The sequence below is a fragment of the Callithrix jacchus genome, chromosome 17, assembly GCF_049354715.1.
Source record: "Callithrix jacchus isolate 240 chromosome 17, calJac240_pri, whole genome shotgun sequence".
Lineage (NCBI taxonomy): Eukaryota > Metazoa > Chordata > Mammalia > Primates > Cebidae > Callithrix > Callithrix jacchus.
In genome coordinates this window covers 6,919,513-7,063,691 of record NC_133518.1, presented here as the reverse complement: position 1 = coordinate 7,063,691, position 144,179 = coordinate 6,919,513, and the positions used below count along the sequence as shown (strand labels likewise).

The 144,179-nt window shown below is 47.0% G+C and overlaps 2 long non-coding RNA genes across 28 annotated transcripts; one reads left to right on the top strand and one right to left on the bottom strand.

Annotated features, from left to right (window-relative positions):
* Positions 1-48,143: 48,143 nt before the first annotated feature.
* LOC103791234 (uncharacterized) lies at positions 48,144-81,944 on the bottom strand. 25 transcript variants are annotated; one of them, XR_013528832.1, is made up of 11 exons: positions 76,683-77,025; positions 74,201-74,375; positions 72,986-73,063; positions 71,277-71,374; positions 70,449-70,563; positions 70,200-70,285; positions 65,428-65,537; positions 64,188-64,284; positions 56,426-56,498; positions 53,568-54,468; positions 48,144-48,493 (listed from the first exon to the last, which is right to left on the bottom strand). It is a non-coding gene; the product is annotated as an uncharacterized LOC103791234 (long non-coding RNA). The 25 variants fall into 25 exon arrangements; XR_013528830.1 differs by lacking the exon at positions 48,144-48,493 and having other exon boundaries at positions 48,507-54,468; positions 76,683-77,012; XR_013528836.1 differs by lacking the exons at positions 53,568-54,468; positions 56,426-56,498 and having other exon boundaries at positions 48,167-48,493; positions 76,683-77,010.
* A 228-nt stretch (positions 81,945-82,172) lies between these two features.
* On the top strand, positions 82,173-121,270 carry LOC128931286 (uncharacterized). Of its 3 annotated transcripts, XR_013528851.1 has the most exons (5): positions 82,173-82,354; positions 86,052-86,214; positions 94,765-94,928; positions 113,548-113,638; positions 114,154-121,270. It is a non-coding gene; the product is annotated as an uncharacterized LOC128931286 (long non-coding RNA). The 3 variants fall into 3 exon arrangements; XR_013528850.1 differs by having other exon boundaries at positions 113,548-121,270; XR_013528852.1 differs by lacking the exon at positions 82,173-82,354 and adding an exon at positions 82,403-82,460 and having other exon boundaries at positions 113,548-121,270.
* The last annotated feature ends 22,909 nt before the right edge of the window (positions 121,271-144,179 follow it).

The following is a 144,179-nucleotide window of genomic DNA, read 5'->3' as shown; positions in this document are numbered from 1 at the left end:
CTGTCCCTCCCCTATTCCCCCCAACAGACCCCAGTGTGTAGTGCTCCCCTTCCTGTGTCCATGTGTTCTCATTGTTCACCTGCCTATGAGTGAAAACATGCGGTATTTCATTTTCTGATCTTGTGTCAGTTTGCTGTTTTTAGTGGCTGAAGTTGATTAGAAAAATTTGGCAAGGAATCCTTGGAAGAGTAATTGAAGGATTCAGTACCCATCAATGCAGATTAGATTGGGTGAAGTTCAGGGAGTGTACTGAGAGAAAATGGCGGAGTGACAAAATACTCCATTTCATGACCACTCTTTAAAGATTATACAGTATTTGATTATTCAGAGGTCATCACAGCATTTTTAGAATACAAGCAAATAAAAACATTATTGGTTCTAGAAGAAGGGTTACTTTGCCTCAACTATTTCCTTGGTATTTAGTTACATGGTCTAATTATGTCTATTTGAATCCTGAAGTTCCTGTTTCTACTTTTATTCTAGTAATTTGAAAACAATTTCTACTGGGTTTGTTCGCTGAGAAAGTGGGTATAAAACATAGTCATGCCCATTTTTCTTCTTGACCTAGAGTTAGCACAGTAATACTTTGCATTCTTACTTGATGTATGTGTCACAACTTAAAATCATTGATACATATCCTGGAGGCTTCTGCTTCCTCTCTGACCTTCCCTGACCCAGCTTTGATCTCCTATATGGATTCTAAATCATCAGAGTATCTTTCTTTATGAGCTAGACATCCTGTGCATGAAGAAATGAACTCATTATGGATAACGTTAAAAATTTTATAATAGTGAATTTAATTCATCGTAAAAATTTTCTAGAACTTACTTCATGTTTGAGAAAGAAACATCAGTTAGAAACAAAAGAGCATTTGATTCTTCCCAGTTTCTTACCTCAGTCACTCCATGAAGGAACTCAGTGGAGTAGATGTATGTATTTTGGAAGCTTCTTTTTTTATTGCATTTTAGGTTTTGGGGTACATGGGTACATGTGAAGAACATGCAAGATAGTTGCATAGGTACACACGTGGCAGTGTGATTTGCTGCCTACCTCCCCTTCACCTATATCTGGCATTTCTCCCCATGCTATGTCTTCCCAACTCCCCACCCCCCACTGTCTCTCCCCTATTCCCCCCAACAGATCCCAGGGTGTGTAGTGCTCCCCTTCCTGTGTCCATGTGTTCTCATTGTTCAACACCCACTTATGAGTGAGAATATGAGGTGTTTCATTTTCTGTTATTGTGTCAGTTTGCTGAGAATCATGTTCTCCAGGTTCATCCATGTCCCTATAAAGGACAGGAACTCATCGTTTTTGCTTGCTGCATAATATTCCATGGTGTATACGTGCCACATTTTCCCTGTCCAGTCTATCATCAATGAGCATTTGGGTTGATTCCAGGTCTTTGCTATTATAAACAGTGCTGCAATAAACATTCATGTGCATGTGTCCTTATAGTAGAACGATTTATAATCCTATGGATATATACCCAGTAATGGGATTGCTGGGTCAAATGGAATTTCTATTTCTAGGTCTTTGATAAATCGCCACACTGTCTTCCACAATGGTTGAACTAATTTACACTCCCACCAGCAGTGTAAAAGTGTTCCTATTTCACCACATCCTCTCCAGTATCTGTTGTCTCCAGATTTTTTAATGATCGCCATTCTAAATGGCATGAGATGGTATCTCAATGTAGTTTTGATTTGCATCTCTCTAATGACCAGTGATGATGAGCATTTGTTCATATGTTTGTTGGCCTCATGTATGTCTTCTTTTGTAAAGTGTCTGTTCATATCCTTTGCCCACTTTTGAATGGGTTTGTTTGTTTGTTTTCCTGTAAATCTGTTTTAGTTCTTTGTAGATTCTGGATATCAGCCCTTTGTCAGATGGGTTGGAAACTTCTTATTACTACATTGTGAAATGAAATTATGAGTATATCAAGGTCATATATCAGAACAGTACCAGAACTAAAGGCAGGAGGCAATGTAGCAAAGTGGAAATATAATAGACTTTGGAGCCAAGTTAATCTAAGTGTGGAAATTGGCTCTATGACCCTCTTAGTATGTAACCTTGAGAAAGTAATTTTACATATTTTATATCACTGTGCTTCTTCAGACTGAAAAATTAGTGTTAATAACAGCTACATTTTAATTATTATAAAATTAAGTTACATGTATATAATTATGTATTATGGAAACTTACATATGTTAAAAGGGTTAATTTATATATTGTACATACATGTACACACATATGTATACACATGCATATTATTGTAGTGCATGACATTTTATGTTTGATCAATAACTTGTCTGAATCATTATAATTAGTGCTTGCTGATAATGCAAATTAATTCAGACTGTGATCTTCAACCTCTTCATTGTGATAACAGTGAGATTTGGGATGGATTCATACAGATTTCTTAAGATGGTAAAGGGACTTCTAATCTAGTATTGAGTGCCTACTATATGATAGGTTAATTTTGGCATTTTAGGAATCAATTTATGTAATTAAGGGCAAGAGAAGTTATTACTGGATAAAAAGCTTTTGATCGGGTAATCTAAAGTATAGTTAGGTGTAGGAAGAATTAAGATAAGACATATTTATAACATCATAAAATATCAGAAAGATATCATGCGGTTTTTCCTTTCTTTGATAATTTTTATATTTGCCTCATTATGCTACCTCAGCAATCAATATAACAGAAATAAGATATGTCCATTATCCTAAGTGTGGGTCCATCATTTCTTTCTTAAGATATCTGGAATCATATGTGCTTTAGGACTGAGAAAAATTTTAATAAAATGAACCATAATATTAGACAGCAATTTTATTTTTTTATTATACTTTACATTCTGAAGTACATGAGCAAAATGTGCAGGTTTGTTACATAGGTATACACATGCTGTTATGGTACCCTGCATCTATCACCCCATCATCTACATTAGGTATTTCTCCTAATGCTATCCCTCCACTATCCCCCTACCCTATGCTATCATTTCCCTAGGTCCCAGCCCCAACATGCCCCAGTGTGTGATGTTCCCCTCCCTGTGTCCATGTGTTCTCATTGTTCGATGCACACTTATGAGTGAAAACATGCAGTGTTTGGTTTTCTGTTCTTGTGTCAGTTTGCTGAGAATGATGGTTTCCAGCTTTATCCATGTCCCTGCAAAGGACATGAACTCATCATTTTTTATGGTTGCATAGTATTCCATGGTGTATATGTACGACGTTTTCTTTTTCTAGTCTGTCATTGATGGGCATTTAGGTTGGTTCCAAGTCTTTGCTATGGCAAACAGTGCCACAATAAACTTACGTATGCATGTGTCTTTATAATAGAAATATTTGTAATCCTTTGGGTATATACCCAGTAATGGGATTGCTGGGTCAAATGGTATTTCTATTTCTAGATGCTTGAGAAATCTCCACACTGTCTTTCACAATGGTTGAACTAATTTACACTCCCAAAAACAGTTAAAGGTGTTCCTATTTCTGCACATCCTCTCCAGCATATGTTGTCTCTTGATTTTTTAATGATCATTATTCTCACTAGTATGAGATGGTATCTCCATATGGGTTTGCTAAACCTGGAAGAAGCTGAATCTCTGAATAGACCAATAACAAGGTCTGAAACAGAGGCAGCAGTTGGTAGGCAGTGTACCAACAAAAAAAAGTCCAAGATCAGACAGGTTCACAGCCGAATTCTATAAGAAGTACAAAGAGGAACTGGTAGCAATCCTTTTGAAACTACTCCAAACAATACAAAAAGAGGGAATCTTCCCTAACTCATTTTATGAGACCAACATCATCCTGATACCAAAACCTTGCAGAGACACAACTAAAAAAGGAAATTTCAGGCCAATGTCCATGATGAACATTGATGTGAAAATCCTCAATAAAATACCAGCAAACTTCTAGTCGGCAGAACTGTGAGTAAATAAATTAGTATTGTTTAATATACTCAATCAGTGGTATTTTTTATGGCAGTCCTAGCAAGCTAATATACATGCATAATATTCTTTTTTTTTTTTTGAGATGGAGTTTCACTGTTGTTACCCAGACTGGAGTGCAATGGCACGATCTTGGCTCACCACAACCTCTGCCTTCTGGATTCAAGCTATTCTCCTGCCTCAGCCTCCTGAGTAGCTGGGACTACAGGTGCACACCACCATGCCCAGCTAATTTTTGTATTTTTCACAGAGACAGGGTTTCACCTTGTTGACCAGGATGGTCTTGATCTTTTGACCTCGTGATCCACCCGCCTCAGCCTCCCAAAGTGCTGGGATTATAGGTGTGAGCCACCTCGTCCGGCCTCATAATATTCTTTACGTATGCTAAACTACATTTTACATAATAAGTTTAAACTTCTTTTAAATTGAAAGATACATATACCACTTACTATATAATTCTCAGAAAAGTCTAGAACAACATTCCCTAACTCCATTAATAAATAGCAGAATCTATGAATATTCACACAAAGTGGGATAAATAGAATATTAATAGCCTCACTTCCATTTTTGTCAGATTTAACTGGTAATTGATTTTTGGCATCAAACTTAAACCTACAATTTTAAAAGAAAATAAAAGAATTCCTTCCATTTTAGGTCTCTGTGGATTTGGAAATATGGAAGAGGCATTGTGGGCCTGGTCTAAAATCATTTTAAAATAAATGTACAATAACGTCTATTTACAAGTGCTGTTCTCCAGTATAATAACCCCAGTTGCCTTCTAAAATGACTTTGGAATTTTCACAGTGTCATTTGAACTACCAGGATCCTTAAAATATTTTAGGCACCTTGAGTTACAGCATAGTAAATATAAACACAAGGTCTTTGTGAGAAGACTTAGGGTCTACTGTGAGCCTCATAGTATAATACATTGAATATATTAAAGAGGCCAATAAAGTGAGGCTAAAAGAATAAAATAAGTTGTGAAGTTTCATGAAATATGCCCCTGGAAATTATACTCCTTTGAACCCAACTTCAATTTCTAGTAAAACTACAGCTTTACCATAGAAGAGTACTGGGAATATTAAATAGGTTTAAATATATCATGAGTAAAACTTGATAGTCTTTTACTAGAATTATAAAATGGAACTGATTAAAAAATTAGAGTTCTATCTTTATTCAAAATGTTACTTGATCGTGCCTCAGAGAAAATGTTCTGATCTCACTTCAGGCTAGGGGAGACGTATTTCATCCTAAGCACCATTAATTAATAAACCCTCTGCTGGTTTCATTTTTCTCTTACGTGGCCAAATTCATTTGATACTGAAAACAATTTTTTTTACTTTTATTTGCTGAACAACATGGTTTCTTATATAAATAAACAATTCCAAATAAAATTGTTATTTCAATAGATTACCAAATGCTATATATATCTCTCACAAACTGTGTAATTTGCATTTCTTTAGGGAGAGTAAGAATCTGCTGAACATATCTATGTAAAAATTACTCAAAAACAGAACTTATGTTAACGTGGGAGAAGAATGGTGGAAGTCTGTGTTAAAGAAACATTCAGCAAGAGAGTAATGACCTTTTATTTTTTATTATATGTTAATTTCTGGGGTACATGTACACAACATGCAGGTTTGTTACACAAGTATACATATGTCATGGTGGTTTGCTGCATCCATCCCCTGACATCTACATTAGGTATTTCTCCTAATGTTATCCCTCCCCAATTTCCCCACCCCCTGCTATCCCTCCCCTAGTCTCTCAACCCCTCAACAGGCCTTGGTGTGTGATGGTCCCCTCCCTGAGCCCATGTGTTCTCATTGCTCAACATCTATTTATCAGTGAGAACATGCAGTGTTATTGTTGCAGCTTGTTGAGAACGATGGTTTCCAGGTTCATCCATGTCCTTGCAAGGAACATGAACTCACCTTTTTTTAATGGTTGCATAGTATTCCATGCTGTATATGTGCCACATTTTCTTTATCCAGTCTATGCCCATCAATGATAGTAATGACTTTTTGAAGAAGGAAGACGGTATTGTTAAGCTATGTTTGATATCATTCTAGTCTTCAAAACTTCTTTTTAAACCTCTGGCTTTCTTCAAATATGTATTCTTAATAGGAATTTCTTAAATGGCAAAACCGTTGAGTATATTCATGGCAATGAATTTTTTTGTTCACCTTGAGATATTCTTTACATTCCCTTTTGATTTCCTCTTCAACTAACTGGTTGCTCAAGGGTATGTTATTTAGTATCCATATATTTGTGATGTTTCCATTTTCTGGTTATTATTGATTTCTGGTTTAATTCCATTGTGATTAGAAAATATACGAGATATGGTTCTGACCTTAAATTTGTGAAGACCTGTTTTTTTTGACCTTACATGTGCTCTATCCTTGGAGAATGTTGCACATGTGATTGAGAAGAATATATATTCAGCTACTGTTGGATGAAATATTCTGTATATATCCAGAAAGTTCATTTGGCCTGTAGTGTTTTCAAGTCTGTTGATTATTGATTTTCTCTCTGGATGATCTATCAATTATTAAAATTAGAGTATAGAACTCTCCTACTATTATTGTATTGCTGTCAATTTCTGCTTTATATACAGAAAGCTTGAGACAGGAGAATCACTTGAACCTGGGAGGCAGAGGTTGCAGTGAGCCAAGATCATGCCACTGCACTCCAGCCTTGGCAACAGAACAAGACTCCAACTCAAAATAAATAAATAAATAAAAGTGATACTCCTTCTCGGAAGAAAGAAAAAAAGAACTCCTGGGTAGGAGAACAAACAGGAAGTCTGGTGTGGGAAAACTGGGCTCATGTCTTGTTCCCCTACAGCCTGTGTGGCCTTGGGCAGGTCAGCTGAAACTGATGCTTTCAGTCATGCAGTTTCATGAAGACAAAAACTTAGGATCATATTACTAGAACTTTACAATCTGATTTAACCTTCAATCTTTCTCGAGTAGCCTAGGTTTTTACACTTCGTGGTGCAATCAGGATCATCAAACCTGTGAAACACATCCTCAAACACAGCCAAAGAGTATCTGAGGCCCCACAGTGGGGCCATACAAAGAGTCTAAGCTAGCCAGACTCACTCGTAGTCCTAGCTACTTGAGAGTCTGAGGCCAGAGGATCCCTTAAGCCCAGGAGTTCAAGTCCAGCCTGGGCAACATAGCAAGACACTGTCTCTAAAGATAAGAAAAAGAAAGTGATCAAGACCAGGGATCAAAAACTCCTGGGTTCAAATCTCCGGTTTGCCACCAGCTATGCTTTCTCTTCTCTAAAATAGGAATATAGTAATGTAACATGCATTTATTCAATCATTTACATAACAGTTTTTTTTGAGACAGAGTCTTGCTCTGTTGCCCAGGCTGGAGTGCAATGGTGTGATCTTGGCTTACCGTAACCTCTGCCTCCTGGGTTCAAGCGATTCTTTCACCTCAGCCTCCAAGTAGCTGGGATTACAGACATGCACCACCATGCCTGGCTAATTTTTGTATTTTTTAGTAGAGATGGGGTTTCACCATGTTGTCCAGGCTGGTCTCAAACTCCTGACCTCAAGTGATCCACCTGCCTCGGCCTCCCAAAGTGCTGGGCTTACAGGCGTGAGCTACCATGCCCAGCCTACAACAAATAGTTATTAAAACCCAGCTCCACCTTGGGAAGTTACTGAGTCTCCATCTCTATTAATGTAGGTGTTCATTTAATAAATATTAACTAAGGTAACTACCATGTGTTAAGTGTGGACTAGTGTCCACAGAACTATAAGCTCCCTCTCTCATGCAGCATACAGTCTAGTGGTAGAGACAGAATTAAGTGAAAAGTACCCAATGCCTGGAATATGTTAAGAAATTAAAGAAATGTTCATTTTCAATTTTTTCATACACCTTGCAGGGTAGCCCTTCTAAGTAAAGATTCTGTCTACCATGTGCTTGAGAGTATATATGTATAGCATATGCAGAAGCATGATGACTATGCTTTTATTTTTTTTTTTTTTGCTTTTGTTTTCCTTTGAGATGGGGTCTTGCTATGTTGCCCAGGCTGGAGTGCAGCAGCTATTCACAGGCACAATCCCACTACCGATCAGCACTGGAGTTTTGACCTGCTCTGTTTCTGACATGGGCCAGTTTACCCCTTCTTAGGCAACTTGGTGGCCCCCCACTCTATCAGTGTGACCCAGAGGTCACCATATTGATGCCAAGCTTAGTGCAGACACCCAATCGGCATAGCACACTACAGCCCAGAACTCCCGGACTCAAGCGATTCTTCTGCCTCTGCCTCTCAAGTAGCTGGGACTACAGGTGTGCACTGTCACACCCAGTGATAGCTAGGATGTTATTGCCAGGTATGCTCAGGATTTGCAGGGCCTTGGGTGACCGAAGTTAGACAGCTCAGGAAACAAAAATCACTAATACAAAGAATATCTGATATTTATTGAGCACTTATTTTCTGTCCATAGCTGTGCTAAACACTTTACATAAATTGTTTTCCCTACCTCTAAATGACCACTCCTTAAGTCAGGTTGAGCATTCCAGAATCATCTTTGACTCCTCTCTCTCTCTCTCTCTCTCTTTCTCTCTCTCTCTCTCACACACGCACACACACACACACACACACACACATTCACACACACACACTCTTCATATCCAATCCATCAATAACAAACATTGCCTATTTTCCAATATATCTAGCAACTGACTATCTGACCACTTTTTTTAGACAGGGTCTTGCTCTGCCACCCAGGCTGGAGTGCAGTGGTGCGACCACAGCTCATTGTAGCCTCAGCTTCCTAGGCTCAAGCAATCTTCCCACTCACTTCAGCTTCCCCTGTACCTGGGACCACAAGTGTGCACCACCATGCCCAGCTAATATTTTAATTTTTTTGTTTTGAGATGGAGTTTTGCTCTTGTTACCCAGGCTGGAGTGCAATGGTGCAATCTCGGCTCACCACAACCTTTGCCTCCTGGGTTCAGGCAATTCTCCTGCCTCAGCCTCCTGAGTAGCTGGGATTACAGGCATGTGCCACCATGCCCAGTTAATTTTTTGTATTTTTAGTAGAGACGAGGTTTCACCATGTTGACCAGGATGGTCTCGATCTCTTGACCTCATGATCCACCTGCCTCAGCCTCCCAAAGTGCTGGGATTACAGAAAGGAGCCACCAAGCCCAACATCTGACCACTTCTTACATTACCAATTGGTAGGGCCACGAATTTGGCCAAAGTTATTCTCATCTCTTACTTGGACAATTTCTTTTCTTTTCTTTTGAGACAGAGTCTTGCTCTGTTGCCTGAGCTGGAATTCAGCGGTGCGATCACAGCTCATTACAGCCTCAGCTTCCTGGGCTCAAGCAATCTTCCCACTCACCTCAGCTTCCCCTGTAGCTGGGATTACAGGCATGAACAACCACACCCAGCTAATTTCTATATTTTTAGTAGAGATGAAGTTTCACCATGTTGCCCAGGCTAGTCTTGAACTCCTGAGCTCAAAGTGATCTGCCCGCCTCAGCTTCCCAAAGTGCTGGGATTACAGATGTTTCAACACCTTTAATTCATTCAAGTGAGTCCTTGGGCTGGTACCACAACAGTGGTCCCCATAGAACACCCAATTCAGAGGGAAAGACTGACAGGTAACCACATTATAACAACAAGTGTGATGAGCTCTACAATGGGAAGGCAGGAAGGCATGGGCCTTGGTGTCAAGTTCAAGTATCAGATCTGCTGCTTAGCTGTGTAATCACGGGTAAGTCAAGTTACCTCTTAGTGCCTCATCTGGGAATTACAGTTATGACAAGGACTTTATAGGATACAGATATTAGCTAACTTGTAAGCATTTACTATGTCATGGGCCCTTCACATGTATTAATTTGGTCATTACAACACAACACTCCCACTTTATGGAGAAGGAAACTGAGGGACAAATGGTTAAGTCATTTGCTTGTTTCACAGCCCTCTAAGTGATAGAGTCAGAATTTTTCTTTTATTTATTTATTTTTTGAGATGGGATTTCACTCTTGTTGCCCAGGCTGGAATGCAATGGCATAATCTCTTCTCACTCTAACCTCCGCCTCCTGGATTCAAGCGATTCTCATGCCTCAGCCTCCTGAGTAGATGAGATTACAAGTGCATGCCACCACACCCAGCTAATTTTTGCAATTTTAGTAGAGATGGGGTTTCATCATATTGGTCAGGCTGGTCTTGAACTCCTGACCTCAGGTGATCTGCCTGCCTCAGCCTCCCAAAGTGCTGGGATTACAGGTGTGAGCCACGGTGCCCGACCTACAACTTTGTTTTTTGCTCTGTCACCCAGGCTGGAGCACAGTGGTGCAGTCATGACTCACTGCAGCCTTGAACTTTTGGGCTCAGGTGATCCTCCCACCACAGCCTCCTGAGTAGTTAGGACTACAAGTGTACATCACCTCATCCAGCTAATTTTTTTTGGTAGAGATGGGGGTCTTGCTATGCTGCCCAGGCTGATCTCCAACTCCTGAGTTTAAGCAGTCCTCCCACCTTAGCCTCCCAAAGTGGTGGAATTACATGTGCCGGCCACTGTTCCTGAGTCAGAATTTAAATCTGGAAGTCTGGCCCCAAAGCCTCCATGCTTAACCATGCTGAGATACTGCGCTCAGCACAGTGCCTGGCACAAAGTGAGTGCTCAATAACTGCTAACTGTAAGAATTGTCTTGACCAGGGAGGTACAGAGTCAATGGAAGCAGATCAAAATTGCACTTGGCTTTGGAGGGGCAGTCAGTCCAGTCAGTCTAAGTCAGTCCAGTCAGTGACATCTAAGTCACCTACTCCCAAATAAATGTCAGTGAATGAGAAAGAAGTTTGGGTTGGGATGGAAAGAGTGTTCCAGAAAGATATCTTTCTAAAGAATACCACCAGAGAGGCTGGGTGTGGTGGCTCACGCCTATAATCCCAGCACTTTGGGAGGCCAAGAAAGGAGAATCACCTGAGGTCGGGGGTTTATGAGACCAGCCTGGCCAGCATGACAAAACCCCAGCTCTACTAAAAATACAAAAATTATCCCAGCATGGTGATGCATGCCTGTAATCCCAGCTACTCAGGAGGCTGAGGCACAAGAATCACTTAAACCTGTGAGGCAAAGGTTGCAGTGAGCCAAGATCGTGCCATTGCACTCCAGCCTGGACGATAGAGTGAAACACCACCTTAAAAAGAAAATTAGCCAGGCATGGTGGCGGGTGTCTGTAATCCCAGCTACTGGGAGGTTGAAGCACAAGAATCACTTGAACCTGAGAAGTGGAGGTTGCAGTGAGCCAAGATCCAGTCTGGGCAACAAAACCAGACTGTCTCAAAAAAAAAGGTTGGGTGTCAGAGTTGCTTTCTTTGCAGTGGGAGGGGGCAGTCCAACCGGGGCAGGCTGAATAGCGTAGCTGTGCAGGTTAGAACACTGGACTTGGACCTTGAGCCACACAGCTTTGAGCCTTGGCCCTAACCCTTCCTACTGGGAAGATCTAGAGCAATCTGCTTTACCTGTCTGAGCCTTTCTTTCTTCATTTATAAATGGGGCTAATAACTGGATCTTCCAGAGATGTTGTGAGCTTAAATGGGACTATGTAGATAGAAAGCCTGATGCATGTGGAGGGCGATGCACAGTGATGATGGCTATTACTTATTTCTGTGCTCCTACCCCCACCCCTCAACCCTCTGCCTTGCTGGATTGTCACCTTTGGAGGGCAGAGCCCCAGTATCATCTATCTCTGTGACCCCATAGAATTTGGTGCTCACTTATTTTTCCTTACTGGTCCCTGTTGATACTCATACACTTGTCTACACTTGAGACTTTCTCAGGCCAGCCCCACATGGTTCCCCACCTTTGGCTGCACACATCACAGCAGGTTCTCACCTCTTCCAGGCAGCCTTTTCTGGTTATATCCTGACCCTGGCCTTTGGTCCTCTGGTGATGTTCAACTCCCTGTACCTCGTATGATGATTATTTTGCTTTCTCATTCAATTGTGAGCCCCAAGAGATACCCCCCTTTTTTCTTTTTCTTTTTTTTTTTTTGAGACAGAGTGTTGTTCTGTTGCTAGATTGGACTGTAGTGGTACAATCTTGACTAACCGAGTGGCTCAGCCTCCTGAGTAGCTGGGATTACCAGCACATGCCACCATGCCTGGCTAATTTTTGTATTTTTAGTAAAGATGGGGTTTCACGATGTTGCTCAGGCTGGTCTCGAACTCCTGACCTTAGGTGACCCACCCACTTCGACCTCCCAATGTGCTGGGATTACAGGTGTGAGCCACTGCACCCGGCTAGGAGACTCTTTTTTTTTTTCAGATTCCTCTAAATTTCCTCGAAGCCTGGCACAGGGAAGGCATAACAAAATGGTTAAGAACTCAGGTTCTCAGACAAAGCTGGATTTAAGTCCACCTCTAACCAGGCAAGGTGGATCACACTTATAATCCCAGCACTTTGGGAGGCTGAGATAGGAGGATCATTTGAGCCCCAGAGTTCAAGACCAACCTGGACAACATGGCAAACCACTGTCTCTACAAAAAAAAAAATACAGAAATTAGCTGAGCATGGTGGTGCACACCTGTAATATCAGCTACTTGGGAGGCTGAGATGGAGGATTACTTGAGTCCAGGAGGTAGAGGCTTCAGTGAACCAAGATCATGCCATTGCACTCCAGCCTGGGCAGCAGAGTGAGACCCTGTCTCAAAATACTAAAAATAAATCCAGGTTCCACTGCTGTTGCAGGACGTGTCATTTTATGCTTCAGTTTCTTCATCAGCAGAATGAAAAAAATAATAGGACCTACTGTCTGGGTTTTTGAGAGAACCAAATATGATGATGTGTGTAAAGCACTTAGCACCTTCCTCAGCCTACAGCAGTGATTTGTATTACATTATTATTAATCACCCAGTATTCCATTAAGTTTAAAACAAAGCAGATCAATGGTATGTGAAAAGGTGGTATATTGGAATGTATTAATATCGGTCCCCCTCACACTGTGTGTCAATAAAGCTGTTAAAAACAAGAAAGCAGGCTACAAAATATTAAATGTATGCTTGCATTTTTGTAAAACACATAGGACAGTTCTGCAAGGGCTCTGCTCACATGTTCACAGAAGTTATGTCTGGGCTTTGCATTTTCTTTTTAAATTTTCTACCATGAACATATAGTACTTGTATTATAAGAACAAAAGCTTTCTGGGCCAGGCACAGTGGCTCATTCCTGTAATCCCAGCACTTTGGGATGATGAGGTGGGTGGATCACGAGGTCAAGAGATCAAGACCATCCTAGTCAACACGGTAAAACCCCATCTCTACTAAAAATACAAAAATTAGCTGGGCATGGTGGCACATGACTGTAGTCCCAGCTACTCAGAAGGCTGAGGCAGGAGAATTGCTTGAACCCAGGAGGCGGAGGTTGCAGTGAGCCGAGATCGTGCCTTTACACTTCAGCCTGGGTAACAAGAGCAAAACTCCGTCTCAAAAAAAAAAAAAGAACAAAAGCTTTCATCAAAAAGCAGATTGTAAAGTTCGTAAAGACTAGGTGTGGTGGCTCATGCCTGTAATCCAAGCATTTTGGGAGTCTGAGGCAGGAGAATTGCTTGGTTCCAGGACTTTAAGACCAGCCTGGGCAACATAGGGTAACATCATCTCTATTAACAACAAACCAAAACCAAAATCAAAACAAAACAAAACATGTTTTTTCTTGCATTGCTATAAAGAGATAATTTTTTTTTGAGATGGAGTTTCGCTCTTGTTGCCCAGGCTGAAGTGTAATGGCGTGATCTTGGCTCTCCACAACCTCTGCCTCCAGGGTTGAAGCAATTCCTCCTGAGCAGCAGTGATTACAGGCATGCGTTGCCATGCCCAGCTAATTTTGTATTTTTAGTAGAGACTAGGTTTCTCCATGTTGTTCAGGCTGGTGTCAAACTCCCAACCTCAGGGGATCCGCCCACCTCAGCCTCCCAAAGTGCTGGGATTACAGGCATGAGACACCGTGCTTGGCCAAAAAATTTTTTTTAAATAAAGTCGTGGCCAGGTGTAGTGGCTCACGCCTGTAATCCCAGTACTTTGGGAGGCCGAGGCAGGCAGATCACTAGTGGGACCAGTCTGACCAACACGGTGAAACCCCACCTCTACTAAAAACACAAAAAATTAGACGGGTGCAATAGCACGGGCCTGTAATCCCAGCTACTCAGGAGGCTGAGGCAGGAGAATCACTTGAACCTAGAAGGCAGAGGATGGAGTGAGTCAAGATCGTGCCACTGCACTCCAGCCTGGCCAACAGAAGGAGACTCCATCTCAAAATAAATAAATAAATGAAGTTACTACAAGCACTTCTGTTGATGGTATTAGTTCCATTAGATTGTAAGCCACATGAGGGCAGGGACCCCTTCTGCTTGGAGCAGAAAAGGCTCAGTGAACATTTACAGCAAAGTGGCCTGGTGGGGTGACTCTGGCACTCGTGTCTGCAGTACCGCTCTCGCCCAGTTGGTGGCAGTCTCTGCACCAACTTAAAAAAAAAAAAAAAAGGCTGGGCATGGGGGCTCATGCCTGTAATCCAGCACTTTGGGAGGCCAAGGCAGGTGGATCAAGAGATTGAGACCATCCTGGCCAACATGGTGAAACCCCGTCTCTACTAAAAATACAAAAATTAGCTAGGTATGGTGTGCACACCTGTAGTCCCAGCTACTCGGGAGGCTGAGGCAGAAGAATTGCATGAACCTGGGAGGCGGAGGTTGTGGTGAGTTGAGATCACACGACTACACTCCAGCCTGGCAACAGAGAGAGACTCCATGTCAAAAAGAAAAGAAAAAAAAGGCAAGAATGAAACGTCTCCCTGCTCCTGCCCTCCAGCCACCCCAGTTTCATTCCCAAGAAGATTACCATCCTAGAGAATTCTGACATGGTCTTCTAGAGATATTCTGTGCACAGATGAGCATCTATTTTGTTGTTGGTTTTTGAGACAGTCTCACTCTGTCTCCAGGCTAGAGTGCAATGGCCTGATCTCGGTTGATTGCAACCACTGTCTCCTGTATTCAAGCAATTCCCCTGCCTCAGCCTACCGAATAGCTGGGACTACAGGTGCACACCATCACACCTGGCTTTTTTTTTTTAAATTGAACCCGAGAGGCAGAGGTTTTAGAGACAGGGTTTCATCATGTTGGCCAGGATGATCTCAAACTCCTGACCTCGTGATCTGCCTGCCTCAGCCTCCCAAAGTGCTGGAATGACAGGCATGAGCCACCATGCCTGGCCTGAGCATCTATTTTACCACCTTTCACAAACTCATCACTGATTTTTGTTTTTGTTTTTCTTTCTTTCCTTCTTTCTTTCTTTCTTTCTTTCTTTCTTTCTTTCTTTCTTTCTCTTTCTTTCTTTTGAGGCAGAGACTCACTCTGTCACTCAGGATAGAGGGAAGTTGTGCAATCACGACTCACTGCAGCCTTGACCTCCTGGGCTCAAGCGATCCTCCCACCTCAGTGTCCCAAATAGCTGGGACTACAGGTGCATGCCGCCATGCCCAGCTAAGTTGTTTTCTTTGTTGTTATTTACTAAGACCAAATTTTGCTCTGTTGCCCAGATTGGAATGAAATGGCATGATCTCGGCTCCCTGCAACCTCTGTACTCCAGATTCAAGCAATTCTCCTGCCTCAGCTTCCTGAGTAGCTGGGACTACAGGTGCCCACCACCACACCCACCTAATTTTTGCAATTTTAGTTGCAATGGGGTTTCTCCACGTTGGCCAGGCTGGTCTAAAATTACCAACTTCAGAGGATCTGCCTGCCTTGGCCTCCCAAAGTGCCAGGATTACAGGTGTGAGTCACCATGCCCAGCCAAGTTTTGTGTTTTTCTAGAGATAGGGTTTTACCATGTTGCTCAGGCTGTTCTCAATCTCCTGAATTCAAGTGATCCTCCTGCTTCCATTTCCTAAAGTGTTGGGATTACAAGTGTGAGCCAGGGCACCTGGCTAGGAGATCCTTCTAAAGTACAATCTGCCTATCCCACCATCCCTCTTTGAAACCCTGTTGCACCCAGGATGGAACTCAAACTACTCACTCTGACCTCCAAGGTGCTAAGGAGTATGATTGCTGCCTATCTCCACCGTTATTCCTAGGGACACATCATCCATCCTCGGAACTACGCTTCTTTCTGTTTCTAAAATATGCCAAGCCCTTTCCAACCTCAGGACCTTTGCTCATGCCATTACCTGTGCCAGGAATGCTCTTCCCACTTTTCCTCCCATTAACGTCTAAGTTGCCTGGAAGCTTCACAAGAGCAGGTACCTTGTCTGTCTTGCTTACTCCCATATCTCAACACCAAACACACTGCCTGACACAAACAAAGTGCTGATTTTTTTTCCTGAGGTGGAGTCTCACTCTGTCACCCAGGCTGGAGTGCAGTGGCCCTATCTTGGCTCACTGTAACCTCGGTCTCCTGGGTTCAAGTGATTCTCCTGCCTCAGCCTCCCTAATAGCTGGAATTACAGGCACGTGCCACCACACCCAGCTATACACACACATACACACACCCACCCACACCCACACACACAAGTCAATACTGCTTCTTTAAATGTTGACACACCGTCTGGACTCTTACTGTGCAATATAACAGCTCGTGAGCTATGAATTCTGTTTTTATCTAACAGTTTCATGTGCTCCACAGCTAAATTCTAAACCCAACCCAGGCAGTCACCATGCTCCTGTCTGCATTTCCCACGACAGCCTCCACAGTAATAACAGATACTAGGCCAGGCACAGTGGCTCACACCTGTAATCCAAGCACTTCGGAGGCCAAGGTGGGTGGATCACCTGAGGTCAGGAGTTCAAGACCAGCCTGACCAACATGGTGAAACCCCATCTTAAAAAAAAAAACATATACTAATTGTTCCTAACTTTTTTTTTCCACAAAAGTTTTTAGTTTATTAAGCTTCTCATGAAAAATCCACAACAGCCATAGATAACATCATTGCAGCACCTTTACTGCTTCGGCTGTGACCCAATCTCCAGCTCACTTTTTGCCAGCACCAACATTGGCCTTTGCAGTCCCCTGACTTTCTTCTTTCCATCCTCACCTTCCTTTCATTGCTTTCTTGAGGTGTTTTTCTTCTCGTACAGACCATGTCTTGCAAGTCTATGTTTGGGTTCATTTTTCTTTGCATAATCCAGGGAATCATCAATCATGCCACAGCCAGTTGTCTTGCCACCACCAAAATGAGTTCTGAATCCAAATACAAAGATGACATCCGTATGGTCTTGTACATTTTGGCTAGTTTTTCCCAAATTTCTGTCTTAGGCCTGTTGCCTTCCTGGGGTGAAGAACATCAATGACCATTTGTTTCCTCCGAAGTAGTCGGTTGCTCATGAACTTTCTAGTGTGGATAGTAAAGCCAGGCATGGTGGATCATGCCTGTAATTCCAGCCCTTTTAGAGGCTGAGGTGGAAGGATCGCTTGAAGCCAGGTGTTCAAGACCAGCCTGGGAAACAAAGGGAGACTCTCACCTCTATAAAAAAAAAAAAATTAGCAGGGCATGGTGGTGAATGTCTGTAATCCCAGCTACTTAGGGGGCTGAAGTAGGAGGATTATTTGAGCACAGTGAGCACTGCTGCACTCCAACCTGGGTGACAGAGTGAGACCCTGTGAGTGGTGGCTCACACCTGTAATCCCAGCACTTTGGAAGGCCAAGGTGGGTGGATCACCAGGAGTTCAAAACCAGCCTGGTCAACATGGTGAAACCCTGTCTCTACTAAAAATACAAAAATTAGCCGGGTATGGTGGCACACTTATGTAATCCCAGCTACTCAGGAGGCTCAGGCAGGAGAATCGCTTGAACGTGGTAGGAGGAGATTGCAGTGAGCCGAGATTGTGCCATTGCACTCCAGCCTGGCCAATAGAGTGAGACTCTGTCTCACAAAAATAAAATAATAAATAAATAAATAAAAATAATTATAAAAAATAATAAATTGTTTTTACATAGAAGATATTGTCATTTTGCTGTTACTGCTTTTCTTCTGATGATAAACCACTTGTAACAACTTCAGGTAGAAATAAATAAAAAGAAAAAAAGAAACAACTTCAGACTGAAATAACTTTAAGGTAAAAGTGTGCCATTGGCTCGGTTTTAGCGCTATTGTTTATTGAAATGGCACCTGTAACCTTGTTTCCATTTGTGGGCTTTGCCTTCTTTCACATATTGGCCGAGGCTTATATTATGGATCTTTCCTATTTTTGGAGACCTGAAACATCAGCATTATCCTCCAGTTTAAGACTCTGGCTACAGGATTCATGGGTTATGCACTTCCATGAGGTCAAATTTCATTCTGAGGAGCCACAGTTATTATAAACATATCAGCTCTTAGGAGAAGGGAACCTGCTCGCTGTAAGCCTGGTCTTGGATAGTTGCTTTCTCTCCTTAATTTGAAGTATAATTTAAATCAAGCATAATTTGACTTAAAGTGTAATTTAATTATACATTATTCTCAAGTTACATACATGGCATTGGTCTTGACATTACTTTATCTGTCTTGAAGTTGGCAGAAAGCAGTGCAAATGACTGGGGTGGAGAGGAAGTCGATTTAAACACTGCTTGTAACAGAGACTGTTCTCAGGCTTTACTTTTTCTTTTTTGAGATGGAGTCTTGCTCTGTCACCCAGGCTGGAGTGCAGTGGCAAGATCTCGGCTCACTGCAGCCTCCACCTCCCTGGTGTGAGCGATTCTTCTGCCTCAGCCTCCCATGTAGCTGAAACTACAGGTGTGCACCACCACACCCAGCTAATTTCTGCATTTTAAGTAGAGACAGGGGTTTCACCATGTTGGCCAGGCTAATCTCGAGCTCCTGACCTCAAGTGATCTGCCTGCCTTGGCTTCCCAAAATGCTGAGATTACAGGCATGAGCCACCATGTTCAGCTTCAGGGTTTTTATTTATTTATTTATTTATTTATTTATTTATTTATTTATTTATTTATTTATTTATTTATTTGAGACAGAGTCTAGCTCTGTCACCCACGCTGGAGTTCAATGGCACAATCTTGGCTTACTGAAACCTCCACTTCCCAGACTCAGGCAATTCTCCTGCCTCAGCCTCCCATGTAGCTGGGACTACAGGCATGCACCACCATGTCTCAGGCTTTATTTTTATTTCTATTTTTAAATTTTTTTTGAGACACAGTCTCACTCTTTTTGGCTGGAGTATAGTGGCATGGTCTCAGCTCACAGCAACCCCAGCTTCCCAGGTTCAAGCAGTTCTTGTGACTCAGCCTCCCAATTAGCTGGGACTACAGTTGTGTGCCACTACACCCAGCTAATTTTTGTGTTTTTTGTAGAGACAGGGTTTTGCCATGTTGGCTAGGATGGTCTGAACTCCTGGCCTCAAGTAATCTGTCTGCCCCTGCCTCCCAAAGTGCTGGGATTACAAATGTGCACCATCATGCTTGGCTAATTTTTGTAATTTTTGTAGAGATAGGGTTTCACCATGTTGCCCAAGCTGGTCTTTAACTCCTGGGCTCAAGCACCCCTTCCTTTTTCTACAGCAAGTATCATGTTAGGTTTTTGTTTGTGTGTTTTAAGTTTGCTCTGTTGTTAAACTCTTTCACTAGATTATAAATTCCAGCCCAGCCTGATGGAACACACCTATAGTCCCAGCTACCTGGGAGGCTGAGTCAGGAGGATCAGGAATTCAAGGGCAGCCTAGGCAACATAGCAAGATCCTAACTCAAAAAACAAACAGGCCAAGCTCAGTGGCTCATGCCTGTAATCCCAGCACTCTGAGAGGCTTAGGTGGGTGGATCACTTGAGCCCAGGAGTTTGACATCAGCCTGGGCAACAGGGCAAAACCTCTCTACCAAAAAAAACCCAAAAATTAGCAGGGAACGGTGGTGTGAGCCTGTAGTTCCAGCTACTTGGGAGGCTGAGGTGAGTGGGAGGATCACTTGAGCCCAGCAAGCAGAGGTTGCAGTGATCCTAGATCCTAAGAAGATTTCATAAGAAAATTCAAGGGTGGGAGTTGAGAGGAGGATAGGCAAATAGTGAATGCATATAATGTATGTTATTTGGGTCATGGATACTCTAAATGCTCTGCCTTGAGCTCTAGAAAACCTATGCATGTAACAAAATTATACAAGTGCCCCACAAACTTATACAAATAAAAAACATGGGCCAAACCAGGTAATCCCAACACTTTGAAAGTCCAAGGTGGGAGGATTATTTGAGGCCAGAAGTTCGAGACTAGCCTGGGTGACAAAGATCAAGACAAGACCCTCTCTCTACAAAAAATAAAAGACATAGCTGGGTGCAGTGTGTCATTCCTGTAGTCCCAGCAATTTAGGAGGCTGAAGTGGGTGGATCACTTGAGATCAGGAGTTTGAGACCAGCCTGGCCAACACGGCAAAACCCTGTCTTTACTAAGGAATCTTCCACTTATTTAAATGTCACCATTTATACCACTTGTTGCCGGGTCACAAAGGACTTCAGATAGAAGGACTTAGTTCAAACAAAGGCTTAGCATTGACAATGGAGGTGAAAACAGTATCAAGATCAGATCTGAAGTTGAATGGGCCTTCCGCCCACCACTAGTTGGCTGATTGGAGGTTTTTAACACTTAGGATACCCCTCCCTTGCTCCTGGCCAGCCCTGATTCTCTTGAACACCATTCTCTTCACCCAGGTTGTGATGCAGCCTGCGCTTATTTCCAGGTGTTGGAAAACATGGCCATCCTGGGCAAAGTCGCCTGCATTCCTCAGGCTGAGTCAGGGCTTCTTTCACCTCCACAACCTCCTGGAGCATCACTCTGCTATGCTGAGTTACTATATCCCTTCTGCTCACCTGGCTGTCAACTTTTGAAGGGCAAGGACTGGGGTTTCTGCATTGCTCTGTCTCTTCCCTCTTCTCGTTGACCAGCTCACTCCTACTCACCCCTCAGGTCTCATCTTAAAAGGTCACCTCTGGCTGGGCCTGGTGGCTCATGCCTGTAATCCCAGCACTTTGGGAGGCTAAGGCAGGAGGATCACTTGAGCCCAGGAGTTCTAAACTAGCTTGGGTGACATGAAGAGACACTGTCTGTAAAAAAAAAAAAAATTTACCTCGGCCAGGTGCAGTGGCTCATGCCTGTAATTCCAGCACTTTGGGAAGCCAAGGCAGGTGGATCACCTGAGTTTAGGAGTTCGAGACCAGCCTCACCAACATGGAGAGGCCCCATCTCTACTAAAAATACAAAATTAGCTGGGCATGGTGGTGCATGCCTGTAATCAGCTACTAGGGAGGCTGAGGCAGAAGAATCACTTGAGCTGGGAAGGCAAAGATTGTGATGAGCTAAGATTGCACCATTGCACTCCAGCCTGGGCAAAAACAGTGAAACTCTGTCTCAAAAATAAAAATGTTACCTCCTCACAAAAGCCTTCCCTGACAACCCCCATAATCCATATAGAAAATGTTCCTGGCCAGGTGTGGTGGCTTTCACCTGTAATCCCAGCACTTTGGGAGGATGAGGCAGGCAGATCATGAGGTCAAGAGTTTGAGACCAGCCTGACCAACATGGTGAAACCCTGTCTGTACTAAAAATGCAAAAATTAGCTGGACATGGTGGCAGGTGCCTGCAATCCCACCTACCCAGAGGACTGAGGCAGGAGAATCTCTTGAACCTGGGAGGTAGAGGTTGCAGTGAGCTGAGATCATGCCACTGCACTCCAGCTGGGACACAGTGTGAGACTCCATCTCAAACAAACAAACAGCAACTTGAGTTTGCCCTTGAAAGAACCCCATAGACCAGGCACGGTGGCTCATGCCTGCAATCTCAGCATTTTAAGAGGCTGAGGTGGGTGGATCACCTGAGGTCAGGAGTTCAAGACCAGCCTGGTCAATATAGTAACATCCTGTTTCTGCTAAAAAAGGAAAAATTAGCAGGGCATGGTGGCAGGAGGCTTTAGTCTCAGCTACTTGGAAAGCTGAGGAAGGAGAATCGCTTTAACCCAGGGGACCGAGGTTGCAGTGAGCCAAGATCACACCATTGCCCTCCAACCTGGGTGACAGAGTGAGACTTGGTCTTAAAAGAAAGGAAGGAAGGAAGGAAGGAGAGAAGAGGGAGGGAGGGAGGTGGAGTGGGAAAGAAAGGAAGAGGGAAGGAAGGAAAGAAGGAGGGAAGGAAGGAAGGAAGGAGGGAGAGAGGGAGGGAGGGAGGGAGGGAGGGAGGGAGGGAAGGAAGGAGGGAGGGAAGGAAGGAGGGAAGGAGCCTCATGGAAGTTGTATGTTTATACTCTCCTGTAATGGAGATAGGGTAGTGGTAGACTGTGGTGTTTGCCATGGTAAATTGGACACCATGGGCTTAACTTTCAGGCTGTGCAACGTGAACAAGTCATTTAGCCTCTCTAAGCCTCAGTTTTCTCATCAGGAAAATGGAAGTGATAATAACCATGCCTGGATTATAAACCTGCAAAAAGATTACATGAGATAAAACTTTTAGGACAGTGCCTGATCCAGAAGTCCTGAAACTTCTGGATCCTATTATTATTACTATTATCATTATTACAACTATTTATTTGTTTGTTTATTTAGAGACAGAGTTTCACCCTTGTTGCCCAGGCTGGAGTCCAATGGAGGAATCTCAGATCATAGCTACCTCTGCCTGTCAGCCTTAAGTGATTCTCCTGCCTCAACCTCCTGAGTAGCTGGGATTACAGGCATGTGCCATCAGTTCCGGCTAAATTTGTATTTTTAGTAGAGACCTGACCATGTCAGCCAGGTTGGTCTCAAACTCCCGACCTCAAGTGCTCCACCTGCCTCGGCCTCCCAAAGTGCTGAGATTACAGGCATGAACCACCACCCTCGGCGATTACAACTATTAACACCAGGGCTGGAAGGGATCTCAGATCTTCAAATTCAGGGGCTCCCTTCATAGGGTTCAGCTGATCACTTCCTCCCAAGGAATCCACAGTAGGAGTTCAGGAGGGTGGTCTACACATATCTAAAAATAAAGTCTAATATTGTGTCTGCTCATTTTTGTAAGGATGAGAAATTTAGCTGCCAACAACTAAAAAACGGGGAACTTGAGTCCAGAGAGGGCCAAGGGGTCTTGCTCCAAGTTTCTCCCTTTATTCATTCATTCATTTTTTTTTAATGAGACAGAGTCTTGCTCTGTCACCCATGCTGGAGTGCAATGGCACGATCTCAGCTCACTGCAACCTCTGCCTCCCAGGTTCAAGTGATTCTCCTGCCTTAGCCTCCTGAGCAGCTGGGACTATAGGTATGTGCCACCATGCCAGGCTAATTTTTGTATCTTTAGTAGAGATGGGGTTTCACCATGATGGTCAGGTTGATCGCAAACTCCTGACCTCATGATCTGCCCACCTTGGCCTCCCAAAGTGCTGAAATTACAGGTGTGAGCCACGGTGTCTGGACTTTTTTTTTTTTGAGACAGAGTTTCACTTTTGTTGCCCAGCTGGGGTACAATGGTGGGATCTCGGCTCACCACAACCTTCGCCACCTGGGTTGAAGTGATTCTCCTGCTTCAGCCTCCCAAGTAGCTGGGATTATAGGCATGTACCACCATGCCTGGCTAATTTTGTATTTTTAGTAGAGACGAGGCTTCTCCATGTTGGTCAGGCGGGTCTCAAACTCCCGACCTTAGGTGATTCACCCACCTCAGCCTCCCAAAGTGCTGGGATTACAGCCATGAGTCACCATGCCCAGCCTTCATCCACTTCCTATTTCTTTTTTTTTTTCTTTTTGAGACAGAGTCTCATTCTGTTGCCAGGCACCAGGCTGGAGTGCAGTGGCACGATTTCCACTCACTGCAACCTCAGTCTCCCGGGTTCAAGCAATTCTTCTGCCTCAGCCTCCCAAGCAGTTGAAACTACAGATTGCGTGCCACCACGCCCAGCTAATTTTTTATATTTTAGTAGAGACGGGGTTTCACTATGTTGGCCAGGATGGTCTTGATCTCTTGACCTTGTGATCCACCCGCCTCAGCCTCCCAAAGTGCCTCACCGTCTTGGTCAGGCTGGTCTTGAACTCCTGACCTTGTGATTCACCCACTTCCACCTCCCAAAGTGCTGAGATTACAGGCATGAGCCACTGCACTTAGCTAAACTTTATTTTTTGAAGCAGTTTTTTTTTTTTTTGAGACAGAGTCTTGCTCTGTTGCCCAGGCTGGAGTGCAGTGGCATGAATGCCGTTCACTGCAACTTCTGCCTCTGGGTTCAAACAATTCTCCTGTCTCAGCTTCCTGAGTAGCTGGAATTACAGGTGTATGCCTGGCTAATTTTTGTATTTTGGTAGAGAACGGGTTCCACCATGTTGGCCATCCTGGTCTCGAACTCCTGACCTCAGGTGGTCTGCCTCAAAAAGTGCTGGGATAACAGGCTTGCACCACCCACCCAGCCTTTGTGGAGCAGTTTTAGATTCACAGCAATAGTAAGCAGAAGGTACAGAGATTTCCCATACATCTGTTCCCTCCCCTGACACAGACACAGCTTCCCCCATTATCAATATGCCCTACATGAGTGGTGCTTTTTGTTTGTTTTGTTTTTTGTTTTTTTGAGGCTGAGTCTTGCTCTGTTGCCCAGGCTGGATTGCAGTGGCCTGATCTTGGCTCACAGCAACTTCCGCCTCTTGGGTTCAAGTGATTCTCCTGCCTCAGTCTCTCGAGTAGCTGGGATTACAGGTGGCTGCCACCCTGCCTGGCTAATTTTTGTATTTTTAGTAGAGATGAGGTTTCACCATGTTGTCCGGGCTGGTCTCAAACTCCTGACCTCAGGTGATCTGCCCACCTCAGCCTCCAAAAGTGCTGGGATTACAGGTGTGAGCCACTGCACCCAGCCCATGAGTGGTGTTTTTGTTACAACACAGAAACCTACGCTGAGGCATTACCATTCTTGTCTAGTTCACATTAGGGCTCCTTCTTGAGGCTGCACATTCTATGGGTTTGGACAGATGTGTAATGATATGTCCCAACTAACTTTTTAGAGTCTTTCCAAAGCATTCAGCTGCATTCATAGAAACATCCATCTTATCTGTGGGAAAACACTCATATTTCATCAGTTTGCCCTATATAATTATATGATTTAATTACAAGAATAACTGATAGCCAGGCACAGGGGCTCACACCTGTAATCCCAGCACTTTGGGAGGCTGAGATGGATGGATAACTTTTTTTTTTGAAGTCAGGTGTTCAAGACCAGCCTGTTCAACATCATCCCTACTAAAAATACAAAAATTAGCAGGGCATGGTGGTCTGTGCCTGTAATCCCAGCTACTTGGGAAGCTGAGGCAGGTGAATCACTTGAACCCGGGAGGCAGAGGTTACAGTGAGCTGAGATCGTGCCACTATATTTCAGCCTGGGCAACAGAATGAGACTCCATCTCAAAAAAAAAAAAAAAAAGAGCAACTGATAGGAGAACCAACCCACCTGACTCTTGATAAGCACATGGTCACATCTTCACTCAGCAGGAGTTAGTGGCTGATCACACTAGAAATGGACCCACCAGCTGCTGTAAGCCTCACATTGTTCTAGATTTTACAGTGGGCAATGAAAGCATTGGTTAATCTCGTAAGCCAACTCCAGGGAATTCTTTTTTAATAAAGATGAGGGCCTTGCCAAGTTGCCCTGGCTACTTCTGAACTCCTGGCCTCAAGTGATCCTCCTACTTCAGCCTCCCAAGTCACTGGGATTACAGGAGTAAGCCACCATGTCTGACCTCCCATGAATGTTTAATCCAGTGACTTGGTTAGTGCAGAAAGCTTCTCCTATACAACCACGTATAACAGAAAGTGACCTCACTGGAGTAATTGGAGTGACTGATTCTGTCCTTCTTACTTGTTTGCATTTTCTAGCTTTTTGCACCTTTATTGTACATGAAAGTTGGGATGTGTGTTCTTTTCATTTGTAAGACTTAATTGAGACTATAGGTTCATATGTGCCAAGGGCTAAATGAATTGTACTAGACTTCAAATTCCTTGAATTGAGCATATTGTAAAAGGCTGGACTTGACATAACATGCCTAATTGGGATAATGACAGTGGAGAGATCTTGGTATTAGGGAGTATTTCTCAAAGTGCCTCAGGACCCGCAGCACCAACATTGCCTGGGAATGTGAATTCTTGGGATCCGCTCCAGAACTGCTACATCAGACACTTTGGGGTGGGGCCTGGAAGTCTGTGTTTGAACAAGCCCTCAAAGGATTCTGGTGTTCCCTGAAGTTAACAGATGGCTCACCTCATAGGCTTACCACTCAGAGACTGGGTGAGATCAGAAAAGCCACTGCACCTCTTTGGACCTATTTCTTCTTTGATAAGAACAATAACAAACCTACCCCACAGAATGACTGTGAAGGTTAAATTAAATGATATGTGTAGGCACAGTGCCTGACACCCAGAAGACACTCACTACATGGTAGGAATAGCTAATATTGTTTTTAGGAATTCATGAGTGGCAGCTTAAATTAGGATGAAAAACAGTGGAGCGGGATGTGGTAACTCACACCTGTAATCCCAGCACTTTGGGAGGTGGAGGTGGGAGACTACATGAGTCTAAGCGTTGAAGAACACTCTGGGGAATATAGTGAGACTCCCGTCTCTACAGAACATGTTTAAATTAGCTGGACATGGTGGTGTGCCTGTAGTTCCAGCTACTCAGGAGGCTGAGCTAGGAGGATGGCTTGAGCTCAGGAGACTGAGGCTGTTGTGAGCCATGATCGTGCCAGTGTACTCCAGCCTGGGCAACTGAGTGAGACTTTGTCTCAAAAAAAAGAAAGAAAGAAAGAAGGAAAAACATTTGGGAGAAACGACGAAAAGATGTTAGGGGGTTTAAAATTTTTAAATATTTCTGGCTGGGCACAGCGGCTCATGCCTGTAATCACAGCACTCTGGGAGGCTTCAGGCAGGAGGATTGCTTGAGTCCAGGAATTCGAGACCAGCCTGGGTAACATAGTAGGACATCCCCCCATCTCTATAAAAATAAATAAGTACCTATAATCCCAGTACTTTGGGAGGCCGAGGTGGGCAGATCATTTGAGGTCAGGAGACCAGCCTGGCCAACAGGGTGAAACCCCATCTCTACTAAAAATTAAAAAAACCTGTAATCCAAGCTACTTGGAAGGCTAAGACAGGAGAATCCCTTGAATCCAAAAGGTAGAGGCTGCAGTGAGTCAAAATGACACCACTGCACTCCAGCCTGGGCAACAGAGCGAGACTCAGTTGCCAAATAAATAAATAAGTAAAATACAAACTATTTCTGATTAGGCACTTTGATCACACTGTGTACCTTAACCCTCTGAAAAAACTTTTTTTTTTTTGAGACGGAGTTTTGCTCTTGTTGCCCATGCTGGAGTGCAATGGCACAACCTTGGCTCACCGCAACCTCCGCCTCCCAGGTTCAAGCAATTCTCCTACCTCAGCCTCCCGAGTAGTGGGGATTACAGGCATGTGCCACCATGCCTGGCTAATTTTTTGTATTTTTAGTAGAGACAGGATTTCTCTATGAACCCTTTAACTCCTGACCTTCTGATCCGCCCACCCTGGCCTCCCAAAGTGCTTGGATTACAGGCATGAAGCCCCGTGCAGGGCCGAATAAACATGTTAAAGTAGAAGCGGGTATCATTATGTTCCCTGCCCACTGCACAGATATGGAGACCGAGGGTTGGTGGGGCTGAATGACAGCTGAGAAGTACCAGAGCTGGGACCTCACCATATCCATGTGCCCCACCCCACTCTCAGCCTCAAACAGATGCACGCAGATTGCCCGCTCACCAGAACCTCCCCCTTTCCCCAAACCATCTGCCCTCTGATTGTTTTTCTGGGGCTCTGGAAGTCAGGTCTTTCAACTCATCTCTACTGCACAGGGATTTCTCCCCTGGAAGTGTCTGCTGCCTGAGACCCTCACCCAGCCCCAGCCAACACCAGCATGATTCGCTTTCTGTTTTTTTGAGTTGGCGTTTCACTCTTGTTGCCCAGGCTGGAGTGCAGTGATGCAATCTCGGCTCACCGCAACCTCTGCCTTTCAGCCTCAAGCAATTCTCTTACCCCAGACTCCCAAGTAGCTGGGACTACAGGCATGCGCCATCACACCCAGCTAATCTTCATATTTAGTAGAGATGGGTTTCTCCATGTTGTCCAGGCTGGTTCTCAAACTCCTGACCTCAGGTGATCCACCCTCCTCGGCCTCCCAAAGTGCTGGAATTGCAGGCGTGAGCCGCTGCATCTGGACATGATTCACATTTGAATCTGAGACCAGAACTCATACATGCATTAATTCATTAACTTCTTAGACATTCTACATGCTAGGGGCTGGGTACTGAGGGTACAGAGAGAAGTAAAACAGACATGGGTGCTACCGCAGAGAACTTGAATATGCACATGGAACATTTCCCAGGGCTTTCTAGGCCTAGCCTTGATTTCTACTGAACCTGAGTCAAGGCAGAGGCACAGGTGTCCTCATGGAGCAGAACCAGACAAGTATTATACACTATAATCAGTGCAGGGATGGGAACACAACCTGGCTCTGTGAGGCCAGAAGAGACCCTTGACCAGTCTGGGGGTGGACGGAAATCCAGGAAGACTTCCCAGAGGAGGTGACCTTTGAGGCTAATTAGGTGGTGTTTGCTGTAGTGTTTCATCATTTTCTCATTTTATGGATGGCAAAATGAGTCTAGAGAGAATTACATAGCTCATGTATTCCATTAATCAAGCAAACATTTCCCTAATATCTAAATTGCCCATTATTGAGCCCTGAGCCTGGGGATACAGAGGCAAATTAGGTAACAGCCCTCCTAGAAGGAACGGTACAGAGAGGGCCCAAGCATCCAGGATACCTCACCAATCACTCCCCAGTGGCCTCTTTTTTTTTTTTTTTTGACATGTATTATATTTTATCACTATTATTATTATTATTTTTTTTTTTTTTGAGACGGAGTTTCGCTCTTGTTACCCAGGCTGGAGTGCAATGGCGCGATCTCGGCTCACCACAACCTCCGCCTCCTGGGTTCAGGCAATTCTCCTGCCTCAGCCTCCTGAGTAGCTGGGATTACAGGCACGCGCCACCGTGCCCAGCTAATTTTTTGTATTTTTAGTAGAGACGGGGTTTCACCATGTTGACCAGGATGGTCTCGATCTGTTGACCTTGTGATCCACCCGCCTCGGCCTCCCAAAGTGCTGGGATTACAGGCTTGAGCCACCACGCCCGGCCCTATTATTATTTTTTTATTTTGAGACAGGGTCTCACTCCATTTTCCAGGCTGGAGTGCAGTGGTGGAAACAGAACTCACTGCAGCCTCAATTCCCTAGGCTCCAGCAAACCTCCCATCTCAGCCTCCTCAGTAGTGGGGACAGTAGACATGTGCCACTGTGCCCAGTTAATTTTTGTATTTTTTGTAGAGACAGGGCCTTGTCATGTTGTCCAGGCTGGTCTTGAACTCCTGAGCTCAAGAGATCCTCTCACCTCGGCTTCCAAAGTGCTGAGATTACAGACACGAGACCCTGTGCCTGGCCTATTTTATTTTACCTTTTTAAAAGTCTGGATTGGCAGGGTGCAGTGTCACACCTGTAATCCCCGTACTTTGGGAGGCTGAGGCAGGTGGATCACCTGAGATCAGCAGATTGACACCAGCCTGTTCAACAGGGCAAAATCCCATCTCTACTAAAAATACAAAAGTCAGCTGGGCATGGTGGCATTCTCGCCTGTAGTCCCAGCTTCTCAGGAGGCTGAGGCAGGAGAATTGCTTGAATCTGGGAGGCAGAGGTTGTAGTGAGCTGAGATCATGCCACTGCACTCCATCTTGGGCAAGAGAGTGAGACTCCAAATAAATAAATAAAACTTATTCTCAAAAATAAATAAATAAAATTAAAAATGATAAAAGTCATGATTATTGCAGTATACATAGAGTAAAATTCTCCCTTTCTTTCTTTTTTTTTTTGAGACAGAGTTTTACTCTTATTGCCCATGCTGCAGGGGTAGGTTTCTCTGATTCTCCTGCATCAGCCTCCTGAGTAGCTGGGATTACAGGTGCATGCCACCATGCCCAGCTAATTTTGTATTTTTAGTAGAGACTGGGTTTCTCAATGTTTCAGGCTGGTCTTGAACTCCTGACCTCAGGTGATCCACCTGCCTCAGCCTCCCAAAGTGTTCAGATTACAGGCGTGAGCCACCATGCCTGGCTCTCCCTTTTTAATATGTGTGTGACAAGCGCATAGTCCTGCAATCATCATCACAATCAAGACACAGATCATCATTTAAATCTCTCTCTCTCTTTTTTGAGTCAGAACCTTGCTCTTTCACCAGGGCTGGAGTGCAGTGGAGTGATCTAGGCTCACTGCAACCTCTGATTCCCAGGTTCAAGCAATTATCCTGCCTCAGCCTCCTGAGTAGCTGCGATTACAGGTGCGTTCTACCACACCCAGCTAATTTTTGTATTTTTAGTAGAGATGTGGTTTCATCATGTTGGCCAGGCTGGTCTCAAACTCCTGACCTCGGCCCACCTCAGCTTCCCAAAGTGCTGGGATTTCAGGTGTGAGCCACTGCACCTGGGCCATCATTTGAATCTGATATTCATCCCACTTTCTGAGTCCAAGCTTTCCCCTTAATTCACTGTATTATCTTGGGCAACTCTTACCCTCCTTGAAACTCGGTTTCTTCATCTGTAAAATGGGAACTCTAACTAACACTGCCCTTACAGTGTTGCTGTGAGGATGGCTGCCTGGCATCCAGTAAGCAGTAAGCACTCAGTAAACACCAGCTTTTATTCATACTCCTTCCCTGTTCTGGCCCTTTCAAACTCTTCCTCTCCCTCTGGTCTCTCTCCCTCCCGGGCGCTCTCTCTCTCTCTCTCTTTCTCTCTCTCTCTCTCTCTCTCTCTCTCTCTCTCTCTCTCTCTCTCTCACACAGACACACATACACACACACACACCACGTGCATTTTTTGAAGCCTCTTTTTTCTCAGAGAGGTTTTATTTATAGGCCACGCCTCATTGTGAATGTGAAAGGGAGAAAGCCCAGGCCCTCTGTAGACTTTTCATTTGTAAATCAGCCTGGGCCTGGAGCACAGGGTCACCAGAAGGAGGATTTTCACTCTTAATTTCTCCTAGAGAAGCGGGTGGGAGGGAGCCTCTCAGGGAGCCTCTCTGGGATCCCAGGGCCTCGCCTGGCACCGGCCCCTCACTCCTGAGGCTGGGGAGGAACACTGGCTCTCCCAGGCCTGGATCAGGCCAGAGCTGGGGCCAAGGCTTCCTGGGCCTGGCCTTGATTTCTGCTGAACCTGGGCCAAGGCAGAGGCGCAGGTGCCTCCAGGAAGCAGGGCCCCAAGTAGGTTTCTTTGAGGGCAAGTTGTTTGGATGCAGAAAGAGGGCACACAACTTGGCAGGGCTGGAGGTAGCCAGGGTGATCTGCTGAAGGGCCAGGCAGGGGTCGTTCAACACATTTTTTTTTTTGAGATGGAGTCTCACTCTATTGCCCAGGCTGGAGTGCAGTGGCACGATCTCAGCTCACTGAAACCTCTGTCGCCCAGGTTCAAAGAATTCTCCTGCCTCAGCCTCCCAAGTAGCTGGGATTGCAGGCACCTGCTACTGTGCCTGGCTAATTTTTGTATTTTTCATAGAGAAGGGATTTCACCATCTTGGCCAGGCTGGTCTTGAACTTGTTTTTTTTTTTTGTTTGTTTGTTTGTTTTGAGATGGAGTTTCGCTCCTGTTACCCAGGCTGGAGTGCAATGGCGAGATCACTGCAACCTCCGCCTCCTGGATTCAGGCAATTCTCCTGCCTCAGCTTCCTGAGGAGCTGGGATTACAGTCATGCGCCACCATGCCCAGCTAATTTTTTGTATTTTTAGTAGAGACGGGGTTTCACCATGTTGACCGAGATGATCTCCATCTCTTGACCTAGTGATCCACCCGCCTCGACCTCCCAAAGGGTCTTGAACTTTTGACCTTGTGATCCACCCACCTTAGCCTCCCAAAGTGCTAGGATTACAGGTGTGAGCCACCGTGCCCAGCCTCAACACATTTTTTAAGGTTTTAAAATTCATTTCTGATGTAAAAATAACACACTCTATTATAGAAAAAGAGTGAAAAGATTCCTAAACAGTCCTTTAACATTGTTTATTTCAATCGGTACATTTATTCACTTATTTACTTATGGAGTCTCACTCTGTCCACCAGGCTGAAGTGCAGTGGCACCATCTCAGCTCCCTGCAACCTCCACCTCCAGGGTTCCAGTGATTCTCGTGCCTCAGCTTCCCAAGTAGCTGGGACTACAGGCACGTGCCACCACGCCTGGCTAATTTTTGTATTTTTAGTAGAGATGGGGTTTCACCATGTTGGCCAGGCTGATCTCATCTCAGGTGATCTGCCCATGTCTGCTTCCCAAACTGCTGGGATTACAGGCGTGAGCCACTGCGCCTGGCCAAGGGGTGAATTTAAAAGTAAAGAAAAGGACATTATTAACATTTTCTTTATATATTCTTTAAAATTTTTAAACTTATTAAAATGACTACGTATTGCTTTTTTAAATGAAAAAGTACAAGATTAATTTTCATAGTATCCATGGTAGTGTTTGCTGATTACAGAAAAGAAATTGTTTATGTATTTATTTATTTTATTTTATTTTATTTTTTAAGTCAGGGTTTCAGAAGGGCATGGTGGCTCATGCCTGTAATCCCAGCACCTTGGGAGGTGGAAGTGGGCAGATTGCCTGAGCTCAGGAGTTGGAGACCAGCCTGGGCAACATGGTGAAACCCCGTCTCTACTAAATACAAAAGATTAGCCGGGCATGGTGGCCTGCACCTGTAGGCCCAACTACTCACAAAGCTGAGGCAGGAGAATTGCAAGAACCTGGGAAGTGGAGGTTGCTGTGAGCCGAGATCCCAACACTGAACTCCAGCCTGGGTGACAGCCTGGGCGACAAAGTGAGACTCTGCTAATTAAAAAAAAAAAAACAAAGGTGGGGTTTCACAGTGTTAGCCAGGATGGTCTCGATCTTCTGACCTTGTGATCTGCCCACCTCAGCCTGTCAAAGTGCTGGGATTACAGGTGTGAGCTACCAGGCCTGGCTACAGAAAATAAATTAATATTTGATATAAGACACCGAGAAAATATAAAAACTGTGGCTCAGCAGCCTGATCAACATGATGAAACCCCATCTTTAAAAAAAATAAAAATAGTCGGCCGGGCATGGTGGCTCACACCTATAATCCCAGGACTTTGGGAGGCCGAGGTGGGTGGATCACGAGGTCAAGAGATCGAGACCATCCTAGTCAACAAGGTGAAATCCCTTCTCTACTAAAAATACAAAAATTAGCTGGACATGGTGGTAAGCACCTGTAATCCCTGCTACTCAGGAGGCTGAGGCAGGAGAATTGCTTAAACCCAGGAGGTGGAGGTTGCGGTGAGCTGAGATCATGCCATTGCACTCCAGTCTGGGTAACAACAGCGAAACTCCGTCTCAAAAAAAACACAAATAAATAAAAATAAAATAATAGTAACTGTGGCTCCACTGAAAAAATATCATTTTTTTTCTTCCTTGATTCTGCATTAAAGTAAAGCAAAAAAAAAAAAAAAACACTTTTAATATTTAGGTATATGGCCTTATATGATTTATTTCTTGGCTAAGTTATTCATTTTTATTTTTATTTTTGTTCATTTCACATACTTATACCACACAAACACTTTGGGTACAACTTAACACAATGAGATCTTCTTCTTCCAGTCATCTTTTCTCTTCTTGTGCTTTATATATAGCCATCATTCAGTGTCCCTGGGGCATTGATTCTGAGACCTCCCTCAGATACCCAAATCCACAGATGCTCAAGTCCCTGATATAAAATGGCATCATATTTGCATATCATCTCTGCATACCCTTCTGTATACTCTAAGTCTTTTCTAGATTACTTATAATCCGTAATGCAATGTCAACACCCTGTAAATCATTGCTATTCTGTGTATTTTAGGGAATAATGATAAGGAAAAAAGTCCACATTCAGTACAAATGCAATTTTTTTCTAAATATTTTCCATCCAAGGTTGGTTGAATCCAGGGATGGAGACTAAATAAATGCAGAGGGTCAATTACATATATTTATGTTACTGGATGGCAATAATTTGAAATATGGAATACACAAGCCCTTGGGGTCCAGCAATTCCATATCTAAAATTCTATTCACATGAGTAGAAGTAGGTAAATATCAGAAACAAATTTGTTCATTTTGAAGGTGTTTATAAAAGCAAAGGCTAGGCAAGTCATGGTGGTTCATGGCTGTAATGTCAGCACTTTGGGAGGCCGAGGCAGCTTCATCAGTTGAGGTCAGGAGTTTGAGACCAGCATAGCCAATATGGTGAAACCCCATCTCTATTAAAAATACAAAAATTAGACAGGCGTGGTGGTGTGCCCTGTAATCCCAGCTACTCAGGAGGCTGAGGCAGGAGAATTGCTTGAACCCGGGAGGTGGAGTTTGCAGTGAGCTGAGATAGTGCCGCTGCACTCCAGCCTGGGCAACAGTGGCTTATCTCAAAAAACAAAAAACAAAAAAACAAAAACAGCGAATAGAAATGTGGTTTAAAGATGGATGCAGTGACTCATGCCTGTAATCCCTGCACTTTGGAAAAGTGAGGCAGGTGGATCACCTGAGGTCAGGAGTTCGAGACCAGTCTGGCCAACATGGTGAAACACTATCTCTACCAAAAATAAAAAATTAGCTGGTTGTGGCGGTGGGCACCTGTAATTCCAGGTACTTAGGAGGCTGAAGCAGGAGAATTGTTTGAACCCGGGAGGTGGAGGTTGCAGTGAGTGGAGCTCATGCCACTGCATACCAGCCTGGGTGACACAGCAAGACTCTGTCTCAAAAACAAAAATAAAGAAATGTGGCTTTTTAATATATAATTGTAATATTTATTTGTTAAAGAAAATACAATGTCCATTAAATAAGCACAAAATTTCTTAAAAAAATAGTGTTGGGCTAATGCCCTTTTTGGCCTTAGCCCACCTGCACCCAGGTGATAAAAAATAATTAAAAAAAGGAAAAGAAATAGTGTTGATGAAATAAAATATAATCCCCATACCATTCAAAGACAACCATGTTAACATTTTAATTTATTTCCTTCAAGTTTTATCTCTAAATATATATATTTATACATTTTTTATTTTAACTTTTATTTTTTAAGATGGGGTTTCACCATGATGGTCAGGCTGGTCTTGAACTCCTGACCTCAGGTGATCCACCCACCTCAGCATCCCAAAGTGCTAAGATTACAGGCATGAGCCACTGTGCCTGGCTCTATTTATACATTTTTAGTATTTTACAAAAATTTTTTTTTTTGAGACAGAGTCTTGGTCTGTCTCCCAGTCTGGAGTGCAGTGGAATAATCTTGGTTTACCACAACCTCTTCTTCCCGGGTTCAAGTGACTCTCCTGCCTCAGCATCCCAAGTAGCTGGGACTATAGACATGTGCCACCATGCCTGGCTAATTTTATATTTTTAGTAGAGATGGGTTTTGACCATGTTGGTCAGGCTGGTCTTGAATTCCTGACCTCAAGTGATCCATATGCCTCGGCCTCCCAAAGTCCTGAGATTACAGGCGTGAGCCACATGGTGCCTGGCAATATTTTAGAATTTTTTTTTTAAAGATGGGGTTTCACCATTATGGCCATGCTGATCTTGAATTCCTGACCTCAGGTGATCCACCCACCTCGGCCTCCCAAAGTGCTAGGATTATGGGCATGAGCCACCATGCCTGGCCTACAATCGCTGTCAAATTATTTCTCCAAAGTGTTACACTTCTGGCCAGGCGTGGTGGCTCACGCCTGTAATCCCAGCACTTTGGGAGGCCAAGGTGGACAGACTGCTTAAGCCTAGGAGTTCAAGGCCAGTCTGGCCAACATAATAAAACCCTGTTTCTACAAAAAATACAAGCATTAGCTGGGCACAGTAGAGCACACCTGTAGTCCCAGCTACTCGGGAGACTGAGGCAGGAAAATCACTTGAACCTGGGAGGTGGAGGTTGCAGTGAGCCAAGATTGTGGCACTGCACTCCAACCTGGGTGACAGAGAGACTCCATCTAAAAAAAAAGTGTTAATCCTTCTTTACATCTCCATGAACAGTGCATGAGACATCCTGTACATTTCATTAAGTATGAAGGGCACAGGCATTCTGGAGGGTGAGAAAAGATGGGAAAGGAAGGAGTTCTGCTTGGCAAAATTGGATGGGAACACCTAGAATCTAAGTTTCTACCTTTAGGGCTGGGTCGCAACTGTAATCCCAGCACTTTGGGAGGCCAAGGCAGATGGAACGCTTGAGGCCAGGAATTCAAGACCAGCCTGGGCAATAGAGCAAGACCCTCGTTTGTACAACAGATTTTAAAATTAGCCAGGCATGGTGGTGTGCACCTGTAGTCCCAGCTGCTGAGGAGGCTGATACTCGAGGATCACTTGAACCCTGGTATTCGAGGCCACAGTGAACTATGATGATACCACTGCATTCCAGCCTGTGAAATAGGGTGATAACTTGTCTCAAGTAAGCACAGAAACAAACATCTCTGCCTATTTTTCTGCTAGCTCTCCATTTTCCTTCCTTTTTTTTGAGACAGAGTTTCACTCTGTTGCCCAGGCTGGAGTGCAGTGGCAGGATCTCGGCTCACTGCAGTCTCCATTTGCCAGGTTCAAGCAATTCTCTTGCCTCAGCCTTCAAAGTAGCTGGGATTACAGGTGCACGCCACCATGCTGGGCTAAATTTTTGTGTTTATGTCTCAGCAGTAGAGCTACTGGGCTAAAGGAGATACCCATTTTCCAGGGTCTTAAAAACTGCTGTAAACTGAGTGTGGTGCTCACGCTTGTAATCCCACCATTTTGCCTAATTCTTGTATTTTTAGTAGAGACAGGGTTTCACCATGCCGGCCAGGCTGGTCTCGAACTCCTGACCTCGTGATCCACCTGCCTCAGCCTCCCAAAGTGCTGAGATTACAGGCGTGAGCTACTGTGCCTGGCCAAAGTTGTAAGTGTCTTTTTCAAGGTTATTTAACTGGTCAGTGGTACAGCTGAGCTTAGAACCAGGCAATTCAATTCCCTTTGCCCGATTTTGCATGATCAAACTCTCCTTTACAGGTAGAAAAATTAAGGCCTGGAAAAGTGATATGACTTGCCCAAAGTCAGGGAAAGAGCCCAGCCCAGATCACTGGATTCTTTGCACCATGTTCCATTACCTGGTTGCAGGATGCTGATCTAGGGAATTGACACCTTAGGAGCTTCAAAACACAGTCACAGAAAATCTTCCCGTAGTCCTTTTGGGTTACAGCAAGATTCAGAACCTCTCAGAACCATGGCCTCAGCAGTGCATCTCCCCTCCATACCTGAGTGCGACCTGTCCATCTTCCTGCCCCCCCCATCTGTCTTAAAGGAAATAGCTGTTAAGCACTCACATGCCCAGGCAGGGAGGAAGTCAAGCAACCCCAGTGCGTGTGCAGGCATGGCCAGTCCACGGTGAAGACCAGAAGCATTGAGAGCAACAGAAAGGATGTGAGAGAAGGGAAGGAAAGTACCTGAAGAAGGAGAGAATACTGGAAAAGGCCGCAAAAAAAAGCTGTGGAGAGGGAGACGATGCCCCGAAAAGGGAACTGGAAATTGCCTGGTCTCCAAAGGTGAAAGAGCACCAAATGCCCTGGGCTGAGCTCCCACTTTAGTTTTCTTTCTTTCTTTCTTTTTTGAGATGCAGTCTCACCCTGTTGCCCAGGTTGGAAGTGAGTGGCATGATCTCGGCTCATTGTAACCTCTGTCTCCTGAGTTCAAGGGATTCTCTTGCCCCAGCCTTCCGAGTAGCTGGGATTACAGGCATGCACCACCGTGCCTGGCTAATTTTTGTATTTTAAGCAGAGATGGATTTTCACCATGTTGGCCAGGCTGGTCTCCAACTCCTGACCCCACCTGCCTTGGCCTCCCATAGTGCTGGGATTACAGGCATGAGCCACTGGGCCCGGCTGCTACTTAAAAGCATTGTAGGGTGTCTGGACTAGAAGTTCTAGCTAGTGCATTTTACATATGAGGTCTCTGAGGTACAGCAAGGAAGGCTCTTCTCAGGCCACAGAGCTGGCAAGCCTGGGATTCTGCCATTGCCAGTGAGGTCTCATTCAGTTACGTTGGCCCATCATCTTTTGGCTGAAGGGCTGAGCTCCAGGAGGTGAGGATCTCAATCTGTTCTTTTTACTAGGAGGGCTGAGCTGTGCTCCTTGCTGATGTGGACCCAGATGCTGCTATGCCAAGAATGGAGAGGAAATTCATAGGATGGATAATTCCAGGAAGGCCAGATAATAGGTATTCATTTATCTGTCCATTCATCCATCCATCAATCAATCCATTCATCCATCCATTCATTCCAGGAAGGCCAGGATAGTAGGTATCCATCCATCCATCTGTTCATCCATCCATTCATTCCAAGAAGGCCAGGACAGTAGGTATCCTTCCATCCATCCATTCATCCATCCATCCATCCATTCATCCATTCATCCATCCATCCATCCATCTGTCCATCCATCTGTACATTCATCTGACTCATGGATATCCATCATCCATGTTAACACTCACCACTGATCACAGGGGCAAGCTGGTTAAGACTGTGAGTTCTGAAACCAACTGGCTTCACCACATACAACCCATGTGACTTTAAGTAAATTACCTAGCCTCTCTGTGACTTAGTTTCCTCATCTGAAAGTGCAGATAACAATATTGTATTTATCTCATAGAGTTCTTGTAAGCATTAAATGAGTTAATCCATGTAAAGTACTTAGAACAGGCTGGGCCCAGTGGCTCTCGACTGTAATCCCAGCACTTTGGGAGGCTGAGGCTGGTGGATCACTTGAGGTCATGTGTTCAAGACCAGCTTGGCCAACAGGGTGAAACCCTGTCTCTACTAAAAAAATATACAAAAATTAGCTGCACCTGGTGACATATGCCTATAATCTTAGCTATTTGGGAAGTTGAGATAGGAGAATAACTTGAACCCAGGAAGTGGAGGTTGTAGTGAGCTGAGACCATCACATCATTGCACTGAGATTGCGCTACTGCACTCCAGCCTAGACAACAGAGTGAGAGTTCATCTCAAATTATAAATAAATAAATAACGTACATACTACTCGTTGATTTTTCAATTTAATTTAATTTTCTATGAGACAGAGTCTCACTCTGTTGCCCAAGCTGGAGTGCAGTGACAAAATCTCAGTTCACTGCAGCCTCCACCTCCTGGGTTCAAGTGATTTTTGTGCCTCAGCCTCCTGAGTAGCTAGGATTACAGATGCCTGCCACCATGCCCGGCTAATTTTTGTATATTTAGTAGAGGGTTTTGCCATGTTGGCCAAGCTGATCTGTAATCCCTAACTTCAGATGATCTACCCACCTTAGCCTCCCAAAGTGCTTGGATTACAGGCATGAGCCACCACGTTTGGCCATAAAGTGCTTAGATTTGGTTTATATATCACTTTTTTTTTAACAGGGTCTCACTCTGTAGCCCAGGCTGGAGTGCAGCAGCACGATCTCAGTTCATGGCAACCTCCACCTCCTGGGCTCAAGCAATCCCCCCTTCAGCCTCCTGAATAATTGAGACTATTGGCGTACTCCACCACGCCTGGCCAATTTTTGTATTTTTTAGTAGAGAAGGGGTTTTACCATGTTACCCAAGCTGGTCTCCAAATCCTGACCTCAAGCGATCCACCTGCCTTGGCCTCCCAAACTGTTGAGATTACAAGTATGAGCCACTGCACCCAGCCACGTCACTTATTATTATTATTCAAAGAATGTGCTACATGAAATAGTGAGGTTTGAATAAGGTACCCTGGAATACAGAAGCAAGTGCAAACAGCTTGGTGTGAGGCCCAAGTCAGGGAAAGTTCAGGTCCTTGTTCCTTGATTGGCTGTTTTCAGGGGTCTTTGGAGTCCAGACATGAGAGGAGGAAAAATGCTCCCACCACCCACCAGCTATATAACATAAGGGATCCAGCCTGATGTCCCTTTAGAATCCACACATTTCTCTAGCTGCTGGAGATGTTGGTTGCTGACAGCTCACAGCTGAGTCCCTCTGTGGTTTGGCCACATTGAAGGGAGTCATCACTCCGAGGTCATGGCCCCTTCCCAGTGCAGCACATATGCTTGGACTGGTCAGCACAGATGTAAATACTCAGCCTCCTCATCTCAACACAGAACCACTCTGATAGGTCATCTCAGCTTCAGAACTCCCAACGGGGCTGGCTGAGGCCTCCGCTGAGACTGGATTACAGCACCACCCTTCCCTCTGCCCAATCTAGCTTCCTTCCTTTTCTTCAGTGGGTGTTGCTGCCACAAGAACCTCCTGAGGATATAGCATCACTTCAAGGCTGTTTATTGTGTGTGCGTGTGAGGGACCTCATATGTAAACCATACCAGCTAGAATTTCTAGTACAGACACCTTATAACTTTTTAAACTCCCAACAAACCAAAAGAACAGATGCAGGCCGGGCACGGTGGCTCAAGCCTGTAATTCCAGCACTTTGGGAGGCCGAGGCGGGTGGATCATGAGGTCAAGATATCAAGACCATTCTGGTCAACATGGTGAAACCCTGTCTCTACTAAAGATACAAAAAATTAGCTGGCATGGTGGCACGTGCCTGTAATCCCAGCTACTCAGGAGGTTGAGGCAGGAGAATTGCCTGAACCCAGGAGGCAGAGGTTGCAGTGAGTCAAGATCGCACCATTGCACTCCAGCCTGGGTAACAAGAGCGAAACTCTGTCTCACAAAAAAAAAAAAAAAAAAGAACAGATGCTATTATTACTCTCATTTGCAGATTGAAAGATGAGAAGATTTGCCCAAAGACTTGGCTGGTATTTGGCAGAATGAGGATTCAAACCCAATAGTCAAGAGCAGAGTCCATACACTTGACCTAGCTTTTCTGCCTAATGAGGTTCTTTTCTTTTGAGACAGAGTCTCGCTCCGTCACGCAGGTGGGAGTGCAGTGGCATGATCTTGGCTCACTGCAAATTCCACCTCCTGAGTTCAAATGATCCTTCTGCCTTAGCCTCCTGAGTAGCTGGGATTACAGGCATGCATCACCATGCCTGGCTAATTTTTGTATTTTTAGTGGGAGAGGTTCACCATGTTAGCCAGGCTGGTCTCAAACTCCTGACCTCAAGTGATCCAGCTGCCTCAGTCTCCCAAAGTGCTGGAATTACCAGGCATGAGCCACCGCACCTGCCCTAATGGGGTTCTGACAAAATCCAGGAATTCAATGCAGGGTGGTGGACCTGTGAGTGTGTGAGTGAGGGAGGTGTGTACTTGTGGAGCCACACATATGCACACATGTACTCATGTGTTCACTGTGAGTCTGACAGCATGGGTACATGCATGTGTTAACCAGTGCTCTGGTGACATAATGATTGCTGAGCATGGATGGATGGATGTTCCCATGGAGTCCCCTCTCCAGGCCCCCATAGGACGCATCTCCTTGGTTTCTCCACCTTTCCCTTGGTACACAGGAGACACGAGTGACCAGGAGGGGCCAGGATTTGAATTCCAAAGCCCAGCTGCCACTTCCTTATTCCCACCATGTCTCCCAAGAGTAGTTAGGGTCTGGACTTTTTTTTTTTTTTTTGAGACAGAGTCTTGCTCTGTAGCCCTGGCTGGAGTGCAGTGGTGTGATCTCAGCTCTCTGCAACCTCTGCCTTTTGGGTTCAAGTGATTCTCCTGCCTCCTGAGTGTCTGGGATTACAGACATGCACCACCATGCCCAGCTAATTTTTTCTTTGTATTTTTATTAGAGATGGGGTTTCACCATGTTACTCAGGCTTGTGTCAAACTCCTGACCTCGTGATCCCCCCTTCTTGGCCTCCCAAAATGCTGGGATTACAGGTGTGAGCCACCAGGCCCTGCCCAGGGTCTGGACTCTTAAAACAGCAAGCTGGGCCAGGCGCGGTGGCCCATGCCTGTAATCCCAGCACTTTGGCAGGCAAAGGTTGGCAGACCCCTTAAGGTCAGGAGTCCTCTGCTCCCCTCCTCTCTCCTGTTTCTCTTTCTTTCTTTCTTTTTCTTTCTGTCTTTCCTTCCTTCCTTCCTTCTTTCCTTCTTTTTTTTTTTTTACAGAGTTTTGTTCTTGTCACCCACACTGGAGTGCAGTGGCACAATCTCGGCTCACTGCAACCTCTGTCTCCCAGGTTCAAGTAATTCTCCTGCCTCAGCCTCCCAAGTAGCTTGGATTACAGGTGCCTGCCACCATGCCCAGTTAATTTTTGTTTTGAAGGTTCACTCTTGTTTCCCAGCCTGGAGTGCAATGGCACAATCTTGGCTCACTGCAACCTCCACCTCCTGGGTTGAAGCGATTCTCCTGTGAGCTCTGTTCTGGGCAGATACTTGCCACTTACATGTCTTTTATTTTATTAAAACAAAGCTAATAATTAGAAATGACTCTTCAGTATATACTGTTATTTTAATCAAGTAGCTGGGACTACAGGCGCATGCCACCATGCCCAGCTAATTTTTGTATTTTTAGTAGACATGGGGTTTCACTATGTACTATGTTGGCCAGCCTTGTCTTGAACTACTGACCTTGTGATCTGCCCACCTCAGCCTCCCAAAGTGCTGGGATTACAGGTGTGAGCCACCACACCAGCAAATTTTTGTATATTTAGTAGAGATGGATTTTCACCATGTTGGCCAGGCTGGTCTCAAACTCCTGGGCACAAGTGATCCTCCTGCCTCAGCCTCCCAAAGTTCTGGAATTACAGGTGTACACCACTGCACCATTTGTGGTGGTGTACACCAGTCTGTGCCCATTTTATAGACAAGAAGACTGAGCTCAGCAGTATGAAGCAACTTGTCCCAGGTCACAGAGGAAGTAAGTAACAAAACCGGATTTCAAATGCTGGTCTGCCTCCATTTCCAGTGCTCCCTCTGCTACCCCCAGCTGCCTTGCTGTTTGGCCTGGAAGCTTTAGGGTTGTGACAACTTGTCCTGTGAGCTCTGTTCTGTGCAGATATTTGCTGCCTACATGTCTTTCTCTCATGTTGCCTGCTCACAAGAGAATGTGTAGGGATTTGCATGTGGTCAGATTTTGTAGAAAAAAAATAGACATTTCCACATAGAAAGAAACACCGGTGAGACAGTTGAGACAGTTGAGCAGGGAGTTCTTGGAGAAAAATAAAAGGTTCAAAAGGAAATTAATGCTTCTGTCTGAAACTGTAAACAGATAGTTACTGGCTCTGACACCACCAGCATGTAGACAAAAGGCAGACAGAAACAGAGCACCACAAGGAAGCTGGGCACAGACCATGCCCAGGGTGGAAATTAAATGTTTTCCTAAAAGCAGAAAGGAGGACCATAGTTACAGCCAAGCCATGACACTAAGTCTGTGACTCCATGACTGTGTAAGTTCAGTGAGGAGAGGCCCTTAATTTGTACCTAGGCATTGTTGTGAATCTTAAGGCCTTCCTCGACATTCTCTCTTGACCTAAGTTTGTAAAAACAAAAGCAATAATTAGAAATGACTCTTCATCATATACTGTTATTTTAACCAAAGAGAGATAGACACACACACACACACACACACACACACTAGAGATACATCTATCTATCTCTAGATATCAGACTATATATATATATATATATATATGGACAGAGAGAGAGAGAGATGTATGGCTGGGCACAGTGGCTCACATCTGTACTTTGGGAGGCCAAGGTGGGAGGATCACTTGAAGCCAGGTGTTGAAGATCAGCCTGGGCAAGGCTGATAGCAAGACCCCTTCTCTACAAAGCACAACAAATACACACACACACACACATATATATATTTTGGACAGAGTCTCACTGTCACCCAGGCTGGAGTGCAGTGGCATGATTTCGGCTCATTGCAGCCTCTGCCTCCCAGGATCAAGTGATGCCTCCTGAATAGCTGGGACTAAATGTGCCACTGTGCCCAGCTAATTTTTGTATTCTTAGAGGAGACAGGGTTTCACCATGTTGGCCAAGCTGGTCTCAAACTGCTGACCTTATGATCTCCTTGCCTAGGCCTCCCAAAGTGCTGAGATTATAGGCGTGAGTCATTGTACCTGGCATACACACACACACACACACACACACATATAAATATATATATATATATAGAGAGAGAGAGAGAAGGCTGGGCGTGGTGGTTCATGCCTGTAATCCCAGCACTCTGGGAGAGCAAGGCAGGTAAATCACCTGAGGTCAGGAGTTTGAGACCAGCCTGACCAGTATGGTGAAACCCTGTCTCTATTAAAAATACAAAAATTGCTGGGCGCAGTGGCTCACGCCTGTAATCCCAGCACTTTGGGAGGTCGAGGCAGGTGGATCACAAGGTCGAGAGTTCGAGACTATCCTGGTCAACGTGTTGAAACCCCATCTCCACTAAAAATACAAAAAATTAGCTGGGCATGGTGGTGCGTGCCTGTAGTCCCAGCTGCCTCTGGAGGCTGAGGCAGGAGAATTGCCTGAACCCAGAAGGCGGAGGTTGTGGTGATTTACGATTGCACCATTGCACTCCAGCCTGGGTAACAAGAACGAAACTCTGTCTCAAAAAAAAAAAATACAAAAATTAGCCAGGCATGGTGTTGTGCACCTGTAGCCTCACCTACTTAGGAGGCTGAGGCAGGAGAAATGCTTGAACCAAGGAGGCGGAGGCTGCAGTGAGCCAAGATTGAGCCACTGCACTCTGGCCTGGGTGACAGAATGAGACTCCTTCTCAAAAAATAAAATAATGTAAAATAAATAAATATATATATATGGAGAGAGAGAGAGAGAGAGAGGGGGCACACATTGGCACACTGGCACATTGTTGGCAAGTTTCCTCAGCATTCTTGGTTGTAAATGACAGAAAACTCAACTCACTGATGCAAACAAAGCAAATAATCATAATAATTATTATTTACTGACTTACAACTGAATCAAGGAGGTCAAAGATTCCATTTCATGTCTTTACCATGTCTTGGCTCTGCTTTCTTCTGTGGCTTCAATCTCAGACAGACACTCTCCTCCCCAGGGTGACAAGAAGGCTCTCAGAAGCTCCACCCATGCTTTTTCTTATTGGTTAAAAAAGACTGCCTCTCTCCAGCAAAAATCTTAAGTCTCCCACTGATTGGCTCTCATTGGATCACATGCCTGTTCTTCCACTAATCCTTGTGGCCAGCCTAGATCCCAGGCCCAACCCTGGAGCCAAAGGTGGGTGGAGTAAGCTGCATCCCAGATACAGGAACTGACACTGGGGGAGGGGGAGTTCCCCAGCCAAAACTGGGGTGCTGTTTCAAGAAGACACATGTTCACCATCTGGTAGTTGCTGCCTCTCTGTTAAGCAAGCTTAATGAGAGGCTGTCATCAGGAATAATAATAACCAATAACGGTAATGACAGCAACACTTACTGAGCACTCGCTATGTGCCAAGTATTGCTCTATGCCTTATATATGCTATCATATTCATTCCACACAACAGCCCATGTTTCTTTTTCTTTTCTGAGATGGAGTTTTTGCTCTTGCTGCCCAGGGTGGAGTGTAGTGGCATGATCTCAGCTCACCACAAACTCCGCCTTCTGGGTTCAAGTGATTCTCCTCCCTCAGCCTCCTGAGTAGCAGGGACTACAGGCACATGTCACCAAGCCCAGCTAATTTTTGTATTTTTAGTAGAGACAGGGTTTCACTATGTTGGCCAGGCTTGTCTCAAACTTTTGATCTCGTGATCCACCTGCCTCAAACTCCTGAGCTCAGGCAACTGCCCACCTCGGCCTCCCAAAGTGCTGGGATTAAAGGTGTGCAACTCTGCCTGGCCATGTTTATTTCTTATCCTCATCTCACTTCATCAATGGACAAATTGACAGAGACATTAAGGAACTGGCCCAAGTTTACACAGAAAATAAGGAGTGGAGTCAGGACATTCTTTCCAGATTCCGTGCTTTAGTTTTTCCAGGAACTACACTTAGAGCTGATCTATCTCTCAGAATTGCTGTCTTTGTGCCAATGAGGAAGCCCTGCGCCTTCTAAAGGACCACCTTTCGAGGTTAACCAGTGTGGGATGACAGATATCATCTGGACACTCATGAGGGTTTGTCCTGAAGCAGCACCTGGACACTGAGAGGGGTGACAACAAGGCAAGTCTGATCCAAGGATCATTGTGGACTCTGGAGCTGAGGTTCCTCGGTAACCCTGCTTGCCTCCCCACAGGAGTGGAGGAGAAAGAGTGCAATGCAGAGAGAAGTGCCAGAACTGAGCCCCACTTGCTGCTAACCAGTTGTTATCTGTCTTGAAAAAACTCCTTTAAAATATTTGTTGCTGGGGGTGGCTCACGCCTGTAATCCCAGCAGTTTGGGAGGCTGAGGTGGGCGGACTGCCTGAGGTTGGGAATTCGAGACCAGCCTGACCAACATGGAGAAACCCTATCTCTACTAAAAATACAAAATAATTCTTGCTTGTCACCCAGCTGGTGCTCCTGAGGTTAGTTCTCTCCTTTCCATATTGTCCTCCTTCTCCATCCCCCAGCCTTAGCAGGAGTAGGGCAAGAAAGGAAAGCACCTTTTATTTTATCCTAGAGGGCCTGATGGGATATCCTCCCCTCCTCCTCCTCCTCCGCCCAGCATCTATAATAGCACAAAAGGAGCACCAAACCTCTCATCGTGTTCCTGGGTTTGAGTCCCAGATAAGCCATCCTCTTCCTAGGCTTGTGACCGTGGATAAGTCCCTGTCACCCTCCGCAGCTAAAGAACATACCTCCCTCCCTGAGTCTGATGAAAACACCCTCAGTAAATGTGCGTGGCACATGGTTTGTTTATTTTCTGGATCTGAAATGGTGAAACGGACAGAGCTGGGTAGTTCATGCTGCCTTGGGCAGGGCTTTGGTCAGCAGAGGGGCTGGCTTCACTCCACTTCCCATCTCCTGAATAATTCATGACAAACAAAATGACTGGGCCAGACCTGGGTCCTCCCTCCTCCTGTGTGAAGGCAAAAAAATTTCTAATTACAGATCAGCTGGCCAGGCTCCCCAGGGCCCCTGGGCGCTGCACACAGGGGGCATTTATGGGAAGAGATCATGGAGGGGAGGGGTTCCATTCCAGGCACTTTCCAGAAAAAACTCAACTCCTTTTGAAATTGTAGCCTTGACCTGCTAAGGTCCAGGGAGGGACTGGGGAAAGAAGCTTAGAAGAGGAAGAGAAAACCCTGCCAAGGGGTCAGAGAGAAGTGCCCAGAAAAAACTGTCAGGTCAAGGAGGAGCTCTGGGGAAGTCCTGATGAGAGGAATACACAGGCCATCAGGGAAGAGGTTTGCTCAAGTCCCGTGGAAAGCACGACAAAGCTAGGCTTCAAAAGGAAGATGTCCTATGAAAATACAGACAGAAGGAATAAGATCTAAAGTTCTACAGTACAGTAGAGAGACTAGAGTTAATTATTTGTTTTAGAGTTCAAAACTGCTTGGCCAGATGCGCTGGCTCATGCCTGTAATCCCAGCACTTTGGGAGGCTGAGGTGGGCGGATCACCTGAGGTCAGGAGTTTGAAAATAGCCTGGCCAACATGGTGAAAAACCCATCTCTACTAAAAAAACAATACAAAAATTAGCCAGGTGTGGCGGCATGCGCCTGTAATCCCAGCTATTTGGGAGTCTGAGGCAGGAGAATCGAATGAACCCAGGAGGTGGAAGTTGCAGTGAGCTGAGATCATGCCACTGCACTCCGGCCTGGGCCACAGAGCGAGATTCCATCTCAAAGAATAAGAAGTAGAAGAACAAGAACAAGAGGAGGAAGAAGAAGAAAGAGGAGGAGGAGAGGATGAAGAAGAGAAAGAGGAAGAAGAGGAGGTGGAAGAAGAAATGATTGCTGGAGGAAACTGGGATGTCCCCACATGAAGGAGGGGTGAAGATTTGGGTTGATGGATGCCCCAGTTATCCTGATTTGATCATTACACATTGCATGTATGTATCAAAATACCACACGTGCCCCCAAAATATGTACAATCATCATGTATCACTTTAAAAAAAAAGGAAGATGTCTTGACTCAAAAACCAGTCACTCAGTTACACTACAATTTCCTCATTTATCTATAAAATGGGGAGATGCCCAACACCTACCTTACAGCATTACTGTGGAGTTATATGAGTTAATATATGTAAAGTGCTTAGAATACTGCCTCATACATAAACTAAAAATATATATTAGTAGTTGTAGAGTTATTTTTTATATTATGCTCCCTCCATAGAGGGATCAGTAAAGGGGGAAGGTGACAAGAAGAGAAGATTCAGGGAGGTTGTTAGAGAGGGGAATATTGATTATGAGGTAGTTTAGTGTAGTGATTATGGTAAGGAGCCCATACATAATACCATGATAAATAAGAAAAGAGGCCAGGTTGGCCAGCGTGGTAGCTCACGCCTGTAATCCCAGCACTTTGGGAGGCTTAGGCAGGTGGATCATGAGGTCAAGAGATGGAGACCATCCTGGCCAATATGGTGAAACCCCGTCTCTACTAAAATACAAAAATTAACTGGGCATGGTGGTAGGCACCTGTAATCCCAGCTACTTGGGAGGTTGAGGCCAGAGAATCACTTGAATCTGGGAGGCAGAGGTTGCAGTGAGCTGAGATTGAGAGACTTTACCTTCAAAAGAAAAAAATAAAGAGGACAGATGTGGTGGCTAATGCCTGTAATCCTAGTACTTTGGGAGGCTGAGGTGGGTAGATTGCTTGAGTTCAGGATGTCAAGACCAGCCAGGGCAACATGGTGAAACTCCATCTCTACTAAAACTACAAAAATTAGCCAGGCCTGGTGGAGGGTGCCTGTAGTCTCAGCTACTTGGGAAACTGAGGCATGAGAATTGCTTGAACCCAAGAGGTGGAAGTTGCAGAGAGCCAAGACAGTGTCACTGCACTCCAGCCTGGGCAACAAAGTGTGACTCTATCTAAAAAAAAAGGCTGGGGACAGTGGCTCAAGGCTGTAATTCCAGCACTTCGGGAGGCCAGGTGAGCAGATCACGAGGTCAGGAGTTCAAGAACAGCCTGGTCAATATAGTGAAACCCCATCTCTACTAAAAATACAAAAATGAGCTGGGCGTGGTGGCCTGCACCTGTAGTCCCAGCTACACTGGAGGCTGAGGCAGAAGTATCACTTGAACCAGGAGGCAGATGTTGCAGCTGAGCTGAGATCATGCCACTGCACTCTAGCATGGGTGACAGAGGGGGCCCACTTTTGAGTAAAATAAAATAAAATAGAGGCCTGGTGCAGTGTGGTGGATCATGCCTATAATCCAGCACTTTGAGAAGCTGAGGTGGGTGAATTGCTTGAATCCAGGAGACCAAGACCAGCCTGGGCAACATAGTAAGACCCAATCTCTACAAAAAATACAAAAATTAGCTGAGCCTTGTGGTGGTTGCCTTAATCCCAACTACTTGGGAGGCTGAGGTGGGAGGATCACTTGAGCCTGAGAGGCAGAGGCTGCATTGAGCCAAGTTTTTGTGACACTGCTCTCCAGTTTGGGTGACAGAGTGAGAACCTGTGTCAAAAAAATTAAAAAGTAAGCACTACAGAACTAAGTTGCCTGGGTTCAAATCTCAACTCTGCCTCTTACTAGCTGTGTGATCTTGGGCAACTTTGCTGCAGGTCTCCAAGCTCCTATTCACCATCTATAATAAACAGTAGCCACCACAGTTAATGGAGAGTGGTGAACAAAATGGCCAAGGTCCCTGTCCTCATGGAGCTTACAGTCCAGCAGGAAGGGAATACTAAGCAAGAGCACTTATTGCATGCCAGTTGTGTGCAGGTTCTGTGCACTCTGCAGACATTCTCTCAATGAAATTTCACAGAATCCATCCCTGCTTTATAGAGGAAGAGGGTGAAACTCAAAGAGGTCCCAAGCAGAGAGAGGATTTAGAACTGAGATGTCACTCCACAGTATGGATGAATCACCACATTAGCATGGTGAGCAAGAAAAGCCAGATGCAAACGAATACACATTGTATGATTTCATTTATATGAAACTCTAGAAAATGCAAACTAATTTATAGTGACAGAAAGCAGATCAGGGGTTGTGTGGGATGGGGGTGGGCCAGGCATTCACTGCAAAGAGCCCGAGGAACCTACTTGGGGAGATGGAAATATTTTACATCTGACAGTGATACTAGTTACATAGGTGTATGCGTTTGTCAATGTTTATTGAACTGGATACTTTAAAATGGGTGCATTTTCCTGCAATGTAAATTACACCTCAATGAAGCTGATCTTTTTAAGGGGGTGGGGAAGATATGCCAGACTTTGGAGCCCTGCAACCCTTCTTACGTTATTCAAGTGTCTGATTTCAAGTTCATTTGTGGGCAGAAATTGTATCAGATTTATCTTTAGGTCCTTCCCTCACTTCCCAACCCAAGGGCCTAGAAAAATTCTTGTTCTTTCCTTTTGAGATGGAGTCTGACTCTGTTGCCCAGGCTGAAGTGCAGTGGTGTAGTCTTGGGTCAATACAACCTCCTCACTACCACCCCCACCGGGTTCAAGAGATTCTCCTACCTCAGGCTCCCAAGTGGCTGGGATTACAGGCGCCCACCACCACACCTGCCTAATTTGTGTATTTTTAGTAAAGATGGGTTTCACCATGTTAGCCAGGCTGGTCTCAAACTCCTGACCTCAGGTAATCTGCCCGACTCAGCCTCCCAAAGTGTTGGAATTACAGGTGTGAGCCACCGTGCCCAGCCAAAATTCTTAAACCCCATAGTTCAGATTACCAAATATACCCTGGGCATCTTCTTTGTCTTGGGTGCCAAGATCACAGAGCAATCAATCTAGTGGGGAACACAGAAGGGAAAAGCCAAACGAACACAGTACTGGGGAGGGGTGGGTGGTAAATGTGCTGATGGAGTAAACAGGTCATTACTGGGCCTCAGCAATGAATCCTGCATAGAGCCTGGAACTTGGGACGTGAAACTCTCAAGCTCTTCAATCCACCGCCTGCATTCAAATCTCCACCCTACTGCTTGCTGTGTGACTTTGGATGACTCCTTCAGCCTGCCAAACCTCAGTTCCCATCTCTGGAAAATGGAGATCACTGTAGTTCTAATCTAGAGGGTTGTTATGAGAATTAAAGACAGAAAATGTGAAATGTTTAGCATGGCAGGCATAGGAAGTACTCCATAATTGATAGCCATTCTTACCGTGATTGAAGAGCAGGGAGGTGGAGAGAGGCACACAGGGTGTGTGCGTGTGTAGTGGGGGTTCACTACCCAACCCGAGGTGGGAGAGGGCTGAGAGGGACTTTCCCAGAGAGGCGATACTTGGAGGAGGAATTGGCTCATTTAAGTGGCCATGGAGGCAGTACCTAGTAGGAACGGCTTGGAGCAAATGCTCAATAAATATTTGCTCAATAAATAAAAAAATAGAGACTGTGCAAAACCTGCCTGTAACCAAGGAGACAGAGAGGGCCTGCCAGAGTAGACTGGAGGGTCCTCAGGAGGCGGGGCTGGGTGGCCCCCACAGGCAGGCTCCACACTTTCCTAGCCTGTCCCGACCCCACCCTGCACCCTGCCCAGTTCCCCTGATACCTTTGGATAGCTCCAGACTTGAGGCCTGGGACCCATGGGAGGAGAAACGGTGGGGAGGGCCGGCAGGACAGGGGTCCTCAAGGGCCTTCTCCCTCTAAGGAAAATGGGCCAGGTTCCTGCAAGGCGCCTCCCAAGCCCCCATTGTCCGAGCCACAGAGGGCCAGGATCAATGGAAGGCGGGAGCGGCCAAGGGGTCTCCTCTTTGTGCGGCTGTCTCAGGCTTGTTTGTGCCACCATCTCCACTCCCCTATTGATCAGGTATGTGGAAAGATTCCGCCTCCAGGGCTCCCTTTGTGGCCGCGTTGCCAAGCTGCGCCTGGCATGACTACACTGTGCAGGGCACACCGCCTGCAGTGGGCACTGGGTTGCGAGAGGGGGCGGGATCCCAGGAAGGCAAAGTGGTCAGATTTATCAAGTAAAAATACAGGACGTCCAGTTAAATGTGAATTTCTGATAAATAACAAACAAAAGCAAAAATTAAATAAATAAGTAAAGTATAAGTATATCCCAAACATTGCATGGGACATACCTACACTGAAAAAGTATTTGTTGATGATCTGAAATTTCAACTGAACTAGGCATCCTGTTTTATCTGGCACCCTTTGAGGGGAAGCTGAATACATCTCCATTGCCTAGCACTTACATTACCCCCAACTTCGGTGGTTGAAGTTTTGTTTGCTGCCTTGCTTTTTCTTTTGTTTTTGGTCATATTTGCATACCCCAAACTACTATTTAGATACAATTTTTCTTTAAATACATTTATTTTTTAAAAACTTACCCTGGCAGAGCGTGGTGGCTCAAGCCTGTAATCCCAGCATTGTGGGTAGTCAAGGGGGAATGATTGCTTGAAGCCAGGAGTTCAAGACCAGCTTGGGCAACAAAGCAAGATCCCCTCTTACAAAACAAAATAATAAACTCCCTTAATCTATTAACAATGATTTATTGATGCATACTGCATATATATTAACTTGAACAAATATGAAATGTACCTGTTGATGCATTTTTGCCTACAAGGACACTGATGTGACCACACCCACATCAAGATATAGAATATTCCAGGCTGGGTGAGGTGGCTCATGCCTGTAATCCCAGCACTTTGGAGGCCGAGGTGGGTAAATCACTTGAAGTCAGGAGTTCTAGACCAGCCTGGCCAACAAGGTGAAACCCCCTCTCTACTAAAAATACAAAAATTAGCCAGGCATGATGGTGGGTGCCTGTAATCCCAGATACTCAGGAGGCTGAGGGAGGAGAATCGCTCAAACCTGGGAGGTGGAGGTTGCAGTGAACCAAAGTGATGTCATTGCACTCCAGCTTGGGTGATAGAACAAGATTCTGTCTAAAAAAAGAAAGATATAGCATATTCCCATCATCCCAGAAGGTTCCCTGGACGGTATCTGCCTCCCCAGTGGCAGCCACAGATTTGCTTTAGCTGTTTTTGAACTTTGTATCAATGGACTCTTATAATATGTACACTTGAGTCTAGCCTCTTCACCTCAATATTGTTTCTGAGGATGGGCATGTGGCTCACCCCTGTAATCCCAGCACTTTGGGAGGCCCAGGCAGGCAGATCAGGATCACCTGAGGTCAGGAGTTTGACACCAGTCTGGCCAATATGGCAAAACACTGTCTTTACAAAAATAGAAAAACTAGCGGGGTGTGGTGGCAGGTGTCTGTAATTCCAGCTACTCAGGAGGCTGAGATGGGAGAATCACTTGAACCCACGAGGCGGAGGTTGCAGTGAGCCGAGATCATGCCACCAAAATCCAGCCTGGGGTACAGAGCAAGACTCCATCTCAAAAACAAAACAAAACATGCAAAAAAATATCTGTGATTTGTCCCCATTGTAGGTTGACAAGTGGTTTGCTGCCTTTCGCTGCCGGCTGGGAATTCCGTTACATGGCCATTCCACAGTTTGTTTCTCTATTCTATAGTTGATGAGTGTCTCACTTGTTTCTAGTTTTTGCTGTTATGAATAAAGCTTCTATGACCATACTTGCACTGGTCACTGTATGAACTTAAATATATTTAACCTAAGCAACACCATTTGTGAATCATGAGCTTAAAATGCTACTTTAATTTTTTTTTCTCCTGCACTTCAAATATATAATGATGACACATTTCTGGGAACATCTTTTGACCAAGCTCACCTTTTGCACTGTCAATGGCCACATACCAAACTGCAGAATAGATGTTAAGGGAACACTGGCTTGGGGTAGATCCTGAGCAAGTGGGTCAATCCCTCTGGGCCTTGGTTTCTTCATCTGTGCAATGGGGATGATGATAATTATCTCATAGAGTGACTGGAAAGGCCAAAGGGGGTAACACCTTATAAAAGGGCCAGCCATGGTGGCACACACTTGTAATTTCAGCTCCTTGGGAGACTGGGGCAGGAAGAGTCGCATGAGCTCAGGAGTTCAAGACCAGCCTGGGCAACATAGTGAGACCCCTTCTTTTTTATTTTTAGATGGATTTTCGCTCTTGTTGCCCAGGCTGGAGTGCAATGGCTTGATCTCAGCTCACAGCAACCTCTGCCTCCCAGGTTCATGCAATCCTCCTGCCTCAGCCTCCTGAGTGGCTGGGATTACAGGCATGTGCCACCATACCCTGCTAATTTTGTATTTTTAGGAAAGATGGGGTTTCTCCATGTTGGTCAGGCTGGTCTTGAACTCCCAACCTCAGGAGATCTGCCTGTCTTGGCCTCCCAAAGTGTTGGGATTACAGGTGTGAGCCACCACCCGGCTTTTTTTTTTTTTTTGAGACAGACTCTCACTCTGTTGCCCAGGTTGGAATGCAGTGGCATGATCTTGGCTCACTGCAAGTTCTGCCTCTCGGGTTCAAGCGATTTTTCTGCCTCAGCCTCCCAAGTAGCTGGGGATACAGCTGCCCACTACAACGCCCAGGTAATTTTTGTATTTTTTTCAGTAGAGACAGGGTTTCACCATATTGGCCAGGCTGGTCTTAAACTCCTGACCTTGTGATCCACCCACCTTGGCCTCCCAAAGTGCTGGGATTCCAGGTGTCAGCCACCATTCCTGGCCTGTGAGGCACCTTAACAAACAAAAAACAATAATGTAGTGTAATATTTACAAACCATGTAGAAGTAAAACATATAACAATAGTACAAAGGTGGGCGAGGAGAAGTGGAATTACACTACTGTAAAAGTTCTTAAAGTGAGAAATGGTATAATGTCTCCTGGGCAGACTGTGCTAACAATGTGTACTATAAACACTCAAGTAACCACGAAAATGCAAAACGTAGTTATAGTGAACAAGCAGCAGAGAAGACACGGTGGAATCATAAATAATATGCAGTCCAAAAGAAGGCAGAGAAAGGGAGAAAGGTATACAAATACCAGATAGGACAAATAGAAACACAACGAGATCTAAATCCAAACCCAATCATATCACCATGAAGATCTCCTTTTCCAGGGAAAGAAACCAAGACACAGAGAATAAAAGGAGCCTGCCCAAAGTTATGGAAATAATGTGGAGTGGGCCTGGCCTTCAGCTCAGCCTGTGGGGCCTGTGCTCCTAACCCAGTGGGGAGCTTTCCCTCTGGCTAAAGGCCTGGAAACTTCAGTTCCCCAGGATTTTGCCTACTGTTGGATCCATTGGCACATATGGGCATGGGGCTGAAAGGGGCCAGAGTAGTGATATGTTCAACCCCTTCATTTTACAGATGGAGAAACTGAGGCCCGAAGAGGCAAAGGGGCTTGCCAAAGGTCACATCCTGAAGGTCACAGCTGGAATCAGAGCCCAGCTGCCAGCTGGGTCTCTCTCACCTCCCCAACTTGCTGCCATTCCCAGAATCCTTCCTTCCACCTAAAAATTGCTATGGCGGCACCTGCCCTTGGTTTTTCCTCATGTCCCAGCAGGCGTTGATAAGAGTGCTCATCATTGCATTTGAATCATCTTGGAAATGCTCCTGAGGTGCTATCCAGGAGCACTTATTTGAATTTCTTCCTCCGTATAAGTACAATCAGTCATCTGTCTTCCACAATCAGTAAACGCTGGGCTTCTGATAGTATTGGTGTCTTCTCACTTCTCAGAGAGCTCTTGGCCCATCAGAGCTGAGAAGCCCATGAGGGATCACTAATGCATGCTGGGGAAACTGAGGCTGGGAGAGGAGGGACTTTCTCTACGTCACCTTGCAGGTGAGTAGCTGAAGCAGAATGTGAACTCGGGTGTTTGTGCTCCTGGATTCTGCTCTTTCACTGGTGCTTGCACCTGCTTAGCCTCAAATGTGGCTTTGAGACCCAATTTCCAGGTGGGGTCATGATGCCAAGGTCACCTTTTTTTCTGCCCCTGAGCACCAGGCCATCTGATTATTTTTAAAAATAGTTTCATAAAATAAATGATTCACACTGTTTGTGAAACAATCAATTCATACCAAAATACAAAGAAACAGCCTGTAATGGACATGCTGAAGCAATGCCACTAGCTTAGGAGAAAATATTCTGCTAATCATCCCTGGCTGGTTGTTCTTCACACCCTAGTTTATTACCCATCTCTTCTTATCTAGCTCGGCACCAGGGAGGCTGCCCTGTGTGCAGTATGTCAGGGACTCCTGTAACAGGTGGCTTCTCTTGGGTTCAGCCAATGGGAGGTGTTGCCAGGAGACTAGAAGATAAGAGAAGGTCAGGGTATTTCTTCCTGCTTTTTTCTGGATTCAACTTCATGTTTGCAGGTGCAGGCTTATGCAAGGGGCAGGTAGTCATGGTCAGGGGAGGCGATGACAGAGATAGCATCTCCTTCACTCCTCATCTCCTCCCCAATGTGCCACCCTCCCTCCCCTTCCCCTGCATTAGCTTTTGCAGAAGACTCTTCAGGACCTGGCATTGTCTATTTCTTTGTTCTTCATAGGTGTCCCCAGCCACACTGCAAATGCCATGAAGGTAGGCTGGAGTCTATCTTGATCACATGTGTACTCCAAGTTCCTAGAACAGCACCTCTATGTGCTAAATAAATGTGTTAAGGATGTTGGGACAAATGAAGAGCTCCCAACCTGGAGGAGGATGTTGGAGGATACTGGAGGAGTACCCTTTTTATGAAATGTGCTGGAACAACGGAATAGTCATCTACAAATAAAATAAAACAAAAACACTTTGACACTTACTTTGCTGCACACACAGAAATTAACTCAACATTATAAATCTAACAAACCACCAAACTGCTCAAAGCAACCATAAGAAGAAATCTTAACGACCCTGGATTTGGCAAAGATTTCTTACATGGGGCACTGAACGTTTGAACTGTAAAAGAAAAAAAGTTAAATAAATTGGACATCACAAAAATGTAAAACTTTTGCTCTTCAAAAGACACAAAAAGGCAAGCCAAGACTTGGGAAAAAATACTACTCATGAAACACACATTTAACAAAGGACATTTACCTATAAACAAAAACTGCCCTATATCCCCAGCTGCACATGGGAAATAGTTCTAAACAGATGCTTCAGTGATGGAGATATACATATGGCAAATGGCAATTACTGAGCTTTTTACTCTTGATGCTAGTTTATGAAACTAGACTGCTCTCCTAATACTGCTGAAAATAACAGCTAAATAAAAAGAAAACAGCTGTTTTTCCCCAAAGCCACAAAAAAGAGATATTATTCTGCTCCAAAATATTATACTGCAAAACAATATATATATATATATTGGTGGGAATATAGATTTGTGTAGCCATTATGAAGAGAATATGGAGGTTCTAAATAAATTTTAAAATAAGTCAGGTGAGTTGGTTCATGCCTGTAATTCTAGCACTTTGGGAGGCCGAGGTGGGAAGATTGCTTGAGGCTGGGAGTTCAAGACCAGCCTGGGCAACATAATGAGACTCCATCTCTATATTTTAAAAAAGATATTAAAAACAAAACTACCTTATGCCCCAGTAATCCCTCTTTTAGGCATATATCCAAAGGATATATAACCACCATGCCATAAATATATCTGTCCTACCATGTGTATTACAGCACTATTCACAGTAGCCAAGATATGGAAACAACCTGAGTGTCTTGTCAACAAAGAAACAAGGGATAAAGAGAATATTATTCAGTATTTATAAAAAGAGACATCCTGCCATTTGCCACAACATGGAGGGACATGGAGCACATGTTGCTAAGTGAAGTAACCCAGACACAGAAAGACAAATACTCCATCATAAGACAAATACTCCATCATTTCACTTGTAGGTAGAATTGAGAGAGAGTCAAATATACAGAGATGGAGAATAAAACAGGAGCTAACATAAACATGGGGGAGGTAGAGATGGAGACATGTATGTTAGAAGTTATACAGTAGCAGATACATAGGATAAAAAACTCCAGAGATCTGATGTTCATGAGAACTATAATTAATAAAACTATATTTGGGATTCCTGCAAAATAAGTAGATTTTAGCTGCTCTTGCCACAAAAACAAATAAAAATGGGTAACTATGAGATGACAGATATGTTAACTTATTTCACTACAGTAACCATTTTACTATCCATATGTATTTCATGACATTGTGTTATAGACCTTAAATATACACAATAAAATCTATTTTTTAAAATAAAAATACTATTTTTAAAAGGAATCTTGTAAGACACCTGAACTTCAGAGCTTGCTACCCTGTCCTGCGATAGCAAGCTTTAACACTAAAGTTTGTAACTTGTTGGTTTTCTTGTTAAATCACTTTTTGCTCATTTAAATGTATATTATTATATCTTTCTACCTTCTATAAGACATGAATATATGTGAGGTTTTTCAGTAGAGTTTATTTTATTTTAAACTTACTTTTGTAATATAAAAAGAGAATTACTGGTACTGCCTTCTTTCTTCACATGCTTGAAGGTTTAAAACAAATCTGCAACTGTTAAATTATTTAAACAAGAGTTTAAGAATCTGTTTCTTCTGAATAAATGCCCTATGTCTTAATAGTGAATTGTACTGTTAGATCTTACAAAAATGAATGTGAAAGGGAATGTTCTGCAAGATGGAAGAAAATTGAAAATTTAGATCTTTGTAATTTTTATGGTTAATTTTCTATTAGAGAATAACAATAACACTGCAGCACCCTAGAACATATATGAGGGAAAAATCTTTCACAGTGATTATAGCCTGACATTAACAGTATTTGCATTTTTGTGTTTCCCAAGCCTGTATTTTCCTGTGGATGTTAAACCATGGCTCTAGCTATAATCCTTATGTATATGAGTATTTCTATGCATATTTCATAAGGGTCTAATCTTAGTGTGCAAACAATTTTCTATCTTTTCTACCGTACTACCTAATATATATATATACACGCACACATATATAGATAAAATTGTATAGGCTCACTAATATCATTTAGTGACTAAATAATTTTCTACCTTGTGATGTCATACACATATACACACGTATAATGCCATGTGATCACTGAAAACATTAATTTAGTGAATGAAATTTAATGACATATATAGTTATTGCAAATATCCCTTGACTGCTACTATTAGGTTGCCTTCCATTGTTCATCATGATGAATTATGCTGAAATTATCTTTATGTACCTAAAACTTTTTTCATAATTTGAATTGATTTCCTAGAAAAACTCTAACAAATAGATTTACTCTATCATAGGTTGTAAGCATTTTATGATCCTTGATAAATTATGCTTTTCCAGATGATAATAATTTACGTAAATACAAATGATGTCTAAGAGATTGCATCTTGACACAATTGGCACCATCACTAATTTTCCCAGTGCTAATGGTGTGTACAAAAAAATGCCAACTGGTTTTAATTTGCATTAACTTATAAGAAGGATAATTATACATTTACTTAATAATTTGTTCCTTAATTTTATATAAAATTTCAAATGGCTTCATTTTGGAGCTCAGATATATATATTTTTATATAGTTATATACAAATGATACACATATAATTTGCCTATAGAGTTTTAAAAATCAAATTGTAAGGATTGTTGATATTAGAGAGAGATTTAATTTTGCTAAGTTTGCCACAAGTATCATACCAAATTATTTTATTACCTTTCTTAAATACAAGTTTAATATTTTTATATTCTTTTTTTTTTTCTCCTGCCTCAGCCTCCTGAGTAGCTGGGATTACAGGCACGCACCACCATGCCCAGCTAACTTTTTGTATTTTTAGTAGAAACGGGGTTTCACCATATTGACCAAGATAGTCTCGATCTCTTGACCTCGTGATCCACCTGCCTTGGCCTCCCAAAGTCCTGGGATTACAGGCTTGAGCCCCCACGCCCGGACTTATTTTTACATTCTTAAATTTAACTCGGGGTTTGTATATGTGTTATTTATTTTATGGATCCTAAGCCTGAAAAACTCATTCCGCTATATATTTTGGATAAATGTTTGATGTTAGTCTTTTTAAAAAATGTTTTATATTTTTAAAATGTGACACAGGTAACCATAAAGTATATATAAGTATGAACAATTTAATAATTATAAGGTGAACACCTCTGTAACCACCAACTAATTCAATACATCTAACATTTCCAGCATTCTAGTAGCTTTTTGCATGTGGCTGTCTGATCACAATCCTTCTTTCCCCTCCTGGAGGTTCCCATAAACAAACCTGACTGGTGAAAATCATTTTCTTGCTTTAAGCGATTTAATTTTGCCCATGTTTACCCAAAATATTGTACCATACTATATGCATTATTTTGTGTTATGTTTCCTTTGCTCACCATTATGTGGTTAAGATTACCCATGAATTGCATTTAGCTGTAAGTTCATTTCCTTTGCTACGGACTACTCATTTGGCATTTCCATGAACAAGTGCTATTATGAACAACTTTATACGTGTATTTTAGTGCAAATGTGCAAGATTTGCTCCAGAAAAGTACTTGGGAGTAGAACTGCTGGGTGCAGTCTACTCATGTCTTAAACTTTTATATAACCAAACTTTTTTCCAATATGTGTATACTAGTTCACACTCCCACCAGCAATATATAAGAATTACCTTGCTCTACACTTCTCACCACTTAATATTGTGAGCACTTTACTTTTCTTGGTATGGTAGTTTTGAAACAGTAAGTCAGTGTGATTTCAATTTGGAGTTTTCTGATAATTAATGAAGTTGACCATATACTCATGTTTTTTAGCCATTTATATTTCCTCATTTGTGAAGTGTATGTGCAATTCTTCTGCAACTATTTTCAATGGAGAGATATGGTTTGCTCATTGATTTAGAGAAATGTTATATTCATCTAGACACTAGTAGCTTTTCTGTATAATTTAAAATACTAAATCAAGTCACAATTTAAATAAATTTGAACCTTTTGTGTTGTTTTAAAAACTTATTTCCTACACTGATATCATGGAAGAAGTTTCCATTATTGTGACCCTAAGTGCTTTCAGGTATTATTTTCTCATATTTAGGCTTATAATTTACCTGAAATTGTTTTTAAGTACAGTATGACATAGTAGTCCAATTTCATTTTCTTATTTATGAATAACTTCTATTTTTAGTTTTCTATTTTTTCCTTCTGTTTGGAATTGGAACCTACATGCTTTGTTTCTATTCCTTTAGTAGTTGCACAAAACATCCCAACATGCATATCTAATTTATCACAAGCTGAAGTTAACGGTACAGGCTGAGAAGCCCTCATCCAAAAATCGGAAATCCAAAATACTCCCTTTGCGCATCACATTGGTGCTCAAAATGTTCTGGATTTTGAAGCATTTCAGGTTTTGGATTTTTGGATTAGGAACATTCAATCTATATCTTTATTCTTCTCTTGGACATTACTAAGACCTCTGACAACTTGAAGTTCATTTCTCCTCTCATCCAAACTTGTATGTTATTATAGTCATGTATTTTAATTCCACTTTATTCACATATTTTGAGACAGACTCTTACTCTGTCACCAGGCTGGAGTGCAGTGGCACAATCTCAGCTCACTGCAACCTCCGCCACCTGGGTTCAAGCGATTCTTCTGCCTCAGTTTCCCAAGTAGCTGAAACCACAGGCACGTGCCACCATGCCCAGCTACTCTACATTTTAAAGCCAACTATATAGCTTTATCATGGTTTTATGCAGCTAATATTTATTCAGATTTGCCAATGTACCTGCCATTTTTTCTTTTTGTTCACTTGCAAATCAGACCTTCCAGCCAAGATCATTTTTTTTTCCTTTTTGTCTTTTCTCCTCAAACTACTTTTACCACAAGGCCACTTTCTACTGAAAATACCTTCAGATTACATGTAATGAGGGTTTCTGAGCATTTCTTTTTCTAAACTTTATTTTGCCTTTATCCTTAAAGGATACTTTCAGCAGGAGTAAAGTTCTAGCTTGGTAGTTACTTTCTTTACACATCATTAAGTACATCAAACAACTATCTTCTGGCTTCCATGATGGCTCTCAATAAGGGAGCTTGCAGTCATTCATTTGAATGTAATCTGTTCATTCTGTTTACTTGCTTTAAGTTGGTATATGTGCTTGGCATGCTGCAGTTTCTATGGCTTGGCTGGTGTGGATTCTTTCTTCTTCAATTTACCCTACTTGTGATTCACTGAAATTCCTGAATCTCAAGATAAGTATCTTTTATCAATTCTGGTAAACTTTGAGATATTATCTCACCAAGTATTAATTATGCTTCAGCCTTTCTAGGAATTCTGATTAGATATATTTTAAATCTTCTCAATCTATCCTTCATTTCCCTTTCATATTTCTTGATTTTTTTTTGTCAATGGATGTTATGTTCTGAATATTTTCTTCTCTATTTTTCAGTTTACGAATTCTCTCTTCAGATGTATCTAATCTCCCATGTGTGGGGTGGTGTGGTGGTGTAGAATTCAATTGATTCACTTGTTTACTTGTTTCAAAAATTCTATTTGGCTTTCAAACCTGCTGGATTGTTTTAAATATTTTCTATGGCCTATAAATTTTAAAATTTGCCTTTTACTTCAAGAATAAGAATAGTTGTTTTAAAATCTGTGTCTGATACCTCCAACAACTGAAGTAGTTATAGACTTGTTTCTGCTGGTTCCTTACTTCCATGTGTAGGTTAAAAATTTTAAAAAAGCTACAATAAATCAGAAAGTAGAGATGCATCTTCATTAGTCATGAAATCGAGGAAGAAAGAAGGGCATAGTTTTTCAGATACTCATGGGGAGACTTTTGGGTAGACTCTGGGCTACCCTACAGCTTTTACAAAAAGTATTGTGGGAATGTTAGTTTGACCTTCTCCCTGTAAGTCTCCAGGTATAAATATTAGCAGTCAGGTTGAGGATGCGAGGCTTATGTCAAATATTTCTTTTTTGGGGGCTGCCATCTCATCAGGGCCAACTGCTTTGACTTTTAACTTGCTTTTAAATGTATCTCTGCTCTTAAAATTCATGAACTATGCCCTTACTGATATTAAGTGATTTGTCCTTTGATTCCCTTATGGTGGAAAAAAAGCCTTTATACATTAGCTTGAATTGTGACCACATTTAAAGGCACAAAAGCTGAGTATGAATTTCTTTTAAAGGCTTTCATGTTGGCTGTGAGTCCATACATTGCCTTGAAATGGCAGACTGCAATTAAACTCGTCTAAATTCCATGAACTGTACTGAGCACCCACTAGAACACCATGCACTGGCTCTGTGGATATCAGGACAAATGAGACACAGTCCTGGTTGGATCAATAGATTATTCCCTTTTCCTTTTATCTCTTATTCCTAAGAAAACCAGGAAAAGTGTGAGTCAAGGACATTAGACAGCTCCAAGTTCAATACTCAGATGTATGTGAGCTTACACAATTAAGGAGCATTGGCTTTTAACATATGAATGTTTGTAAGTTGATACCAAAGAAACTACATTTGCTAAAAGAGTGCTTGAGCCGGGTGCGGTGGCTCAAGCCTCTAAACCCAGCACTTTGGGAGGCCACGGTGGGCTGATCACAAGGTCAAGAGATTGAGACCATCTTGGCCAACATGATGAAACCCCATCTCTACTAAAAAAACAAAAATATTAGCTGGGCATGGTGGCACATGCCTGTGGTCCCACCTACCCAGGAGGCTGAGGCAGAATTGCTTGAACCCAGGAGGCAGAGGTTGCAGTGAGCTGAGATCGCACCACTGCACTCCAGCCTGGCACCTGGCAACAGAGCAAGACTATCTCAAAAAAAAAAAGAAAAAAGTTTGAAGCTGTCCAGAGCCATTTTCCTGATGAACAAGGAAATGGCATCATTATTTTATAGCTGTAGGATTCTCTTCTTCCTGTCTCCCTCTCCTTCTTCCTTTTCTTCTCCTGTGCTCCCCAGTGTGGTTACCCACTTCTCTGTGACACAGCCCTAAGTCTAAAGCCCAAGTGCCCCAAGCAATGGCTGTGCAGACATCAACTTTGAAAGAGTGCTCTGAACTCAGTGTGGAGCTGCAGGGAGAAGATATGGAGAAGAGTTTTATGTGGACCACATCAGGAAGGCAGGTTGGCTAAACGTTTATCTGAAAAGCTTTCATTTGTGCAGAGCCCACCTGCTATTTGGTGCCAGCAATAGGCAAAACTGACTCACTGTGATTCATGTGACTATCCTGGCAAACTGCAACCAACTGAAGGCCACCTAAGCACCCATGCCATGTGTGCATAGCGGCCGCCATCAAGATGCTCTGAAGGGCTGCACCCTTGCAGGCAGTTCAATAGTTCAGTGTGCCAGAGACATGCTGAGGTGTCTCTTTCTGTCCTAGCCCTTCTCATGTCCACCTGCCTAGAGGCCCATTGAGAGCCCGAGCTCTGCTGAAAAGGTGAGGCCCTCCTATACTACGTTACACAACACAAATGTCTCACCACAGAATCTTTCATCTTCTTGGGGAGAGGATCAGCAGCTGACTCTTCCAGATTTTGATGTAAAAACTTAGGAAACAGTCTGCATTGAATGAAGGACCTGAAAGTGGAAAAACACATAGGTTTTACTTTATCAATGACGTCCCTGGGGCAGTGTTTTTGGTAAATAACTTCACCTTAGATCTCACACCCACACATGACAAAAGCAGCGCCCTCTTCATTTAAAATCTAAAAAGAGGTACTCGTTCAAGTGATCATAATTCTCAATTTCACCCTAATGAGAGCAGTCAAGTACCTCAGCAGCAGCATCACCCTCTACTGTCAGCAGTGGGACAAAGGAACGGTCCTCCATCTCTGACAGCCCACTAGAGCTTCATCTTCACAAACAATTAGCAGCAGAAAGTGAACACTGAAGTAATACAACTGACACTAAAAAGTGTGAGAACCATTTAACTTTTCTTTTTTCCATTTTTCATGCCTTTGATACTGCCGCATCTAATAGCCTAAAATTATGCTGTCTCCGGTCCTCCAAGAGTATGGTTATCTTAAATCAAAATTTTTCATAAATTTAAACACATTACATAAGATGCTACTGTCAGTATCGGAAACTCACTCTGGCATCACTTGAAAGACTTCCAGTGCCAGAGTACATGTGACCAAAGGCTTAAAAGGTATGATTAAAGGGAAGATTGTAATGTATACATTCACGTTACTAAGGATCACATTAAACACATTTTAACACTTTGGTGCAAATCTCACTTTAAATCCAGAGGGCATTGGCCAGATTGAGAACCAACACCACCACAACAAAATAGAACAAAAACGTTTCCTTTCAGAGGTGCTGGTTTAGTCTCCACAGGTAACTGCCTCAATGCAGGGATGCAGTTTAATGGATCTAGAGAAAGTATTGTTGAGGTGGTAGCTTCTCACCCAACTCACCCAAGGGAAAGTCACAACAGGGCTTGGGTGCTATTGGCCATCTGTTCCTGCCACTGTGCATTTTACTCCAAAATCAAAGGAGCAAAGCCAAAATGTTTGCTGGATGTTCACTTTTAACTGTTACTAGTTTCTGGCTGGTCCTGTATTTCTCCTGCCCTCCTCTGGTGAATGACCCGCTAGTTTAATAATGAGAGTCAAATTACAATAGGCAGTGATTTGCCATCTCCCCACCTCAGTCAGGGCAAAACGCTGTGGGAACCGCACCCCCTGCTCAGTGATGACAGCACAGGCATAGATCACTCACATGAACACAGATGGGTCACTGCTCTGCCAGCTCAGATGGTAGGAAACGGTGACCAAGAGGCCATAGAAGGCTGAGAACAGCATCAGGATGTGTTACGTGCTCCATGGATCCTAAAGAACATATGTCAGTTAGCCAAGTCACTCCACAGTTACGTGAATAGCAGGATCTCTATCAAACATTAGAAACATCTCCACAGTCCAGCTGGATGGATGCGTTAATTCCTGTGATCATTCCTGCCCATGGACATATAAGCATCTAGTGGGTACATAAAAACCTCACCTGTTGGTTTATGAACATTGATTTTGATAAGGGATTGGGGTAGGGGGAGTTTTGACTAATAGTAAATACTTATAAGAATAAAACTGAATCTTTCCTGAAATTAAGCTTAGGATTTTTTATAGAATGTAATATTAAACATGTGTCACTCTTCTGAATTCAATGTAACAGTTATAATAATTATTTTTCTCAATGTTTATTAATTGATAGTCTAAATGGCATAAGTGTAAAAGTGGCATAAGAGATTAAACAGACTAATAAACTGAAAACTTGATAAAGATTAAAGATAGCTGAAAGATTTCCATTGCAAGACTACACTGCTACTAAAGACTTATGATAAGATTAAATCAAAGATTGTAATGTATACATTCATGTTATTAAGGAATACACTAAATACATTTTAACACTTTGGTACAAATCTCACTTTAAATGGCATAAGCAACGAAAGAGCAAAGTTATTTGAAATGAAAAGAGAAAGGCACTTCAGGTTTAATTTGATAGAAGCACAGATATCAGTTATCAACACATGGTACTCAGCCTGGTGGAGCAGAACTTGAAAAATACATGTTACCAGCCCAAGTAGTGTGGTGGCCTGGGACTCCAGGTTTTCTTTCACACACACCTGCTGCTCCCACTAAAACAAACATGTCTCTCACATGCCAAGAAGAAAACATCTACATATTAACTGTCTCAATCACCATCAACAGAATCACTGATCCCTTCTAAAAGCTAAATTTAGTCAAGAAATTAAAAACTTTTTTATCAAGATTTTTTTTAAGATGGGTTATCAATTGTGCTCACATGATGTTCAAATGAACGAGTCAAGTGTACTTAGCAGTTATCCTCTGTAACTGCTAAGATAGGCTGGAAAGCAAATATACCCTGGATAGAGCAGGTAATTTTATTTTTGAATGCTTCATTTTCTTACAAATTAAAATGTATTTCTTTTACCCTCCCCATTGTAGAAGTCTTAACGAACGAGAGCAGTACCTGGAACACAAATTGCAGGGAGCCGACTCTCACAGAGACTGCTGAGCTGCATGGTTATAAGGTCAGGAAGTATGACTCACTGTCTCCAGACGCATCTCCACACAGATTCCCCACACCAAGACGTCCGGCGTACCTCTGAGATCAGCTTTCCCAGAGGTCAGGTGCATTGCCTTTTCCAGTGCCCTAAGGTACCATGGCTGCATTCATTATTTTTTAGATTATGTGCAGATGTCTTCCTCACCAATTTTGTTAAAAAACTTAAACCCAGTGATGAAGCATCCTCCATGGACCTTTTCTTCCTTTGAAGTTTTCATCAGCAACACCTTCCCTTCCAGTATCCAAGGAAGAGGTGTACTTCCTCCTTCCTGAGCCAAACCCTCCCCTCAGATCACAATGTCCTACTCTTTTTCATTGGTCCCCTCTGCCCAGCCTTTAAAAATACTTAAGTTGCTGACATCTTTTTTATTTTGAGATGGAGTCACTATCACCCAGGTTGGAGTGCAGTGTACACGATCTCGCCTCTGCAACAACCTCCACTCACTTCAACCTCCACCTCCCAGGTTCAAGTGATTCTCCTACCACAGCCTCCCGAGTGCCTAGGATTACAGGTGTGCACAACCACAACCAGCTAATTTTTTTGTTGTCACCATGTTGGTCAGGGTGGTCTCAACTCCTGACCTCAGGTGATCTGCTCCCCTTGGCTTTTCAAAGTGCTGGGATTATAGGCATGAGCCACCATACCCAGCCAGTTGCTGACATCTTTAACAAATAGTCCTCCTTCCCCTTGTTCCAGTTGCCCTCGAAAGCTACTGTACTATCCTAGTCTGTTTGGGCTGATATAACAGAATACCATAGACTGGGTGGCTTATAAACCACAGAAATTTATTTCTCACATTTGTGAAGGCTGAAAGCCCAAGGTCAGGGTGGAGGAAGGAGAAGGTTTGTTGTCTGGGGAAGCCCTGATTCCTAGATGGTGCCTGTTTGCTGTGTTCTCAGGTGGTAGAAGATGTAACAGAGCACTCTGGGGCCTCTTTTACCAGGCACGAATCCGATTAATGAGGACTCCTCCGTCAATAGCTGCAATCACCTCACAAAGTCCTCACCTCTGATACCGTTACATCGGGGATTAGGATTCAACATGAACTTTGAGGCAGACATTCAGTCTATAGCATATGCTATCCCTCTTTTTTCTTTTTCTTTTTTTTTTTTTTTTTGAGACAGAGTTTCCCTGTTGTTACCCAGGCTGGAGTGCAATGGCATGATCTCCGCTCACTGCAACCTCCGCCTTCTGGGTTCAAGCAATTTTGCTGCCTCAGCCTCCTGAGTAGCTGAGACTACAGGCGCGTGCCACCATGCCCAGCTAATTTTTTTGTATTTTTAGTAGAGACAGGGTTTCACCATGTTGACCAGGATGGTCTCAATCTCTTGACCTCATGATCCACCCGCCTCGGCCTCCCCAAGTGCTGGGATTATAGGCACGAACCACCGTGCCATGCCCCCTTTTTTCTTTAAGTGCCATCCCAGCCTTTTGCAGGTCTGGGCTCCACATTTCACTTCTGGTCATCGGTGAGTAACTCAGTAGTCTCTGTTATACCAGGTACCTTTAATGACTGGAGGTCCTACTGCAAGCTGTGTGACTTTGCCCTCCCAAAGTGCTAGGATTACAGGCATGAGACACTGTGCCCAGCCTTAGTATTATTATTAAGACAGAGTTTAGCTCTTATTGCCCAGGCTGGAGTGCAATACTGCAATCTTGGCCCACGGCAACTTCCACCTCCTGGGTTCATGTGATTCTCAAATGATTCAATCCTCCCAAGTAGCTGGGACTACAGGCATGCACCACCACGCCCAGATAATTTTTTTGCATTTTAGTAGAGATGGGGCTTTACCATGTTGGTCAGGCTGGCCTCAAACTCCTGACCTTAGGTGATCTACCTGCCTTGGCCTCTGAAAGTGCTGGGATTACCCCATACGCACAGTGTTGGGCAGTGTGTAAAGACAGCTGGAGCCAGAATGTTCGTGAGCTGATTATTGTTGAAGCTGGGTGTCAGTACATAGGGTTCATTATGCATTCTCTAGCTGTTATAGACAGAAATTCCCATAATAATTGGTTTTAAAAGAAATCAGCCAGGCAAAGTGGCTCATGCCTATAATTCCTGCACTTTGGGAGATGAAAGTGGAAGGATGGCCTGGGGCCAGGAGTTTGAGACCAGCCTGGGCCATACAGGAAGACCCTGTCTCTACAAAAAATTCAAAAAATTAGCCAGGTGTGGTGGTGCACACCTGTAGTCCCAGCTACTTTGGAGGCCAAAGTGGGAGGACCATTTGAGCCCAGGAGTTTGAGGCTGCAGTGAGCTATGACTGTGCCATTGCACTCTGGCCTGGGTGACAAAAAGAGACCCTGTCTCTAAAAAATAATTTTTAAAAGATATTTAATTAACTAATTTACATATCTGAAGATGGAGTTTCACTCTGTCATCCAGGCTGTAATGCAGTGGCATCATCTCGGCTCACTACATCTCCCAGGTTCAAGCAATTCTCCTACCTGAGCCTCCTAAGTAGCTGGGATTGCAGGTGTGGACCACCACACCCAACTAATTTTTGCATTTTTATTAAGAGACATGATTACGCCATGTTGGCCAGGCTGGTCTCAAAATCCTAAACTCAAGTGCTCCACCTGCCTCAGCCTCCCAAAGTGTGAGATTCCAGGCGTGAGCCACCATGACAACCTTTTATATAAATTTTCTTTTTTAAAAGGGTTCTGGTTGGGTCAGTTGACAGGCCCCAGGTCCCTTGAGTCTCATTTACTTCCATTGCATGGCAGCAGCTTCTGTCCCTTCCCTGTTCCCCAGGAACAGGAGCCAGCACACCACTCCTTCCCTGCCCAGGTCCTCCGGCCCCACCTTGCCTCCGCCCAAGGCCACTCTCCTGGCAAGCCCACCCCAGTGCCTGGGATCTAGGGGAGGAGAGGCAGGTGGGGGTGGGCTTGCCTGCAGTGTAGAGATGATGCCAGTGGCCACCTGAAGCACAGCACTCATGGTGTCTGACACTTCAAACAAAGCTTTCCTGTCCTCCTGGGAGGAACATGGCAGAAGATGTTCCTCTTGGCACCCAGGGTCCCCACAGCCACACCCCACACTGAGGCATCCCTGCTGCCTTCCATGGGAAGAATACTCAGTACCCAAAGGAAGGGCCGAGAGCTCCAAAAGCAGCCACAGATGGGGCTGAGTGCACAGGATTGGTGTAGGTACAGCAATCTTGAGGGTCCCTGCCTGGGTATGCTAGAACCCCGAGAACTGGCACATGGTGTGTAGGCAGGCAGGCCTCCCACAGCCACTGTCCCCAGCCTCACAACTGTAGGTCTTTGTTGCAGGTGCTGGCAAGTTCCTTGAGGGTCATCAGGAGCACAGAATGTTGCAAGAAGAGGGAGGCATGGGGTTGGACCAGGAATTCTGCCCCTGCTGGGGATCTCATATCCACCCTTCCTTTCTCCCTGCCATGCTCACCTGCCCAAACACACACCCTTGCTTTGCTCCAGATCAGCTCCAAGCTGTCGGGGTTTTTCTTCTGGGGCATCAGGCTGCTTCTGGTGCTGCAGACAAAGATGCAGGCACTGAAAGGGCTAGGCCCTTGTCTGGTCCAGCAGCTGACTGGCCAGGTCTGGCAGAGGGCGGGGAGGAAGGAAGCCATGCCTAAGGGGTGTGGAGAATGCAGAGGCTGGGAGGGGCAGGTGGAAGTGGCAGTTCAGGGCTTACCTGTAGGCATCTGAGAGCTACATGAAGCTGAATTCCTTGGTGCCACAGAGGATGAGGTCCCTGGCCATACTGCTGAGATGGGTCATGCAGAATGAAGCCTAGAACAGGAACTCAGCTTGGAGAAAGAAAAGATTCCCAGTCACCAAGCCTCTCTGGTACTCACCCAGCCTGACCATACAGGGAGAAAGAGGACATTAGGCGGTAGGGGGGACCTGGCTACATTTTCATTTTTTTTCTAGACAGGGTCTGCTCTGTTGCCAGGATGGAGTGCAGTGGTGAGATCTTGGCTCACTGCAGTCTCCACCTCCTAGGTTCTAGCAATTCTCCTGCTTTAGCCTTCTGAATAGCTGGCCAATGGCCAGCTAATTTTTCTATTTTTGTTAAAGACGGGATTTCACCATGTTGGCCAGGGTAGTCTTGATCTCTTGACCTCGTGATCCACCTGGCTGGGTCTCCCAAAGTTCTTGATTAGAGGTGTGAGCCACTGTGCCTGACCTAAACGTTCATTCTGAGTAAAGATGGAGTCTTGCTATGTTGCCCATGCTGGTCTAAAACACCTGGGCTCAAGTAATCTTCCTGCCTTGGCCTCCCAGAGTGCTGGAATTACAAATGTGAGCCACTGCATTTAGCCTGTTTTTTGTTATTCTTGTTGTTTTAAATAAACCAGCTTTGGCTGGGTGTGGTGGCTCACTCCTGTAATCCCAGCACTTTGGGAGGCCAAGGTGGGCAGATCATGAGGTCAGGAGATCCAGACCATCTTGGCCAAAACGGTGAAACCCTTTCTCTACTAAAAATACAAAAATATTACCCGGGTGTGGTGGCACGCACCTGTAATCCCAGCTACTTGGGAGGCTGAGCCAGGAGAATTACTGGAACCTCGGAGGTGAAGGTTGCAGTGAGCTGAGATCGTGCCATTGCACTCAAGTCTGGCAACAGAGCAAAACAAAACAAAAAATAAGATAAACCAGCTTTACTGAGGTATTGTTCACATAAAATCTACCCATTTATTTATTTTTATTTTATTTTAATTTTTGAGATAACGTTTCACTCTTGTTGCCCAGGCTAAAGTGTACTGGTGTGATCTCAGCTCACTGCAGCCTTGGACTCCTGGGTTCAAGCGATTCTCCTGCCTCAGCTCTCCAAGTAGCTACAGGTGCTCACCATCACACCTGGTTAAATTTTGTATTCTTAGTAGAAATGGGGTTTCACCAAATTGGCCAGTGCTGGGATTACAGGCGTGAGCCACCGTGCCCTGCCCAATTTACTCATTTAAAGTTTACACTTTAGTGTACAATCAGTCTGACCATACAGGAGTAGGAGAAGACTGGAGAGAAGCTGGGCGGAGGGACAGAAGTGAGGCACCGGGCAGGGGACTGGCTCCCCAAAGTCACTTCACCCATGAAGTCATGCTCACTGGTGGCATCCAGGCTGTGAAGAGTGATGGCACCAAAGTTGAGTTCTGGGGGTTGGGAGGAAGCAGGGCTGGGCTGGAGAACAGGGAGTGTGGCCTCCTCTCCCCTAAGCTGGTTGCCTGGCCCCCTCCCCCTGGAAAAAGGATCAGGGAAGAGGATTAGGGTGGGTGGGGTGGGAGCTGGGTAAAGGCATCTTTTCCAGTCTAGGAGGGAGGTAGGAGCCCTGAGTCTCTCAGTACCAGGCGCCCCTGCCATGGGTGACCCTTGGCCTAGATAAGCTCAGTGCCCATAGGCAATGAATGATGGTTTCACCAGGGGCCACTAGCTCCTGCATTCTGGTGTGTCTGCATCTCCTGGCGAGTGCTGAGGGTGACTCTCCCTAGGGAGGAGGGACAGGGTATCTCACCTGCTCAGAGCAGCTCTCTGTCTATACCCAGGCAATTGCCCAAAATGGCCCTGCTTCAGGGACAGGGATTCATGGTGACCAGGGCTCCTGGCAGGCAACCCTGACAGACAGACAGAAAGACACACACACACACACACACACACACACACACACAGAATGAAGTCCTAGTTGCCAGGGAAACCACCTGGAGCTCAACCTCTTCCCTGGCCCAGTCACCTTGGGTCCACAACACTTGTCCCCTCATGTCTCCTGAACACTTATCCCCAAGCACCGAGTAACCTTGGGTGCAGAACCCTTGTCTCCTGACACATGTCCCCATATGTCAGCCTGAGGGCAGTGGGCTGGACTCACTAGGAGCCTGAGGAGGCCAGCCCTGCTCAGACACATTCACTGGCTTGGATGTCCCCACCTTAGCAAGACCTGGGGATCCATGCAGGGTCCCCCTCTGAGCAGATAACCTGATTTTCTAACCCTTTCTGCCCTTCCCAGCTCATGTGTGAATCCCTAGGCTATGCAGCAGCCACCCTCACCAGGCCCTTAGGGCACTGGAGTTTCACCCACCTCCCCAGGGGCAGGACAGCAATCAGCTTTTGCACCTCCAGCAGCTGCTCAGAATCTAGGGTCAGCACCATGCACCATTGTGGAAAGCCAGGGGCAGGAGAGTCAGGGCAGCCAGGGTCCTCCCATCCAGTACAGCCCCAGCAACTCACCCAGCTCACCTCAGAATCCAGTGGCTCCAGTGATGGGGTTGGGCCCTCTGCAGGTGGGTGTACCCTGGGAAGAGGATGTCATGTTCCCTGTGGGAGAGGAGGAGCAGGGACTCAGGTGGAGGCCAGGTCAAGGCCTGCCAGTGACACTGGGACACTGCAGGCCTGGGTCACCCCGGGAAGAAGTGTTGCCCTACAGCACTGCACCTGAATGAGGGATCCAGGGATCTCTCAGGGACAAATTGCTCTCAAAGGAAAAAGAGGACGAAATGGGGCCATGTGAACCATGGACTGGGCCTGACCTGTGGGGCTCCTGGGGTGAGGCTTTGACAGGAACACCCAAAGCCTGAGCCTCTGTCACTCAGCATCTCCCAGCAGGGGGCTAGAAAAGGGGAGGAGGCCCATGTTGGGAATGACTTGGGTATGACTTGGGAGGTTTCATTTGAGGACCCCAGAAATAGCTGGGGCTCATAAAGAGCTGCTCAGAGCAGGTGGGATACCCTGCCCCTCATTCAAGTTACTAATTGTTCATACTTTTAACAGAAACAGGGGTTCATCATGTTGGCCAGGCTGGTCTCAAGCTCCTGACCTCAGATGATCCACCCACCTTGGCCTCCCAAAGTGCTGGGATTACAGGCATGAGCCACTTCATCCAGCCTGTTGCTGTTTTAAATAAACCAACTTTGCTGAGATATCACTCACACTTTAGTGCACACCCATCACCGATTTTAGAGCATTTTCGTCACCCCCTAAGGAAATTCTGTACTCAAGGCCAGGTACGGTGGCTCAAGCCTGTAATTCCAGCACTTCGGTAGGCCAAGATGGTAGGATCACTTGAGGCTGGGAGTTCAACCAGACCGTGCCACATAGTGAAAACCCGTTACTACAAAAAAATGTAGAAACTTTGCAGGGTGTGGTGCACACCTGCGGTCTTACCTACTCAGAAAGCTGAGGTGGGAAGATCATTTGAGTCCAGGAGTTTAAGGCTGCAGTGAACTATTACTGAGCCACTGCGCTCCAGCCTAGGTGACAGAGCAAGAGCTCGTCTCTAAAGACAATTAAACAGAGAAAATTTGGCCAGGTGTGGTTGCTCACGCCTGTAATGCCAGCAGTTTGGGAGGTCAACGTGGGTGGACCACAAGATCAGGAGATTGAGAACATCCTGGCCACATGGTAATACCCTGTCTCTACTAAAAAATACAAAAATTAGCTGGGTGTGGCACATACCTGTAGTTCCAGCTACTGCGGAGACTGAGGCAGGAGAATTGCTTGAATCTGGGAGGCAGTAGTTCCAGCTACTGTGGAGACTGAGGCAGGAGAATTGCTTGAATCTGGGAGGCAGAGGTTGCACTGAGCCGAGTGCCACTGCACTTCAGCCTGGGTGGCAAGAGCAAAATTCTGTCTAAAAAAAAAAAAAAAGTTAAAAATTTTAAAATTAGGCTGGGCGCAGTGGCTTATGCCTATAATCCCAGCACTCTGGCAGGCTGAGGTGGGCAGATCACCTGAGCTCAGGAGTTCAAGAGATCAGCCTGGCCAACATGGTAAAATCCATCTCTACTGAAAAAAAATACAAAAATTAGCTGCCTGTGGTGGCACACACCTGTAATCCCAGCTACTTGGGAGGCTGAGGTAGGAGAATCACTACCTCAGACACTCCCTGTTCTTCCTAGCAGCCTTGCCCCACCTCCATGGTCACAATTTGTGTGCCCTTATTTCCCTCCAAGTCTGAGAAACAGGGGTCACAGGGAGTTGATGAAGAGGAGATGTCTCTGACAACACGTAGAGACTCCTCAGTAGGAAAGGAAGGAAGGGAGGAAAGGAAGAAGGAGGGCAGGAAGGAGAACGGGAAGTGTAAGTGCAAAGGGAAGGGAGGAAGAAAGAAAGAGAAAGAGAAAGAAAGAAGAAAAAAAAGAAAAAGAAAAAGGAAGAAAGGAAGTAAAGAGAAAGAAAGAAGTGGGAAAGGAAGGGAGGGAGGAAGGAAAAAGGAAGGAGGGAAGGAAAGAAAGAAGGAAGAAAGGAGAAGGGGAAGTGGAAGGGGAAGTGGAAGGGGAAGGGAAGGGAGGAAGAAAAAAAGAAAGAAAAAGGAATGAATGAAGAAAGGAAAAATAAGGAAAGAAAGAGAGGAGAGAAATAGTGGAAGGGAGGCACAGAAGAAAGGAAGGAAAGGAGGGAGGGAGGGGTGTGTCACTAAGGTCAGGTGGAAAAGGTTGGGGCTGGGCTGGGAGGCAGGAGGTGGAAGTAAGCAAGGGAGGAGAGGAGTGGAAGCAGGGAGACACTTGAGGAAAGGCAAGAAGAGGATCGAGTAGCAGGAAGGTGCCAGGGTCTGAACTGGGAGACAGGTGATGCCCTGTGGAGCCCCCATGTTGGGGCTGCTCTGAGGAGCCAGGGTGTGGCTGCAAGTGAGTAGTGGAGGGTGACTGTGTGGCCACCCTCTAGTACTGAGGAGAAAGGGGTTGACAAGACTGGTGGTGGGAAGAGTCACTGGGGGTGGGGGAGCCCAGAGAGAGGGGCCCAAGGCCCAGAGAGCAGCTGCTCTCTGCCTCTGGTCCCTCATACTCTTTTCTGCACAGCTGTTCTGGGACATTCCATGACTGGGGGAGTTCACGACTCTCCTCACCACAGCTCCTCATACCCCGCCCCCTTAGCAGACTGAGACCCTCACTACAAGCCTGGCCCAAGTGCCCAGAGTCACTCCCTCCTCCCCTCCTTTCTCCCTGCCCTGCAGTCAGGGGCTCATGGCGGTCCGGGATCCCCCAGTACATGCTGGCACTTGCCTTATTTTGAGACAGAGTTTCACTCTTGTTGACCAGGCTGGAGTTTGGAGGCAAAATCTCCGCTCATTGCAACCTCTGCCTTCTAGGTTCAAGCATTCAAGCAACTCTCCTGCTTCAGCCTCCTGAGTAGTTGGGATTACAGGTACCCACCACCACACCCGGCTAATTTTTGTACTCTTTGTAGAGACAGGGTTTCACCATGTTGTTCAGACTGGTCTCCAACTCCTGACCTCGTGATCCTGCTGCCTCAGCCTGTCAAAGTGCTGAAATTACAGGTGTGAACCACCAAGCCCGGATAATTTTTTATATTTTTTTAGTAGAGCCAGGGTTTCACCATGCTGGACAGGTTGGTCTTGAACTCCTGACTTCAGATGATCCACCTCCCAAAGTGCTGAGATTACAGGTGTGAGCCACTGCGCCCAGCTTTTGTTTTTGTTTTTCCTGAGATAGAGTCTCACTCTGTTGCCCAGGCTGGCATGTGGGGTATGATCCTGGCTCACTACACCCTCCAACTCCTAGGTTCAAGCAATTGTCTTGCCTCAGCCTCCCTAGTAGCTGGGATTACAGGTTCACAGCACCATGCCCAGCTCATTTTTGTATTTCTAGTTTCACCACGCTGGCCAGGCTGGTCTCCAACTCCTGACCTCAGGTGATCCTCCTACCGTGGCCTCCCCAAGCACTGGGATTACAGGCATAGGCCACTGTTCCTGGCCATACTTGGTGGTCTTTAATGAACACCCTCTGGGTGAGTGAGTGCCCACTGGGAGCTGCCAGGCCCACCCCGTGTCTGTGGGGACTGCCCGTCCCCCACCACCTGCTGAGTTAGCTGAGCTTGTGTTCTTTCCCTTTTCTCCAGCTCTCTAGGGACTTCATAAAGCCCCCATTCCCTACCCACCAGCCTGGGGCACAAGAATCCACTCTCCAGTGTCCCTCACCTCTGGGACTTATGTATTGGTTTGGTGGTTTTCAAATGTCAGCAATTAATTTCCAGCTCATCACCGTTGTGACGACAGTGCATGTCCTTCTGGAAAAAACATGTCTCCATCAACACCTTGGTGCTGAAGGACCTGAGGGGCCCACTCTAAAGATCCATTAATTGCCAGAGAAGGAGTTTCCCATAATTAGAAAATCATATTCTTTAAAATTCCCTAAGTGCCTTTTCACTGAACAGCCCAAACCCATAGTTGTTTTATGCTTTGCAGAAAGTTACAACATGAGGCTCTCCCAGATCCACATCACCCACACACTGAGGGAGCAGGTCCAGGACATTTTCAATAGGAAATACAGTGAGCAGTGGAGGGACACCCCCGGGGGAGGGACACGCAGACACTGTGGACAGAGAAGTGGGAGGCTTCCCACTTCCAGCCGAAACTATTCACTCCCTTACACATATTTCTTGAGGATTTACCAAATGCCAGGCATGTCTCAGGCACTGGGGATACTGCGGTGAATGAAACAGGAACTGTACTCATGAGCCTTGCACCTGGGCAACATGGCAAAACCCCGTCTCAACCAAAAATACAAATATATTAGCCAGGTGCGGTGGTGCACTCCTGTGGTCCCAGATACTCAGGAGGGTGAGGCAGGAGAATTGCTTGAGCCTGGGAAGTAGAGGTTGCAGTGAACTGAGATCACACCATTGCACTCCAGCCTGAGCAACAGAAGTGAAACTATCCAAAAAAAAACCAAAAAAAGCCTGGGCTTGGTGGCTCACACCTACAATCCCAGCACTTTTGGAGGCTGAGGTGGGCAGATCATGAGATCAGGAGTTCAAGACCAGCCTGGTCAACTTAATGAAACTCCCTCTTTACTAAAAATATAAAAAATTAGCTGAGTGTCGTGGTGGCCACCTGTAATCCCAGCTACTCAGGAGGCTGAGGCAGGAAAATCGTTTGAACCTGGTAGGCAGAGGTTGCAGTGAGTTGAGATCGCCCTACTGCACTTTAGCCTGGGCAACATAGTGAAACTGTCTTTAAAAAAAAAAAAAAAAAAAAAGAGGAGCATAGGACATGGTAGCATGTTGGTGTGGCTTCTTCTTTCCTTTCAGATAGTCTCTCTGTCACCCATGCTCGAGTGCAGTGGTGTGATCATGGTTCACTATAGCATCAAACTCCTGGGCTCAAGCAATCCTCAGCCTCCCAAGTGGCTGGAACCACAGGCATGCACCACCATGCCCAGCTTTTTAAAAGAAATTCTTAGGAGAGACAGGGTCTTGCTATGTCTCCCAGGCTGAACTCAAACTCTTAGACTCAAGTGGTCCTCCCGCCTTGGCCTCCCAAAATGCTGGGATTACAGGCATGAGTCACCCTGCCGGCCTATTGTTTTATTTTCTGATGAAATAGCTCAGATTGTAATGCCTATACGTTCCCACGGTGCTACAACACTTTCGCATCGTTCACTCTTCTGCATGGATGCCTTTCCATCACATGCGTGAAATCCCATGTACACACGCCCCACACTGGCTCTCACTGCCGACCAGCAGGACCCTGCCTCTCACCCACAGGGGAAGCCTTGGGCATCAGGTACCCGGTCCAAGTGCCCTACAAGTGATAAGAGTAACCCCTGCCCCATAATCATCGAGGGGCTGCTCCCAGAAATCCTGTTCTGAAAACCCTGCACCTTCGAGCTATCGCTCCAGCCTGCTCGCCCACCACTCCGGTCGCCCTCCTACCACTCCAGCCCGCTTTCCTACCGCTCCAGCTGTCTTCCTACCCTCCGGCCACCCTCCTACCACTCCAGCCTGCTCCCCAACCCCTCCGGTCGCCCTCCTACTGATCCAACCCACTCCCCTAAGACTCCGGCCACCCTCCTATCCCTCCAGCCCACTCCCCTATGACTCCAACCACTCTCCTACCCCTCCAGCCCACTCCCGTCTGACTCTGGCCTCCCTTCTACCACTCCAGCCTGCTCCCCTATGACTCCGGCCGCCCTCCTAACCCTCCAGCCCGCTCCCCTACCTCTCCGGCCACCCTCCTACCGCTCCAGACCGCTCCCCTACGACTCCGGCCGCCCTCCTACCACTCCAGCCCACTCCCCTACTGCTCCAGCTGCACTCCTACCGCGCCAACCTGCACCCCTACCGCTCCAACCGCCCTCCTACTGCTCCAACCGCCCTCCTACTGCTCCAGCCCGCTCCCCTACCACTCCGGTGACCCTCCCACCGCTCCAGCCCGCTCCCCTACCGCTCTGGCGACCCTCCCACCGCTCCAGCCCGCTCCCCTACGACTCCGCCGCCCTCCTACCGCTCCAGCCCGCTCCCCTACAACTCCGGCCACCTTCCACCGTTCCAGCCCGCTCCCCTATGACTCCACCGCTCTCCTAAGGCTCCAGCTCACTCCCCTACGACTCCGGCCACCCTCCTACCGCTCCAGCCCGCTCCCCTACGACTCCAGCTTGCTCCCCTACCACTCCTGTCGCCCTCCTACTGCTCCAGCCCGCTTCCCTGCAGCTCTAGTTGCACTCCTACCACTCCAGCCAGCTCCCGTACCGCTCTGGCCACCCTCCTACAGCTCCAGCACGCTCCCCTACCGCTCCAGCCGCCCTCCTACCGCTCCAGCCCGCTCCCCTACCGCTCCAGCCGCCCTCCTACCACTCCAGCCAGCTCCCCTACTGCTCCAGCCGCCCTCCTACCGCTCTGCCCGCCCTCCTACCGCTCCAGCCCGCTCGCGTATGACTCCGGCCGCCATCCTACCTCTCCAGCCACCCTCCTACCGCTCCAGCCCGCTCCCCTACCTCTCCGACTGCCCTCCTACCCCTCCAGCCCGCTCCCCTACCGCTCCGGCCACCCTCCTACCACTCCAGCCCGCTCCCCTACAGCTCCAGCCGCCCTCCTACCGCTCTGCCCGCCCTCCTACCGCTACAGCCCGCTCGCCTATGACTCCAGCCGCCCTCCTACCGCTCCAGCCCGCTCACCTATGACTCCGGCCGCCCTCCTATCTCTCCAGCAGCCCTCCTACCGCTCCAGCCGCCCTCCTACCGCTCCAGCCCGCTCGCGTATGACTCCAGCCGCCATCCTACCTCTCCAGCCACCCTCCTACCGCTCCAGCCAGCTTGCCTATGACTCCGGCCGCCCTCCTACCTCTCCAGCCCGCTCGCGTATGACTCCGGCCGCCATCCTACCTCTCCAGCAGCCCTCCTACCGCTCCAGCCAGCTTGCCTATGACTCCGGCCGCCCTCCTACCTCTCCAGCCGCTCCCCTACCACTCCAGCCGCCCTCCTACCACTCCGACCGCCCTCCTACCACTCAGGCTGCCATCCTACCGCTCCAGCCCGCTCACGTATGACTCCAGCCCGCTCCCCTACCGCTCCAGCCGCCCTCCTACCGCTCCGGCCGCCCTCCTACCGCTCCAGCCCGCTCACGTATGACTCCAGCCGCCCTCCTACCGCTCCAGCCCGCTCGCCTATGACTCCAGCCGCCCTCCTACCGCTCCAGACCGCTCGCCTATGACTCCGGCCGCCCTCCTACCTCTCCAGCCGCCCTCCTACCGCTCCAGCCAGCTTGCCTATGACTCCGGCCGCCCTCCTACCTCTCCAGCCGCCCTTGTACCGCTCCAGCCAGCTTGCCTATGACTCCGGTCACCCTCCTACCTCTCCAGCCGCCCTCCTACCGCTCCAGCCTGCTCGCCTATGACTCCAGCCGCCCTCCTACCACTCCAGCCCACTCGCCTATGACTCCAGCTGCCCTCCTACCGCTCCAGCCCGCTCACCTATGACTCCGGCCGCCCTCCTACCTCTCCAGCCAGCTTGCCTATGACTCCGGCCGCCCTCCTACCGCTCCAGCCAGCTTGCCTATGACTCCGGCCGCCCTCCTACCTCTCCAGCCGCCCTCCTACCGCTCCAGCCAGCTTGCCTATGACTCCGGCCGCCCTCCTACTGCTCCAGCCGCCCTCCTACCACTCCGACCGCCCTCCTACCACTCAGGCTGCCATCCTACTGCTCCAGCCCGCTCCCCTACCTCTCTGAGCGCCCTCCTACCCCTCCAGCCCGCTCCCCTACCGCTCCGGCCCGCTCCCCTACCACTCCAGCCCGCTCCCCTACCGCTCCAGCCGCCCTCCTACCGCTCTGGCCGCCCTCCTACCGCTCCAGCCCGCTCACCTATGACTCCAGCCGCCCTCCTACCGCTCCAGCCCGCTCGCCTATGACTCCGGCCGCCCTCCTACCTCTCCAGCCGCCCTCCTACCGCTCCAGCCAGCTTGCCTATGACTCCGGCCACCCTCCTACCTCTCCAGCCGCCCTCCTACCGCTCCAGCCTGCTCGCCTATGACTCCAGCCGCCCTCCTACCGCTCCAGCCCGCTCACCTATGACTCCGGCCGCCCTCCTACCTCTCCAGCCGCCCTCCTACCGCTCCAGCCAGCTTGCCTATGACTCCAACCGCCCTCCTACCTCTCCAGCTGCCCTCCTACCGCTCCAATCCGCTCGCCTATGACTCCAGTCGCCCTCCTGCCGCTCCAGCCCTCTCCCCGATGACTCTGGCAGCCCTCCTACCTCTAGCCCGCTACTTTAGAACTCAGGCCGCCCTCCTACCGCTCCAGGCAGCTCCCCTACGACTCCTGCCACCCTCCTCCTGCTCTAGCCGGTTCCCCTACCACTCCGGCCTCCTTCCTACCGCTCCAGTCCGCTCCCCTATGACTCTGGCCTCCCTCCTACCACGCCAACCTGCTCCCCTACTGCTCCAGCCGCCCCCTACCGCTCCAACCGCCCTCCTACCGCTCCAACCCGCTCCCCTACCGCTCCGGCCACCCTCCTACCGCTCCAGCTCTCTCCCCTTCCACTCCAGCCACCCTCCTATCACTCCGGCCGGCTGCCTTCCTACCGCTCCAGCCCGCTCCCCTACCACTCCGGCTGCACTCCTACCGCTCCAGCCCGCTCTGCTACAACTCCAACTGCCCTCCTAATGCTCCAGCCGCCCTCCTACTGCTCCAGCCCGCTCCCCTAACACTCCGGCCGCTCTCCTACCGCTCCAGCCCGCTCCCCTACCGCTCTGGCCGCCCTCCTACCACTCCAGCCTGCTCCCCTACGCCCTCCTACCGCTCCAGCCGCTGCAGTTTCCGTCACCACCACCCACTGCAGCGAGGCCAGCCGCGGTACAGCAGGCTGCAGCCTCCAGCGTGCAGTAGGTGGCTCTGCTGCCCCTTCTCCTGGTCCTCTAAGCCGTGAACACAGTGGCTCCGCTAGAAGATACACAAGAGCCTGGAACAGCGTGAGGCGGCCTCAGCATGCCTTATATACTGAGGTTTTGCCCATGGTTCCTGGACTACATGTTATGATTGGATGAGAGGAAACCTTTAGGCCTACTCTGATTGGGTTTTATTTTCATGCTCTGATTGGCTGGCCTCAGACTTGTTTTCATCCAATGAGACTGTGTAGTTCAGGAACCTCTGTGCATAACCTCAGTATATAAATGGCTCTGTTGGGCAGGCACTCCATTCTAGGCTTTTCTGTGTCTGTCGGCTGTGCTCTTCGGTGCTGGGCTTAGAGGAGTAGAAGACGGGAGAGCCAGCTGCCGCCTGCTGGAAGCTGGAGTCTGCAGTACTGCGGTTCGGTTCGCCTTGCTGCAGCTCACCTCACTGTGGTTGGCGGTAGCCACGGATGCATGCCCCTGGAGCGGTAGGAGGGGAAACGAGTTTGGGGTGAGGTGGGAGGGCTAAGGAGGGTGGTTATTGCCGAAGGGACAAAGAGGATGGCGAACAGGATAAGATGTTGAAAAAAGACGGTGAGGAAAAGATGGTGGGAAAACTATTTTGGGGTAGATGGAAGGGGAAAATGGAGTGGCAAGTGAGAGGAGGAATGAGAGAATGGTGAGGGGGGAAGCAGGGGGCGAGGAAGAGGGAGAGAAGCTTTTGTGAAAAGATGGTGGGGAAACGTTTTTGGGTAGATGGAAGGGGAAAAGAGAGTGGCAAGTGACAGGAGGAATGAGAGGATGGTGAGGGGAGAACCAGGGGGTGAGCAGGAGGGAGAGAAGGTCTGAAAAAATACGGGAGGAAAGAAGACAGTGCGTAAAAAGATTTTGGGCAGATGCAGAAGGGAAGAGGGGGACAAGTGGGAGAAGGAAAGGTGATGCAAAGAGGGAGGGGGAAGAGAAAGTGGGCAAGCAGGAGGGAGAGAAGGTTTTGCGAAAAGAAGGGGAGAAAATTTTTTACGTAGATGAAGAGAGAAAAGAGGGTGGCGAGTGGGGAGGAGAAAAGGTTTTGCAAATAGACGATGGGCAGGAAAGAAAGACTGCAGAAAGAAAAGACAGTGGATAAAGTGGATAGTTGGAGGGGGAAGAGGGTGGCAAGTGGGAAGAGAAAAGAGGGGGTGGCCAGAGGGAGTGCAGAAAGAGGGATGGGAAAAAGAAGATGGGAAAAATAGCGTAGAGGGCAAAGACGTGGCAAGCAGGATAAGGGGAAGAAGAGGGTGAGTGGGAAGCGGGGAAGGCTTTGCAAAAAAGATGGTGAGGAAATGTTTTGGGATAGATGGAGAAGGGAAAGAGAGTGGAAAGAAGGAAAGGGGAAAAAGACGATGGGGCAAACAGTTTTGGGGAGATGAAGGGGGAAAAGAGGGTGCTGAGCAGGAGTGGTGAGAAGGCTTTGGTAAAAGATGGGGAAAATGTTTTTGTGTAGATAGAGGAGCAAACGGGATGAGAGTGAGGCAGGAAAGAGGAAGAAAACACAGTGGGGGAAAACGGTGTATAAAAGTTTTGGGGTAGATGAGTGGGGAAAACTGTAGTGAGCAAGAGAGTAGAGAAGTCTTTGTGAAATGACAGTGGGGGAAAATGTGGAAAAAGCTTTGGGGTAGATGGAGAAAGAAAAAGGCTGGCGAGAGGGAAGGGCCAAAGGCTGTTGGGAAAAGAAGATGGAAAAATAATGCTGGGCGATGGACAGAGGGTTTGGGTAGATCTTTTTCTGATTTTTAAATAAGGTTATTTGTATTTTTTGCTTTGGAGAAGTTTGAATTCTTTATATGTTTTCTGTATTAGCTGCTTGCCTGATGGCATAGTTTGCAAATTCTTCCATATTCTGAATTTTCTTCATTCTGATTGCTTCCTCTACTTTGCAGAAGCTTCTGTGTTTAATGCAATTGCATTTGACGCTTTTTGCTTTTGTTGCTGTGGCTTTTGATGTGTATTTGAAAATCCCTTGTCCTAACCAATTTCATGAAGGATTTATACTGTTTTCTTCTCTAGTAGTTTCATAGTCGCAGGTCCTACATTTAAATCTTTATTTTGAGTAGATTTTTGTATTTGGTAAGATAATGGTCTAGATTTATTCTTACCGTTTATTATGTATGTGTTGTGTTGTCCTAGCACAGTTTATTGAAGAGACTGTCCGTTCCAAAGGTGTGTTTTTGGTGCCTTTGCTAAAAATGAGTTGACTTTAAATGCATGAATTTATTTCTGAGTTCTCTATGTCTGTGTGTCTGTCTGTCTCTCCCTTGCCACTTTTATGGCCAGTACCATGCTGTTTTTGTTACTAAAGATTTATAATACATTTTAAAATCAGGTATTGTGATGTTTCCAGTTTTTTTCTTTTTGTTCATGATTCTTTTATCTATTTGAGATATTTTGCATTTCTATGTGAATTTTAGGATTTTTTTTCTGTTTCCATGAAGAATGTCTTTTGTAATTTCACATGAATTGCATTGATTCTGCAGATCACATTGGGTGATAGATATTTTAATGTTCTAGTGCTTGGACATGGGCGATCTTTTCATCGTGTCTGTTTTGATATCTTGTCTCTTTTATCATTTTCATTGTGGGATCTTCCAAATTTTTTGTTGTGTTTAGGTATCTTTTTTGGGTGGTAGAAGTAATGAAACAGCTTTCTTGAATTACGAAGGAACGTTGAATTTTATTTTTTTCAGCATTACTGAAATGATGATATATTTTTTCTTGATTTGCTGAATGTGATGTGGCACATTTACTTATTTGGGTTTATTGAATTGCCCTCATATTTCTCAGATGAATCCCTCTAAATCGTGGCAGATGATCTGCTTATTGTCTTGTCCAATGCAGTTTTCAAATAGTTGGTTGAGGATTTTTTGCATCTGTGTTTATCAGGGATATTTGCCTGTGGTTTGCTTTTTTGTGTTGTGTTTTGGTCTGGTTTTTGTACCAGGGCTGGCCTCATAGGACAAGTTTGGAAGTGTTCCTTCCTCTTTATTTTTGGGGGAATATTTTGAGTATATTTGGTATTAGCTCTTTTAAAAATGTTTCATTGAATTCAGTAGTAAAACCATGATTCTTGTGCTTTTTTTTGATGGGAGACTTTTTATTACTACTTTAATTGCATTACCCATAATTAGTCTGTTCTGTTTCTTATTTTTCTATCATTCTCTCCACACCAGCCAAGGGAAGCAGCGGAGGCCCCAGCAAGTGGCCACACTAGCTGCTGCCCTTCTCTCTGGCCACTGACACATCTGGTTTATCTCACTATCCCCAGGTGTCATGTGGGGGGCAGAGTGTAGCCTTCCCTGACCTAGGAATGCACCAACACAGGGCTCCAGGGTGAACCCAGAGTTGGGGCTGCAGCTAGAACTTCAGGGAAGGAGAGGACCCTGACCTCTTACTTCCTGGTTCCGGTGGTGAGGTTCCAGGAGTGTGGCCAGAGTGGGCCCACTCAATGTTGTGTAATAACAGGACAGAGAAGACAGCAGCCTTTAACACTTCACATGAAAATGTGGCATAAGAACCACTGATCAATCCAGTCTTGGTCAGAAAGGCATTGCCATTGTTGAGAGAGCCACTGTCTGAGTGCCTGTAGCTATGTATGTATGAAATATATACATATATATAATGCTGTTTGGCTTACGGTGTCTAAAATATTTACCATCTAATGTGTCATAAGAAATGTTTGCCTCTCCCAGTGCTACCTGCTTATGGTTGTGCATGACCCTGTAAAGATTTAACCACTTTTAATAACAGTAAACAATATTAGCTACCGTTTACTGAGGCTCAGAAATGTTTAGTAACTTGCCTAAGGTCACACAGCTAGTAAGTGGCATAGTGGGATCTTGCAGTGACAGTTTGGAGGGAGAGGAGAATAAGTGATAGACTTGATTACTGCCATGCAGATGCAGGTGGCCCCCTGGACTTCAGCTTCTCCAGGTCTGTGCATAACTCCAAAACTGCCAGGCAGCTCTGTGACCCCAATATCTCCTCTTGAGGTTGCTCTGGGATGGCTGCCAAAGCTTCTTTTTAATAAAAATCCTCATGAGAACACTGTGACCAGAGCTTCTATGTTTCTGGCATTTTCCTTCCCGTGGGGCCGCCCAACCTCAGCCGTTCTTTTGTAACTTGGCTAACTCCTTTCTGGTTTCCTCCTAGACTTTACCTTGTGGGTTCACAGGGGAGACTACTGTTGCTAAACCCTGCTGAGCGTCGTTTCTGGTGGGCAGAGTTGACAAGCCACCTGCTTCTTCACTACTCCTGACTCATCTCTGCAGAGCAGACACACCTCACTTTTTGGGCATCACTGAAGAATGTTCTGGTAAGTACGTTTCTCAGGAATCAAAGCTTAGTGCTCAGAACACTAACTTTAGAAATTTGGAATTATTTTGCACATTAAATCTTTTTTTTTTGTAAAAGATGGAGTCTTACTCTTACTGCCAAGGCTGGGGTGCAGTGGCACAATCTCAGCTCACTGCAACCTCTGCCTCCCGGCTTCAGGCAATTTTCTTGTGCTAGCCTCCTGAGTAGCTGGGATTACAGGTGCCTGCCACCACACCCAGCTAAGTTTTACATTTTCCGTAAAGACAGAGTTTCACCATGTTGGTCAGGCTGGTCTTGAACTCCTGAGCTCAGGTGATCCACCTGCCTCAGCTTCCCAAATTGCTGGGTCTGTGCTATGGCCAGGTCCAAGACAGGACCCAACCAAGTCTAGGGTGACAGCCAGGGCAGGGTCAAACCTAGGGTGTGGCCTATACAGAGACAAGGCAGGCAGAGCAGGGCCAGGGTGATGCCAAGGCAAGGGAAAGGACAGAGAATGGCCAGGGCAGTGCCAGAACAAGGGTAAGGACAGTGCAGCTTCATGGCATGGCAAGAGTCCAGGGAAATGGTCAGGGCCATAGCAGCACTGGCAACAGGGCTCGGTCTAGGACAGTGACAGCCAGGGTCAGGGCCAGAGTAGTGCAAGACCAGGGTAATTCCAGGCATTTCAGGGTCAGGACAGGATCAGGACCAGTACAGAACCAAGTAATGCCTTAAGCAGGGAAAGGCCAGGGATGGGTCTAGGTTACGGTCAGGTCAGGGCCATAACAGAGGGGCAAGGCTAGGGAAGGACCTGAGCAGGATAAGGGCCAGGGCCAGGGCTGTGACAGAGCAGGGTCATGGTGCAGCAGGGACAGAGCTGGTTCATAGACAGGACAGGACCAATGTCAAGGTAGAGCCAGGCTAGTGCCAGCTAGTACCAGGGCTGAGAAGGGTCAAGGCATATCGAGGGCAGGACCAGGACCAGGGAAGAGCCAGGAAAGTGTAGGGCAGGGCATTGGCATAACTTGGCTGTTGCAGGGCCATTTCAGTGCCAAGACAGGGCAGAACAGGGCAGGATGATGGTAGAGCCGGGACAGGGACAATCCAAGGCTGAACCAGGTCACTTCAGTGCCTGGATACCTCCAAGTCCAGTTCATGACAGGGCAGGTCCAGGGTAATACCAGGCCAAAGTATAGGACTAGGGTCAGGTCCAGAGCAGGGCCTAGTTAAGGCTAGGTTAAGGGACAATGGCAGGGTCTGGGGGCTGAGGACAGAGACAGGACATGTCAGGGAAGGGTGGTTTAAGACAAGGGCTATACTAGTACAAACCAGGCCTAGGGCCTTGGCAGAGTCATGACAGGTCCTTGGAAGGACCAGAGACCAGGGAAGGGTCAAGGTCAGGATAAGGGCAGTGATAGGGTCAGGGATATGGCAATGACGGGGCAGAACCATGGTGGGGCAGGTCCAGAGGAAGTCCATAGAGAGGGTAGAGAAAAGCCAAGGCAGGGTTAGGGCAGGTATAGGGAGGGACCAGGGCCAGGACATAACCAGGGAAGGGTAGGCCAGGAAAATTACATGACTAGGCTAATGCAGGACCAGGTCAGTCCTGGGAGAGAGCAGAGCAGGCAAGGCCATGGTGGGGACAGGGCAGGGATGGGCCATGGCAATGACAGGACCCATCAGGCACATGACATGTCCAAGTCTAGGTCATGGTCAGAACAGGACCAGGACTATGACCTCTGACAGCCTGGGGTCATGTCAGGACCAAGGTTGGGACAAAAATCAGGGTCAGATGAAGGCACGGCCAGCCCAGGTCCAGGGAAGAGGCAGTGCATGCTGGGGCTGGGCCAGTGTAGCACAGGGCCAAAGAAAGGCCAGGGTAGGACAGGGACAAGTCAGGGTCAGGGCTATGGCAGGACTGGTGGCAGGGTCAGAGCCATGGTAGGACCAGAGACAGGGCCAGAGCAGGTCCTGGACATGGATGGGGTTGGGCAGGGCAGGGCCAGAGTAGTGCAGTGCCCAGTCAGAGTTGGGTCAGGGCAGGATAGGGCCTGGGCAGAGCAGTAGTAAGGTAGCACAGGGTATTGCCAAAAGCAGGGCATGGTCATAGCAGGGGCAGGCCTAGGAACAGGGCCAGGGTATGGTGGGGCAAATACAGGCCCAGGTTAGAGGATGACAGAGTAGAGCCAAGGCAAGGCCAGGGAGAAGGCACACTCAGGGCCAGGGTCAGGCCAATGCAGAGAGGGCCGATGAAGGGTCAGTGTGGGGTGAGGGCAAGACCAGGACATGGTGGGGCAAGGAAGAGCAAGGGAAGGGCCAGGGTCCAGACCAGGGCAGGCTCAGGATCTGGATAAGGACAGAGTAGCACCATTGCAGGGAAGGGCAAGACAGGGCTAGAGCCTGACCATAGAGAGGGCAGGGCAAAAGCCAAGTCAGGGTCAGGGCAAATCCAGGAAGGGGCTAGGGCAGGCCAGAAACAGGGCACAACCAGTGTAGGGTAAGACTGGGTAATGCCATGACTGGGCCATGGCAGTGCCAGGAAAGGGCAGTATATGCAGGGACCTGATAGACTAGGGCAGAGACAGGTCCAGGAATGGCTGGGACAAATCAGGCTCAGGACATGTCCACGTCCAGGTCAGGGCCAGAACAGGACCAGGACAGTGACCACTGGCAGGCTGGGTGCCATGACAGGACCAGAGTCAGCAGGAGCAGCAGGGCCAGAATCAAACCATGGCAAGCACAAGTCCAGGGAAGGTACAGGGTAGCACATGGCCAAGACAAGGATAGGGTAGGGCCAGGGAAGTGGGTACAGCAATGCCTAGTCAGGACTGGACGAGGGTAAACTGGGGCTGGGTCATGGCTAGGGAATAAACAAGGGCAGGGTCATAGCTAGGGACACGATGGGGCCAGGAGAGGTCAAGACATGGGGAAAAACCAGAGCAATGCCGGGGACATGGCAGGGTCAGACCTTGAGAAAAGGTAAGGTTAGACAAGCTCAGGGCCTAGGCAAGCCAGGGCTAAGGTAGCACAGAAGCAAAGCAAGGCAGACAGTGTAGGGTGAGGACAGTGTCAGGGTATGGCAGGGCAGCGACAGAGATACCCAGGGCTGGTACATGGACAGCAGGGCCCACAGCAGGGCCCACAGCAAGGCAGTGTCAGGGAGGGGCTAAGACAAGGGCAGGGCCAGGTCAGAATTACAGCCAGGGTAGTGTAAGACCAGGGCTGGATATGGCCAGTGTACGGAGGCCCATGTCAGGCTAGGATAGGCTAAGGGCAATGTCAGGGTTGAGGCAAGACTAGGATAGCACAGGACCAAGGTAAGGTCAGAGAAGGGCAGGGCCCAGGCAGAACCAGGAAATGGCAGGGCCAGCATAGCAGAGAGACAAGGAAAGGCTAGGGCAGGTAGTGGCCAGGGCAGGGCCAGAAGCAAAGTAAGAATGACAGGCATGAATGAATGAAAGGGCAGGACCAGGCCAAGTTAGAGTCAGGGCTATGGCAGGGCGAGGACCATGGGCAAGTCAGGGCCCAAACAGTATTAGGGTTAGAGCAGCACACTGGCATGGGAATTGTAGGGCAGGGCACTAGGGAGTACAGTGCCCAGTTGGCTGTGCTAGGGCAGGACCTGGGTGGGTCATGGTCAGGGAAAAACCAGGGACAGGGTCACAGCCAGGGACATGATAGGACCAAGATTAGGGCCAAAAGCAGTGCAGAATCAAGGCCAAGGCAGGAACGTGGCAGTACCAGGGCTTGGCACAGGATAAGGTCAGGATGAACTGGGGGCCAGGTCAGGGCAGAACTAGGGTAGTGCAGAGCCAAGAGAAGGCAAAATCAGTATAAAGCAAAGACAGTGCCCAGGGATGGCAGGGCAGGGACAGGGAATACCAGGGTTCGGAAATGGACAGGAGAGGACCCACAACAAGTCAGGGCCAGAAAGGGGCCATGACAAGGGAAAGGGCAGAGAATGGCCAAGAAAAAGGCAGGGCCATGGAAAGGTGAAGGCAACGGGTGGGGAGGGCCAGGGAAAAGTCCATGGCTGAGGCAGGACTAGGACAAGGCAAAGGCAGGTCCTGGGAAGGGTAGAGCCCGGACATTGCCAGGTTCGAACCACGGTATGGCAGGGCCAGATCAGGGTCAGCTCTATGGCATAAACAGAGCAGGGTCAGCTCCGTACTGTAGCCAGGGAAGGTCCAGGGACAATGCAGGGATAAAGAGGGTTCGGGGTGATTTGTATTTTGCTATAGCCCCCTAATTTTAGTAATACTGCCACAAGTACTATTGAGCCAGCAATAGGGGCTTCTACATGGCCTTTGGGAAGTCATGGGTGAAGTCTGTATAGACATATTTTGACTATGGAAGCCATCATATATGACAACAATGTGGTGTTATTAGTTCAAGAACATAATAATTCTTGGGTTATATTTGTTATTGTTTAGTATATTTAGTGATGAGATGTTTTGGATATATAGGAATGTAATAAGTAAGGGGAGGGATCCCCTAGTATATGAAATAAGAAATATGAGCTTCCATTAAGACATTCTGGCTGATACCCTCAGCGGGTAGTGATGATTAGAATGGGTATTAATGTAGCTTCAAATAGAATATAAAATATAATTAGGTCTGTGGCTGTGAATGCTATAATTAGAAAAATTTGTAGAAGAATTAGTGTGGAAATATAGAGCTATTTGTGGGAAAGCATCAGTGGCTACGTGATGTTGAGTAGCTAGAATTATAAGGGGTAGTAATCAGCTGTTAAAATTAGAAGAGGGGATGTTAATGGGTCTGAAAGGAAAGTCAGTGAGAGGCTGCGTGGGTTGTTGGGTTGGCAAAAGCGTAATAGTGCAAAGAGGCTAATAAATAAGCTATGGGTGGCTGTGTTGATTCAGGTTGTTATTTTTTGAAAGTTATGTTGCTGGTGGTAGTATGATATCCCAAATTTTGGGGATAATATTTTTTATATTTTTAAATTATTTTTTAGGGTGTACAGAATATAACTTTTTTTATTGTTCCATTATACAATTTTACCTTTCTTTGGAATCTCCAATTCTCATAGTGGCAGAAAATTAGTCATGGTCATTTCTTGGTAAATTCAGGCATTTTACATTTAAGCTTAGTTAATTAAGAATTGTTCTTTTTCCTTAGCCTGGCTCCTAGGCTTGGGGATATACTTTATATCTCAGTCTCAGGGAGAGGTGTCTGCTCCCCAGACCTCCAGGTGGAAGTGTGTCACTGCCGCTTCTGCACCTGCATCCCCAAACTTTATCTGGAGAATTCAATAATAGTCTCTCATACTTCTTTACATCTAACCCCTAAGTAGGATACAGGAATATCCCTTCTTGGAGACCATGACTGCTTTTATCATTACTTCCGCCCCATTTCACCTCTTCCCTCAACTCAGCTTTATCTAGTCTGGGGTTGGAAAGAGTGTGAAAAAAACTGATTGAGCCAATATACTATTTGTTCAATTTTTGGATCTTATGTCTGGGTTGAGAACTCTTGTCTTAAAACTCAAGAATTTGGCATATTTCTTCACTGATTCCACTGTGACAGCTTCCCTAAACAATGGATATCTTGCATCTATTCCCCCAAATGGTAATTGGAGGAGGAATCCAGAGAAAAGGGAGTGTGGGATGGGGAAACCATAATTGGTGAACCCTCACATATTATCCCAGCTATATAAGAGATAGAGGATGTGAGAAAGATAAACCAAATACTAGCAGAGTTCACACCCAGGGCATAAGACGAAGAGAAGAAGGAAAAAGATTTTGGTTTTACATCTTTCCACATTGCCTAATTTGTTTTTACAATAAACATGTATTTTTTGGAAATGAATTTAATTAGTCTAAAGATTAGTGAAATGGTGAAATGGCTCACATCTGTAATCTCAGCTCTTTGGAAGGCTAAGGGTGAAGGATTGCTTGAGCCCAGGAGGTTGAGACCAGCCTGCGTAACATAGTGAGATCCCACCTCTACAATACATTTAACAATTAGCCAGGCATGGTGGTGTGCACCTGTAGTTTAAGTTCTGCACACGGCTTAGGCCGTATGTGTTGGAAATTGTGACTAGTAGGGCTATGCCTACTGCAGCTTCACATACAGCAAATACTAGAAGGACAGTAGGTATTAGGAACTCAAACTCAGTAGTTTGAGTTCTTTGTTTTGTGTATTAACCCCTTTCCTGAGGCATAGTTTGCAGATACTTCCATATTCTGGATTGTTTCCTCATTCTTCTGATTGCTTCCTCTACTTCACAGAAGTTTCTAATTTGAATGTAATTGCATTTGGTTCTTTTTGCTTTTGTTGCTTGTGCTTTTGATGTCTATTTGAAAATCCCTTGTCCTAACGAATTTCATGAAGCATTTAAGCTGTTTTCTTCTCTAGTAGTTTCATAGTTTCAGGTCCTACATTTAAATCTTTATTTTGAGTAGGTTTTTGTATTTGGTAAGATAACGTTCTAGATTTATTCTTGTACATGTGGGTGTTGTGTTTTCCTAGTAGTTTATTGAAGAGATTGTCTTTTCCAAAGGTGTGTTCTTCGTGCCTTTGTTAAAAATGAGTTTCCTGTAAAGGCATTAATTTATTTCTGAGTTCTCTATTCTGTTTCATTTGTGTATGTCTGTCTGTCATTCTTCTATGTCTGTCTGTCTCTCTCTGTCTCTCACTTGCACCTTTTTTGGCCAGTATTATGCTGTATTTGTTACTATAGATTTGTAATATATTTTGAAATCACGTATTTTGATGCTTCTAGCTTTTTTCTTTATATTCATGATTCTTTTGTCTATCTGAAGTATTTTGGATGTCTGTGAATTTTAGGATGCTTTTTTTTCTATTTCTATGAAGAATACCTTTTGTAATTTCATGTGGATTGCATTGATTCTGTAGATCTCACTGGGTAATGTATACATTCTTCATAGTGCTTGGACATGGGATATATTTCCATTTACATGTGCCTGCTTTAATACTTTCATCTGATTTATAGCTTTTGTTGTGGGATCTTCCAACTTTCCGGTTATCCCTAGGTATCTTTTTTTGGTGGCGGCAGCAGTGAAATAGCTTTTTGAATTTTTATTATGAAGGACTGTTGAATTTTACGTTTTTCAGCATCTACTGAAATGATTATATGGTTTTTTTGATTTGCTGAATGTGATGTAGCATATTTATGTATCTGTGTTTATTCAATCATTCTCCTGTTTCTCAGATGAATCGCACTTCATCATGGCAGATGATCCTTTTATTGTCTTGTCAAATGCAGTTTTCATGTATTTTGTTGAGGATTTTTTGTATCTGTGTTCATCAGGTTTATTTGCCTTTTTCTTTTTTGTGTCTTGTTTTGGTCTGATTTTTGTACCAGAATAGTGCTGGCGTCATAAAACAAGTTTTTGACATATTCCTTCCTCTTCATTTTTGGGGAAATATTTTGAATAAAATTGGTATTAGCTCTTTTAAAAATGTTTCATTGAATTCATCAGTAAAACCATGATTCTTGTGTTTTTCTTTGACAGGAGACTTTTCATTACTATGTAAATTGCATTACCCATAACTGGTCTATTCAGGTTTCTTATCTTTCTATCATTCTATCCACACTGGCCCAGGGATGCAGGGGAGTCCCCAGCGAGTGGCCACACTAGCTGTTGCCTTTCTCTCTGGCCACTGAAACATTTGGTTCATTTCGGCATCCCTGGGTGTTCTAAGCGGGGGGGCACAGTGTAACCCACACTGGCCTGGGAGTGCACAAACACGACCCCTGGGTGAGCCCAGAGCTGGGGCTGTAGCTAGAACTTCAGGGCAAGAGAGGCCCCTGGCCTCTCACTTCCTGATCCCGGTCCTGAGGTTTCAGGAGTGGGACCAGAGTGGGCTCACTCAGTGTTGTGTAATGACAGGACAGAGAAGGCAGCAGCCTTTGACACTTCACATGAAAATGTCACATGAGAAGGACCACTGATCAATCCAGTCTTGGCCAGAAAGTCATTGCCATTGGCGAAAGAGCCCGTGTCTGAGTACTTGTAGCTGTGTATGTATGAACTATATACATGTATATATGTAATGCTTGTTGGCTTACAGTGTCTAAATATTTATCATCTAATGCGTCAGAAGAAATGTTTGCCTTTCCCAGTTCTAACTGATAATGGCCATGTGTGACCCTATAAAAATGTAACCATTTTTGATAACAATAAACAATAATATTAGCTGCCATTTACAGAGGCGCAGAAACATTAAGTAACTTGCCTAAGGTCACACAGCTAGTAAGTGGCAGAGCAGGATCTTACAGTGACAGTTTGGAGGGAAGAGGAGAATAAGTGATGGAGTTGATTCCAGCCATGCAGATGCAGGTGGCACCCTGGACTTCAGCTTCTCCAGGGCTGGGCTTAACTCCAGAACTGCCAGGCAGCTGTGTCACCCCATCTCTCATGAGCTTGCTCTGGGATGGCTGCCAAAGCTACTTTTTAATTACAATCCACTTGAGAACACTGGTCAGAAGCTTCTGTCTCCCTGGCATTTTCCTTCCTGTGGGGCCTCCCAACCTCAGGAGTTCCTCTGTAACATGGCTAACTCCCCTCTTGTTTCCTCCTAGACTTTACCTTTTGGGTTCAGAGGGGAGACTGCTGTTGCTAAGCCCTGCTGAGCATCATTTCTGGTGTGGCAGAGTTGACAAGCCACCTGCTTCTTGACTACTCCTGACTCATCTCTGCAGAGCAGACACACCTCACTTCTTGGACATCACTGAAGAATGTTCTGGTAAGTAAATTTTTCAGGATTCAAAGCTTACTGCTCAGAACACTCAGCTTTAGAAACCTGGAACTATTTTGCCCGTTAAAATCTGGGCTCACTGCAACCTCTGCCTCCCGGGTTCAAGCAGTTTTCTTGTGCTAGCCTCCTGAGTAGCTGGGATTACAGGTGCCTGCCACCACGCCCAGCTACATTTTATATTTTCAGTAAAGATAGAGTTTCACAGCATTGATCAGGCTGGTCATGAATTTGTGACCTCAAGTGATCCGTCTGCATCAGCATCCCAAAGTGCTGGGTCTGTGCTGTGGTCAGGTCCATGACAGGGCCCAGCCAACTCTTGAGTGATGGCCAGGGTAGGGTCAAACCTAGGGTAGGACCAAGGCAGAGGCAGGACCAGGATGGTACCAAGACCAAGGAAAGGACAGGGAATGGCCAGAGTAGGGACAGGACAGGGGCAAGGATAGGGCTGGTTCATGGCATGGCCAGGGTCTGGGGACAGGGTCAGGACCATAGCATCACCAGCAACTGGGCTGCAGCTAGGGCAGTAACAGTGCCAGAGTCAGTCCCAGAGCAGTGCAAGGCCAGGGTAATGCCAGACATTTCAGGGTCAGACAGGATCAGGACCAGGGAAGAACCAGGGTAAGACCTCAAGCAGGGCAGGACCAGGACCAGGATGTAGGTTATTGCCAGGGTGGGGCCGTAACAGAGGGGCAAGTCTAAGGAAGGTCCTGAGTAGGTTAAGGATCAGGACCAGGGTGGGGGAAGGGCCAGGACTGTGACAAGGTAGGGTCATGGCAGGGCATGGCCAGAGCTGGTTCATAGAGAAGGCAGGGACAGTGCTAAGGTAGGGCCAGGGCTGAGGAAAGGACAGTGAAAATCAAGTGTGGGACCAGGGCCATGCACAGGCAAGGCAGGGTAGGTCAGGGCATTGGTACGACTGGGATGTTGCAGTGTCATTTCAGTGCCAAGACAGGGCAGAACAGGGAAGGACGATGGTAGGGCCAAAGTAGGGACAAGCCAAGGCTGGTCCAGGTCAATTCAGGGCCAGGATACCTCCAAGTCCAGTACAGGACCATGGCAGATTCAGGGTTATTGCAAGCCAAAGTGTAGGACCAGGTCTGGGCTAGGGCCAGGTCCCGTGTGGGGCCTAGTCAAAGCTAGGTTAAGGGTCAAGGTAGGGCCAGGTCAGGGTCTAAGCCAGAGTAGGTCAAGGGCAGAGCTAGGGCAGGGTGAAGACACAGCCAGGGCACAGCAGGGAAGGGTGGGTCAAGACAAGGGCTATACCAGTACAGAGCAGGACCAGGTCCTTGGCATGGACCAGGAAGGGTCAGGGTCAGGCCTGGATAAGAGCAGGGTTATGGTCAGGGATATGGCAGGGACAGGGAAGGACCATGGTAGGGCAGATCCAGAGCCAGTCCATACAGAGTAGAGAAAAAGTCAAGGTCGGGTGAGGACAGGTCCAGCAGGGATGAGGTCCAGGGCACAACCATGGTAGGATAGGCCAGGGCAATGACACTACTGGACCATGGCATGGCCAGGTCAGTCTTGGGAGAGAGCAGAACAGGCAAGGATGTGGTGGAGACAGAGCAGAGAAGGACCAAGTCAAGGATGGGACAAATCAGGCCCATGGCATGTCCAAGTACAGGTCACAGCTAGAACAGGACAAGGATCATGAGCACTGGCAAGCCTGGGGTCATGTCAGGACCAAGGTCAGGACAAAAGGCAGGGTCACAGTGAAGGCATGGCCGGCCCAGGTCAAGGTAAGGGGTAGGGCCTGCTAGGGCCAGTGTAGTACAGGGACAAGGAAAGGGCAGGGCAGATAGGGGTCAGAGTAGAGGCAGGGACAGGGAAGGCCAAGGGTAAGGAAAAGGCCAAAGAAGTGCCAGAGAAAAAGCAAGCCAGGGAGGGTTGAAGGCAAGAATGGCCAGTTCAGAACCTGAGTCAGAGGAGGCCAAAGGCAGGGCCAGGACTGAGGAAGACCAGAGTAGGGAGGGACACATCAAGCCAGGGTAGGGCTAGGGCAAGGTTAGGGACAAGTTAGGACTAAAATAGCACAGGACTAAGGCAGGGCTAGTGCCAGGACAGAACCACAGAATGACAGGGCCAGGTCAGGGTCAATTCAATGGCATGGGCAGCGTCAGCACATTGCTATGGGCAGGGCAGGTAAATGCAGAGCCAAGGAGGGGCCAGGGTTAAAGCAGACATAGGGTGGGTCTAGTGTCAAGGCACAGTAATTGCAGGGCGTGTATGTTGCCAGGGCCAGTTTAGGGACAGGTCAAGGTTGGGTGAGGGACAGGGCCAGATCAGGGCAGGACCAGTTAGGGTACAGGGCAAGAGCCGATCCAGAGCAGAACCAGGACCAGGAGAAACCAAAGGTAGGGCCAAGGTAGGGTAGGGCTAGGGCAGAGTAGGACTAAGGTAGCACAGCCTGGCCAAATGCAGGGTAGGACCATAGTAGGGGAAGGATGAGGATCAGGGCAAGGGCAAACACTGTGCCAGGGTATGGTGTGGCCAGTACAGGGCCAGGATAGAGAATGACAGGAGGATGGCTGGAGGAATGGGTAAGATCAGGAACATGGCCACGTGAGGGCCATGACAGAACCAGAGCTGGGTTAGCACCCTCGTATTGGCAGTGCAGGGCAAGGAAAATGGCACTGCCCAGTCAGGACTGTGCTAGGGCAGGAGCAGAGCTTGGATAGGACCAGAACTGTGGCAGGGCAAGACCCAGGGTAGGAAGAGGGTTGGGTCATGGCCAGGAAAAATTCAGGGGCAGGGTAAGAGCCAGGGACATGAAAGGACAAAGATGAGGGCCAGGGCTGAGTAGAAACAGGGCAGAACCAGAAATAGCCAGGAACATGGCACGGCCAGGGCTTAGGCCAGGGCAGGTTCAGGACCAATACAAGGCAGGGCAGGGATAGGGTAGTACAGAGCAAAGGCAGGATAGGGCCAGTGTAGAGCAAGAATGCAGCAAGAGGATGTCAGAGTGTGGTCACAGAAGGCCATGCTGAGAACATGGACCCGGCAGGGCCCACAACAAGACAGGGCCAGAAAGGAGCCAGGACAAGGGCAAGGTCACTGAAGGGCCAAGGAAAAGGCAGGGCCACGGAGGAGCTAAGGTAAGGACAGGGCTATGTGAGAACCAGAGTCAGGGCCAGGGCAAGACAAAGGGAAGGGAGGGCCACAGCAGACCAGAGTAGGGCCAGGGCAAGGTCAAAGCTAACACAGGACTAGGAGAGCACAGGTTTAAGACAGGGCCAGTGAAGGGCAAAGCCATGCCATCACCAGGGCATGGTCAGGTCCATGGCTTGAACAAGGCAGGATCAGTGCCATACCATAACCAGGGAAGGTCCAGGGACAAGACGGGACCAAGATAGACCAGGACCAAGTCAGCCATAAGGTAGATTCAGTGACAGGGCATGGCTGCATCAAGGACAGGGCCAGTCCAAGTCCAGGTTCAGGAAAGGTCTAGAGCATGGATAGAGCCAGTGCAGAACCAGGAAATGACAAAGGCAGGTCCAGGGCAAAGTATGGTTAAGGGTAGGACCAGAGCAAAGCAGGACCAAGGTAGCACACGGCCTGGCCAAATGCAGGGGAGGACCATGGCAGGGGAGGACTAGGAGTAGGGCCAGGGAAAACACTGGGCTCTGGGCATGGCAGGGCCAGGGCAGAGGAGGGCAGTGCAGGGCCAGACTATACCATGGACAGAGTAGGCCTGGGGTTGTCATCCCAGAGCAGGGTGAGGGCAAGTCTGATAAGAAGGCAGGGCCAGAGCCAAGACAGAGCCAGGGAAGCGCAGGACAATTTCAGGGGAAGGGGAAGGTCAGAGCTTGCAGGGGCAGGGTCATGTAGATCAGGGACAGGATAAGGATAGGACCAGGGTCAGGGTCAGGGCCAGGGCCAGGGCCAGGAATATCATAGGTCCAGGGCCAGCTCAGGGCAAGGCAGGGAAGTACCAGAACCAGACCATGGGGCAGGGAAAGTCCCAAGGAAGGACCAGGTAGTACCAGGGCTGAATGACAGCTCCGAGTGCAAGGGCTGAGGAAGGATATGGGAAGGTCCATAGCTGAGCCAGGGTCAGATCGAAGACATGAACAGGGAGGGGTCAGGATCAGGACAGGTCCAGGGCACAACCAGGGAAGGGATAGGCAGGGCAATGGGAGGACCAGACCATGGCAAGGCCAAGTCACCACCGGGACAGGGCAGGACAAGACTGGGGTCACACAGGATAAAGGTAGGGCAAGTCCATTGCAGGGCTGGGGTTTGGACCAGAACCAGAGAAGTGCTGAGGCAGGGCCAGTGCTGGGACCAGGACTAGGAAAAAGGGCAATTTCAGGAACAAGGCAAAGAAAGATCCTCAGGGCCAGAGTCAGGGACATGGCAGGACCAGCAACAGGGCTAGGTACAGACAGTGATAGCACCAGAGTCAGGGCGAGGGCCAGAAGAGCGTGTACTGGGTTAGGGCTCAGGCAAATCAGGGCCAGGGCCAGGCCAGTGTCATGATAAGGCCTTTAGCAGGTCAGGACCAGGACAGGGTTAGTGCCATGGCCAGGTCTAGGACAAGACTGGGGCAGGACCATGATAGGGTCGGCACCATGGCAGGACCAGGGATAGGAGCAAGAGCCAGTGGTCAAGGTCAGGGCTATGGCCAGGTCAGAGTGGCAAGACCAGAAGCAGGGTGAGTGAGGTCAGGACCAGGGTAGAACTAGGATTGTGCAAGGTCAGATGCAGGCCAGAAGCAATGTAAGGTCAGGCTCTAAGACACTGTGGCCATGTCTAGGCTGGGGCCAGGGCCACAGCAGATTCAGAGCCAAGGAGAAAGCAGAAACATGGAGGGTCCAGAGGAGGGCAAGATCAAGGCAGAACCAGAACCAGCAAGAAGCAAAAGCAGGGAGAGGGCAGTGCAAGGCCTGGTTAGGGCCAGTTCCAAAATAGGGCAGGGCTAGGATAGTACAAGGCATAGCAAAAAGCAGGGCAGGGGTCATAGCTGGGGTACAACTAGGAACAGGGCCAGGGTATTCTGGGGCCATTACAGGGCCATAACAGAGGATGACAGTGCAAGGCCAGGGTAAGGAAAATGTAGGGCCGGGGCCAAGGCAGAGAGTGTCAGTACAGGGTCATTTCAGGGTGAGAACAAGACCAGGGAATGAATGGGCAGGGAAGGTCCAGGAGAGACCTGTGGTCCAGGGTCAGGGCCTGGAAAAGGAAAGGGCTAGGGCCAGGGATATGACAAGACCACCAAATCAGGGCAGGGCAAAAGTTAAGACAGGGTCAGGACAGGTCCAGAAAAGGGCCAAGGCCAGAGCACAAACTGTTCAGAGTAAGATAGGGTAATGGCATGACTGGTTCATGGCAGAAACAAGTACAGTGTAGCAGAGGGCCAAGGAAAGGACACTGCAGGATAGGGCCAGGGAAACGTCAGGACCATGACAGTACCAGGGTAAGAAGCAGGACAAGACCAGAGTCAGGACAGTTCCAGGGCCAAGAGAGGGTCAGGAACATGGCAGAACAAGTGACAGGATGAGGGTCCTGGGCAAGTCAGGGCCAGGGTACTGGGTAATGCAGTGCCCAGTCATGGGTCAGCCAGGGCAGAACCAGGACTGGGGTCAGGCTGGAGCCTGGACAGAACCTGAGCTGGGCCATGGCCAGGGAGAAATGAGAGGCAGGGTCACAGCCAGTGTTATGACAGTACCAAGACCAGGACCAGGACAAAGTCAGAAACAGGGAAAACGAGGGACAGGACAGGGAAAATGCAGGACCAGAACTTGGCACAGGTCGTGGTCAGGACCAGCACAAAACCAGGACAGGGAAGGGCAGATATAGGTAGCACAAAGCCAAGACAGGGTAGGGCCAGTGCCAGAGCAGGACTAGAAAAGGGCCAGGCTATGACAGGACAGGCACATGCAAGCCCAGAGTCGTGATATGGACAGAGCAGGGCCCCCAAAAAGACGGTGCCAGAAAGGGGCCAGGACAAGTGCAAGGCCAGAGAAGGGTCAGGGGCCAAGGCAAGAGGAGGGCTAGGTCAGATACAGAGCCTGCACAGGCTGAAGGCAGGGCTAGAGCTAGGCAAGACTAGCATAAGGTCACAGCAAGGTCAGTGCCAAGGCAGGACTGGGATACATAGGGCTAAGGCAGACCAGGGAAGGGTAGAGCCAGGGCAGAACCACAGCAGGGAAGGTTCAAATCCATGGAATGGACAGTGTGTGGCCAGCACCACGTCATAGCCAGGGCAGGTCCAAGGACAATCCTGGGCCAAGAAGCACCAGGGCCAAGCAATCATAGGATGGGTCCAGTGCCAAGGCACAGCCAGTGGGGGCCAGGGTATTGCCAGGGCCACCATTGGCCAGGCCAAGCCTGGGTTGGTGATAGAGCCAGACAGAGGGCAGTGCCAGCAAGTTTCCAAGGTAAGGGCAGGCCCAGAACAGGACCAGGACTAGGCAAAGGTAGAGCCAGGACAGGACACAGCCAGTGTAGGGCCAGGCCAGAGCAGGACTAAGCAGGACTAAGGTAGTACAGGGCATGGCTAAAAGCAGGGGAAGGCCATAGCAGTGGCAGGAATAGGAACAGGGTTAGGCCAAGCAGAGGGCACAGTGTGTGGCCGGAACAGGGCAGAGGAGGTCAGGACAAGGACTAGGTCATGGACAGATTAGTCCTGGGGTCAGCCCTGGGCAAGACCAGGAAAAGTTCAAGAAGGCAGGGCCAGGGCCAAGGCAGAACCAGAGTAGAAAATGACCAGTGTAAGACCAATGCAGGGTAAAGGTGAGGCCAGAGCACCGAAGGGGTCAGGGCCATGGTGGGTCAGGGCCTGTACAAGGTTAGGGCCAAGCCCCAGAATATTGCAGGACCATGACCAGGACAGAACCAGAGCCAGGTTCTGGCTCTTGAAAGAGTTGTAGGGTTTATGGGATTGGCTTGAAACCAGTTTCTGGAGATTTGAATCCCTTTTTCATTTAAGATTTTACATAGGCTGATTCTTTGCATGTGTAATAAAAATGGAGACAGCTATAAAGTCATTCTAAGTTATTTAATTGTTCAATGGGAAAAACTTTCATTTTGAGAAAGAGGCTTCTCAGACTATGAAGGCTGTCAGTACCTCTGCAGTTGATGAGATGAATGAGCCTGCAGATGAAATAATATCTCATGCAGTGATGCATCGGGGTAGTTGGAGTATCATCCAGGTATTCCAGATAGGCTGAGAAAATGTGGTGGGAAGAAAGTTAAGTTTACACCTACAAATATAATGGTGAAGTGATTTTTAGCATAGGTTTGGTTAAGTGTGTAGCCTGAAAATAGAGGGAGCCAGTGGATTAAGCCTGCTATCATGGCAAACACTGTCCCTATTGATAGGACATAGTGGAAATGGGCTAATATATAATGCGTGTCATGTAAAATAATGTCTAATGATGAATTGGCTGATACAATTCCTGTTAAGCCACGTATTGTGGAGAGAAAGATAAAGTCTAGAGCTCAGAGTGTTGCAGGAGACCATTTAATGTTGCCACCGTGTGATGTGGCCAATCAGCTAAAGACTTTTACTCCGGTAGGGATAATGATACTTATAGTGGTGGAGGAAAAGTATGCTCGTGTATCTGTATCTATTCCTACTGTGAATATGTGGTGATCCCATATGATAAAGCCTAGGAAACCAACTGATATTATGGCTCATATTCTACCTATACCCAGATGGTTCTTTTTTGCTGGTATAGTATGTTACAATAAAAGAAATCATTCCAAAATCTGGTAGGATAAGGATTTAGACTTTGGGGTGCCCAAAGAATCAAAATAAATGTTGGTATAGAATAGGGTCACCTCCACTAGCAGGATCAAAAAAGGTATTATTAAGGTTACAGTTAGTAATATAGTAATATCAGTGGTTGGAACAGGGAGAGAAAGAAGTAGAGTAACTGCTGTAATAAGGATGGATCAGACAAAAAGGGGTGTTTGGTATTGGGTTATGGCTGGAGGTTTTATATTAATAATTATGGTAATAAAATTTATGATTCCTAGGACAGAACAAATACCTGCTAGGTGGAGTGAGAAGATAGTTAAATCTACAGAGGCTCCTGTGTGTGCCAGGCTTCCTGCTGGGGGAGGATAGATTGTTCAGTCGGTTCCAGCACCGGCTTCTAGTACTGAGGACACAAGTAGGAGTAGAAGGGATGTGGGGAGAAGTCAGAAGCTTCTGTTACTTATTTGAAGGAATGCTATATCAGGGCACCGATTACTAGAGGGAAAAGTCAGTTGCCGAAGCCTCCGATCATGATTGGTATTACTATGAAGAAAATTATAATAAGTGTGTGAGTGGTGACAGTAACATTATAGATATGGTGGTCTCCTAGTAGGATTGCTGGCTGGCCTAATTCTGATGGAATTAGGAGGCTTAGGGCTGTGCCTGCTATTGCTGCTCGTGCACTCAGTAATAGATGTAATGTTCTGATATCTTTATGATTAGTTGAAAATAATCAGTAGTTGATGAACATAGGTAGAAAAAGGTAAAATGGCTGAGGAAGCATTCGACTGTAAATCTAAAGACAGGGGAATAGGCCTCTTTTTACCAGTCCGGAGGAGATACTATCATATTGAATTGCAAATTCAAAGCGGCAGCTTCAATCCTGCTGGGACTTCTCCTGCCTTTTTTTTTTCTTATGGCAGGAGAAGCAGATTGAAGCCGGTTGATCAGTTATTTAGCTGTTAACTAAATTTTTGTGCGTTAAAGTCCCATCCATCTAGGAAGGGCTTGGTTTAATGAAAGTAGTTGATTTGCATTCAAGTGATGCAGAGTAAAGTTTTGCAGTCCATAAAATTGATACAGAAATTAAGTATAATTTACTTCCTGAGGGCTTTGAAGGCTCTTAGTTGTGATTAATATTGACAGGGTTATATGTAGAAGGAGAGTGAAAAAAAAAATGATCAGTGGAGGAAGGAACAGTATGGGTTTTATGTTTTCAAATTGTCATTCTATTTTTATGTTGTTGGATGTAGGAAATATTGTTATTGAAATAGAGTAAATTAGGCCTATGTGAAAGTATAGATTTTGTAGAGTTATTATCGCTATAGTAATTGGAATAATTGGGTTATTGTTTTTGTTAACTCTTGTTAGATTTCTTATTTAGGAGAGACTCCTATTAATGGTGGTATGCCTCTTAGGGTTAATAGAATTAGTGCAATAATAGGTATTAATCACATTAGTTTATTTCGGGTGTGGGATAGTGATAGCGTTTTAGTATTCAAGTTTAAGTTAAGTATTATGGATATAGAAGCTGTTAGAATATAGTAGATAAGTAAGTTTAGGGTGGTGATGTTTGGGTCATAGGTTAATACTGCTATTACTCATCCTATATGGGTAATCGAAGCATAGGCTTGGATTTTACATAGTTGTGTTTAAGTCCTCCTCAGCTGCCAGTTATAATGGTTAAAATTGAAATTAATGGGAGGTTATTTGTGTTGATTGATGGAAAGATTTGAAGTTACATGAGATGGGAGGTAGTTTTTGCCATGTGAGGAGAAGTATGGCAGGTATTGGGGGGTCTCTCGGCTTACCTCTGGGAGTCAAAAGTGAAAGGGGGGGCTATTCCTTGTTTTATTGCCAGAGCTATTATTATGGGTGAAAGGTGGTTAATGTGAGGGGTAATTGTTCATTGTCCGGAGGGCATGTTGTTAGAAAGAATAGCTATTTTAAGAATTATGATGTGCTTGCTTGTGTTAGGAAGTTTTGGTGGCTGCTTCTGTGGAGCGGTGGCTTATGTTTTCTATTAGGATCGGCATGATGGCTGATAAATTTATTTCTGAACCTGCGCAGATGAGGAATCAGTGTGAGCATAATACTGTAATGAAAGTTCCTGTAAAGATAGTAAGGGAGATGGTGAGTTGGGCTAGTGGGTTAATTAGTACAGGAAGGATTAAACCAACATTTTGGGGATATGGGCCCAATAAGCTTGTTTAGCTGACCTTACTTTAGTGCATAATACATAGCACGGAAAGTTTTGAATTCTCAGGTGTGGGTTCAATTTCTATAGCCTTAAAAAAAAGAGGATTTAAAACTCTATAATTTACTCTATCAAAGTAACTCTTTTTTTCCGGACACATTTCTTGTGTTTGGGGTGGGATGCTGGACATTAGAATAGGTATTGAGATAGATATCATATGCATAGTGCTAGTGTAAGTGATAAAAAAAATTTTCATAATAAATGTATTAGCTGGTCATAGGAGAACTGAGGATTCATTTAAATTCATAAAAATAGGGTGGTTAAGAGAAGGGTTTGGTGATTAAATTTATTGTGTAAAGTTCTGGTGAAATTATGGTGTGGGGTGCTCCTAGAAAAATAGTGTAGTTAAGGCATTTATTATAATAATATTTATGTATTCCGCTATAAAGGAGAGTGAATGAACCTGCAGCATATTCAGTGTTGAAACCTGAGACGAGTTCTGATTCTCCTTCTGTTAGGACCAAAGGAGCTCGGTTGGTTTCTGCTAATGTGGAGATAAATCATATTATGGCTAGGAGTCAGGGTGGTAGAAGTCAGAAATGTTCTTGTGTTGTAATGAGTGTATATAAAATGTAGGACTGATAATGGAATGATGGCTAGGGTGACTTCATGTGAAATTGTCTGGGTTACAGTCTGTAATGCACCAATTGGTGCACAGTTTGAATTGGGTGCTCATCCGGATCATAGAATGGAATAAATGGCCAGGCTTGATGTGGCTAATATAAATAGAAGGCCTAAGTTGAAATTGATTGGGGGATCTGGTCTGGGGAGAAGAGCTCATAGGAGGGCAATGGAAAGGGCTAAGGTAGGAGCGGTTATGTAAAGGGTTATAGTAGATGTGGAGGGTCATAAAGATTCTTTTATGAAAAGTTTTATTGGCGAATGGTTGAAGTATTGTGTAGGGACCTATGATGTTGGGCCCTTTACATAGTTGTATACAGCCTAGAATTTTTTGTTTGATGAGTGTTAGAAATGCCGATTAGGGCAGGAATACTTAGGAGGAGGAGGTTCATCATGAACTTGGTGTTAAGAAGAGGAACTGAACCTCTGAGTGTAAAGCTTTGAGTCTTATGTGGGTACTGGGCTCTGCCATCTTAATGAACCCTGTTCTCAGGCAGGGAAAATTGTTAGATTGAGATAATATCATCTGTTGGGTTTGGGCACTTTGTAAAGTAGGCTCTATTTCTCTTGTTCATTCATACTGGGAGAAATACTGAATACATAAAAACCGACCTGGGTGTCTCTGGTCTGAACTCACATCATGTGGTACTTAAATCGTTTGAAAAATGAACCTTTAATAGTGGCTGCACCATTGGGATATCCTGATCTAACATTGAGGTGGTCAACCCCATTGTCGATATGAACTCTAGAATAGGATTTTTCTCTTATCCATACGGTAACTTGGTCCGTTGACCAAGTTATTGGGCCAATGTCTGTTAATTTAGTTAGACTAGTGTGGTCTTAGTTTATATTGTTTGGAGGTTACTGTACACCAAGGTCACCCCAACCAAAATTTTTAATGCATGGATGATAAGTTAATGCCTGTATGTTTTTTGAGTGTTGTTTGTGTTAGGAAATTGAAGCTCCATAGGATCTTCTCATCTTATTTGGTCGTATCCGCCTCTTCAGGGATGGATCAGTTTCACTGATGAAAAGTAAGAGACAGTTAGACCCTTGTGTGGCCATTCATACAAGTCCCTATTTGGGGAACAAGTGATTATGCCACCTTTACACAGTCAGGGTACCACAGCCATTGAACATAGGTCACTGGGCAGGCAGTGCCTCTAATACTGGTAATGCTTGAGGTAATGTATTTGGTAAACAGGTGGGGGTAAGGTTTGCCGAGTTCTTTTACTTTTTTAAATCTTTCCTTAAGGACATGCCTGAGTTGGGTTAACAGTTTTATATGGTCTTTAGAATATAAGTTATTATAGTTGAGCTGTTATTTCAGTCTGATATAACTTACACAGGAGAGAATGCTTTTGTTACTTATATTAACATTGTTGCTTCTACTAATAGATTAGTGCAATGTGATGTTAGGTGTTCAGTAAAGTGAGTAGAATTGAAATACTTAAATATTGAGCTTGAACACTTTCTTAATTGGTGGCTGCTTTTAGGTCAACTATGGTAATGAAGTTTTTTACTCTCTTTAAAAGGTTATTTCCTAGGGAGAGAAGAGCTGTCCCTCTTTAACAGTTAAACTTAACCATTAGTCAACCTCCTATAACTGGTCCAGATATACCAAGAGGCAATATTCTTGTGCTTGAATAATCCCAGAGCCATGAGCCAGGCAACTAGGGATGACCCCTATAGCCCAACGCCTACTAAAATTGTTCAAGCTAGCCAAACCCAATCTTGCCCTGCCTGTCCTTTCCTATAGAACCCCCAGTAAAGGCAGTGGCCTAAATGTTCTTGCTCTTGTCTTCTGCCTGCTGACCACCTTAGTGTCTTTCCCATGAGGCCCTGTGTGGCATGCTGTGCATCTTGTTTCTTCAGCAACTCTGAATATTAAAAATCTCTTAATGGCATCAGACTCTCCATGTTATCCTTCAGTCATCTTTGTAAATTAAGACTTGGGCACAATGCATTGGAGATTTAACCACTATTTGATTAATTAGAAAAGGACTACCCAAAACATGAGTATTCCTATGTTTCCCTTTAAAAATTGCATTTAATATAGTTAGTTGTTGCTTTAGGAATAACTATATCTATGTTTAATGAAAAATGAAACAATCTATGTGTACTAATGGAAAACTTTAATGGAACTCAATCTGTATGATCTAATTGTAGAGTTTGTGACTCTTATTCAGAAGTAGACACAGATAATTTGGAGAATTTTTCCTCTCTTATGTGTGTCTGAAATTTAATTTTTTAAGGAAAAGCTGGAAGTAGAATAATCAGCCAGCTGATTATAAGAGCTAGTAAGCATTGCTTCACACAGAATATTTTTTTTTTATTTATTTGTAGCTTTAGGGTTTTTTTCCCACTAATGTTTTGTAGATTTTAATGTGTAAAAGTTTTAACTCCTTGGTTAAATTTGTTCCTTAGTATTTTATGTTTGGATGCAATTGTAAATGGGATTTTTTTTAAATTTCCTTTTTGGATAGTTCATTGTGTATATAGAAACACAACCCATTTTTGTATGTTGATTTTGTATCTTGTAACCTTACTGAATTTGTTTATTAGTTTTAGTAGTTTTTGATGGAGTTGTTGGGGTTTTCTATATGTAAGAGTATGTTATCTGCAAATGGATAATTGTACTTTTTTTGTTTCTGATTTGCATGTCTCATATGTCTTTTTATGGCCTACTTGCTCTGGCTGTGACTTCTGGGTATAATACTGAGAACTGATGTGAGTTGGCTTCCTTGTTTCCTTCCTGATCTTTGAGGAAAAATTTTCAACTTTTTAACATTGAGTATGTTAGTCTATAAACTTATGGTCTATGGCCTTCATTGTGTAGAGATACATTCCTTCTGTGTTTCATTTGTGGAGAGATTTTTTTTTTTTAAATTATGAGGATGTTGAATTACATGGAATGCTTTTTCTGTACTATTAAGATAGTTATATTTTTATCCCACATTCTGTTAAATTGACTTATCAAATTGTACATATTGAACTATATTTGTATCTCAGAGATCACAGTATATAATTTTTTTAACATGCTGTCAAATTAGGTTTGCTAGTATTTTGTTGTGGATTTTTGCATCTTTGTTTACCAGGAATTTTGGCCTGTAATTTTCTTTGCTTGTAGTGTACTTGTCTGCCTTTGGTAGCAGGGTAATGCTGACCTTATAAAATTAGTTTGTAAATGTTCCCTCTCATTCAATTTCTTTTTGAAGCTTGTGAGAAAGATTAACAATTTTTCTACTGTAAATGTTAGTTAGAGTTTGCCAGCGTATCCATCAGGTCCTGGACTCTTTCTTTGTTAGGAGTTTTTGATTACTGATTTCATCTCGTTACTCTTTATTTGTCTCCTCTTAGTTTCATTTTTTTTATGGTTTAATATTGTTGGATGTATGTTTCTGGGAATTTATCCATTTCTTTTAGGTTATCCAATTTGTACATAATTGTTCATAGTCTCTTATGATCCTTTGTTTTTCTTTGTTACCAGTTATAATGTCTTATAATTATACTTATCTGAGAGTCATCTCTCCTTTTTTCTGTCATATAACTGAAGATTTGTCAGTGTTATCTTTCCAAAATCAAATCTTAGTTTTGTTGATCTTTCTGTTGTCATTCTAGACTCTATTTCATTTTTTTCTGCTCCATTCTTTCTTATTTTCTTCTGCTGACTTTGTATTTAGTTGCTCTTTTCTAGTTATTTGAGGTATAATATTAGATTGTTCATTTGAAATATTTCTCTTTTTTTAAATGTAGGCACTTGTCGCTATAAACTTCCCTTTTAGAACTGCTTTTACACCATCTCATAAGGGTCATATGTCGTTTTTCCATTTTCACTTGTGTCAAGATACTTTTTCACTTTCTTTTTTGATTCCTTCTCTGACTCAGTATTCAGGAATATGTTGTTTAATTTCTACGTATTTGTAAATTTGGGATTTTTCTCCTGTTATTTATTTCTAATTTAATACCATTGTGAGTGGAAAGGATGTTTAATATTATTTCAGTCTTCTTAAATTTGTTAAGGCTTATTTTGTAGTCTAACATAGGATCTATGCTAGAAATTGTTTTATGTTCATTTTTAAAGAGTATATATTCTGTTGCAGTTCATTGAAATGTTAGGTTTATATTTGATAGGTTCATTTGGTCTATAGTGTTGTTAAAGTTGGCTGGGTCCTTACGGTTTTCTGTCTGGATGACCTGTATATTGTTGAAAGTGAGATGTGGAAATCCTCTACCATTACTATATTGCCGTCTGTCTCCCTTCAAATCTGGTAATATTTGCCTCATGTACTTAGGTGCTTCAATGTTGGCTGCATATACATTATAATAGTTATATCCACTTGATGAATTGAAACCTTTGTAATTATATAATGACCTCTCTTGTGACAATTTTTGACTTAAAGTCGATTTTTTTTGTTTCTTGTTGTTTTTAATTGTACTTTAGGTTCTGGGGTACATGTGCAGATCATGCAGGATTGTTGTGTAGGTACACACATGGCAACATGGTTTGCTGCCTCCATCTCCCCGTCACCCACATCTGGCATTTCTCCCCATTTTATCCCTCCCTGATTTCTTTAACACCCTGCTGTCCTTCCTTGCCCCCCACAACAGACCCCAGTGTGTGATGCTCCTCTCCCTGTGTCTACGTGTTCTCATTGTTTAACACCTGCCTATGAGTGAGAATATGCAGTGTGTGATTTTCTGTTCTTCTGTCAGTTTGCTGAGAAGGATGGTTACCAAATTCATCCATGTTCCCACAAAGGAAACGAACTCATCATTTTTTATGGCTGCATAGTATTCCACGGTGTACATGTGCCACATTTTCCTTGTCCAGTCTATCGTAGATGGGCATTTGGGTTGGCTCCAAGTCTTTGCTATTGTAAACAGTGCCACTATTAACATATGTGTACATGTGTCTTTATAATAGAATGATTTATAATCCTTTGGGTATATACCCAGTAATGGGATTGCTGGGTCAAATGGAATTTCTATTTCTAGGTCCTTCAGGAATCGCCACACTGTCTTCCACAATGGCTGAACTAGTTTACACTCTCACCAACAGTGTAAAAGTGTTTCTATTTCTCCACATCCTCTCCAACATCTGTTGTCTCCATATTTTTTAATGATCACCATTCTAACTGGCATGAGGTGGTATCTCAGTATGGTTTTGATTTGCATTTCTCTAATAATCAGTGATGATGAGCATTTTTTAATATGTTTGTTGGCCTCATATATGTCTTCTTTTGAAAAACGTCTGTTCATATCCTTCTCCTACTTTTGGATGGGTTTGTTTTTTTTCTTGTAAATCTGTTTTAGTTCTTTGTAGATTTTGAATATTAGCTCTTTGTCAGATGGGTAGATTGCAAAAAATTTTTCCCATTCTGTTGGTTGTGGGTTCGCTCTAATCATTGTTTCTTTTGCTGTACAGAAACTCGGGAGTTTGCTTAGGTCCCGTTTGTCTATTTTGGCTTTTGTTGCCAATGCTTTTGATGTTTTGGTCATGAAGTCCTTGCCTATGCCTATGTTCTAAGTGGTTTTGCCTTGGTTTTCTTCTAGGGTTTTTATGGTGTTAGGTATTATGTTTAAGGCTTTAATCCATCTGGAGTTGATTTTAGTGTAAGGTGTTAGGAAGGCGTCCAGTTTCTGTTTTCTGCAAATTGTTAGGCAGTTTTTCCAACACCATTTATTAAACAGGGAATCCTTTCCCCATTGGTTGTTTTTGTCAGATTGTTAAAGATCAGATGGTTGTAGATGTGTGAGGTTGCCCCCAAGACCTCTGTTCTGTAATTTTGTTTGATATGTGTATAGACACCTATGCTCTTCTTTGATTACGTTTTTAATGGAAAATCTTATTCTGTACTTTCGTATTTAGCCTATATGTTTCCTTATAGCTAATGTGAGTTTCTTGTAGGGAGCATAGAGTTAGATCTTTTTGAACATTTATTAAGATTGCAGTGTTTTCTCTTTCTCCAAACACAGTAAGTTTGGACTCACGGGACTTCACTGTGCTAACCAGGATGGACTCAGTCTCCTAGCCTCATAATCTGCCCATCTCAGCCTCCCAATGTGCTAGGATTAGAGGCCTGAGCGACCTCCCCAGCCAAGAAGTAACTATTATTATACCAAGGCTATCTGAAAATATCTCAATTTTAGACACTTTTAATTAACAGCTTGACATGGCACTGAATTTTAGACTTATTACCATTTTCTCTCCGAAGTTTGAAGGTATGATATCTAACTTCCAGTACTGCTGTGAAAAGTCTGGGCACATGACTATGTTTACCAATCCTTGTAATTTGATTTTTTTTAGTTTTGCATCCTTCAAAAGAGCTCTCTGTCTCTGGTATTCTGAAATGTCCTCACGATGTTCTTTGATGTGGATCTAATTTCAACCACTGACCTAGGTACTAAGTGAACTGTTTCAAACTGGAAACTTATGCCGTGGCACATTTTCTTGAGTTAATTATCTCATGTATATCCTCTCATTTTCCATTTTCTTTTTCTTAAACTTCTAATGTTTGAATAATGAGTTATCATCCTCTTTGATTTGACCTGAAGTTTTCTTATCTTATTTCCTAATTTCTTTCACTTAATCATTTCACCCTGATTCCCTAGAAAATTTCTAAACTTTATATTATAATCCTTTTATTTATATATCAAAAACTGTTGAGCAATTCTTATATATCAGGCACTGTAAAATATTTGTTTCCCATAAAAGACAATTCCTTGCATATATCTACTATATTTGGTTTTGGTTTTCTCAATCTTTCCACTAATTTGATTTTTATTTTCTCTTCTTTAATCTGTACCCACTTGCTAGGCCCATACTTATTCTAAGTTTCCTTCCACTGATGCATTGAATAATTTATGACTCTGTTACTTCGGCACTACTTGTCCTCTTATATTAGCCTCCTCTTTCAACATGCTTTGGGTTTCCTATCAGGTGGTACCCCACTTCATTCTTTGAGACGTCTTTCCTAATTTTCACTGGGTCTGAATCAGAACTTTATCAGTAATTTTTCAGCCCTTTTTGACTTCACTTTCCTTATGGTTAATTTCACACTGAAGTTCATTATTGTTACCTTTTTTTGTATGGTTGCCATCAAGAGGCAAGCTTTTCTTTGTTATTAACAAAAGCCAGTAATTAGCAACCATTTAACTTATATGTTTTGAAGGAAAGAAACAATTTTACATGATAATTTTTCTGATATTTGGTAAATCAAGGAGACTTTTTAGAGCCCTTTCAATTCTTAAGGTGATTCTTAGCCTTGAGATTTCTGCTCTAGATTTCTACCCACTGGCTCATGGATCTGATCATTTGAGTTCTGTGATTGAAGCATCACTTTCTAATCTGGCCACTTCTGCAGAGTCAGAAACTGGCATCAAATAACATATATGCTTCCAGATTCATGCAAGTATTTCATTACGTAAATTTTTACAACTTCCTTTGTAGGAGCAAATCATTGCACACTACATTTTATTTTCTACCTATTCAAATATGTTTCAAATTATTCATTTATTCATGTATTCCAGTTATTCATTAAGTAGGGGTGTGTGTGTGTGTGTGATGTTAAATGAGTGAAAAATAATGCATACAAAGATTAGCCTTAAAATGTTGTTTTATACTATTATACATCTGAAATGAGCTGTACAGGCAGTTTCAGGAAAGGACTACATAGCTCAAAGAAGGGAGGAGTAGGGCATGATTGCTGTCTCATTTTAATGTCTCTCTGGGCCTGGTAATTAAAAGCACTTTACATTCTTCAGATAAGTGTTTTTTTTTTCCTTTTCTCAGAGTTTATTTAAGAGAAGGCTACAATTGTTGAGACTGCTTTTCTATAAGACTTGTGAAATGTGGGAGGAGAGGACTACTGTTTCTTTGTAATGTAATTTTATAAACTATTGGATCTTTTAAACAGTGTGATAAGCAACCTCAATAAATATAAAGGTAATGTAACTGAAATATAAGGAATATTATAACACATACAAAGAAAAAGATATAATTGTTGTTTTTCTTATTACAGATTCCTAACCTGAAAATCTGAAATCCATAGTGCTCCAAAATCTGAAACCTTTTGAGCAACAACATGACACCACGTGTAAGAAATTCCACTTGTGAGTACTTAACACAAACTTTGTTTCATGAGCAAAATTACTTACAATAGTTTGTAGAATTAACTTCAGGCTGTATATATAAGGTATATATAAAGCATAACAGAATTTTACATTTAGTTTGGGGTTCCATTCCCAAGATAGCTCATGTATATGTAAATATTCCCAAATCTGAAAAAATCAGAAATCCAAAACACTTCTTGGCCCAAGCGTTTTGGATAAGGATACTCAACCTGTCAGTTGAAAATAAAATATTTTTCTTTGATAGTTTTACATGCCACAAATTTTTCTGACTCCAAACAAGCCCATGTAACTATTGCTTCACAGATGTGTGATTTGAAGCTTAGCAGAAAACCTGTCTCCCACTTTTTCCATATTGTTTTCTAGGTATAATGCAGATAACTTGTAAAATAACATTCTAGGGTGTAATATATAAATCCTGCCTAAGCAAAAGCAAAAGGCGCAGGAAATAACAATAGGTATAACTTCTAACTGGCTAACTCATGCTTCTCTCCAAGGGAAAAGCCAAAAATGTGCCCCTGAGGTGGATGGCTGGTTAGTGAATTATGGGTAAGACTCTGTGGAAGACAAGAGCAACCTAAGACAGGCACAGCTGTAGGGCAGCGACCAATAGCTAAATTTATACAAAAAGCCAGCCTGCTCCCATGAAGGAATCGAGAAGCACTACAAGCAGATGCAGCAGCAGCGTCATTGACAGGAAAGTACGTTGCAGGGAGGCCAGCAAAGGCTAAATTCATACTGGGAGCAGATGTACTAGCAGTGTAATTGACAGACAATCAAGTTGCCTGTATGCCTCCCAGGTGGATGGCTGGTTAGCCAATGACAGATAAGACTCTGAGGGATGAGAGCAACCTAAGACAGGCACAACCACGGGGATGCCAGCCAAGGCTAAATTCATACCGGGAGCAGATGAACCAGCAGCGTACTTGACAGGCAGACAAGTTGCCTGTGTGCCCCCCAGGTGGATGGCTGGTTAGCCAATGACGGGTAAGACTCTGAGAGATTAGAGCAACCTAAGACAGGCACAGCCACGGGGAGGCCAGCAAAGGCTAAATTCATTCTGGGAGCAGATGCACCAGCTGCGTACTTGACAGGCAGACAAGTAAGTTGCCTGTGTGCCCCCCAGGTGGATGGCTGGGTAGCCAATGACGGGTAAGACTCTCTGAGAGATGAGAGCAACCTAAGACAGACACAGCCGCAGGGAGGCCAGCAAAGGCTAAATTCATACCGGGAGCAGATGCACCAGCAGCGTACTTGACAGGCAGACAAGTTGCCTGTGTGTTCCCCAGGTGGATGGCTGGTTAGCCAATGACGGGTAAGACTGAGCGATTAGAGCAACCTAAGACAGGCACAGCCACGGGGATGCCAGCCAAGGCTAAATTCATATCAGGAGCAGATGCACCAGCAGCATACTTGACAGGCAGACAAGCTGCCTGTGTGCCCCCCAGGTGGATGGCTGGTTAGCCAATGACGGGTAAGACTCTGTGAAGGACGAGAGCAACCTAAGACAGGCACAGCCGCGGGGAGGCCAGCAAAGGCTAAATTCATACCGGGAGCAGATGCACCAGCAGCGTACTTGACAGGCAGACAAGTAAGTTGCATGTGTGCCCCCCAGGTGGATGGCTGGTTAGCCAATGACGGGTAAGACTCTCTGAGAGCTGAGAGCAACCTACGACAGGCACAGCCACGGGGATGCCAGCCAAGGCGAAATTGATACTGAGAGGAGATGCACCAGCAGCGTACTTGACAGGCAGACAAGTAAGTTGCCTGTGTGCCCCCCAGGTGGATGGCTGGGTAGCCAATGACGGGTAAGACTCTCTGAGAGATTAGAGCAACCTAAGACAGGCACAGCCGCAGGGAGGCCAGCAAAGGCTAAATTCATTCTGGGAGCAGATGCACCAGCAGCGTACTTGACAGGCAGACAAGTTGCCTGTGTGCCCCCCAGGTGGATGGCTGGGTAGCCAATGACGGGTAAGACTCTCTGAGAGATTAGAGCAACCTAAGACAGGCACAGCCGCAGGGAGGCCAGCAAAGGCTAAATTCATACCGGGAGCAGATGCACCAGCAACGTACTTGACAGGCAGACAAGTTGCCTGTGTGTTCCCCAGGTGGATGGCTGGTTAGCCAATGACGGGTAAGACTCTGAGAGATTAGAGCAACCTAAGACAGGCACAGCCACGGGGATGCCAGCCAAGGCTAAATTCATTCTGGGAGCAGATGCACCAGCAGCGTACTTGACAGGCAGAAAAGTTCCCTGTGTGCCCCCCAGGTGGATGGCTGGTTACCAATGACAGGTAAGACTCTCTGAAGGACGAGAGCAACCTAAGACAGGCACAGCCGCGGGGAGGCCAGCAAAGGCTAAATTCATTCTGGGAGCAGATGCACCAGCAGTGTACTTGACAGGCAGACAAGTAAGTTGCCTGTGTGCCCCCAGGTGGATGGCTGGTTAGCCAATGACGGGTAAGACTCTCTGAGAGATTAGAGCAACCTAAGACAGGCACAGCCGCAGGGAGGCCAGCAAAGGCTAAATTCATACCGGGAGCAGATGCACCAGCAGCGTACTTGACAGGCAGACAAGCTGCCTGTGTGCCCCCCCTGGTGGATGGCTGGTTAGCCAATGACGGGTAAGACTCTCTGAAGGACGAGAGCAACCTAAGACAGGCACAGCCGCGGGGAGGCCAGCAAAGGCTAAATTCATTCTGGGAGCAGATGCACCAGCAGCGTACTTGACAGGCAGACAAGTTGCCTGTGTGTTCCCCAGGTGGATGGCTGGTTAGCCAATGACGGGTAAGACTCTGAGAGATTAGAGCAACCTAAGACAGGCACAGCCACGGGGATGCCAGCCAAGGCTAAATTCATTCTGGTAGCAGATGCACCAGCAGCGTACTTGACAGGCAGACAAGTAAGTTGTCTGTGTGCCCCCCAGGTGGATGGCTGGTTAGCCAATGACGGGTAAGACTCTCTGAGAGATTAGAGCAACCTAAGACAGGCACAGCCACGGGGATGCCAGCCAAGGCTAAATTCATTCTGGGAGCAGATGCACCAGCAGCGTACTTGACAGGCAGACAAGTAAGTTGCCTGTGTGCCCCCCAGGTGGATGGCTGGTTAGCCAATGACGGGTAAGACTCTCTGAGAGATTAGAGCAACCTAAGACAGGCACAGCCACGGGGATGCCAGCCAAGGCTAAATTCATTCTGGGAGCAGATGCACCAGCAGCGTACTTGACAGGCAGACAAGTTGCCTGTGTGTTCCCCAGGTGGATGGCTGGTTAGCCAATGACGGGTAAGACTCTGAGAGATTAGAGCAACCTAAGACAGGCACAGCCACGGGGATGCCAGCCAAGGCTAAATTCATTCTGGGAGCAGATGCACCAGCAGCGTACTTGACAGGCAGACAAGTAAGTTGCCTGTGTGCCCCCCAGGTGGATGGCTGGTTAGCCAATGACGGGTAAGACTCTCTGAGAGATTAGAGCAACCTAAGACAGGCACAGCCGCAGGGAGGCCAGCAAAGGCTAAATTCATACCGGGAGCAGATGCACCAGCAACGTACTTGACAGGCAGACAAGTTGCCTGTGTGTTCCCCAGGTGGATGGCTGGTTAGCCAATGACGGGTAAGACTCTGAGAGATTAGAGCAACCTAAGACAGGCACAGCCACGGGGATGCCAGCCAAGGCTAAATTCATTCTGGGAGCAGATGCACCAGCAGCGTACTTGACAGGCAGAAAAGTTCCCTGTGTGCCCCCCAGGTGGATGGCTGGTTACCAATGACAGGTAAGACTCTCTGAAGGACGAGAGCAACCTAAGACAGGCACAGCCGCGGGGAGGCCAGCAAAGGCTAAATTCATTCTGGGAGCAGATGCACCAGCAGTGTACTTGACAGGCAGACAAGTAAGTTGCCTGTGTGCCCCCAGGTGGATGGCTGGTTAGCCAATGACGGGTAAGACTCTCTGAGAGATTAGAGCAACCTAAGACAGGCACAGCCGCAGGGAGGCCAGCAAAGGCTAAATTCATACCGGGAGCAGATGCACCAGCAGCGTACTTGACAGGCAGACAAGCTGCCTGTGTGCCCCCCCGGTGGATGGCTGGTTAGCCAATGACGGGTAAGACTCTCTGAAGGACGAGAGCAACCTAAGACAGGCACAGCCGCGGGGAGGCCAGCAAAGGCTAAATTCATTCTGGGAGCAGATGCACCAGCAGCGTACTTGACAGGCAGACAAGCTGCCTGTGTGCCCCCCAGGTGGATGGCTGGTTAGCCAATGACGGGTAAGACTCTGTGAAGGACTAGAGCAACCTAAGACAGGCACAGCCGCGGGGAGGCCAGCAAAGGCGAAATTGATACCGAGAGGAGAGGCACCAGCAGCATACTTGACAAGCAGACAAGTTGCCTGTGTGTCCCCCAGGTGGATGGCTGGTTAGCTAATGACGGGTAAGACTCTCTGAAGGACGGAAGCAACCTAAGACAGGCACAGCCCTTGGGAGGCCAGCAAAGGGTAAAGTCATATCAAAAGCCATTCTGCTCCTAAGAAGTACAGGAGCAGCGATAGGAGCAGATACACATGCAAGGTAATTCCCAGGCAAGGATGTTGCCAATGAGGAGACTTGGACTCTGCATTCTGTGCATAAAACAGATGTAAAAGCTTTCTGATAATAGTATCTAGATTTTAAAGGGAAGCTTCTAAAGGGGCAAAATGTGGAAGAAAATGAAAATTAAATGCAATAGTAGATAGTTTCTATAGTATGTATGTATGTGGTAGTTAAATAAAAGTACAAATAAAGCAGAATGGGAACCCCTCTCTTTACATAGATAAGCTCACCAGAGCACATCTTTGGGTCTGTAACCAGCACATTTCTGCATTTCCTTATTTTCTGATTTTCCTGGATCACCTCCCCCCACCTTTTTACCCCTTACCTCAACTGCAAGTTTATGGAGTCAAATGATCAGGATGCTTAATTTTGTAAAACCTGATTGTCATCTGAAACCGACTTCCTGCCTCAACTTCCAGCCTCAAACAGCATATAAGTTGGACTGCCTCCTTTGTTAGGCTTCCTGACCATTTTAGGTGTGAGCCTGCTGCCATCCTGGGTGCATCTGTAATAAAGTTCTCTTCTGTCTCAAAAGGAAAGAAAAAGATTGGTTAACTTTCATATACCGAACACATTTAGATTCAACAGTTTTCATTTTGTCGTATTAGTTTTATCTATGTCTGCCTCTAGCCATCTTTTCGACTGAACCATTTAAAAATAACTCGTAGTTGCAATAAAATTTTATTTTCAAACACTTCAGGATGTATATTCTAAGAATGTCAACATAGGTTTTGAAGGAAATCAAGACCAAATGTGTTTCACTTAGTGATATAGGTAGGCTGTATTAGACCCCTCCTACCATATAATACCTTCCATGTTCTTATTTGATATTTATTGCTTGGAACATTCCAACATATAAACTAGATTCATGCAAATAAAAACACTCTGAGTATTAAAGAGGCCTACTGAGGTTTTATGGATAGGAAGAGAGCTTAGAAAGAGGATGAATGAAAACAGAACAGTGGAGCAGCGATTGTATTTGCATAGGGGAAATTTAATGATTGGATCAAGTGGTCCTTAGTATGTTTTAACATAACTGATCATAGGGCCTTGGAAATTGGGAAGTAGGCCAAGGTTATGTTCTCAGGTGGACTTTATGAGCCACTTCCTTTGTTTCTTAAAGCATCCACATCTGCCACTGAAAAACAGTATTTCGCATTGTATATACATAACATGATGGTGCTATTATTTTACTAATAACCTAGTAAACACAGACATATAATTATGAGATCATGGTAGATATGGGATTTGGGCGAGCATACGAAGTATATGTCCAAGTAGAAGGGATTTCAAAATCGCTCTTACTGGGTTACGATTGTGTTGTTAAAGTGCTTTGCAACTTGAAAGAGTTATTGAGAATAAAGTTTGTTATGAGAGATCACTGCAGCTCATGGTTGTTAATGTTGTGACCGTGGAGAACATGGCCTTTTGGGAATGGGCGTCCAGGGACCAATGTATGATGTATATGTTTGAAATAGGGGAAAAATCCAAAAAGTATTTAGAGTTGCAGGACAGACTTTTAGTTTTAATATGTTTAGTGTATTCAAGTTTGGAATTTGTTTTATGTTTGTTAGAGATGGGCTCTCATTCTATTGCCCAGGCTGGAGCGCAGTGGTGTAGTCATAGCTCACTACATCCTTGAACTGTTGGGCTGAAGCAATCCTCTCACCTCAGCCTCTTGAGTAGCTGGGACTACATGCATGAGCCACTGCACCTGGCTAATTAAAAATTCATTATAGTGACAGGTCTCACTGGATTACCCAGGCTGGTCTCAAAATCTTGTGCTCAAACAATTCTCCCACTCGGCTTCCAGCATGGCTGGGATGAGAGGCATGGGCCAGACACCTGGCTGTCTTTTATTTGCTGTTCATTCTATATAGTCTAGGTGTTTGGGGAATAAAAATGTGAATCATCTTAACCTTACAGTTCAGGACTTGGACTCTGTGACGGATTTAATAGTGTCCCCCACCCACCCCAAAAAAACATTCCTATGTCCACCACACTAAGTAAATATTAGAATGTGACTTTATTTGTAAGGAGGGTCCTTATAGATATAAGTAGTTAGGTGAAGATTGTCATACGAGATTAGGATGGGCTCTTACAGGAAGAGAAGAGGACCCACAGATTCATGGAGGTATAGAGAGAATACCACGTGAAGACATTGGCAGGGATTGGAGTGATGTGCCTATAAGCCAAGAAACACCAAGGATTAGTGGCAACCACTGGATATATATAGAAAGAGACATGGAACAGATTCTCTCTCAGAACCTCCAGAGGAAACAAACCTGCTAGAAGTTTGATTTTCGGAGTTTAAGAGAATAAATTTTTATTGTTTTAAGTTACCTACTTTTTGATCATACATATTTTTTACTTTTAAAAAAATTTTAAAAAATTTTTACAAAATTATGGGGTACATGTGAAATTTTATTACATGTATGTAATGTATAAGTCATTCAAGGATATATAGGGTGCCCATCACCCAAGGACAATACATTTTTGTTAACTGTAGTCGCCCTATTCTGCTATCAAGCATTAAATTTATTCCTTCTTTTAACTATGTTTGTACACCGTAACCCACTTATCTTCCCCCTTTCTCTCATGTACCTGTCCCAATATCTGTTATCTCTTTCCACTCTCTACCTCCCCCCACGTGATGAAATGTTTTAGCTCCGACTTGTGAGAACCTGTGATACTTGTATTTTTTCTTTTTTTCTTGAGATGGAGTCTTGCTCTGTTGCCAGGCTAGAGCACAGTGGCTCAGTCTTGGCTCACTGCAGCCTCTCCCTCCTGGGTTCAAGCAATTCTTCTGCCTGAGTAGCTGGGACTACAGGTGCGTGCCAAACGCCCAGATAATTTTTGTATTTTTAGTAGAGATGGTGCTTCACCATGTTGGCCAAGATGGTCTCAATCTCTTGACCTCGTGATCCAACCGCCTTGGCCTCTCAAAGTGCTGGAATTACAGGCACGAGCCACTGCGCCTGGCCAATAATTGTATTGTTGTGCCTAGCTTATTTTAAGATAACATCTTCAGTTCCACCCATGTTGTTCTAAATGACAAGATCTTGTTATTTTTTTATGGTTGAATAGTATTCCATTGTGTATATACACAACTTTTTATTCACTTATTGGTGGACACTTAGGTTGATTCTGTTATCTTTGCTAGTTTGAATAGTGCTGTAGTAAACGTGAGTATAGATTTTTATTTGATATAAATTTTCTTTGGGTTAGATACTCAGTGGCATTGCTAGATCAAATGGTAACTCTATTTTTAGATTAGATAGAATGCTCAATAAAAGAAATTTGGTCCATTTGGGATAAAGTCCAGTTTAAATCCTGTTTCTGTGTTTATTTTATATATGTACATGATCAGTCTAATGCTGCGAGTGGGGTGTTAAAGTTCCCCACCATTATTTTATTTTACTTATTTAGAGCTAGCAATATTCACTTCATAAATCTGTGTACTTCAGTGTGGAATATATATATATATATACATATATATATATATATATATATATACATATATACATATAATATCTTCTTTCTGATTTCATTCCTTTATTATTGTATAATGAGTTTCTTTGTCTTTTTGCCAACAATCCCATTATTGGATATATACCCAAAGGATTGTAAATTGTTCTGTTATAAAGGCACATGCTCATGTATGTTCACAATAGCAAAGATCTGGAACCAACCCAAATGCTCATCAAGCATAGAATGGATGAAAAAAATGTCACATATATACACCACAGAGTACTATGCAGCCATGCAAAAGGATGAGCTTATTTCCTTCGCCAGAACATGGATGAATCTGGAAACCATCATTCTCAGCAAACTGACACAAGAACAGGAAACCAAACATCACATGTTCTCACTCTTAAGTGGTTGTTGAGCAATGAGAACACATGATACAGGGAGGGGAACATCACACACTGGGGTCTGTTGGGGGTGGAGGGATAGGGGAGGGATAATATTGGGAGAATACCTAATGTAGGTGACTGGTGGATAGAGGCAGCAAACCACCATGTGTGTGCATACCAATGTGCTTGTGCACATGAGCAGGTGAACCAGAGTGAGTGTGACTGCTCCATCCCAGGCCAGAGGGCTCCCTGCAGCTTTCAGGCCCCTCACTGCTCTCTAGGCCATAGACTCAGAGGGAAAGCCCGTGTGTGTTGCAGTAATCCAGGCCTGGGCCGCAGGTAGGGAAGAGGCCCAGGCTGGCAGATAGGAGGCATGGTTGCCCATGGGGCAGAATAACCACAGACAAGCCCTGCCTGTCCCTGCCCCTCAGGCCTTTGTGAATGATGGGGACGGGCCGGGGACAGGAGGCCCAGGTGGGGCAGGAGGCAAGCCTGGCAAACCTTGTAAGGGTGGAGGTCACAGCAGAGCAGGAGACCTACAATGGGGCAGGCTGGGCCCTGCAGGGGGGCAAAGAAGCTGGGCTGGGCTTGGGGACACCAGGCATCAGACTCGGCCAGTGAGCACACTCTTCCTCCAAGCGTCCTTCTGACATCCAGCAGCACTTTGGGGTCAAGGACCGAGGCACTGGCTTGCTGCAGTCAGGTGATGCCCACCCCCACCTTCCCCCACCCACGTGTTGTCATCGTGGGTCCTGTCCTGTTTGCTGTCCTCTGCCCCCCTGCCCTGCCCTGGTCTTTCTTCACTGGTGCTGACTCCTGGAAAGAGTGGACTTTGCCCCCCAATCCCACTGTTGTTGCCTGCCAATGACAATGTATCTCTGAGCCTCTGCTTCTTGTCTAACGAAATGGATAATACCTGCACCGAGGGCAGATATGGGGGTGCAGATCAAGGGCCAAGGTTGCAGAGGTGACCCTTCCTCTGGGTCCTGGGGCCTCATCGGGACCCAGTGATCTGGGATCCATCCTGCGGCTGGTGTAGGGAGCTTCTTAAGTCATGTTGGGCAATGCCAACAGAGCCATGGTGACCCCGTTTTTATCTCCTGCCCTCCCCCACATTCCTTCCATTACCATCCACCCTGGAAATCACCTCTTAGGTGATGAGCAGGAAACTCCACCTGGTCAGCCTGAGAGCAGTTCCCAAGCCCAGGGCAGGCACCTGAGAATTGGCCCTGGACTGGCCATGGGCCTGAGGTTCCCTGCCACCCTCTTCTGTAGGGCCCAGGCTTCTGATGGGCTGCCGGAGTAGGGCCTGATACGCTAGCCTGCTGGAAGCTGGTCTGGGACAGTGTAGGAGGCCAGGCAGCCTCCCAGGCCCTCCCTCCAGGAATGTGCCTCCCTGTCCTTGCCCCCACTGAGGCATGGTCCCTCGGGAACTGGGCTCCTGGCTCCCAGGCCTCATTGGCTTTGCCCTCAGAAGCACCCCTCAGGCCAGGCAGAGACTCTGGCCAGTCCTACAATCCAGGGCTAGGGCAAGAGGCCAGTCCTGACTCTGTCCTGGGGGGATGCTGTGTGGCACTAGCTTGGGCCCTGCCTTTTCTGAGCCCTTGGCCCTGGAGTCCATCTGGCTTGGAGGCCCAGTCAGATGTAGGATAATGTCCCTGTGGTCTGTACTCCAGTCAGTGAATGCTTCCCCTCCTGGGAGGGAAGGGTGGAGTGAACTGGCTCTGCCCAGGAACCTGCCTGACCTAAGTGGCATTTCAGTATGCACAATGCCTCCTGAGCTCAGAGTGCCACAGCCACTCACCACCTTCTAGCTGTCCCCATAGCCCAGATAGGGACTTCAAAGCTCAGAGAGAGGGGATGCAATGGTTCCAGGGCTCATGTGAGACTGGACTGTGCTAGGATGGGGTAAGGCTGTGTGGTCCAGTGTTCCCTGTGGGTGTCCAAGTCCCTGCCCTAGTAGACATTAGCTCTTCCCAGGCCATGAGCCCAACCCTTCCCCCACCTCTTCCTGGGGCTCCCTGGCTAGGCCAGAATAAGTCTGCCTGCCCTGCCCCCGAGATGGGCTCCTGTGGCCCCCTCTGGGCTGTGTGCATGCAGTGACCAGTATTTTGGCTGAGAAACAGAATTCCAGGCGCATGGAAAGGAGTGGGCTGCCAGGCTGGTGAGGAAAGGGTGGAGAAGGCCTCACTGCCCAACCCCTGCCCTGCATGGCCCTTGACTTACTGGGGACCTGGCCTGAGCCCCATGTCCCTCCTAGTCCTGGCCTCACTTCCTCATCTGGAGTAAGGCTTTATCTCAAGTATCCTCCATTTAATGCCCATTGACCATTTATGGGGCCAGCACAGCCCAGGAAGGGGGAGGGGTGGGAGGTGCAGGGAATTGTAGGGAGGGCCATGGGGCTCGGCTCAAGGCAGCTGTGAGAGTTCCCTGGTTCTTTTTGTGGCTCTGTTCTTGGCTGGCTTCTTGGGCTCATGAAAGAGAATTCACACAGTTCCTATTCATTCCAGTGACCTGGCCGGAGGTGGACAAAGCACGCCACGCGTCATCTCATTTGATTCTTCTGGTAACCCTGCAGGTTCCCTTCATCAGCTTCACTTATCAGATACAGGGACAAAGGCCAAGACATAGAAGCCACTTGCTTGAGGGCTCACGGTGGACAGCAGCCAGCCCGGAAGAGGGATCTGGCCTCTGCCTCTCCTGCCCACTGGCCTGCATGGTCTGGGTGTCTGGCATCTCAGTGTCCCCAGGGTGGGTGTCTCTGGGCCATCGTGAGAACCCCCAGCATCCTCAGGGACCCTCTAGTCTGTTCATGATGGCCCTCACCTGTCACCTTCCCTCGCATAGCTGGGATGGCTCTCCAAGGTGTCCTCACACCTTTGGCCACCTGAGCCAAGACACCATTCAAGTAGACCAAGACGTGACTCAGTGGACAACTAGGCAAGTCGCCTAATTGGCCTGTGTTCCAGGCATCTGTGCCTTCCCCATGCCCGATAAGGTCAGAGCCAGGTGGAGGGTGCCAGCCAGGTGTCAGTGCTTGCCCAGATCAAAGGGCCAGGGCTGAGAGCTGGGCTGCCTGCTTATTTGTGGGCACCAGGGGCTGCTGGGCCAGGAGACAGGGAGGAGGTGGCTCAGGGATAGGCCTGGGCTTGCTCCTGCTGCCCCCACTCTGGGACCAGGCGTGAAAACTGCTGAGGATGGGCCACTTTCCGCATCCCCTTTGCAGATAAGAGTGCTGCTGGCTCGGGCATGGCCCCTGAGTTGCCCACAGCAGTCATAGCTCAGCCTCTGTTAAAACCCAGAGCAGAATTACAACTCACAGGCCAGGTGCAGTGGCTCATGCCTGTAATCCCAGCACTTTGGGAGGCTGAGTCAGGTGGATCATCTGAGGTCAGGAATTCGAGACAGTCTGGCCAACATGTTAAAACCCCATCTCTACTAAAAATACAAATATTAGCCAGGTGTGGTGGTTGGCACCTGTAATCCTAGCTACTCAGGAGGCTGAGGCAGAGGAATCACTTGAAGCGGGAGGTGGAGATTGCAGTGAGCCAAGATCATTCCACTGCACTCCAACCTAGGTGCCAGAACAAGACTCCATCTCAAAAAAAAAAAAGCTGGACGTGGTGGCTCACATCTGCAATCTCAGCACTTTGGGAGTCCGAGGCGGGTGGATCACAAGGTCAGGAGTGTGAGACCAGACTGGCTAATATACTGAAACCCCATCTCTTCTATAAAAATGACATAAATTAGCTGGGCCTGGTGGTATGCATTTGTAATCCCAGCTACTCTGGAGGCTGAGGCAGGAGAATTCCTGGAACCCAGAAGGCAGAGATTGAAGTGAGCCAAGATTGCACCACTGCACTCCAGCCTGAGTGACAGAGCGAGACTCCATCTCAAAAAAAAAAAAAAAAATTATGGCTCATAGGTTTTGCTGTTTTGGGAAATCAGGAACCACCGTGGCCTATACGTAAAGAGGCAGCTGCCGCTGGACCTACTGCTTGGCAAACTGTGTGTTGGGCTCGGCCCAGACTCAGTTTCTTCCCTCAGTTAGATTCCCTCTAGCTACAGGGGCAGAAAATGTATTATGGCAGAGAGTGTGCGCCACACCCTGGTGGGTGGCAGGTGGAGAATACGTCCTCGAGGAGGAGACATTAGAATGAGGCTTTGAAAGATGAGTTAGAGTTTGTAGTCAGCGTGTGAGATCAAGTAAATGTGTGAAGCCCTCGTTTTCCCTCCAAGCTAGATAAAATATGCCAAGAAAACATGTTTAAATTACAAAGCTGAGCCTGACAGCTAAAGCTAGCAGGAAATTCCCAGATGCCAGAAGCAGAGAGCTGAACTCAGAAAAGGGAGTGGGAGCTAGAATCAAAGCCAAGTGGTGCAGTGTTTAGAGACCAGATAAATGTCTTCAAAGCTTGTCACAGTATTTTTAATATAAACATTTTTACCATGAAAAATTTTCAGCATACATAAAAGCAGTGAGAATAGCCCAACCAACTTCCAGATGACACGTCACCCAGATTCAACAAAGGAACACCAGTGTGGCTCAGTTTCCAGGCCTGGAGCTTCTGCATTTTAATCATGGTGGTTCCATTTCCAGCCAGGCTTCCTGATTCCAAGCTGTGTCCCCACGCTGGTGGGTAGTTTTCTTGGAGTTCCCTTTCAAGAATGGACATTTCCCACTGGCTCTGGCTTAATAGAGAGAGCCTAGTTCCAGCCCCTGCTGTATACAGGCCTGGGCCTTCTAATTCCTTCCCCATGGAGGCCCCCTATGTTTCCAGGGACCCCAGCAGAAGCAAATCCCAGACCATTCTTTAGGCAATTCTTCATGATGCAGAGACTGCATGGGACACAGGACAATTGCCACTGCAGACAAACTCAAATTCCAAATTAATAGAGCAGGCCAGGTGTGGTGGCTCACTCCTGTAATCCCAGCACTTTGGGAGGCTAAGGTGAATGAATCATGAAGTCAGGAGTTCGAGATCAGCCTGACCAACGTGGTGAAACCCCGTCTCTATTAAAAATACAAAAATTAGCTGGGCATGCTGGTGTGCACCTGTAATTCCAGCTACTTGGGAGTCTGAGACAGGAGAATTGCTTGAACCCAGGAGGCAAAGGTTGCAGTGAGCTGAGATGGCACCACTGCACTCCAGCCAGGTGACAGAGTGAGACTCCATCTCAAAAAAAAAAAAAAAAGAAAGAAAGATCTGAGGAAATCGATGTCAGTGGAATACAGAGAAGGGCGAGGGAGAACGAAGGTTGTTTGTGATACTGCCTAACTCAGTGACCTGTGTGGCCCATTGGTGCATGGGGAAAACAGAGAAGAGGCTCGGCAGTGGGCGGAGTCTGACTATGAAAGGCTTGAAGGCCAAGACAAGGCATGTGGATTTCTTCTTGGGGCAGTGGGGAGCCAGAGAAGGTTTTGGAGCAGGGCAGGTCCATGTAAGATGTGTGTGTCAGGATATTTATTCTGAGATCAAGCGTGGGAAGGGTGGCAGAGGAAGCTGAAGGCTACTCAGGGCTGGGGTTTGCGGGGTCATGAGGAAGTACCAGGATGGGGATGGGGGAATGGAGGGAGAGTGGGGACAGGAAGAGCCAGCTCAGACTGAATCCAGACAGTGCCTCTGCTTTAGGGCGAGGCACTTTCTCCCCCACATCTTTGGCCAGCCTGGTGACTGCCTCCTGCTTCAGCAGACTTGGATTCTGAATGCAGAGTCAGACAGCTCCTGTGCCTTTTCTCCAAGCCCTCCACCCACACTGTTCAAGAGGTGGCCCCAAAACCTCATTCACCCTGAGGCCTGAGAGGCCAGCACAGTTTAATCCTGAGTAGAGGGATCACGGAGGAGGTGGGAAGTCTGAGTGTGGTGACCTCTCAGGCGCCGATGGGGCCGTGTGTCCTCAGCACTCTCCCTTGGCTTGGCCAACCTGAGCTGTCCCTTGGATGGTAGAGCCTGGCCCCACCCCACCCATGCCTCCTGAGCATCCTCCCTGCCCACAGGATGTGGAGGATGGCAAGTCTTCTCCAAATAACAGGTCAGCCATCTAAAAATAATCATGGTTCAGCCCAGGCCAAGACAAGGGCTGAGTGCAGGGTCCAAGGTTACAGAGTGGGGGCTCAGTGCTCCCCAAGCTCAGCCCTGTCTCTCCAGCTCCAGAATGGCCTTTTGGGGTCACACAGGTCAGGCATGCCAGGAGGATGGCTCTCCTCACCATGGATGGGGGTCCGGGGCTGCCCACCAGGACGGTGAATCCCCATGGGGGTTCTGAGCTCTGGGCTGCTGTGAGAGGTGGCCAGCACCTGAGGCACCCGTCCACCCCCTTTGGCTTTCTGATGGCCTCTTGCCTGAACATTCAGGGGAGGGAGTGAGGCCCCGGCCCGAGACCTCGAGGTGGGTGGGTAGTTTTTGAGTCCTCCCTCCCTGCTGCCCCAGCCCTGCCCACCGGGCCCTGGCTGCCTGCCCTGTCTCTCCATTGTCCCAAACTTGCGGGCTCAGCACACGTGAGCTGAGTGAGGGCTCCCCACATTCTTCACAGGATGTTCTCCTGTGGAACTACTGGGAAAGCCACCCCTTTCAGAACCAGGGGTGTGGCTGCCAGTCTGCCGAGAAAGTTCTCCTCAAACAAAGACCACGGGATTGTGGGGTGGTGGACAGGGGAAGCTTCTAGCTTGGAGGCCCAGCTAGATTGGTCTTTATTTTCCACAGAGCTGCCTGCTGGCCTCTGTGTTCACATCGGACAAGGTTCACATGGCTGGGCCATTGCCCATCCTGTCGCTTCTGCCAGGAACATTCTCTCTGCTCCCTCCCCATGCCTACCCTGATTGTGTTCAGGACCCTTCAAGGCTTGTGACCTCCCAGAGGGCCACGAGGGGCCTTTCCTCCTGTCTACCCCAAGAAGAGGGGAGGGCAGCAATGATGGACCCCACCTCCCCCCAACCCTGGACTGCCTTGTTCCAAAGGAAGGCACTGGGGGACAGGCAGCAGTGTGGAGTGTCCCGTCCTCACGTGTTGTCATCTAGGGCCAATTCCTCCACCTCTTGGGGCCTCAGTGACCCCAGCTGTAAGATGGGCATGGAAATGGGGAGCTAAGGGCACGTAGGTGTTTGGCCAAGTTGATCAGGCTGGGGCTGGTGCGTGGGGACAGAGTGTGCCTGCCTCTGCCAGGAGTCCACCTGCCATCTTGGAAGCTTCTTCCCATCTGAGTGAGCAGCCAGAAACCAGGGAGGGGTGAAAGATCCAGGAGGGGCCTGCACTTCCTGCTCCAGGGTCTGGCCAAGGTCTGGGCCACGTTCCTCTGATGCCTCTTCACCCACCTGGCGGGGGCTTTTCCAAGTGGCATTGGGGGTGGTGGTTCTCCCATCACCTTCTAAACACCAGATGCTGTCCTGCTCTTCAGAGTACAGTCCTCCCTCCACGGCCTCCCCTCTCATTGCCTCCTCTTCAGCCTTCTCACACCGTGGCCTGACCTTTCTCCTTGCTGTCCTCAATGTGCCCTGAGCTTTCTCTGACCTTGGGAACATCAGTGGGGACCTTCCCGCTTCCCAGCATTAGGGGGTCTCCTTGCACACCCACTATGTACACACACTCCCTGGCCTGCTCTTTCTTGCATAAGAGAGGAGCAGTCACTGCCTTAGCCAAGTGCAAGGGGCTGTGCCCGGCCCTCTCACCCCACCTTCCCCTCTCTTTTCCTCCTTCCTTCCTCTCTCCCTCTTTCTCTTCTCTCAGATCCCATCTCGCCAGGGTCTCAGGCCCACGCAAAAGCAGCCGGGCCCATGCACACATTCAGCCGGGCAGTCAGAGGCCAACGGGCTGCCTTGTCTGCCACTCCCAGCCTTTGTCTGGCCATCTGGCCATCAGCTGTGGGACTGCCTTCCTGGGGGAGATATGGAGATGAGGGCTGCCTTGCTGTGTGACCTAGGGTCTACCCTGTCTTGCTCTGCCCCTCTTCATTCCACCTGGGACCTCCAAGGCCCCTCCCATCACTGGCAGTGGACTCCTGTTGAGTCTTTTAACCTCTTGTCCTGGAAAAACAAAGCCAGGTCATGGTGTGTTCTCAGCATCCCCTCATGTCTTCCTTTGTCATCCATGAACCTCACAGTCATCACTGGGGACTCTGAGGCCCCACCCTGGCCTATCTTCTGTCCTCCAACATGCTGAGTGGACTTCTGCCCCAGGGCCTGGGCGCCTGCTGTTCTTACCCCAAGAATTGCACGATTTGTTTTCTTACCTCCTCCAGGTCCTGGCTGAAATATCTCCTCCTCTGACCCCTCTCCTTAAAATTGTGGTGGCCAGGTGTGGTGGTTCATGCCTGTAATCCCAGCACTTTGGGAGGCTGAGGCAGGCAGATCGATTGAGGTCAGGAGTTTGAGACCAGCCTGGTCAACATGGTGAAACCCCATCTCTACTAAAAAGACAAAAATTAGCCAGGCATGGTGGCGTGCAAGTGAGCCTGGTAGCCACAGTCAAAAATAAGGACTGGGCTTGGCACAGTGGCTCATGTCTGTCACCCTAGCACTCCAGCCTGGAGGCTGAGGCAAGGTTCAATTGCTTGAACCCAGGAGTCGGAGGTTGTGGTAAGGTGAGATTGTGCCACTGCACTCCAGCCTGGGAGACAGAGCAAGACTCTGTCTCAAAAAAAAACTTGATGGTGGTGGTGGTGGTGAATGACAGGAGGGTAGGATGGGGGGGTGGATGATAGTGTTTTCAGCCATCAGGAAAGGCCCTGAGATGCTGGGGGCAAGGGCAGCTGTGTGATTCGGCATGTGTGAAATGGAGTTCCAGGTCCAGTTCTGCCCTGATTTGCTGGGTGACCTTGTGTAGATCCCTTCCACTCTCTGAACTTCTTTCCCAAGTAGAATAATAAGTGCAGTGTGGTAAAGTATAAGGAGTACAAGCCCTGGAATCAGACAGATGGGGTCACATCCTCACTGGGATTTTTATTGCCTGTGGGCTACTGGGAAAGCCACTTTCCCTCTGCGTCTGTCTCCGCATCTTTGAGGTGGGAGGGGCTGGAAAGGCACATGATACATGAGATACAGCCAGGTGCAGTGGCTCACAACTGTAATCCTCACACTTTGGGAGGCCGAAGCATGTGGATCTGAGGCCAGGAGTTCTAGACCAGCCTGGACAACATGGCCAAACCCCATCTCTACTAAAATGCAAAGATTGGCCAAGTAATGCCAGCTATTCAGGTGGCCGAGGCATGAGAATCACTTGAACCCAGGAGGTGGATGTTGCAGTGAGCTGAGATTGTGCCACTGCACTCCAGCCTGGGTGACAGAGTAAGACCCTGTCTCAAAACAATAAACAGAAGAAAATTTTAAAAAGACACGTGAAATATGACATGCTGAGACCCCAGCACAGTGTCTTGCATGTAGAAAGTGTTCAATAAATAGGTCTTTACTCCTTTAGAAAGTACCCAAGCCTGGGCGTGGTGGCTCACGCCTGTAATCCCAGCACTTTGGGAGGCTGTGGTAGGTGGATCATGAGGTCAGGAGTTTAAGACCAGCCTGGCCAACATGGTGAAACCCCATCTCTACTAAAAATACAAAAATTAGCTGGGTATGGTGGCACAAGTCTGTAATTCCAGCTACTGGGGAGGCTGAGGCAGAAGAATTGCTGGAACCCAGGAAGCGGAGGTTGTAGTGAACCAAGATTGTGCCATTGCACTCCAGCCTGGGTGACAGAGCAAGACTCTCAAAAAAAGTACCCAAAAGGCTCACCTAAAACTGGGAAAACTGGACATGTATTGGAAGGGATGGTGCCATGGAATTGCCTGACCTCGTAAGGCTGGTCTTGCCATCCTGGGGTGCAGGTGAGGCTGAGGTCCCCTCTCTCTGAGCTGCTTCCTCAGTCACTTTGCCCCACAGGCAGTTGACCTCAAGTGGGTGTGAAGTGGGCCAGTGTACTGGGGCATGGGCCCAGGCCACCCCTCAAGCTCTCCTTTCCCTGCACAGTGGTCATCTGCAGCTTCATGGTGGTAGCCCCCATTTTCAGCTACCTGAGCAATCGCTTCAACAGGAAGGTGATTCTCAGCTGTGGCATTTTCTTCTGGTCTGAAGTCACCTTCTCCAACTCCTTCATTCCCCAGCAGGTGAGGCCCACCCTAGCTTCTCCCCCACCCGTGCATCCCGGGCCCTCAAGTGCGTCATGAGTCTCACTGGCCTGTGCTCATCCAGCCCGGGGCTTCCAGCTTCTTTGGTTGAACCCCAGCATCTTCCCAGTGCAGAGGGACAAGGTGGTCTTCAGGCACTTTCACAAACCAGCCCTGCAGCTGGGGCCTTTTCCATACTGGCCTGACTGGAGAGACCTGTAGCCTTAATGGCCTGACTCCTTTTGAGTGGCCCTCTGACTTGGGATGGATGCCAAGAACAAGTCTGGCCCAGGAGTGAGGGCCCTGGGTTCTAGTACTTGCTCGGCTGTTACCTGGCTATGTGATTCTGGGGGAGTCACTACCCCTCTCTGGTTCTTGCTCAGTTTGTGCTTGGTCTGATGACCATCTAACTTCTTGGGTCATCCCAGAGAAGCAAACATCAATTCAACACAAGGAAGTATCCTCTCATTTAGCTCTCCCAGGCCTCAGCTTGACTATCCCAACTTGGTGGTTTACTTAGCTTTGTGACCTGGAGATACTTACGCTTAATCTCTCTGAGCCTCAGTTTTCTCATCGATAAAATGGGGATGATGCTTCCCAACTCGAAGGTTTCCTGTAAGAAGTAGCCGAGCTGTGAAGGGCCAGACCCTGGAACACACCCTGTGTTCATCCAGTCCCTGTTTCTGCTCTTTCTTCTGAAGATGAGCCTGTTGCCTTGTGAGATAGTGAGTTTCCCATCTCTAGGTGCATTCAAGCAGAGAGGGGCAATCAAATGATGGCTGCTGTAGAGAAAGATGATGGAAGAAGGGGAGAACAGGTCTGTGTTCAGGGAGATTTTAGTACAGCCCTGTCCTTAGGAGCACCGAGGCTTTGGGGCAGGAAGATTTGATGGGATATTCTGCACTCAGATCCTTCAAGAGGTGCAGAAAGAGTCCTCACTAGAGACAGCTGTCTTTTGAAATCCATGGGGTCAGGGAAGGCTTCCTGGAGGAGGTGGCATTTGAGCTAGGCAGACAGGACTGAGAGATTAGGCCTTTTGGTGAAGGCATCATGGGCAGAAGGGGCCAACCCACAGCTGCAGAAATGGTGCAGTGTATTGAAAGAGTGAGATTGGGCTGGGCGCAGTGGCTCACACCAGTAATCCCAGCACTTTGGGAGGCCAAGATGGGTGGACCACCTGAGGTGAGGCGTTTGAGACCAGCCTGGCCAACATGGAGAAACCTCATCTCTACTAAAAATACAAAAATTAGCTGGGCATGGTGGTGTGCCCCTATAATCCCAGCTATGTGGGAGGCTGAGGCAGGAGAATTGCTTGAATCTGGAATGTGGAGGTTGCAGTGAATGGAGATTGTGCCATTGCACTCCAGCCTAAGTGACAAGAGCAAAGCTCCATCTCAAAAAAAAAAAAAAAAAGACTGAGGATTGCATCTTCACTGGAAAGGAAGTGGGGACTGAGTCATGGAGAACCTTGAATGCCAGGCTCGAGGGTCTGAGCTTCCTTCTGTGGTAGTTTGAAGAACAGTGGCCGGGTCAGATGTGGATGGATAGAGGGGCCACTGGAGGGAGGGCAGAGAGAATCAGCAGGTTTTCAGGGACACCCTTGCTTCATGCCTCAGCTTCACAGAGGAGGGTCAGGTCAGGTGTGCTCCAGGCCCAGGATGGCAAGTTAGCCTGGTGGCCACAGTCAAAAATAAGAACTGGGTCTGGTGCAGTGGCTCATGCCTGTAATCCTAGCACTTTGGGAGGCTGAAGCATGTGGATTGCCTGAGCTTAGGAGTTCGAGACCCCCTGGGCAACACAGTGAAACCCTATCTCTACTAAAATACAAAAGAAATTAGCTGGGCATTGCAATGTGTACCTGTATTCCCAGCTACTCAGGAGGCAGAGGCAAGAGTCACTTGAACCTGGGACGCAAAGGTTGCAGTGAGCCCAGATTGTGCCACTGCACTCCATCCTGGGTGACAGAGCAAGATCTGTCTCTACAGAAAAAAAAGGACTGGATCAGAAACCTCTAGGGCCCGTCAGGGGCTTGTCTTGCCCCTGGCCAGGCCCCTTGTCATCAACCTCTTGGGCTGCTCCTGGGACTGACCAGTGAGTCAAGGCCATCATGCCAGGTCTGTGCCCACTTCTGGGTGTGTGAAAGGGGAGGGATGGTTGGTAGAGGAGATAAGCAGAGGCACAGAGAGAAACAGGTCAACCCCACTGAATCTGGAAATCCATCACAGTCACAATTTCCATCCCATGGGGGTTTTTCGTAGACCTTGGCCATGTGGTTCTGAAGTTAATTTGGCAGAGAAAATGCCGAGAAGCCGCCAAGAACACTGTGAAAAATGAAAGGGGATTTGGCTCTCAGTTATGAAAATGCAGCTATTCTAACTCAAACAGCGGAGCCATGGACCAAGATTCATGTGACAGTCCTCATTTCTGTGGGGATTTAGTGGAGGAAAAAGCTGCATATGAAACAGGTGGCTTGGGAAGAACTATCTCTCCATCTGGATTGAAAGAAAAGTTTGGTCTGTATTTCAAACCATCCTGCAGAATAAAGTCTGGATAGGGGAGAGTAGAGCAGAAAGCAAGCTCTTAAAATCTAGGACTATACATCAATAAGAAAAAGACAAATAACGCAGCAGAAAAATGGGTTAGAGATAGTTACAGACAGCTTCGGAAGACACCCAAATGGCCAATAAATGTAGGAAGAGACAGTGCTCAGCCTCTCCAGTGATGGGGAAAAGCAAATGAGAGCAGCGAGGTACCATTTCACACCCGTCAGATTGGCAACAATTGCAAAGGCTGACAATACCACGTGTTGTTGAAGCTTCAGGGACGCGGGGACTCCAGCCCTGCTGTTGGGAGTGTAAGTAGAGTCTCTTTGGAGAGTGAAATGGCAGGATATTATAAAACTCTCTGTATCTCCCACGGCCCAGCCCTCTACTTGGGGTATATACCCAAGAGAGAAACTCCAGCTTGTAGACACATCCATGTAAGAAGGTTCATTGCAGCACTGTCATAGCAAAAACAAAACAAACCAAAAACAAAACAAACAAACAAAAAAACAAGGAAGCAATCGAAATGGCCATCCCTAGCTACACAGATGAATAGTGTGTATGACTCTTTTTTTTTTTTTTTGATAGAGTTTCACTCTCACTCTTGTTGCCCAGGCTGGAGTGCAATGGCACAATCTCAGCTCACTGCAACCACTGCCTCCCAGGTTTAAGTGATTCTCCTGCCTCAGCCTCCCAAGTAGTTAGGATTACAGGTGTGTACCACCACACCCAGCTAATTTTTGTATTTTTAGTAGAGACAGGGTTTCACCATCTTGGTCAGGCTAGGCTCTAACTCCTGACCTCAGGTGATCCACCCACCTGAGCCTCCCTAAGTGCTGGGATTCATAAAGAATGAACTAGATCTTGATACATCAGTATAAACGGGTTTCAAAAAGATAAGAATGAGGGGGCAGAAGGAAGTTACAGGATAAGACGCATGGAAGGTTTCCTTTTACGTTCATTTTATTTTTAAATGTTTGTTTTGAGATGGAGTTTAGATCTTTCACCCAGGCTGGAGTGCAATGGCTCAATCTCAGCTCACTACAACCTCTGACACACCCTGCCCTCCCTACCCTGGGTTCAAATGATTCTCCTGCCTCAGCCTCTGGAGAATCTGGGATTATAGGCACCCACCACCATGCCTGGCTAATTTTTGTATTCTTAGTAGAGACGGGGTTTTGTCATGTTGGTCACACTGGTCTTGAACTCCTGACCTCAGGTGATCCACCCATCTTGACTTGCCAAAGTGCTGGGATTACAGGTGTGAACCATCATGCCTGGCCTTAAATGTGTTTCACTGCGCCTTGTCGCCTAGGCTGATATGCAGTGGTGTGATCACAGCTCACTGCAGACTTGACCTTCCGGGCTCCACTCACCCTCCTGCCTCAGTCTCCTAAGTAGCTAGGACTACAGGCATGCACCTTGATGTCCTACTGATTTTTATTTTATTTAAAACATTTCGTAGAGACAGGGTCTCGCTATGTTATCCAGGCTGGTCTCGAACTCCTGGCCTCAAGCAATCCTCCTGCCTCAGCCTCTCAAAGTGCTGGGATTACAGGTGTTAGCCCCTGTGCCCCGCATCACAAAGAGGGCCAGGCATGGTGGCTCATGCCTGTAATCCCAGCACTTTGGGAGGCCGAGGTGCCTATAATCCCAGCTCCTCAGGAGGCTGAGGCAGGAGCATCGCTTGAATCCACTGGGGCAGAAGTGGCAGTGAGCCAAGATTGCATCACTGTGCTCCAGCGATACTTCATCTCAAAAAAAAAAAAACAATGCAAAGAGACAAATGACCCCACAGAAAAACAGACCAAGGTTGTGGGCAGGTAATCCAAGGAAGATTACCTGCGGTCAGAGGTAATCTGTGAACGGCGGTCAGAGCCAGGGAGCAGATCTCCTAGTTGGTGGAGAGTGGACACCTAGGCTTGTGTCCCAGAGCTTATGGGGGCAGAGGGGTCTGCCTGGGCCATACCACTCTCAAGCTGGGATCGTCCTGTCCCATCCCAGCATGGGCCAGCCAGGCCCCATCAGACCCACTAGACAGAGGGGCAAACTGAGGCCTGGAGTGGCTGGTTTTTACAGAGGTGCAGCCCACCAGCACCCTTACCCTTCTCTCTTCTGGCTCCTGGGCCTTGCCGGGGGAGGGAGCAAATGGGAAACAGAGATGAGAGGCAGAGAGTTGGTAGCCAGTCCCCAGCATCTGCCACCCCTCTCCACAGTAATTCTGGCTGCTTGTCCTGTCCCAGGGGCTGGTGGGCATTGGCGAGGCCAGCTACTCCACCATTGCACCCACCATCATCAGTGACCTCTTCACTAAGAACACACATACGCTCATGCTGTCCATCTTCTACTTCGCCATCCTGCTGTGCAAGGGACAGCCGAGACACCAGGGTCTGGCTGAGGATCTGGGGAAGATTCCCTGCACCCTTAGGGAACACAACAGGTGGATGGTCAGCCTTTGAGAAATGCCTGGGCCCGCTCCCTGGCCAGCTGGCTGGGTGGTGATGGTGGGCAGCCTCCTTGCAGACCAGCGGGCACTCCCTGTCCGCAGCTTGTCTCTGCTCAGCCTGATGTGTCTCTTCTCTGCAGCGGCCTGGGCTACATCACTGGCTCCAGTGTGAAGCAGGCAGCTGGAGACTGGCACTGGGCCTTGCAGGTAAGTCCTATGTCCCTTCCCTCCACAAGGACACCCTCCAGTCCAGACCTTGCCCCAGGATTGCCCAGAGATGGAGCCCAGGCTAGGTCATAGGCCTCCAGGATTCTTCCCCAGCTGCCTGGACCCTGAAATCCCTGCCCTTCCAGATTAGTGCAGATCGAGGTGTCAGAATGCTCAGGTGTGCGGGGAGCCAGACACAGTCCCACTGCCCTCAGGACCCCCAGGCTGAGTGTTGGAATCTCCTGCCCAGCAGTCCCGGGAGAGAATCAAGGATTCTCCCACCATGTCAGGAAATTCCAGGTCCATGGTGGTGCTTCCTGCTTCAAGCCCTGGTGCTCTGCTAGGGTAAGGCTGGGACGAGACCTCTGCGTGAAGGCCCCAGGGTCTGGAGTCACTTCCTGTCTCACTGGGTTTGGGGCAAGTTACTGAGGCCCCAGGACAGTGCAATCAGAGGAAACAGAGGCCCCCATTCTCTCCGAGTGGAAGCTTAAGACAAAGTGTTTTTTCCTAAAAGCAGGAAGGAAGCGGCCTCCATGGAATTTCTTAATGGGGGGCAAGAGGGAGGTGGCATGCAAAGGAACTCCCCAACCCAGGGGCTCTCAGTCTGGGAGCGTGAAGGGAGACTGTTCTGAGGGGCTGGTGGGATGGAAGCCAGGCTGCCAGGATGTCACTCTTTCATCCGGAGAGAAACCTGGGGCCTTGGAGGTTCTCTTCTGAAAAATGGGCTGGACACAGGGAAGACCCAAAAGGGCTGGTGAGCCTCTGTTCTTGTGAGGCCTGTATGGGCAACCCCCCTAAATGCCAGCCCACCTGGTCTGTCAGATGCTCCATGCCCAGACAGCACTTTTCCAGTGCCCTGTGGCTGAAGAACCTATGTTGGTAACCTGCCTCAGGAATTCTCTCCTTCCTCAAAGTCATCATCCCATCTGGCTATCTACTTTTCTCTCATTTGTCCATCTGTCTGTCCATTTATTCATTTATCCATTCATCCATCCATCCATCCATCTGTCCATATATCCATATATTGATCCCTCCCTCCCTCCTTCTGTTCTCCATCCATCTCTTTAGCCATCTCTCCTCCTCTGTTTATCCACACACTGCTTTACTTACCCACCCCTTCTTCTTCCTCTAGTCTGTCTGGCTTTCCTGCACCTTCCCTGCTCCTGTCCTGCCCCTGGTCTGGAAGGTCCATCTATCTCAAGCCCCCAGCCTCTTGACTGACCTCAGCCCCAGCATTTCTCAGCAGCCCAGTTAGAAAGGCTGGGCAGATCCCCAGCTCAGAGGAGAAGCTTGTGGCCTGGAGAAGGTGTAGTTTGCCTGAGTCCCCCTTCTGCAGCAGAGACAAGGCTGGCCAGGCCCTGGTGTCCTAACTTCCTGCTCCCTGAACGGTGTCCCCTGTCCTGGGCGTGATCACAGGAATGCTCATCCTCATCCTGGTCCCAGCCACTAAGAGAGGCCATGCCAACCAGCTTGGGGACCAGCTCAAGGCCTGGACCTCATGGCTCCGAGATATGAAGGCCCTGATCCGAAAGTGAGTCTGGCTGGGAAGGGCCTGGTGGGCAGGGGGAGGAGTACTGAGCTGAGGGGCTCTCCCTGCAGGGCAGCCCCCTACACCCTCAGCTGGAAACCCACCAGTTCTGCTGTCTCAGTGCTGCGAGGGATGTTTGGTTCCGAGAATCTATTATTCCTGCAGCCAGAACCCTCACCCCTGGGGCCTGTAAGACGAAGCATTTGGGGCCTTCTGTCTCCTCAATGGACGGTGCTGCCCATGGGAGCTGGAGGAGGTCCCTCAGCTCAGTGCCACTGCCTGGCCTCTCCCCAGCCGCAGGTACCTCTTCTCCTCCCTGGCCATGTCGGCTGTCTCCTTCAACACGGGGGCCCTGGGCATGTGGATCCCACTCTATCTGCACTGCGCACAAGTAGTGCAGAAGATGGCAGAGTCATGCAACAGCCTGCCCTGTGGGGGCCAAGGACAGGTGGGGCCCCTTAGGGTGGGACCTCAGAGAGGAGGGCCCCTCAGCCTGAGCCCTGACCCCCCTCAACTCATGCCCCATCCTCTGTCCCCACAGCCTCATCTTTGGGGCCATCACCTGCTTTACAGGCTTCCTGGGTGTGGTCACGGGTACGGGAGCCATGCGCTGGTGCTGCCTGAGGACCCAGTGGGCCGACCCCCTGGTGTGTGCCGTGGGCATGCTGGGCTCTGCCATCTTCATCTGCCTGATCTTCGTGGCTGCAAAGAGCAGCATCGTAGGGGCCTATGTGAGTGCGGTGGGGGAGGGGTGCTGGGGGAGCTGGGCCTCGGCCTGGGCCACGGGGAGGGTCTAGAATGGGAAATTCTGTGACTTGTGGGACAGTCCCTTCCCTAGGGAGGCTCCTGTTCTCTGGCTGCCCCTGAGCATCCCTGGCCTGTTGGGGCCTCTGGGTGACTCAGGGCCATGAGCATAGCTTGAAGTCTCTGGACAGCCCATGAATGGATGTGGGCCTGGGAGGAGGGGTGAGGTTTTGTGGGCTCCCCACCAGCAGCCAGTGTGTAGGAGCAGCCTGTGGCCGCTGTGGAGGGAGGGTCCCCTTATGATTGCTTTGCTTTCTCCTGGGCAGATCCATATCTTCATCGGAGAGACACTGCTATTTTCCAACTGGGCCATCACCACCGACATCCTCATGGTGAGCCAGGCAGGCAGAGATCACCTTATACAGCTGACCCAGGCCTCGACCTCACAGGGGCAGCTGGGAAGGGTGGGTGAAGGGGTGGGAGAGCTGGTTGGGAGTGGGCAGGAAGGCAGGCCTGCCAGGAAGGTGAAGCCAGAGGCAGGGAGGGAATCAGAGTTTGGGGTCTGCGTCTGGACAGATCCAGGAAGCAGAGGGCTGGGTGGGCAGAGTGAGATGTTGGGACTGGGTGGGGAGGGGTGTCTCAAGGCTCAGGTTAGTGTCTGGGAGGCTGGCAGTTCCAGGTTGGCACCGAGGTACTGCTGCCTGCCAGCACTCCTCCCCCCGGGTCTGAGTGTTCATGGGCTCTGCCCCTCCTTGCTCAGCCTGGCTGCCAGGCACACCTGCCCAAGTGCTTGTGGCTGGGGCTGGCGGACAGAGGCCATCTTCACTGGGTCAACAATGGGCTCCAGCCCAGCCTGCTGGGGACAAAGGGCCGTCTGAGCAGCGAGCAGGGGCTTGTGTCCCTGGGTGGGGATGGGAGCACCCTGGGAGGAGCCAGGAGGGGGCTAGGAATTCGTGGCCATCTGGGGGTGGCAGGGGTGTGACACTTGGTCCCATGCCCAGGGATCAGCCTGGCCAGGGTCAGCAGGGGACAGGGGAGTGTGTCTGGGAGGTGTCAGGGCAGGCTCTGGGGCAGAAAGAGGAAGGACTCATGGGTGGACCTTCAGGGTGCTCGGGGGTCAGGTGCCCAGCATGGGACAGCCCAGGAGATCAGTCTGTCCCATGGAGCCCAGGGCTCCATGGCCCCTGCTGGCTCCTGTGCTTTGGAAAGCCTGCCTTGCACACCCCGAGCCTCCTGGGCTGTCTCTCTCTGTCCCCTGGGTCCATGGGCTGGGTGGTGGTGGGGAGGTCTGATGCAGCTTTGAGCCTCAGCACAGAGCCAGGCAGTGGCAGGGATGGGCTGTGGTCCCCGTCCAGGCCCAGCATGAAGGGAGGAGTGAGTCTGTGCAGATCAAGTGCCCTTGGTGCTGGCCAGGACCCCTCCTCCACCACCCCCAGGGGAGCCCCTGACAGCTGCCAGCAGGGTCAGGGTCCCAGGAGAATTGTGTCCCAGTTTAATCAGTGTCAGTTTACTCCTGCTGGAAACGAGGCCACTCTGGCCAGATTCAGGCCTTTTTCCACCCGCCCCCACCTCTCCTGCAATGGGGTGCCCATGGGTGCTGGCTGCTGATGCCCACTAAGGTTGGCACTCTGAAAAGGTGAGGCAGCTGGAGCTCAGGGCACAGGGGCTCAGGGCACCCACAGAGCTGAACGTGCCTGTCCCACCCCCACCCCAGCCCCTCCTGACTCTGGCCTGCCCAGCTTTGAAGTGCGCCTCCTGTGGCTCAGGCCTGCTTGGTCTGATGGGGGCCTGGGGCCCAGCAGTACCTGGCATTCAGTGCTGAGGTGCCCATAGGTGTGAGCAGAGGCTCCTCCAGGCAGGTGCCTGCCTCACCAGCTCCCTTTCCAGGCGTCAGGCCTTACTTGGTCCTCAGGGAGGGGAACCAAGATGGGTCTTTAGCTTGATGGGAGTGAGGACAAATGGCCCAAGCTGGGGTTCAGGTTCCCCTGGAACATGTACCTCTCTGGACCTCAGTGTCCCCGTGACCATGGGCCAAGGGCAGAAGCCACGGCAGCCTGATCTCAGGAACAGTGAGAGCTGAGCAGGAAAGGTGGCGGCATGGCCATTTCTGATGGCTGGGGTCCTGCGAGGCTCAGAGGGCTCTGGGCTAATGGCCTCTAGTGACTGGCAGCTGGGCAGCCCCCAAATTACCTTCCCTTTGCTGCAAGTAGCTGGGAGGGAGGTGAAGATTCCCATTTCTGAGGGGCGTTTCAAGGGGCACAGCAGGTTTGAGGCCAATGACGCTTTCGATCTGGGGCAGGTGGCACTGGTCTGGGCTGGACGTGGGGAAGCCCCTGGGGCTGACTGAAGCTGTGTGTGGGTGGAGGGGCTCAGGGAGGAAAGGGGTGCCTGGTGGGAACAAGCGGCCAGGCTGGCGGGGAGGAGGGAAGGGTCCAGGGGAGAGAGGACTGAGTCTGAGGGTGTGGGGCTTCAGAGGTGCCAGGCGCTGGGCGGGCCCGGCTCCTTGGGCTGATGACCTGCCCACCTATCCCACAGTACGTGGTCATGCCCACCTGGCATGCCACGGTTGTGGTCTTGCAGAGCTTCACCTCCCACCTGCCGGGGGACGCCAGGAGTTCCTACCTCATCAGCTTTGTGAGTCACCCTGGGAGGGGGCTGGCCTGGGGAGGCTGAGGGTTTTGGGGGGCTGTGCCCTGACACCCACCCCCACATCCTCACAGATCTCAGACCTGATCTGCCAGAGCACCAAGGACTCCCTGCTCTGGGAGTTCCTGAGCCTGGGCTATGCGGTCATGCTCTGCCCCTTTGTCGTCATCCTGGGGGTCATGTTCTTCCTCGCCATGGTGCTCTTCTTCCTCAGCAACTGTGCCAAGGCTGAGCAGCAGTGAGTGGGGATGAGGGGAGGCCTGCTGGGGAGCCCTGCTAGGGGGTGGTGGAGGGGAGACCTGGGTGCACCCAGGGGGTGACCTGGTTGCTGGGGTCCAATCCCTGGGCCTCCCCACGCCTGTGGGGCTCAGTGCCAGCATCAGCCTGGAGCTGTGCGGGGCCACAGGGATGTCTGGTGGGTCCAGGCTTGGACTTGGTGGTTTCCAAAGCTGGGACCCCTCCCCCTTCCTTTTCCTCTCACCTTCTGACTGCTTTCTCCTTTCCTCTTTACTCCTCTCCCCACCCCTTGGCTCTCCCACCTCCCCCTTGGGCTGATGAAGTCCCTGCCCAGCACCTCCAGTCAGCTGGCCCCCACGACGCGATGTGCCAGAGCAGTGCCCGGGCCCAGCCCCTGCTGACGCACCATCCTGACCCCCGCCTGTCTCTCCCCTAGGCTCAACCAGCGGGTGATGCTGCCTGCATCTGTGGAAGTCTGAGGTGGTGAGTGCAGGCAGGGAAGCCCTTGGGGAGGGGGAAGGCCAAGGCTAGGTGACAGGGAGCACTCTTCCTTTGGAGTCCCCTCCTGCCCCAGCACCTCCCACCAACCCTGGGCTTGGACTCTGATGTTGCCAGAATTCACTGATGGAACCACGGGTCAGGGCTCCTCCCTCCCTCCCTCCCCCCTCCCCCCTCCTCCCTCTCTCCCTCCCTCCCTCCTTCCCTCCTTCCTTCCTTCCTTCCTTCCTTCCTTCCTAGGGCTGGGTGGGGCCTGGCTGGAACTCCCCACTCTATCTGGACTTCTGCCCTCCGGTTCCTCGTGGATGTACCAGGGCCTGGCTCCTCAGACCTTCCAGGTGGGAGCTAGAGCTTCCCAGCAGCACAAGAACCAGGGTCACAGCCCCAAGCCCAGGGGGAGGCCTGCTGCTTCAACGGCAAGGGGAGGAGGGAGGGCGGCCTGGCAGGGGGCCCCACTGAGCCCTGTTTCTGACCTAATGCCCTTTTCCCCAGGTGCCCCTGGGACAATGAAAAACCACACTCCCACCTAGTCTGGAAGGTGTCCTACGGCATCCGGAACCACCTGGGCTGCCCACAGGCTTTCTGTGTTATCCACGGCTAGGTGCCCACCCGCTCTGGCAGGGGCCTGCTGAGTGGCCCTGGCTGCAGGAAGAGGCAGTGTCCTCAGTCACCCTGGAAGGCTGTGTGTGTTGGAGCCATGAGGTTGGACAGATTCCTGGCCCTAGATTTGGACTGCCGGGCCCCTGGGGCCAAGGAAGAAGGCAGCCCGAAGTGGGTACTGCCGAGAGCCCGGCCTGCCACCAGCCTATGTGATCCTGGGCCAGTCCCTGCCCTCCCTGGAACAAAGGGCCAGGGGGCTCAACTTTCCCAAGCAACTTGCTGAGCAAAGCACGATCTGCAGCTTTGAAGATTCACCAGGCACTGGGCCATACGGAGAGTGAATGGCCTAGGCAGTCCCAGCTTTGAGGCCCAGGTGAGGGCCAGCATGCAGGACTGCAGCTTCTCAGCTGGCCTCTGACCTTGGGGACATCAGACTCAACCTGGGAGATGAAGCTGGGCACCCCCTGGCTGGGCCAGTCTCTCTGGAGGCCACTGTCTATCTCGGGTTGGCTGCTAGGCGGGAGCTCCCAGGTGGGGATTGT